This window comes from Leuresthes tenuis, unplaced genomic scaffold (genome assembly GCF_036924035.1).
Source record: "Leuresthes tenuis unplaced genomic scaffold, fLeuTen1.0.hap1 SCAF_2, whole genome shotgun sequence".
Classification (NCBI taxonomy): domain Eukaryota; kingdom Metazoa; phylum Chordata; class Actinopteri; order Atheriniformes; family Atherinopsidae; genus Leuresthes; species Leuresthes tenuis.
This window is the reverse complement of record NW_027325356.1, coordinates 13,381,446-13,525,624: the sequence shown is the minus strand read 5'-3', so window position 1 is coordinate 13,525,624 and position 144,179 is coordinate 13,381,446. Positions and strand designations below refer to the sequence as shown.

Here is a 144,179-nt window from a genome sequence, read left to right as displayed (position 1 = left end):
ACGTACACAGTGTCACCCTGCACTTCAATCATCGATCCTAACACATCCTCATAAACATCATCCCCAATTCAGGACACACTGAGACCTCCTCTGTCTACAGCCTGTCTGTCTCCAGCTGTCAGATGAAGAAGCAGCAGCAGAGACTGAATCAGGAAAAGGGCTGTGGGTCCAGGTGATGTCAGCCCCAGGGTCCTGAAGACCTGCACTCAGTAGTTATGTGGGATTCAGCAGCACCTCTTCAACCTTAGCCTGAGTCAGGAGAACGTTCCAGCGCTGTTGAAGAAATGTTCAAGTGCTTGGTGGTAAAAGGGAAATATGTGACTGTTTGAGTGTCTGTGTTTCTATATGTCAGCCCTTCACTTTAAAGCACATATAAACAATAAACTGTAACCTTTCCTGTAAAACTAATTAACCACAGAGCTCCAGTGATATTCCCTGTCACAGTAACATATGTCACTGTCACTATATTTCAGGGACCGGATAACCTTTTCTCTGTTGACTCATCTCGACTTTCACACATTTGATTGACCATTTACTTTTAGTTAAATATTACTCAATATGACATGAATGCCAACCATCACAAGTGTTTAGTGGGAATGTCACCTACTTTCAAAACACAGGCACAAACATTCACACTCAAAAGTTCCACTCCTGTTTCACTCGTTAGTCCTACTGTAAATACCATCTAAGCAGTTTCTTAGTTTTCGCTGCAATGATATGATGTTTTACTTAAGGTCATGGAGATAATGAAGGTTTTATCAAATTTTATCTGATCTAATCCCATCTAATGTAATATCACATAATATAATTACACCCCCCTCACACACACACACACAGGAATGGAAATTACATTTAGATAGGACATTACTGGATATCAGCAGAGCTTAGTAAACACAATATATAGGATGGAAACGTACAAACATCTGAGCTGATCTCATTACCAACAAAATAGCATATAAGACAAGTGATCATTACGTAATAACTTGCCATTTTATTAAAAGTATAAATGAGTTTTTATCTAAAGAGACGTCACAACTTTGAAACCTTTTAGTTTACATTGAATAGAGGAAAGTGATTAGAATATGCAGTTTAATCTGTCATATTTACCTGCTATGCATGAAGGAGTTTGCAAAACAGCCCAAGCATTTGAAGGTCTACACATCCTCCCAACTAATTTGATAATGATGGGTAAAGAAAAAACTAAATGTTAACTTTTAAGTGTACAAAGTCTCCCAATGCGATCATGTAAGAAAGGCCTACTAAAGTGGCAACCTTCCAGTCAAAAAAAAAATAAAGCCAATGAAGGAATGCCAAAAAAATTACCTGAAAGTCACTAAATGGGAGTCCACAACCATGACACTGTTTCTTAAAGAAACAAATCACACACAAGAGCTTTAGTAAGTGATGATCTTTATAATCAAATACATCATCATTCATCCCTAATTTTGGAAAGACAAATAACCAGGAGAAAGAAAATTGAGAAAAAATTTGTTTGCCAAGGCTATGTTTTAGCATAATTTGAGAGTTGATTAATTTTTAGCATAAGCTGTATTCCAATGTTCCAGTTTGTCACAATCATTTATTAGCGCTGTTAAAAAAGTCAGCTGTATATTTTCTTTAAAAATGTTAGCTCCAGTCAGATCTGTGTCAGTTCCCACATGATCAACATTATTCCAGTCCCAATGCAGAACTCTTCTCTACAGTATTTGTCTTGGGGCTATAAAGTGCAAATAAAAAACAGATGGAGTCGAAATTTCAGTGCTAGTTAATGGGAATTTATTGCCAGTTGAGTATAGTGATCAGACATCCCCATTTTTCAGGGATAGTCCCTGTTTTTGGTGGCCTCCCCAGCTGGAGCTGTCCATGTCTGCTTGTAATGTTACATGTCCATTTTTCAAGCTATCACCTGTTTTTAACCCTGATTAAAAGTTACCAAAAGACAAAAGAGCAAACTTACACTTTTTTGTTATGCTCACACGGATCACAAGGATATCAAAGCAAACTTTTACTTTACAGTGAGGAAAATTAAATAAATAAAATATTAAATAATTTACTTCACATTGGGGAATTATATTTGCAAGTTTTGTCTGAAATAAACAGTGCCATGCTGCACTATTTATCTTACTTTTCAACCTTATCTAATTCCTTGGTCATCAAATTTTGCAGTTTTGTCAAAGTAACATATCTGGCATATTCATAATGTTTCCTTTGACATTGGTGTCACATAACACACCATCCAGAACAATATTTGGGACTGGGACCAAAAGTTGTTTTATATCAAGAGTCAAAATCTGTATTAGGAATCTGTATAAGTGGGACTTTTATTTCTGGGACCCAACTCTATCTCCTGTGTTGGATCAGGCACAAAAAATATTTGGACATGGTTAGGAAAATGTGAAATTTGAAAAACAGTCAAAATACATGCACGTTGAAGAAAAACACTATAAAACATGACAACTATAAGGCTACAGCCTCGACCGAGCAGCAGTATGTGAGATGATGGTAGTAAGACCAAGTTTGGTCCATAAAAGATCAGAAAGGCAACATGAAATTTACATATTCAAAAAAGGCTTTTATTAAAGTTAGATGTAAAAAGCTATGTAGTGATGAGACTGTTTATAATGGAGTACCTTTTGTGTTATATGTATTGTTGGATATCAAAGTACAAAATTGCAGCTTAAGGTCTCAAGATTCTTCTGCTTGCTCTGAATTTCCACTGTGTTGTATAAAAGGGTCAATGTGTGAATTCATTTGAATTATTGAATAATTATTGATTATTAAGGGAATTTTTCATAAAAGCTGAAATCTCCATCCTTAACCTTTAATGCACCTGCAACACACACACTGCTTTTGTTCACTCTGTAATTATCGGTTACTGGTGTTTTTCAATGATACTGAGCTACATCACTGCTTTTTCTTTGAAAACACAACATGTGAAAATGTGCTGTGGACTCTTTACATGTTTTCCAGGTCTCAGTATTGCTCAAATACCTTTCTCATTGAAAGTCAACCTTCTGTTTCTGTTTGTCTTTGTTACTGAGAGAAACAGAAATGAGAAAGTGAAAGAGGGAATAGGAGAGATTAGGTCAGAAGGAGGTAGTATAACCTGCTACTGTATGTGTAAAACCAAGCGCATTCTGAGCTGTGATGGGAAGAGACACCTTTCTGAAGCAGTAACAGTTCCCATGAATCACACCGTGCCAACCCTTCTCTCCCTCTCTATGTATCTTTTTCTTGCTCTTGAGCTCGCCCTCTGGGACTGACTGTGTGGTTCTCTCTCTCAGTTTGTTTCTCCACTGTCACATGCACCTGGCACAGAGCACTATGAAAGGTATGGGATGTGCTGCAGAGAAATTAACTGCATTTGTCACACTTTTCTCTTTTATACACTGTTGCAGTTCCATCCGGTTTTAGCTTACTGTGTCTTCATTCCCATCTCAGTTCTTTGGTTTGGTTCTGCCTTGCTGTAGTATTATAGAAAAAATTGACAATTAATCAGATCATAATGATAAGAAACTCAATTGAGCCAGTCCATCACAGGGCCACACAGAGACAAACGACTACACACATACTCACACTCACTTCTAAGGACAATTTTAGAGACACCAATTAACCCAAATGCATGGTTTTGGACAGTGGGAGGAAGCTGGAGTACCTGGAGAGAACCCACGCATACACGGGGAGAACATGCAAACTCCACACAGAGTTGAACCTGGAGCCCTCTCTCTGTGAGGTGATGGTGCTAACCACTACACCACTGTGCAGCCCCACCTTGAATTTAACAGGGGAAAATTAAGCATGTGTTGTACTGAAACAAACTTGATTGGCCACAGAAGCTGCTCACCCGAGAGACATTTCAGTGAGGATCTGTGTACAACGCAGTGCATTCCAATAGGCATGAAATATTTCAAATCAGATTTCAACAGATAATATTAAAATGTCAAGTGTAAGCAAAGCTTGTATTTGAGTGCTCACTTGCAAAGAAGAAGATAAAATAGAAGCTCCTGCAGCTAGTGGTGCTAATAATCAGAACTGACACACTACTTTGTGTATAGAGGGGCAATGGGAAAGCCACTCCTCAGGGTCTTATTGTATCAGTGTGTGTACTTCTAGATGTCAGGCGCTTTTTTTGTATGACCCTTTGTGGGCAAATGAAAGCCTATTCCAAAGAGGAGAAAGAGAGGAGTAGATGGACTTTGATTGATGTGAGGAGATGTGCTTGGAGAGCAGAAATAGGCTCTGACAAACTCAACCCACAGATTTCTCTGGTGTTGTCTACAGCGGTAGGATTTTATTTCAGTTCTGTGTTTATGATTACACAGCACTGGAAAGTCTGCAGGTGTAGCTAGAGTTGCAATTTCTATTTAATTTGTGTATTTAGGTGACCAGTTTAACTATCCATCCGCGTTCTATACCTGCTTAATCCAATACAGGGCTGTGGGGGACTGGAATCCCAGCAGTCATTGGGCGAGAGGCAGGGCACACCCTGGACAGGTCGACATCGCAGTACAGTCCATCACACGGCCAAAAAGAGACAAACGAGATAAACAACTATGCATGCTCACACACACTCAGTGGATGAATTTGGAGATGCCAATTAAGCTAACATGCATGTTTTTCGGCAGTGGGACGAAATTGGAGTACAGTTTAATAATGTCAATCCTATATTTAACAATGTCAGTCCTTCGAGACATGTGGGCGAACCTTAAAGGAACATTCCAGTGTATTTAGCCTGGTGCGCTTTAAAAAAAAAAAGTCTATTGATATGAGCTCATTTAGTCACTAACATGTTTTCCATGTAGATAGTTTGGAACAAGCTGAAATGCCACGCAATGTTATGTTAGCTTCTTTTTTTTTTAATACTGGTATACTGGTACAAAGCCACAGTTTGAATAAGTTTAAGTCAAACAATTTTTCACCATGAGTGTGAAATTTTGTCCATCTGACACTTTAAGATTTTGCTGACTAAGTCTGAGATATTTCTTTATTTATCCATCGACTCTGTGCAATCAATCAGTTTGACAGACAGAACTGCCCCAGAGTGTAATGCCACTGCATTCATGGTTAACAGTTGGTGCAATGTCCGAGTGGCCATGTTTGGCAGCATCCATCTAAAGCTTTGTTATCCTGACCGTATCATTATTTCTTTTAACATTTTACAACTAATTACATAATGTGGCCTTAAGTGATTGAAACTTTTTTTTTTTTTTAAAAGATAAAGCTCAGGTAGAAATGACCATGTGCAAACATGCTTGTCAACATTTGATTCCTCTACTTTCATAATTTGTGCTTCGGTGCGGCTGTCTGACCTGATAATTTTTTAAAACTGCAGTCATTTAGAAATGAATCCATGAAACATTGCTTTACTGAGTAAATCAAATTTTTTTCTTACTCAGATGTGCGCCTTGGACCCAGGGCACTGTGACAGGTCAGCTGAAGTTATTCACTGCATGTCCATTTGTGCCGTGACATTTATGGCAATGATGAGTATGCGTTAACTTTGCGACCATATGAAACTAATAAATAATCATTGACAATGCTCTTTTGCAAGAGATAAATATTGGACTCTGGGTGGCTCTTGAGTAAAGAAGAAAGAAAAGTCAGTGGAGATGGGTTTTTTATGCCCGTACCTCTGCCACAAGTATTGAAGGTGTACAAAAACTATTTAAGTTTCCTCAAACTGCGCAGAATTATCGCTCAGTTGTAAAACAACCGCTTTCATCACTGTTTATTGTTCTGTCAATTTTTAAGACAGCACATTAGTTACATTAGTCTTCTTCTTCTTACAAGGGAAAACTTTTTGTCTAATTCTTGATTAAATAGGAACAAGTTCTATTTATGATTTATACAGCAAATATTTTAATCCACCCAATTTTAGACAAGTCAGACATTGCTAAACACAGTCTTAAAGGGTGTTTTGTTGAAGGAGAAAGAAGTGGTGAGTGAAATCATGGGTAGGGTGACATTCATTTGGTCTCTTTATTACTTCCAGATGTTATACCCATATTTGGATTTAGTGTTTGGATTTAATTTGGATTTGGATAATGTTGATTTCTGCACTATCGCAAGTTCAATCTCCATTTCAAATGCTGGCCAGTTTTACTTCCCCGAGGCAGTGCCAAACAAACCTCTTGATGAATAAACTCAGAATTAACCAGCTGTTAGTTTCATAAAAGTTAGCTAAAGATTGACCATTGCTGGCTACGTCCCCCCCCTGCTCTCTGTGCAGTCCAGCAAACAGTGATTACCCCTGTGTGTGATTAACTCAAGCAGCCTACTAATGATCAACTAGCATTTGTAGTTGTCATAAATATTTGTATAATTTCCCTTTTGGATACATAAAGTATTTTTTCACGTCATTTCTCCAAGGTGCACAAATGTCGTTTTATGAAGTGTCCACATTCAACAAAACAAGACATCCATGACTTTATAAATCACAACCAAAATTCAATTGACCAGAGCATTTTTCTGGTCAAATGTTTTTCATTTCTGTTTTCAAGACAGAAATGACAATTGTTTGGCAGGTGAACGTGGCTCACTTTTCCCACAGAAAGTACCCTTAACTGGTCTGCCAAATGCTTGAGTGGATTGCAAACAGGAGTATCAGGGTCCAAAATGAGTCATCAAGAGGGTTTATGGATCTCCTGAGTCAGTGCTTGCCATCATTTGCTTTGGGTTAGGTTGCTTGTCTGGTGGCTGATGGGGACCATGATCGATCCTTTGAGAGTGTATTGATCAACAGAGACAGAGTTATTGTCTCCTTCCACTTTGATCGACCATACCTTTCTATATCCCACCTGCACTCCCTTAGGATAGAACTTATGGGAAGTCCACTCCATTTTGTCTACCTATTGATAATACGTTTGTGTTGACATAGGTGTCTCTCTCTGTGCATGAATACTTTTTTCTGTCTATTTTTGTCTGTCTGTCCTTGTCTGTCTATTCCTGCAAAATACAATATAACAGGTATTTATGACATACAGGACATACTGTTTGAAGATGGGCAAAACTTTAAATTAATGCAGAGCAGGTGAACTAGATGAACCATGTGTCTGTTAATGCTTATCATATGCCAGTGTCACATAGAAAACAGGTTTTACAGCATGAAAAGCCCTCAGTGTCATAATCAGCTCTCAAGTTCTGACTGGCCAAAAATATATTGCTTGAAGCCTGCCAAGCTGGATTCTCTTGTGAGCAACATTTAGAATGCTTGGTGAAATTCCAGCTGCCTTGGAGAGTAAGACTTTAACATTGTTAGAGCCAGATCTTATGTTTGCTTCCTGAAAAAATGGCTGCAATGGTGCCTCCATAACTGCTAGACAAAGGATATAAAAAAGTGACTGTTTGTAAAGTTTATCAAGTTACTATGAAAAGGCATGAGTATTGTCACAATTTCCTGAGGTCTTATAAAAATGCATGAGACATTTCTTGGCCAAAATATCACTTGACTTCAGCGCAGCAGCTACCTCCCTCCTACTGAAACAAAACTCCTTAGACCAGGTTGTTTTAGGAGTGGGGAAGTGTACAACCTCCTACTCTGTCCCCCTCTTCCCGGGGTCATGACCGAAAGCTTCTCCCTACCAACTGTCAAGTGAAGCTAAGGAGAAAGAAAATTTGCCAAAATGATTGTGACTGTGACCTGTCCAGGGTGTACCCTGCCTCTCGCCCGATGACCGCTGGGAAAGGCTCCAGCCCCCCGTGACCCAACCGACGGATTATGCGGGTATATAAAACGGATGGATAGATTGATTGTGACTGTCTCTGATAGAACCATGCAACCATTTTCTGTTTCCATTACTGTCAGTTTGAATCTCAGGCTTCAACAGGCTGTTGATGACCAGCTGGTTTCAATATGTTAGTATGTTGGCTAAGGACACATTGTGTGTTTCAGTGTGTTACCTGTCATCAAAACCTGAGCCTCTGGTGTGCAGTTTAATTCAGTAAGACTAAATAAACACACAAATATGATTAAGCTGTTCATCCAGTCACACCAATAACAGTCAATCTCTTTCTCTCTTATAAGTTTTAATTTTTGTGCAAAGCTGGCTTCATCACTCTAGCAAGTCTAGTTCAAGTGGGTGGGGCTCAGAGGTCAAGGCCAAGCAGGAGAAGCATGGTGAGCCTGACAAGAGACAAACTTGCCACGGGAAATCTGAATCGGTCACTGAATGAGTGGTTTTTAAAACCAAGTGGCGCAAAACAAAGTGCAAACAATGTTTCAGCTGGTAAAGGCTTCAGAAACCCGAATATGTGCTCTAAAGAACAGAAAATGAAAAAAAAGAAGAAAAATGATTAGATTACTTTATCAGTTCATCATTGCTAATGGGCCAGTTATTTTAATGAGGTGTGCTGAACCAGAGAGACATCAAAAATACGCATGGCAGCAGATTCCGTATGTCGCTGAAGCAGGTCAGAGAGGTAGAGCGGGGCGATACGTTGCAGACATTTAAAATGCCAGAAGGAGAATTTTAAAATGAATTCTGTTCCACACAAGGAGCCAATAAAAAGCAGACAGAATTGGTGAAATATGCTCATATCTGTGCACTCCAGTTAAAAAGCGAACAGCAGCATTGTGAAGGAATTCTGAAAGGCAAGCCTGGCTAACCCCAACATAAAGAGCATTGTAGTAGTCTAGATGAGTCGTGTTAAAAACATGCATCACCTTTCCTCCCACTGTCCAAAAAATCACCAGGAAAAAGCCTCATCTGTGAAAAGAACATGGCAACACGGCTTAGGTTTGCAGTTGCCATGCTTGAACCGACTCGAGTTTTGCTATCTCCCTTAGTATAAAGAAGCTTTTATGTACAATGGCGCTGATTTGCTTGTTGAGTGTAAAATCACTAATCACATTTTGTCGCAGTGCTTTTTATATAGAGCTCCAGAGAGCCAAGGTTAAAAAGGGATTTAAAATGGGGGTTAAAATGGGGATTTAGAGGCATGGCATGAGAGGTACCACTCTGACAAACAAAAAATAACTTATTTTTTCTTTTCATTAAAACTTCAAATGTTAAGCGACTTCCACGCTTTGATGTCATCATGGCATTCCAATAGCGGTTGGATGGAATAGGAGCACTTTGAAGGGATATACATTTGACAGTCATCTGCATAAGCAATGGAAAGATGTCCCATGTTTCCTAAAAATAAAGCCCAAATGAAACAGATAACCAGAGAAAAGAAGGGGCCCAACAATTTAACCTTGTGGCACCCCACAGTAGAGCGGTGCTGAAGAGGACATAAAATCACATCTACCAACGCAAAAGCATCTGTCTGTCAAGTAGGAACAAAACCAGTCTAAGGCTGCCACTTTGATGCTCCAATGCTTCAGATGTGAAATCAGTGCTCAACAGTGTCAAACACAGAAGTCAAATCTAACAGCATGAGGCTAACAGAGTTACCAGAGTAATTTGCTAAAAGACCCTTAAGAGGGCTGTTTCAATGCTGTATCAGGTTTTAAATCCAGATTGGACTGCTTCTGGGATACTATTCCTGCCTAAAAAGACATTCACCCTGGATAAAAACAGTTTTCTCCAAATTCTTTGAAAGAAATGAAAGTTTAGAAATTGGTCAGTAAGTCAACAAAACTGAGGGGTTGAGACTTGATTCTTTTGATCAGTGTCATGATTTAGGTTTTGATTTGTGTCTTGTCTCGTCATTTCCTGTTTTATTTTGAAATATTAACTTCCCTCTCGTTTCAGGTACCTTGCTCTTCCTCTGGTGTCAAGAGTCTGATTGTATTCAAATAGTCTGCGTCTCCCTTGTCTTGTGCCAGTGTGTTGCCTCCTATCATGAGCCTCACTCTCACGTCTTCGTCCACCATAAGCCACAGCCACAGAATCCTTGAGCCTGCAGTGCAGCGATCCTCCTGCAGAGCGTATCCTTTATTTTGCAAGTGTACTTCATAGCTTTAGTTTAATACTGCGGTAAGTTTCATAGCCTGTTTTGTTCCTCCGTTAAGGAGCGTCTTTTGTTCTTGATAATTGTTTTATAGACACCTCTATTAGAGGAGCGTTGCGTTCAGTTTTGATTAATGTTTCATAGTGCCTCCACTAGTGTGTTTTGTTTTAGAAATCTTTGCGCTGCCGTTAAAGGTAGTGATCGCCAAATGAAGTTTTTCTGAAGCATTGAATCACTTGACCCAATTGTTTCGAAAATGGGTTCATTACTTGAAGCTTCTGTTACAGTGACCTCTCCTGGCGAAGTGCCAGGCTGCAGTCAAATTGGGCAGGCTAGTTGGTGGACAGGCTTTGTTGACCCTGGTTATAGTGGCTTTGTTCAGCTGTTGTTGGATGCATATAGTATTAAAAAGTCTTTAGAAAAGGTCTTAGTATACCTGCTGTCATCAAGCAATATCCTATTTATATCTCTGTTTTCAACATGAGCACACAAACAATAGTAATAGAAAATCTGCAAATCAAGAGTGGAACTTTTCCAAAGTGCAACAATGTTTTAAAACTTCACATGGGGAGTGGACAGACATTGATGAAGAAAAAGTTTTTGTGTTTTTTTTTTGTATTTCTCAGACGAGGGACAATTTATGAGAATATGTCTTCTGCCTATGCAGCCAATGACTCCTGTGAAGTTCCCATATTCATAGAATTGCACTCCATACATAACCTGGGATGTAGTATCAGAGAAGTTTATGTACATATTCTGTGAATGATTTTACATACTTTACTTTCCCATCACTGACACCACCTCAATCCATATTTTCTCCGAGATTGTTGCAACATGCTAAAAATCGTAAAGTTATGAGCACATGCAGACAAACTGGTACTGGCCATCCTTGTTGGGTAACAGATGGAAGACTGAAAATATTCCTTTAGCATTTAATTTCTGCATGCAAAAACTATCTATAAAACATATTCAATCAAAACATTTGGTAACTTCTGTAAATGAGACTTGTGTAGCTGGTGGTATTTTTTTTAATCTTTATTAACATACTACAAGTAATCCATGTTTCCTCTTTAACAAACAACATTATTCTGGTTAAGTCTGCCTCAAGGCAAACTCGATTTAAACTTTGATTTCATATGGATGTAGCTGTAATCTTCCTTCAGGGAATAAGATTACTTCTTAGACTTTTTTACACAAAGTCTGAGAAAGTAAATTGCTCTGTTTGGGAAACTAATCCAAATACTTAACAAGAGAACATCTACAAAGGTATCAGATAGGTTCTGCTTTAGAAACCTGATCATTACCTTATCCCTAAAACATGTTTGGGTTTAATTTAAAGTTAACTTTTTGTCATAGTTTGAAATTCAGGTTCATGCGATAATTGGGTATCATCACACTTTAATGAAACTTTTAAAAAGTCATTACTTTACATTAGTTGTCACCTCTGCCAACCACTGAACTTTAAAATACAATGAAAGAGTTACAAAGATGTCCCGGTTCCCAGGAATAAGCATGTGTTTGCAGAAAACTACAGACATCAGTAATAGAACATAAATATTTCAAAATACAAGATCTTTTCCTGGGTAATATAAGTCTGCATTAAAAGTACAACTCAAAATACCATTCCAAATGCAATCTTCACAGAATCCACACTTCCCATTCCCATCCAAGTCTCTTTTTTTCTGAAAGTATCATTACTCTGAGCTCACTGCAGTGTTTATTATATGTACTGTAGAGAAATTCAGCAGTCATGCTTTGCTCTTTGTAAAAGTAAACTGGAGATGCAATATTTGCTGATACATGGTTTTTGTGAGTAGAGCAATTACTTTTAAATTTCTCTTTAGTTCTTATGACAAGATCCCTATTAATTTATGAACAGGGACTTCCACAGTGTCAAAAACAGTTACCATACATAGGAGAGCTTATCACTGTGCGTATGGGGTTAGATATAAAATGTCTGTCCAAGTACAAATGTGTATAAAATCAAGTATAATTTCATCCCACAGATTTTATTAGTAGATTAGGCATCAATAAGTATAGTTCACTGACATCATATTGACCATGTCAACTACAGTCAGCTTTGAACGTTAGCACCTTCTTTATGAACACGAGAAAAACAAACCACGACAATAATAAAAAAAAGAGTAACAAAACACTTAACACATATTGTTTTTCCGACACTGCAGTCCACTGAGTGTTTTAAAGATTGAAGAATAGAATTTAGTTTAAGTTACGGATGAGGAAATGCTTTCTGCACTTACTGATGAGATTGTAGTTGTTGGCGTGGGACTCACTACTGTTCCCCTACAAGAAAAGGTGATATTTCTGCGTGTGAGAAGCAGGAAGAGTAAGAGAAAGAGACAACTGAGCACGAGTGCTGAGGAGGGTATGGAGTTAGGACCTGCGTGATAAACACCTCCTCTGTTTTATTACACTCGAGCTGAGCTCTGGAAGCTGCATAGTGGAGGCACAGATTGATTCTTCTTTGATGCTGTGAAACTGGGCAAACTTCCTTTAGTGATGAGAATACTAATTGTGTCCTTTCTTTGCTTTCTATGTGAAGCTGCTTCAACTGTTGGTGACTTCTGAGCAAAATGTGTTGTCGAAAGAGACAGGTGTTTTTTATTCAATTTACTTCTGTGCAGTAATCTATTTTCACCTTGTGAAAACCATCCTTATTTTTTCAGATTATTTCCATAATATTGGACAAATTGTTTGAACAATAATTAGCAAATTTATGTACAATAGTTTTATATAAGTTAAAGACCCCTAAATGGACATGGACGGGTGGTTGCATTTAGAGTCATCAGAAAATGTCACTCTCTTGTAATTCTGAGGTTTTATGTATTGGGACAACTCTGGTCATTATCAAATTTTTTGTAGGTAAATACAAGATTAGATGCATCGCAACACATGGTACAATACATCATGTCATTATCTATTCAAATAAAACAAAGATGCAGGCAAAGAGTATTAAAAACTACAAAAACAACTGCACTGCTTTCATAGGAACTAAGAAGGTAAGCAGCAGCCAGGTGCTGCTGATTGATTATTAATTGATTATCAGTGTGAGCACCTCTTTAAAAGCCAAAGTTTTGGCAGCTTACCTGTCTGGAGCATTCAGTTATGTGTTAACACCAAGCCAAGGAGGAAAGACATTAGTAATGATTACAGAGAAACAATTGCTGCTGCTCTTCAATCTGGGAAGGGTTAAAGGGCCATTTCCAGACAATCCATCATCTCTTTGAGTCAGCTGCCAATCTATCAGGAGTAAACATGTCAGCAAGTTCACATAAACATCAGGCTATGTAATACTCAGATGGATTGCAAAAAAACACAAGAGGTACATCTGAGACTCTACAGGCCTCAGTTAGCATAATAAATGTTGCAGTAAAATTAGAAAAGCACGGGAAGAACATGGCTTGTTTAAAAAAAATCACCTGGAAAAAGCCTAATCTGGAAAAAGCCTCATCTGTGAAAAGAACAAAGTGACGCGGCTTAGGTTTGCAAAGTTGATTCTAAACAGACCACAAGGCTTCTGGTTCAATGTCTTATGAACAGATGTGACCAAAGTGGATGTGTTTGGTCATAATTTAAAGTGATTGTTTGAAACCAAATACAGTATATGAGCACAAATACATCAAATCAACTGTCAAGCATGGTGATGGAGGGCTGAGGAATGTGGTTTGCTTTTAAGACACAGGACCTGGGCTCCTTGAAGTCATTGAGTCGACCACAAACTCTTCTTTATACGACATTATTCTAAAATCAAATGTGAGGCCATCGGTCCAGCAGCTAAAGCTTGGCTGAAACTGGGTCATACAACACAACAATGATCCAAAGCACACCAGTAAATTTACAACAGAATGACTGAAATATCAAGGTGCTGCAATGATCCAGTCAAAGTCCAGACCTCAATCTAACTTAAATGCTGGGGTGGGACCTCAAGAGAGCACATGATAAAATGCCTGCAAACCTCAATGAACTGAAGCAAAGTTTTAAAAAAAGAGTGGGCAAAGATAAGATCGTACAGAAAACAGATACCTAAAGTTACTGCTGCTAAAGGTGGATCTATAAGCTATTGAATCTAGGAGTGCAGTTGATTCTGCATTTTGACTAAGGTTATGTTAGATTAATAATCACAGTGCAGTATTTCCTATGTTGTTGTTAATCTGAGATTGTATTGACCTAACTTTAACAACTGGTAAGTACCAGATGATGTTTTCTTATGCCCTGATATGTAAAACCTTAGAATTGAAAGAGACTGCACTTTCTTTTTTCACATGACTGTACTTTTCATGCAAAAAAACTCTCAACCAATCAAATAAATCATGGATATTAAGATCATTTCCATGGGTTATCTTTTTAATCACCATGGTAAACACTGAGTTAGCTAAATCCTAATTCTCACTCCAAGTGAAAGAGTAGAATGATTTAATGGAAATTTTGTATCATTATCATCACAATATTGATTTGCATCAGTTAATAATAGAATTGTGGCAACAGATGTTTTCTCAGAGGCCAGTATTGTCAAAATGTCAACATCTCAATAATTATTTCATAAGTTTGAAATCTAAAATACTGCAATGGATTTGTGAACTGTCTAGGGTGTAGCCTGCCTTTGTGGTGCACTGCCTGGGGTATTTGACCATACAAGGAAATTAGGGATCTATTAAGTAATATTGGGTAGATTACTGTAAAAATGTCACACAAGCAAGAGGTCAGGAGTACTGGATAAACTTGTTCCTTCTGCATGAAAATACTAAAACATGCATATATCTCCTTTTTAAAAGCTTTGGGGTAACATTTAAGGGGACAATACATTGTTTTAACACTGCAGATAATAGCGTGTATAGAAAACGGATGGATGGACTGTGCTCATGCTTTATCTTCTGTTTGAGAGGAAATTGGAACCAATCTTTTAAAGGCAATGCTAGAAGCCAGTCCACAGACTAAGATATCGGAGTGATTGTGTGAATGTGTGTATCAGGCTGTCAGAAAGGTCTCTCAGAGGTGTCCCACAGAGGCCTGATGCCCTGAGGCATGACCAGGTGTCGCTGCGCCAGGAGTCTATCTGCACACTGTGCAGAATATTAACAAGCCTGCCCACACACACAAACAGACACATTTTCATGCACAAGCATAAAGAAACAATAGAAATACAGAACCCACATTATTATTGCACATGACTTTCTCAGAGGCACACCCATATATATGATTTAACAATATGTTGGCATGTGTACAAAAGATGCACTAAATCCCTGAAACAGATAAAGGGAAAAGTTAAGGATTAAGATTAAGAAATCCATTACCTCCCTTTGCCCCACTCTCACTTCCACCAAACCATGATAACGTAGCTAGAAAAAAGGAGCGCTTCTCTCAGCTCATACCATCAGCCTCTGAGGGAGAGAACAATGCACAAAAATAACATTTAGCTGTGAGTGTTTGCTGCCAGGGGACTCCTCCGAGACATTTACTAACACAAACATGGATAGCTCTAGGCATACAAGCAAACAGATATGTGATGACAGTTGTGGTCACGATGACAAACACAGAGATATATACAGTATGCAGAATATGAACATACATCCATGCAAAAAAATAGATCAGATGGAGTCTTAGTCACATGACGCTTTAGATACAGTTTATGTTCCTATCTCAACATATATACACAATATTCAGGTCTTGTGTGAGGTATATGTGTGATGTCGTAGTGTTTTGGTTGTTGTGAAGCAACATGACTTCATTAGTGTTAGACGAGGCTAGCCACAGATTACAATAAACTCTGTGTGTATTGTGTGTGAATGTGTGCACATTATGAGCCCTGAAGTCTTTACATGTGCACATACACACCGTGTGTTTTATATGTTTTATGGATTTCTGTGTAAATCCTCAGTCTGCAGGCTGGTATTAGTCAACATCTTTTAGTTGTAGAGGAATGGTGGGATTAATGTCCGTGGATTATTTCTCCTTCAGTTTCTTCAGTGAGAGTTTGACAGTGATGGTGCGCTGCACATGCAAAATACCAACACAATCAAATTTTTTTTTAAAAACACACTGATTACCATGCTCTGCAAATATATCACATTTTGGAGCTATTTTTACTTTGTTTGTGGTACTAATGAGACAATATGATAAAGGCAGGACTCCTTTATTGTACAGATGTTGGTCAAAGTAAAATACTTTGTTTTTCAAAAAGATTTATACTTGATATTCACATCTAGTATTTACATACTGCTAAAGGTGTGGGCAACATTTTCTCAGGCTTATGTAAATCCTATCCCCGAAGGATAAGAATTATAGGGCTATTTGGTAATTTGGTATGGATTTACGCTAGGCTAGATGAGCAGGGATGATTTTTCAAAATGTTGAGCATTATGGGTATAGTTCCAAAGCTATATGTTCCCATTCTGCCCATGATCTATAACAACAACTCTTCTTAATTTAACTTCACATCTGGAAAAATCTTGAAACTTGCAAAAAATGTCCCTTAATGCAATACCTTGTCTTGCACAGGGAATTTGCAATTGTTCATATGGATATATAATCAAATCTAATACCAATATCATAAACTGGATGAGACCTCCAGCAGTAACAGAAGAGTTCTATCATTTTTGCCCACAAAGCTCTTCCATGATTACATTTGCTTTAAGCTCAGGCTCTAACCACTGACTACTGTACTGTTTTTTTTTTTTAAAACACACTGCTTTTATTTTTGGAGCGGATTCAGTTGATTTGGCAAGATAGTGGAGAGAGCTGTAAAAGGTATGATAATTTCTCTTTTAAACTATTCCTATGATACCAAACAAATTTACCTCTAACACATAAATCTCATCAGTTTATAAGATCAAAATTTGGCAAGCTGTGGATTTAAAGCAAAGTAATGTTTTCTGACACTACCTCCGGTTTCACCTTTTAAAAGCATTGTTCTTGCAAATCTGTACATTTCTCACAAAGCAGACAACTATATGTCTCCTGGTGATTGAATAGACGGATTGATAGCCTTTGTGTAATGGGATATTATTGATACTTTACAAGTAATGGTCATGTTCACGTTGATTGTATGGGTTTCCGACAAAATTGTGATACAGTACATGGGTACATTAATGGCTGCCCAAGTATATTAAGTAGTCCATCTGCATTTTTATTTTGTAATTTGTAATGATCCAATATAGTGACTGTAGAGCAATGGTCACAAATGGTAAATAGACTTTACTTATATAGCACTTTCTAGTCTAGTGGACCACTCAAAGCACTTTTAAATGACAAGCCACATTTCGTATATACAGTGTTATAGTGCTTTTTTCTCTATCAGGAGGCACAGTGGGATTCAGTGTCTTGTCGAAGGATACTTAGTACGTAGTCACGGAAAACTGAAAATCAAAATGCTGACTCTCTCTCTCTCTCTCTCTTTCTCTTTCTTTCACACACACACACACACACTTAGAAAACCTGATCATAATCTAAGGCTCCCTTAAAACACGAAGAGCCCATCATTTGGTTCCCACAAAACACTTGTTGGACCCCACAATTATAGTGAGCTCCTCATTTGTGGACCTTATAGGAATAGAAGAACAAGCACACACACACACACACACACACAGACTGACAGACAGACAGGAACACCCGTTGGGTGATACTTTTGCCATCTAGGTTTAGCCACTTTTCAGATACTTTTGACAATTTATTTTACCCTAAAAATACAGCAACCTCTTGAACAAAATGTTGTTTCTTTCCGTGTTTCTGTGTAGTGCCTCAACCTGTCTCTCCCTGCTGCAGGCTCAGAAATGTAAGACCTTCTCTTAGTGCATTGTTTCAATGGTCATTTAATGATCAGAATGGACAACCAGCTGCAAGAACAACAGCTGCCAAATACATGGATGTCAATGAGAGAGAGGAAAATTAAGATGTTCTGTTGCTTCTATTTTACTGTAAATAACAGTGAAATGTACAGTGAAAAGTACCAACCTTCCCATAATTCTGTGTTTCTATAGGAAAATATTAAAATGTGTGTGTGCCTTTATATACGTAACATTTTATAATAATTATATTTTTCAGTTGAATCACTGTCAAATTCTCTCTTGCATGTTTGCTTTTGTCATAATTCAGAGGAATTTAATCTAAAGTGGGGTCACTAGTTATTTCTGTAGAAAGCCTAGCTTTACATTTCTGTAGTGTAGTGTTGTAAGTAGTGTTTTCATCACTAATACTTACATTCACACTCGACATACCTCACACTGCTGACATTAGCAGGTTGTTTAAATGTATCTATTTAAAAATCCCTAAATGTCCCTCTTAATATTCCCCATGGAGGATGTTTTTTTCCTTTTTTTTTTGCAGTTGAACATCAAAGATGTATACAACACTGGTGTACTACAGGCTCCCATGTGAGGACTTCAAATGATCTCATGCATCTACATCAGCATTATACATCAAGGGCTGCACTCAACACAGGATTGAGGGAAAATGAGATGTTTAAATCTGGAAAATGTTCGAATTTGAGTGTACTTTTGAACTCAGTTGTATTATGGATTATATTGCCATCTGGATTATTAGATAGGCTTAACAGAAGCTTTATGTTTAAGAGTAACCAATTTTAGCTAGGAGATTATAGTTTTTACAACTGAGTCATGAATGAGGAAGTATTTCAACAGCTGTATATATACAATACGGCTGTGAGGCAAACACTGAAAGTTTATTGTGAAGAAATACAATACAATGAATTCATAATAATATGGATTATTGTTTGTTTCATACTTCCATCCATCAGGTCCAAGTTAATTCCTGCTTTATTTTAGAAAAAAACGATGACAAAATCTTCAGACATAAAACCCTTTACAATTTAATTGAATGGACCATGAACCATGAGATGAACAGTTTGAAGTCGGGATTAGGTTTGGAACTTGAACAGTCTGGATAATGTGTTGCAATTTATGTGTCCCACCTCTCTATCTGAAATCTGGATCAAAAATGTATGTAAAGAGATATATTGAAGATGTATCATGATGTAAAGCTATGGTTGAGTGCTCCAGATATGTTTGATTATTCATTAGATTAAAAGCAAACACTAGTTGTGGAAGGTGTAATTTATCAGTGTTATGTGTCACATCAGTGACCTTGTATGTCTTTTCTAATCAAATTATGCATTTTCATCACTGTTCACATGCTTGCTGCCCCTGCATTGTGACACTGTGGTGTCCAGATGTGTGTGTGTGAATGTGTGAGTGTGAGAGAGATTGCACTGGAGCTCGTGTCTCTGGCCTACAGCCTGGGTGATACTGTCGAGGATACGGTGTCACACAACATTACATCACTTCTAATCTCCTTAAATCTCCTTACATTCAGTTGAGGATGTGTAGGCGGGAGTAATGAAGACAGAAAATTCCACCTCTAACCATGAATTAGCCTGAGGCACAATGATGATGCCTCACATAGGAGAGATAATCCCCCAAAAAGTGAGCTTCTCGCCTCCAACACATTTCCAGTTTGTCATTGATGTAGTTTTAGTTGTGAATCGTCTCAACTTTTGATCTTTCATAACAACCCATGCTGTATGTTATGCATGTCCACCTTCTAACCTATTACTCTGTAACAGGCTACCTGGTCAAACATAGCAGCATCATGACTTCTTGGTTGATGAGCTGATTCCTTTTTATTTAATCATGTATTATTACATATCCTAATTGTGTTTCTGTCTCTAATTTTCAGTCACAAGAGGCTGCTTGTATGTACTGTTTGCCATAAGCAAATGAGGAGTTGAGATATTAATTTAACTATTCACAAGTACATATTGTTACTCTTGGGTGTTTTTTTTCCCTCTGAGAGAACTTAATGGTGAAGTGGATAATGAAGATGCCGAAATGACAAAGAAGAGACATGTTCAACTGTTTTCCATTTAGGGGCATTAAAGACATACAAGTGTCTTGAATATATAAATCATATGAATCATACTAATAATACTGATTCTCTCATTTAAGTGTTTAAAATGTTAGTAGTTCAAACTAATAATGATGATTTACCACACATGTTCCTGAACCCATCTCTGAGCTGAGCTCCACCTAGATTAGATATCCAGCCTGGTCTAATCTAACCTCTCAAACACGGAATGGATTTTCCATAATGAAATTCCTCTAAACTAAACCAGGTAATGAGAATTGGTCACAGACATGTTTGGGGGCGTTCACAAGGAGTCCTCCCTACTCCTTCCAATCTGATCCACTATGTCATGCTTTTAAAACCATTTCCATGGAAACAGCATTGTCTGCCAACATTTTCAGGTCTGGATGTCCTTTTAGTTTATGGCCACACTCACAGGCATCAGATGGCAAGTCTCTAGAGTTGATCTTAGTTTTAGAACATGAAATAACTTCTATCTGTTATCTGTTGATTTTAATCATTACATTGTTGACACCAGCTGAAAATGGATACTTGTTCAGCCTAGCTTTCCAAAAAGAACATTAAAGCAAAACTACAGTTTGGGCATTTGGGACTCTGGACAGATGGATAAAAGATAGAGTGGTTTGGTTTAAAAAAGACATTTATTTTGATCAAACTTCAATAAACCATAAAGCATGATGGTGGAGATATTGTTTCAGGATGCTTCGGTGAAGCATACTGTCAGCTCAAAGTTCTCCATCCCAGACTGCTTGATGATTGTTAAAATAAATCATAATACTCATGTAATAGGCCAGTGTTAACCTCATTTTGTTTATTGTGTTGTGTTTCTTTTTGGGAAAGTGAATCACTTATAAATCATCTAATGAATTGCTTAAAAAGCAGAAATAGAGGTTTATGGAACAGCTAAGCTAAAGCGTTGATGTGAATCCAACTGAATCCTTGTGTGGAATTAGGAATTATCTATAGGAACACCTGAAACATGTTGTGACTGAGTTCATTTTGCATAAGGGGTCAAAAATTTGACAGACTGTTGGGCAGTTTTAGGCTTTTCCTATTCATTGTTTTAGTATGAAAAATATTTCGAAGAAAATATTTGGTTGTGTTCAAGGACCTCTATATGTGTGTTAGTCTCTACCTTTATCTGTCTGCAGTCTTTCAAACAAAGTTAAATGTGGGTCAGTGCCTGTCCAAACATTAAATGAATACACAGAAATAAATAAATGCATCTATTTGTTTGGTAGTAAAAAACTGCTCTGCTTCTCCCACAGGTCAATCAATCTTCATCAGTGGCCAGATAAGTTATCTTTCAATGCCTCCTAAAACAATTCTAAACTTCGAATATATTGCCGTTTTCTGTATAATGTTTAATATCTTCTTAAGTTTAAGAAAACATAACTGCTATGCATTCAGTAATGAGCTGCTCAAGACAAAATAAATCTCTAATATCAACCAGTTTAAAACTAACTAGTTCTGCAGTCTACTCAACACTGCAGAGTATTCATGGCTATTTTTGATTATTTTGATCTTCTGGCATGCTTTGCTCTCTTCAAACCCACAAATATAAAGTAAACCCTGACAAACTGATGATATACTGCATGTATCATAACATAAAATAGGTAACAAATCTAGTAAAAATCTGGTTTAGGTACTCTAGCATCCAACCAGATATTTTTCTCAAGAGTCATTGAGGATCAAAACAACATGTTAGGTAAAACGTATCAGTTCAAGTAAGGAAGTGTGCAGTTGTTTCTTTGTAAGGTATTTCTTCTTTAACTTTTCCACTCTGTAAACATTTGGTAGGTTTCTAAAAGTATATGGACAATACAGGTGGTCATTTCACAGATTAGGTGGGTCTTAATATATCAGTTGTTTTGAGCCATGCCTTCTTCTTGGTGACCATAAACAATATTTGACTGCACACTGACTCCATCTTCCAATTCTAAGTGAACCACTTCATTTTCTGCCTCCCCGAATGCTGTGCTGTCCTCAGTGGCATCCTCTCAAGCTGATAATAGATGATGTTTGTGATAATTGCTATCATTATTACTTTTGGAAAATAAATATTTTTTCTGGTTATTGATTCAGTTTTCTGTTATAAAGTCTAATGTTCAGTGGTCAGAAATGAAGTAATGAATGAATCATTAATGTTTTATTTGTTTTCGTCCAATACTTCTATGACTGTTGTGTAGTAAACACTGCAGTCTCTATGGGGGATGTATTGTTTCTCTTCAGACGAAATAGTATCCCAACCTAAAAACATAATCGAGTCTTCTTCCTGTGTTTGTAATTATTTAATGATGGGAGGATAGAAATAGAGTGCTGAGCTAACAGCATGGCAGAACAATGATTTTCAAACTATTAATCCATCTTTTTCTGATAAGAATATATATTCTGGAAACAAAGAACTAACATGTCTTTACATCAGGAACTTGGAAGTGTGTTTGAGATGATGAGGCTGTTTGCAGTGTTAGAAGTTTGTCCAAACCTTTGCATGTCACTACATCCTCACCTCTTCCACCACTGTGTCTGCGTCGTTTACATATTATTATAAAGCAAAGGGAATTTAGTTTACCCTGAAGCTCAATTGAATAATCCTGCTTTGTCAATGCATTCTTCTAAACTGAATTTTTTTCAAAGCAACTTAACAAAACTGCTTCTCCCTTGTGTTTGTGTTTTCTCTGTGCATCTGTCTCTTTCTCTCTCCATTGTACTTTGTTTTGTTCCCCGTGTTCCTGCTGATAGTGTGTCTTTGTGCGTACATGCCATGCAGTTAGGGAAACAAGATGTGGGCGAATGTCAGCCTGGATTACTCCCAACCAGTCTCATCACTCTGGCACCCACACACCAGGAAGTTCTGACACAATATAAATAGTTACACAGCCTAAGGATCAAGGCTGGATGCTGTTTTCTTTATCATTATTGTAATTTTCTAAATAATAATCTTCCCACCTTGATGCAGTGGCTTCTGTTAGTTCTTTTCATATTACTTACTTACTTACCTGCAATTAAATTTCGCTTGTGTGTGCTATAAGCACCAGGTGCAAGAAAAGCTACAATAGTGACCTTTAATTTTACTTCTGAAGTTTATCATAAAGAGTTAAGACAAAAACAAGAATGTTAATTACTGTATATCCTGTTCCGCATATCCATGTTCATGGCTTTATCAAAAAAATTTGTCGTTGGATGCTCTGGGCATGCTCCTTACATCTTTCTACATTTCCTATGTAAATGGAGGGAGGGCAGCAGTCTTGATTGATGATCAAAAACTAACATTTGTCTCTCTGACTGTGTTTCTCCTGGCCTAACATATTTTTTCATGAGAGAGGATCAAACATCTCGAGGAAAAATAGGCTGTGAAAATCCTTTCATTGAATTTTCCTGAAACGTGTTACTTTACATGCTAGTTTGGAGTTTAAAAGATCTCCCTGTGATCCATAAAAACAGCCTGCGCACCGGCACGTTTATACACAATTAAGTTGTGTGCGTAGACTGGATGCCATTAGTGGAAGGTGATAATTGATTTTAGATTAAGATATGTAATTAAAACAGAGACAGAAACAACGTTTGTCGTTTATTGCAAGGTAGGCAACAATATTGATTGCTCTTCTAAGAAGTCAAAGCCACTTTAACTGCATCGTCCATGAGTAATTCCATGTTGTCGCTCTCAGCAGTTTGTGCTCTTTACTATGACCTCTAATAAGTCATCAGCAGTCACCGTTATTGGTGCTCCTCTTGGACGGCCCTCCATTATCAGGAACCAGGAATGTCCTGTTCTTAGGCCAGGATCACACAACTTTCTTTGCATTTGAAGAATTCCAAGCCCATGAGCACTGTAGCTTCTCTCTTCGTGTAAATGTGTATGTGTGTGTGTGTGTGTGTGTATCACGCAGACACACATCTATGCAAACATTGTGTAAACTCACTATGAATATCTCTATCTTGTCATATATACTTGCATAACAGCAAAGATGCATGCATGCATATTTTTGACCTTGTATGACCCCCACTGGCCAAACAAAAACAAACACACCCCTCCTTGTCGTGCAATGTTTTTGGGGAATGTACAAAGACATAATACATTCACGAGCCCCTTACATTATCATAGCTGAATGTTTAACCTTGAACTAATTTGAAGCCTAACTCACAAAATCATTTTTGACCCTCTCAAAGCTTTTTAAACTTTTTAGGTGATCTCATACACACTGAATCCAACAGGCCTATCACCTGCTGTCACCAAGGCAACGTTTTGCTTAAACTCCATTATTACATGGCGCTGAACAGTTTTGCTTTAGCTGTGTGTAGCTTTCAGTTTGCAGCTTGCCTGCTCATATTTTGTATTACAGCGAAGCACTGCAGTCCAATAATGTATGTCATACATTACTTTTCCAGATGGCAGTTGACTACACTCACACCCATCGGGGACAAAAGCATTGTATAACAGAATACATCTTCCTGTGAGTTTACCAAGGCATCAACAGATCTGAGGTGGAATTTACTGTTTCGTTGTGAGGAGTCGGCATGCCAGGAGTTCAGAACCGACGAGGTCACTGATTTTTAAGAGCTATCTATGAACATGACAGTGGGCAGAGCTGAGCCGGTGAACATTAGCATTTTATCTCGAACGGCCACAAAGAAAGATTGACTGAAGATCTAGATTAGATGATTAACATTTAACAACCAGTCAGAATCATCCAGATCATAATAACATCTATATAGTGTTAACATTATCTTGTTTTATTATTTCAGCTTGTTTTTTTATTTCAGACTGCATTAATGCCAACATTTTCTATCTGGTTGCAGAGCAAATGTGATTCTGTATGGAAGAAAAAATTAATTCATTTTTGTAAAAAAAAGAAAACAGCAACAAAAAAATTCCTTTCCCAGCATATTTCTAAAACTTGTCAATTTAATAGAAATATTTGAATTTGCATTTTAAAGGGATTTATTTTATTTCTGGGGCCCAGTTGAGATTAGATAGTCATAATAGTCACTTAGTCAGATAGTCAGAATGGGAAACTAAACAATATTACTAAATCATTCAACTTTAAAAGACACAAAATATAGTCTGGCTAGTTTAATCAATCAATCTTTTTAGAAGAAATGAATAACTGATTCTACAATACAATGACATTACACATCTTACAAGATAGTAAGACTAGCACAAAAAACATACAACAAACCAAGGACAAAGACTATCCCCAATCTCAAGCTGTCTTCCTCCTTCATTTCACCTTCACCTGCCTTCCCAGATGTAATCCAGCACAGCAGGACAGTGCAAGCTCAACACCACAGTCCATTTTTTCCCTGACTGCCATGAACCATCATTACTTCTCTGCCAGTTCACTCGTTGTGCCAAAAAGGCAGGAAACTTACACTCATGCCTCCTTGGTTATCTGTTCTTATGTCATTTGTTAAAGTCTCTTGAGGGTATTAGTTGTTTTTTTTTTTTTTTAGATCAGATCCTCTCTTGATGTGAAAAAATTAAATGAAATATAAAAAATGGCATCTGCAGCTTTAACAGATAGCTGTTTGTTTTATATTACGAGTCGTATATGGTTGTATGCCACTGAGATGATGTTAGGAAAATACAAGAACTTTCATCTTATCTAATGTAAAACAAGAGTATCCAAGAAGTACATACAAACAGATGGACGGATGGTTGAGTGTGTCAGATTCAGTTGGTGTTGCTTCAGATTAAATACTGCAGGAGTTGTATTGTTGTACACGAGAATCAGTATTGACTGATTCTGAATATTCATTTTGTTCCTCAAAAATCAGCAAAACTTGACTCTCTTGTTGGCAGCACTACAATTTCAACACGTACAACATTGGACAATGTTGCCCCTCTGAAAAGGAAGGTAATCAGTCAGAAGAGGGATTATTCCCAGCTGTGTGCTTTAAAGCAGACTGTAAGAAAGCTCGAGACACAGTGGCGTCCCTCTAATTCAGAAGAGTCTCAATTAGTCTGGACAGATAGACAAAGAAAATATCAAAAAAGGCCTTTGTAAAGCAAAACTGCTTATTACTCATCATTGATAGAAGAGAATAAGAATATTCCAAGGTTTCTTCTCAGCACTGTAGCCAGGCTGACAATGAGTCCGAGCTCTGTTGAGCTGATGTTTTGGGATTAAGGGAACTGCATTAGGCTGGTTTAAGTCATATTTATCTGATAGATTCCAGTTTGTTCATGTAACATCCTTGCACACCAGAATAAGTCATGGAGTTCCACAGAGTTCTGTGCTTGGACCGATTCTTTTATACATGCTTCCATTAGGTAACATTATTACAGCATGACATAAATTGCAAATGCTATGCTGATGATACTAAGTTGTACTTATCTATGAAACCAGATGAAACCAATAAGTTGGTCAGACTACAAGCGTGTCATAAAGACATGAAATCCCAGCATAAACGTTTTCCAAGCAGCACATATTTCTGAATGCCACTGATTTGCTTGATTCCCCACATGTAAGATTGAAATAAATAACGAGGAAAGACCTTCAGTTAAATCTGCTTGAGGGGAAAATCAATCAAAACTTAAGTATACATACTTTTGGCAGGATTATTAATTTGTAATTGCCAATTTGCCAGCTTCTTCAAAATAAGTTATGCATAAACACCAAAGAAACAATATGCATTAAAGTAAAAGTAACTTGTTATAGTTCAAGCTGGGCAGTAACACTGTGTGTTGGTAATAACTTTGACAATTATTTGGCATAAAAAAAAATGTTGAGAAAATTGTTTCTGTTTCAGATAATGATTACAAATTTCTTTGGGTGAAAACACATTTGGTTGTGGCATCATGCATCACTGCTTTTAATTAAAATGCAAAGAAGCTGACAAGTGATTTGTCATAATTTGGAATTTAGCTTTACTCTCTCACAAGTTCTCCAACTCTAGTCTGGAGTGAGAGCCCCAGCAGGCACTTTAATCGTGCTCAACTAACCTCAGTGGCTTACAGCGTTCTATTTTACTCTTTCTATTTCTGCAACAATACACAAGAGCATTAAGACAAAACAAGGAGAGGTTAAATGTTCAATCAACATGCTAATTGCTTTTCATTCTAAAGAGGAATGCCTTAGATCTCTTATTTTATGTTCTCAAGTAAATTAAGAAAGCTCGTCAAAGGCATAGATGGTACACCAATCAGTCATAACATTATAACCACCTGCCTAATATAGTGTGCTCTCCTCATCTTGCCAAAGGAGCTCTGACCAGTGTGTTCAAAGAACGTCTGAAGGTGTCCTGGAGTATCTTGGACTAGGACCTTAGCGAGGTGTATTGGGCTTCTTTCCATGGATACTTTTAGAGCCCATCGGATTGGTATCTGGAGAGTTTAAAAGTCAGGGGAACACCTTGGGTTCTTTGACATGCTTTTTAGCATTTAGCACACCTTCCTAAGCTGTTTTTTCAAGGCTTAGTGCAGTTCCTTGTGGAAAGCTGCTCGTCAGGGGAGTGGTGTTGACATACTGTATGGCTGTCGGGGGTGATTGGTCTGCAGAAATTAATGAATTTAAGCTGGTGTCAAAGTGAAATCCATGAGAGTCCCAGGATACATGTTTTCCTAGCAGAACATTGCATTGGATCAAGATGAGAACCGTTGCTCACTCTATCCGTCAGTGGTTTTAATGTTATGGCTTCTCTGTATATACAGAAACTGGCCAGATTTTACAAAGAGCAGATAAGAAAGTGAAGGTAATTGGATAGATGGTTTAGATTTAGTAAATAATCAGAACTGGTACTCTCATAATTTTTTAGTTCTAGACAAGAGGGAAGCTTTATATCATTGTCAAGAATAAAAAGCATTTTTAGTCCTGAATTCTGGCACTATAAAGTGTTTATGAGTGTGTGTGTGTGTGTTTATGAGGTCTATGGAGGGAGTCCAGAGAAAGGCCATCTGTTAGAATCTCACCTCGATTCTCTCTCCTTTCCTAAACCCGACCTGTTCACACACCCACTGACTTCTTTTTCCTCTCAATAACAAGACTTGCATGTTGAATCTTTCGAGAGACAAAAACGTCCTCCCTTGGAATTTTTTTGATGTTGTATAGTTTAGTTTCTTTTAGTAGTTTCCTTTTTCTTTTACCTTTTAAAGTTATTGTCATATTGTCTGAAAACAGCCTAATCCTGTCCAATACATCCTGATACAATTTCAACAGCAACGCGACCGTCACAGTTATTGATGCTATTTTTACTCCTCACATGCAATTGCTCTCATAACCACAAAAGATTGCAAATTCTTTGAACGTAAATATTTGCCATATCTGCATGCATGAGCAAAACATCATCATCCATGTAAGTATAAACAAACACACTGCAAATATGTGAGCTTTAAGTTAATTGAATGCTGAATTTGCCAAATGAAGCTGTGATTATAAAATCGGGATTTTATGAATTCAGAATGACGGTCTGGAAACGCATAAAGTGACCAAGAGATGACACGTAGCCTTAATAGAATGTTTTTTTCAGACAAAAATGTTGAAAAATTTAGCCATCTGACAAAAGAAACTATGTAAATGATTACAAATTTGTTGGGATACACTTATGTTAGTGGTTTTACAAAATGTTGCAAAAGATGGTCTTTTGGAGCATGTACAGAACACCTAGGGTCTGCCCATGCATAGCACCTGCAAAGTACTGGTGCAAAACCAGTTCCTGGTAAAATAAAAAACCTCATACAGTGTTTGAGTGTTTTGTACCGAACTGATTACCTGCTTTCAGTCTTAATACACATTCTGTCAAACTTTACTGTCAAAGTACTTTGCTTCTTTGTTAATTCATTTTTAATCAAATATAAGACATAAGTGCATCATGATGTAAAACAGAATTAATTTGGCTACTTCTGATAAAAAAAATGCACAGAACATCTCTATCTAGTTTCGCACAGATGATCTTCTGTTCTGCCTTCCTTTATCCTGCCAATTCTATACTAGTCTGGTGAAATTACAACAAGAAAACAACCCTCAATATGGGCCCAGTATTTTACAAAATCTGCCCCATTACTTATTAGTATTTTTACCATCACCACTAATTCAGGTGTTCCTCTGGTCAGTTATCATACTGTAGTTAAATACAAAACAATCTCACTGAGGCACTTTTTCATGTCATTGCATTGAATCATCCAAGACATACTACCCCTCCTGCCCCAATAACAAGCTAACTCACATTTCGAGCTACAAGGATTTGATATGTCAGCTTATTTGTGGCTGTAATTATTCAGTGCAGTAAAATCCACTGGCCAAGAATTGTTCTGTAAATAACCACAGAAAGTGCTGTATTGTCACAGCAAAGTCAGTGAGGAGATTAATAACACAACTGCATACTGTAGAAGTCCATGATAATTGCTCTCAGGGGAAATTCTACTTCATATACTTGTGTGTGTGTTTGTGCGCACGTGTTACGGGGAGAGTGTGAGAGCGATGGTAAAGACAGGCTGTGAATACAGTGAGGGTAGCTGTGAGTAAATCAAAGCAGAGCAACATTTATCATTGAGGCGGAAACATAATTAGCCTGCTGTAGGGAGGGCAAGCATATTCTCCAACAGACATATGCCAAGACATTCACAGCTTCATTCTGTACAGAAACAATCCAGGAGGTGAAATGACTGAACAACACATCCTTTATCTACAGTTTGCAAGGTGTAGTTGTACATGATTGATGTGAGATACTGCATGCTACAGTAAAGTATGTAACTTTCTGTGCATGTGTGCATGCTTTCAGCATAGTGTGTTCAGTGAGAACATTTTTGCAGAGCCTGCTTATTCTTTGCTTAAAGTGTTACATATTGGATATGGGGTACACATGTTTGAGGATAAAGTAATTAGCAAAATTCCATAAGCACAATGACTGCATGTGTGTCTGTGAAAGTTTGGATTCCCGTTTAATTAGGCTAGTCCCACGAGGGAAGTCCTCTACCCAGAGGAGCCTCTCTGCTGCTGTTGGGCTCAGAAAAGAACCTATTCAGCACATACAGATAGCTTTTAAAACTGAATGAATGTCTCAACTTTGAACAGCTATGCAGGTCAGCTGCAGTTATTTTCACTTCAGCCATGTCCACACTAATCACCTTTATGTTGATAAAGGCAGGAAAAATGTAAGGTTCACATCAGCAGTAAGTTCACCATCAACAATAAAATACCTAAACAGTACAAATTCCTTTTGGTGTGTAGAAGTTTTCAAATATATATTGTTGTATTTAGTTATCATGATTTGTAATATTGGCTAGCTCCTGATGTAACTTTAATAATAAAAGTAATATTTTTGCAGCACGTTTCATGTGCTCTTACAGCTCAAATAGCTTTACATAACTGCATTTTGTTCAAGCTGAAGTCTGTTTACAAGCTGTTAAAGCATAAAGTCTCATAAAGACAATTGCAATAGTCCAAAAGTGGCCAAACACCAATGCATCTTTCTGGGAGGAAAAAAAAAAGGTGTCTTTCTGATTTAGTCAATCTGTTTAGACTGAGTGTCTTCTAAAGGTCACCACTGCCCACTGCAGCAGCCATAAACAGTGATTCCTTGTGATGGGCAGCAAAGTGCCCTAAGATTTGATTTGCACTTATGGAAAACATTATCAGCAATATGTGTAATGGTGGTTGGTAATATCATAATGTTGGGATTATAATAATATATTTATTTTATCTTAAATATTGGAACATTTAAATGTGTCTAAATACACATTGTTAAACTTATTTTTATATCATAACCCCGTGGCATTACGTGTAATGTGCCATTTCGTGTCTCTACTGCTGCAACACTGTAATCCCCCTTAAACAAAAGTATTAAAATACAGTATCGACAACAAGTGTTGATCACCCAACTACTTTATTGGGATTTCCTCAGTTATTGTAAGTACAGCATTGATCTTAGGCCCAAGTGGGCTTTGTTCAACAGTCAGAGAGCTAGGGATGATATACAGAAAAAACAATGGACTAAAACTTTAATTCAGTCCCTGCTGGGATGAGGACTTTCATTTAATGTACATGGCATCCGATCACTGTGAATTTTGATGACCTTAATTAACAGTTAAATAGCATGCTGCTGTTTAACAGGGCATGGCTTAATAGACCATTGGTCTTTTTGAGGCCAATTTGTGATGACTACACTGAAGAGAGTGAGGAAGAAGTTCAACAATATAGATCTCAAAATGTATTCTTGAAAAATTGGTTCTTTTACAATTCACAACAATCTTATTATGGTGATTCTGAACACACAAACAGAGGGACCAAGCAATGGTTGGGTCAAAGTGAGATGCTTTAGAAATATTCACCTGACATCAATCCCACAAGGTTTCTGATTCACCTATTGAACCTACGGGGAGGCGAACATATAAACAAAGAAAAACTTTAAAAAGGAATTTTAGAAAATGATGGAATACCTACATGGTTCATCATGTGCTTCTCCACTACAATCCCAATACCCTGTTTCTCAAATACTGAGAAAATGGGAAGAGGTTCTTCCAAAAAGATGAATAATCTCACCTGAAATTTAAGGTGAAACTCAGCAGTTTAATTTCAGACATCGTTTCCTCATATGTTGAGTAAAAAGCCAAAATTATTACAAAAATAATAAATCATATTACTTTGGTTGCACTGTAAAGTACCTTCCAAAAGTGTGAAACCATACAGTCTGAATTTCTTTAGCATGAAGGACCCTGTCCTTGACAACTCTGACTAAAATTAAGCAGTCATTTCAGTAGTTGCTCACAGTATCTTTGCTCTTTTATTTGGAATTCAATTCTGTAGTTTGCTATTCTATGAGTCTGTCCCTCTAGCCATGGACTCTCTGTTAGTCTTCACAGCTTTGGGCTTCAGGACCTTTATAACAAAAGAAGCCTAATAAATAATGGAAACTGTCATTCAACAATGGACAAATGTAACACAATAGAATTTTTATGCTGTTTTTTTTTTATCATTCCCAAGTCTCAAAATGTAGTTTTGTGTTTAATCTAACATGCTATATGCTTACTGTTCAACAAATATACAGTCCTATTTGTTTCTTACTTTTTCATCATTGTCTTTGTCTCATGCATTGTGTGTTGGAGGGAGCTCACTGATACCACATCAGGCAGCAACAGATGCTAAGGGAACCCCGGCATGTTTTGTGGTGCTTTTATCTCCCAGGATGCTTTGTTCTGTTGTTATCTGGGGTCTGCAGCCTACTGTGGGACGAAACGGTAAACAGGAAGTCTTGTGTTGTTCACAGCCACACTGCTAACTCTGGGCTGTAGAGGGCTTTTGCAGCACTCAGAGCAAATTCCACAGTTAATCAGCTGTGTACTCTGCTGTTTGTGTTAGTCTGCACCAACTAAGTTTAAATGGGCCTTGTTCCATCATCTTGCATCTTTTTGAAAGAATGATGCCACATTAGTGGCAGCCTGCTGCAGTAGCTCTAGACATATTGTATATTACTTTCTATCTTCTTAAGATTTCCTAATGAGTTTTTTTTTTTCTATGATGGTCTTGGAGCTCGAACGAGAACACAGAAGAAACATCTGGAAGGCAATGTTTCACTGAGACATGGCTTCAGGAAGAACTCAAACTTCTCTCTGCTTGGCTCTGATTGTGCAGACTGTACTACAGACAGAGAGATAACCGTAAAGGAGGAGGAATTTCAGTGCTTTTTAACAACAGATGGCATAACCCTGGACATATTTACTAAAAAGCAGTTTCTGACCATCTTTGCAACTGAGAGTTCACCTGTGCAGCCTGCCCTTGCTGTGAGTGATATCATCAGCTAAGTTGTTGCCAAGCTACAAAAACAACACTATCATCCAGTAATGAAAATCTCTGAAACTTTCCAAAAGTTTTTCAACTAATTCTTATTTTATTTCTATCTTAATTCTTTATCTTTTTGTAACAGAAACATATATATAACAATATTCTATACAGCAGTAATTTAATTTTCCTTTGATGATAAAGTATTATTGAATTGAACTGAAACTTTCTGGGAAAACATGAAAGCTTAAGAGTATATTAATACAGCCAAATTCTTAATAAAGCTGTTCTCATATTTTTCTGTTTCTACTTGTTAAAAGAAACTGTGACTGAAAATACACACATTAAGGCTACATGCTAACCTGCGGTCTCTTGAAACTTATCCAGACTGTTGCTTTGTTATAAAAAATCCTGCCTTTACAACCACAGCTTCATCTGACAAAATCACAATTCAAGTAACTTAAAGGCAATGTGTCATGGGTCTAATGTTTGAACACAATATGTTATCATTTTATTTGTGCAAGTGCAATATGTGAGTTTTATCATCTAAGGATATAGGTGGAATTCACCAGGTTGTCATATCTGGGATTGTGTGAATGCGTTAGAAAGAGAGAGAGCCGTATGAAAGCTTCCAGCTCAAAGTGAGGCTGACTTATTTAGTGGTGCCACTACCCAGAGGTGAGGTACAGTCACCCTTGCTGGTCACAAGTTCTCAGGTTTTATAGTCTTTTCCCAAGGTCCACAGTCATAGATCCCATCAAGCCAAATTAAGTCACTGATGAAGCTTTGGTATTAAACTGAGTTGATGTTATATGTGCTGCAGGGGAGCATGTACCAGCACAACAGGTTTTGTGATATTACACTGGTTACAGTTACTGTAGCAAGTAAACCAAACAGGTAATCTAGATTCACAATTTAGTGTTGCATTCTGTTTTATTCTATATTCAAAACAATGCTCAAAATTAGAAGTGCTTTGGCTTTCCTGTTAAGAGTTTGATGAGATGAACAATACAACTCTCAGATTCATCTTTGTTACATTAATCTAAAGCAAGCATTTGGTTGACTAAGATCAGTCTCTCTAAACATATATCTGTATTTGAATATGTTATCTTGTATATCTATATATAGATATAGATTTGTCTGTCGATATAGAGATATATCTTCAGGCAATGAATAAACAGTTTTGGTTATGAAAGCTTTCTGGTTTACATTTGAAGTCTTTCTGTCACATTAAAATGTCAAGTAAGAGTGGGTTTTTATTGTAAACCAATGTGAGAAAAAGAGACGGAACACAATAGCTGAAACAGAATCTCAAAACCATCAACCATCATCTGACACAACTTTTTAAAAATGACTGCATTTTAACATTGACCTGTGCACACAGGGGGAATTGTCCTTAGAGTAACAGTCACAAGAACATAGTGAAGGACTTCAAATGAACCCAATCTAGGGTTAAACTTAACTTGAAAACCAGCTGATAGACACAAAGATCTACAAAGGCTGTACAAACATGACCTCCAAGTTACATGTAATTTTTAGTTTTTGACAGTCAGGTGGGAGCATAAACATTCTGGTTGGATACACATGACAACACACTGAATGACTGCTCAGCACCCTCTGATGTATGAGCCATCTAATGTCAGTGTCAACCTGCTTCCTTATAGCAATCAAGAAAACAACAGCGGACTACACGGAGTAACCATAATTCACTTACCATCATGCATTACAGTCTAACAAATCATCAGCAACTGCACTGTGACAGCTAATCACAGTTTGGTAGGGTGGGCAGAGTAGCAGTAACTGAAAATTTTGCCGCAAAGCTGTGGTGTGAGCAGAACAGCTTGACTGTAAACGTAAAATATGTCACTCAAAGGAGGTACTGGTTTACAGCTTTGTCTAGAAATGCTGTTTTTCAGGGACAAGCTTTTGGGCCATTAAGGGTTTAAATAATGGATCTCACTCAGTCTGAGGGCATCCCTGTTTATCCATTATAGTCGGCAGCAAATAGATAAATTGCATAAAAAGCAGCAGTTCTTATTTACTGTACAGTATATAAACAGAACTATCGCAGATAGACATAAAGGCAGAAAGAGATTAAAACAAACATCACATCAAAATACATTTTCCTGGATTATTGGCTGCAAAGTCCCGCCCCCTCAATTAAACACACAAATTGTGCTGCGCAAACATATTAATAAATCATAGTTTAAATACATAACTTTTGATTTTGCGCCATATTGTGCAAAAAATCTAAACAAAACACAGATTTTGTGTCAGTTAGAATGGCAATGAAGTTGAGATCAGAGATACCAGGCTGAGAGAGACTAGGCTGAGGTCAAGCAAAAGGCAAGAGGTAATACACGGAAAACTAACAAGGGAACATGAGTATCAGAGACTTAAAATGGATCAAAGGCTTGGCTGGCGTGAGTGCAAAGACAATCTTGCAACTGAAAAAAGAACATCAAAGGTCATGGCTAAAGTCAAACGCTCTGTTTTTGCTTTGGAAGGTTCGAAACAGCAAAAATTGAAGAAAAGTAATTCTGCTATAAGTTCAGAATCTGGATGCAAAAGCATGTTTATTGGACTAAAAAAGTGCAAAATTTACTAGTTCTGTTTTCATTACTGAGAGCTACTATAAATAGAGAGATGTGTATACATATCTACATGGATGTATGTACCATGCAAAGGAGATGTGTTTATATGTAACACAAAATGTTTCACCGTTCATCTGCCAGGCTACCTTAGTTTTAATGGACTTGGGTGGAATCCGACTGCACCAAAAATAGTTTAAAGGCCTTGTACTTCCAATCAGTTTAAACTAAAGAAGATGTACTGTGACCTCCTGTAAAAGACTTCAAAAACTAAGCCTGACTACTTGGTGTGTTTTTCTATTGTCATGGAGATGGCAGCTCTGACATTTTAAATTTATGGCTGTGATAGCACAAAATCAGATTCTGTAAGGATTCTTGTGAGTTTTACTACTAAAGTAATCATAAAGTCTGATACTTTTTAAACCATTTATCCAGGTTTTTATTAGTTTTTCTGTATGCCGTATGAGTCTCTCAGTACTGTGGACTGTGTCAGACATCATACACTGCACATGCCTCACTGCAACTGAAATGAGTAAAAGCTGGAGAAAAATTACTATCTACCATCACGTTACTATTAGCATCATGTTGCCAGCTGATAACTTTGTGAGCCAGAGGCTCAAATCATCCATGGCTATCATCTAGAAAATAATAGAAAGTGACTACCTTGCCATTTTGATGCTTTCACTTGCATGTTACCTTTCATAAGTAGCTCTTCTTTAATATGGCAATATAAGAAGTGACCATTGTATTGCATAGCAGAGTGAGGAAAATGGTCACACCCAAGGCATTTTCAAGCTATCTCAAGGCCATGGGAGGCTTTCAAGGCAAAAATGTAAAAGATTTTAAAGAACGCTGATGAGATTTAGAGGATTAATAACTGTTGGAGTGGGACTTTGACACTTTCAATTAAAACACTTCTACTGTGTTTCTAAAATCAAACATCTGTTTCCATTTTTCTATCATTTAAAGTGACAGAGATTTCAGCTGGAAAATACACCTGTTAGGGTTTATGGATGTTTGTGGACTTTGGTTTGGTTTTGTGTTGGTTTTTCTGGGTTTTCCTCTTTCCTGTTATTTAATCATGGGTTTTATTATGTTTTATTCTTGTCAAGATTTGATTTGCGACTTTGTTTATCATGTCCTTAGTATTGTTTTTCTGTCAGACATGTGGGTTCTTTTTGTCATTCTCATTCATGTTTCCTCAGTCTTCATGTTCTGGTTATTTACTCCACTCACTCGGCTGTGTTAATTGGCTCACCTGCTATTCATTCACCAATGACTCTTCCTTGTAATTAAGCTCCCTGGTTGTTTCAGTCATTGTCACATCCTTGCTGTCGTTTCACCCATAGTTTGTCTTTTATATTTCATGTTCATTTTTGTCCTTAGTCAGGTTTTTGTTAGTTCTTATGGTTTTGTTTCACAGTTTAGTATTATGGTGTTTCTGGCTTTGTTACACTTTTCGTTCTAGTTTCAGATAAATCAAGTTCTGTTTCTCCTCAACAATCTGCCAATTTGTGTCTGCATTTCGGTTAATTTCACCACCTCTCACCAACCCTGATAACCCCCTTCACCTGAAAGTGCCTCCTGCCCTGTGTTAAAGAGGTTCACTGTTCCTGTTGTGTGTTAAAGGCAACTAGCGGAGGAGGATTTTTATCTGCAATGCACCAGTTGGGCAAACTGAAGACAGGACTGACTCTGCCAGGAACTTAAACACCCCTGATTGATCCGTAACATCCCAAGTGCTATAAACACAAAGACCGCTCTCCCTCTCAAACTGTAGACTGAAATCCGACAAACTGACTAAAATTTCACATGACAAAAAAAGACTAAACATTGGACTGCAAGAAATCCATATTTGTGTCACAAAATGAAAAACATTTCATTTCGATCAAAGCCATTCAGCACCCACTTGTATGAAAGGCTCTTCCATGGTCTCAGTTCAGTGCTATCATTTTTCTATTCACACTCTCTCTTTGAAATGCTCAGCTTTTAACCTTTCGATGAGCCTAGAGTACTTATAGAACATGTTTTTTTTATCTTGTGTTCTGCTGTGTTCTTCATATTTAATGTACTGCCTCCACAAATGTAAAATCTTCATCGTCAGAACATTGTTTTTTTTAGATTTTTAATCATTTTATTACCTCGTTGTCGGCTGTCAATTTTTATTGACTGTGAAGCACTTTGGCCAACTTTTCTTGTATTTAAATGTGCTATATAAATAAACTTGACCTTGACGTAAATGATAATGTATCATTAAAATTTCTGAAGATTCTTATGGTTTCCAGAGGATGAACTGTAACAAGTCAAAGCCATTTCTGCCTGCTTCTGCTGAATTTGTATTTTGTGCCAATGAATGAGACATCCACATGCTAAGCTCAAATGGGGCACAAAGAACACCATACTGCTATTTAGCATCAACATGAAAGTATTGTCTTGCTGACATTGGCAATTACCTAAAAGCACAGACCTGAACTGCAACCTCACTGGGCTGTTACTGTGTTTCCTTTATTTTTCTGTTCACAGATCGGAACAAATCAAGAGCAGTGATGGCTGGAGTCACCTGAGAGACTTTTGCATACAACAACTTCCTTGAGTTTCTTTAGACATCTATTGTCAGACTATAAACTTCAATGGAAGGAGAATGGATGGAGGAAATATTACACTTCTCCTTTTAACCTTTGAACTCCTCGACTTCCTCATCCACAACATTTCCTTTGGTTTGTTTTCATTTAGTAGACCCCAAACAACAATAATCATGTCTCTATGGTTCACTAGTGGCTAATATGATGAAAATGTTAATCTAGTTCTATAGAGCTGAAGGCAGTATGAACTAATGCCAGCTGTGTGTAGACAGCTGTGTCATTTAAATGTACAATTTTAATGTGCTCTCCCTCTACTTAACATAAATGAAAAGATATTTTCCTCCAAGCTGATGGTCATGTGCTAGATTTAATGCTACATCAGCCCATGGCAATCTCTTTCTGCTTCAATGGAAGGAATTTAACCACTAAAGGGCTACAAAAAGGCCATCTGCCTTTCTCATTAGGTCCAACTTTCATGTGTTTCTCCTTCCTGAAAATGAGTCTTACACAGGAGATGAGTTGGATGATATTTCTAGTTTCGCTGGATTTAAAAAAAAAAAAGAAGCTTTTGTGCCACAACTTCTCTATTATGTTTTAAAACAAACAAACAAAAAATCTTTCAGCAGACAAGCAATTTAGCACAATATCAGAAATAATCTATGTTGATAATACATCTTATATAGTATAACTGTATGAACATATTCAATGTTTATTCCTGTATACACCTGCTGGTATAAACAGGAGGGGGAGGGTTGTTTGTTTTGAAAATGGTGTGACATTTCTGACATCTGACATATTTCTGACATTGAATAGCAATGTCAGAAATACAAGAAAGACAAGAGATTTCTTTCTTGACACTGATTTTTAAAGACCTGTATGGACTGATAATATCCACTCAAGAATCAAACGTGGATGTCTGTGATTTTGTTTTTAAAACACTAGCCTTAACAGTGCTTCTATATAGCTAACTATTCAGTATCCTAAAATGCATCAGTGCTGTGGACGCTGAGCATAAATGTTAAAAGTTGTGCATTTTATAACAAAAACTTATATCTCTGATATCTGCAAAAATCACAAAAAGCGGATCTAATTGCATCAATGCCTTCATACGTTGTTTGTTGATCTCCTTTAAAAAAAAAAGGGATCCTGCAAATATATTGCTTTTATGAATGTCATGAAGCATCATTCTCAAGTGTTTCCTTTAATAACAGAAAGTTCTCACAAGGAGGAAGTGGGGTGGGGGGGGCAGTTGTTGGATGGTTTTATTATGCACTGCACTTTCATTCTCATTCACATGTTTAAGATGCGTGTTCAAGAAAAACAAAACAAAAATAAGAAAGATGAATATTTCTTACATCAGCTTGAATAGGTGAGGACCGCTGAGGGGAGAAGACAGTGAAGAGAGTCAGGGACAGAGATGGAGAGGCCCTCAGGAGAAGTGGTTTGCTGACCCTTTGCTGACCCTTTGCAAAATGCATGTATGCATGTGTGTATGCGTGTTTTTATAATATATTTTCTAATGATAACTGCATCACAATCAGACACAACTAATTTGCTGATTCACTCTGCCTTTGAACCATGTCAAATGTTAATAAAAATCAGTATTTGGTCTGTATCTTTGTCTGAACACAAGTGTGCTGCTGTAATTGGCGAGGATCATTTGGGTCAAATTGATTCAAAGACAGCTGAGGCTCTATGTTGCAGTTGCTGTCATCACCAGCAGGAGGCGAGGAGGAGCCGTACATAGCTTGGGGCTCTGTACAACTCCCCCCCCCCCCCCCCCAATCAAAATCCCTTCCCGCACACGCTTGCGCACACAGTTGCTCACATTTCCATACACTCTTCCTCTTTCACATGTGACAAGAAGCTGGGAGGGACAGGAATGTGATTTCGCTTGAGGGCCAGACAATTAGTGGCTGTTGGAGGAAGGCATGACACACATAACAGCTGAGAGAGGAGAGCAAGACTGACAGAGCGAAGGCAGGGTCGAAGAGGCATCAGAGAGATGGGTTTAATTTGAATGCTTAATCACCACCAAGACAGTTAGAGCTGGTGAAAGGATGTGGTCTATCATGTGACACACTACCTGCTATGTTTTTATTTTACTGTCTTCTTCATTTGTCCCAGTCAACATGACATTAAATCCGCAATTAGCTAAATGTCTTACAAAGACAAATTAAAGCAATTAGCGAAATTAGCATATCCCTTGTTGTGAGCTTTGGTGCTCCTTTAAAATTCCTTTACATAGTAGTGTAAGAAGCTCAAAGGCTCAGCCGCACGTGTTCCAAGACGATGATGGTATTTTAATAAACAGTACATCTATGACAAATCTACACTGTCTGTGAGCATGATGGGCAGTATGACTGTGAGCATGTATGACGACGTTTCCACTGATAGACGTAATTAAATGATGTGTGGCTTTTGAGCGAGTGATCAGATAGGGATGTTCTTCTGCAAAGACATGAGGTCGACATCTTAAGTGTATGTGTTTGAAAAAAGAAATGAAATTGCGCTTCTGCTGCCCCACAGTCATGCCCTTAAACGCGTGCATTTGTGCACCATGGGAGAAGCGCGCGCATATTTGCAAAGCTCCTGAAAAAAAATTGTAGCACTACTTCCTTAGCCTATTGCTGCTCAATGCGCAACTATTAACGGTTTATTAACATATTTTATCACAATAATGTTTCCATCAGAGTGTGTAGCTTCAGCATTAGCATGGGGGAATTACACGCAGCGAGGCACGCGCCTTTTTAAATCACAAATGTCCATCCCCTTATCTTCCATTTTCTTCACTCACGGCATCTTTCGTGAGCGTGAGTGTATATGTGTGTAATATGCGTCTCTGTGCATTTATGTTTATGTGGGCTCAATTTTCTCAGCCAGACTCGGTGAGCACACACACACAACCACACACACGCAATGAGAGATGAGAGAGAGAGAGAGAGAGAGAGAGAGAGAGAGAGAGAGAGAGAGAGAGAGAGAAAGAGAGAGATTTTTATATGGGAGGGACGGACGCTCTCCAGGCGAGGAGCAGAGCTTCAGTCGGGGCTGCCAGGAGGAGCAGCAGCGCTGTCTGCCTCCACGATCCGCCTGAATCCCTTTTAGGACAAGACACTCCATGCTGTGACACTTACTAAGAAAGGTTGTGTGATTGTTAGACAGTCGTGGAGCCAATAAAGCGAAACAGCTTGCGGCTTTTAAAAGCATCTTCGCTCCCCCGTAACACGAGACAGGGGAGCACGGCAGAAAGGGGTTTGCCGATGGTGGCATGGGGGAGTGGTGTGTGTGTGTGCGTTTCCTCGTGGAAGCAGGGCTGGAGGTGTGATGTCTGACGGACATGGAGAGATGCTGTGAGCTCTGGTATTAGCAGCCAGCTGCGCACCGTGCCACTGTCTCACCTCCCTCCCTCCCTCCCCTCCCCAGAATCGCTGCTTCCCTCGCACTGACAATTCGCTGAAATCGGGGAATCGGCTCCACACGGCTCGCTTCGCTCACTACGGCTGGCGTCCTGCACGGGGATCAGACATAACCAGGTATGTGCAGCAGCGCAGCCTATTTGGGCGCTCGATGCGTGTTTGCATGTTGTGGATATCTTGACTGTTTGACTTCATTCTATTTCTTCTTGTTGCTTCCCTCCCCTCCCCCTGTGGCCCTGTCAATGGATTAATGAAACGTTATTTGAAAAATGATGCGGATAGATGGCATCATCTGTCGATGTAGGTGACGTGAGAAATACAAGGTATTACTAATGATATTCCTTGACTAATTGTTGCAGTTTATTCTAATAGTCATTCTGATGCAAACACTGTCGATTCTACAATTGTCCCTATTCTCTCTTTCTCACCTTTCCCTATGTTGCTCTGCATAACGCACAACAGGAACGCATGTGAACAATGCTGGTGTTTCACACTGAGCAAATGCAATGAGACTAGATCTCTCACCATGACGGCCAAAGAAAATGTAACATTTTGATTCATGATGGGAGACTGTTTGTTGTGATGTTGGCTGGTTTCCTAAGGCTGCAGCCAGATATTTCACTGTTGGGAAATGGACCACTTTGGTTAGAATGTAGCTGAGGGTAGGCGTGAAGGCAATATGATCTGAGGATGCACACACCCTCTCAAGCTCAGCTCCCACTAGTGTAGGCTACTTCGCTCTTCTTTCAGAGCAGCAAATACATGCTTAAAAGCAATCATGCACAGAAGCATACATATCACATGTGTGTTCAAACAGGCCTGTGCACATAGATACACATGCATGCACACACCAACATGTGTACTAATCCACACTCTGCCATAATCCACAATCATGTGCTCCGGAGACATGACGTAACACATGATCATCTCTCATCTATATGCATCTATTTATGAAGGTCTTCAAACAAAACATCCTTCAGTCTCATCCAGGGGGATAAGGGAATGAACAGTACATCACAGATGTGGTAATATTGCTTGCAGCATGACAACCTTAAATTGGGATACTTGGGTTTTTCAGCAGCAGTGACTATCAGCTTCCAATATGAGACATAGGTTAGCATGCCTCCAATTAACACTATAGGCTGTGAGACATAAATCATGTTATTGTAGATTGCTCTATTAATCAGATACATGAGGAACAATGGGTGAAATAGATCATTGAAAAGTACTGGAGGGCTTAAGGAAGAAGTGCCTCAGGGCATTGGGAGTGGGTGTGGTGGGGTGCTTCCCCTTTTTCTGTAGTGTTCTCTCTCTGACTCACAAATGGGAGGGGCTGTGTCACAGGAGCACCGGAATTCCCAGATTTTGTTTTGTCACAATAGACCCTCATCTCTGACCAAGCAGCGTCATTATGGAGTAGCCTAAGTGTTTAACAGCACAATGAGGAGGAAACTGTCAATTATATCTTTTGCATCAATTGACGGTTCAGTGCCTTACTCAATTGCTCAGAATATCAACACTGTAAGGAATGGCACAAAAAGCTAATGAAGGCAGAAAAACCATAAGCAGAGGCATTATATGTTTTCCAAAGCAATCCATAGTCAAACATGTACCATGCTAGTTCTGTATATATGACACCCTGTTAGATCATGCAGGTTATATAACATGCATGATTCAAGAATAGTCATTTACTCTATTCTCCAGAGAGAACCTCATTCTATAAAGGTCTATTTGTGCATGGGTGACACTATGGCAACTTAAGCAAAAATAAACTTTTACGTATACTTATCTCTACTTAGGTGGAATCAGGGGAACAATTGTACAATTTTCTATTGAATTGATGTGCTTGTCTTGATGGCTGTGTAGAATTTCACTTGTGGCCAGTAAGCTGCTGTCTATTAACAGAAGCATGTCTGCAGATTTTGTGGTCATATTAGTAAAAACTACGCTAATAAAAACTAATGCAGAGTATAATAATCTAGTTGTTTGTCATACTTTTCTTCTAATTCTTGAATCATTACACTCTAATGGGACGATACAGGCAATACCCCATGGGCATTAGTAAGCCATTTCTGCATCAACTCTAACTCTTTAAGAGGGTGAATGCTTCATTTGTCAAACCTCAACATGCAAATGTCAGGATCTTGGCTCTGTAAAGAGAAGGCAGCTCCATAGTTGGTGATCAACACTCATTAAACACTGGTACTCGTCGAGTCTGATTTGTCCAGACAAGGTGCAACACAGGGCTTTATTTAAGTGTTTTTCCAGTGTCGCTTTACTGTAAACAGCATCATGTCCCAGATGCCATGTTCTATGATAATTGTGAATAACTCAATTTAGTACACCACTAAAATAATTTTTTTTAAAAAGCTTTAAAAGTTGAAATTAACCTGAAGTCTTGATTCTGAGGTATTTTTGTGACTGCACAAAAATTTAATGTAAAATGATGTTCTCCATAATAAACCATTTCATTGTAAGACATTGTTTGAAAATGTTGGATTCAAGTAGATACTAAATTGGCCCTTGTGTGTTGGCATGCGTGGTTTTTTGTGTTGGTCCTGTTATGAACTGACAACCTGTTCAGGGTGTACTCTGCCTCTCACCGCATGTCAGCTGGGATAGGCTCCAGCATATCAGTGACCCTAAATAGAATGAAACGCTTATGCGAAATGAATGGATGGATGCAAGTAATATGATTATCAGAATGAAAAACATTAAAAACAGTCATCAGAAACCACCAATCTTGAGTGAAAAAAATGTCTGAATTCATATCCAGATCAATATGAGTTAGGCCATGCTCCATTAAAGGTAAAATGTTCATAGAAATCTATCCAAAACTTTATGAATAATTCTGCAAACAAAAAACAAGCAAACCAAACCAACCACAAGACATCCTTAGTACAACCTGTTAGTCTAAGCCATGTGTTTTCAAGTAAATTCTTGACTTGTAATATTAATTAAAAAAAGACAAAACGCATAACAGAAATAGAATGCCTTTAAATAAACAACCAATCATATATATATATATATATATATATATATGCAGATTGCCAGAAGGCTAGATTTGTTATCATCTATTCTGAAATAGCAGAGAGTAAACCTGCCTATTAACACAACCTTTTGCAGTAGTTTAAAAGTTTAAATAAGCAGGTGATAAATATGATCATTATAAGAATATAGATATATATATGTATATTATCTTGATATGTACATATTTAGAAATATTAAAAAACACCACACTTGTTGGTGGTACCTCTTCTTTCAAGTTCAGGTCCTCTACCAGAGGCTGGGGAACTTGAGGGCTCTTCGCAGTAGCTGTTCCTAAAAATGCTCTCTCCTGGCCAGAGACCTCTGATGTTGTTGCTGGGATCTGCTGGAGCCATTCTCCCATTTCAGGGGTCACAGCACCTAGTGCTCTGATTACCACTGGTACAACTTCTGCCTTAACTGCCTACATCTTTTCAACTTCTACCTTCAGCTCTTGGTATTTTTAGAGCTTATCATTTCCCTTTTTCTTGATGCTGCTGTCATGTGGAACTGCTACATCTATCACTACTGCTTTCTTCTGTAGTTTGTCGACCACCACAATATCTGGTTGGTTAGCCATTACTTGTTTATCAGTCTGAATCTGGAAGTCTCATAGGATCTTAGCTCTGTTATTCTCCACTATCTTTGGAGGTATCTCCCATTTTGACTTTGGGACTTCCAAGCCATACTTGGCACATATGTTCCTGTATACTATTCCTGCCACTTGGTTATGGCATTCCATGCCTGCAACTTACACCCTGCTACTATGTGCTGGGCTGTCTCAGAGGACTCTTTGCATAGCCTGCACCTGGGGTCTTATCTGGTGTGGGTATGTGTGTGTGTGTTGAGGTTGTCCTGGCCTTGATGACTCTTGTGCTCAGGGCCTGCTCTTGAGTTTCCCTTTCCCTTTTCAAGCCAATGATAGGACTTCTTGATACTGGATTTTTTGGGGTGATTTGAGGTGAAGTTATTCGTACATTACGAGGAGCTCTCTTGTCTTGATATCAGTGGCTTCTATCTCCACCTTTGTCCAGGTTATTATGCCAGGTATATGATGACCTGCAGGGCATTGTGTTGTTCTTCTAATTCAGCTGACTCCTCAGGGAACTGCCTTACTGTTTGTAGTTACTTGGTTGTGGCTGACTTTCTTGTGGCCTCTTCATAGTTGCCATTTGCCTGTGAGATCCCAATGTATTTGTAGTTAGTCTTATGGTGCCCTCTGTAGTTCAGCCCCTTCAGTCGTGATCACTTTGCCTCTCTTTGATATCACTAGTCCAAATGACAATCCTGATGTCCTTGTTGTATATCCTACTGATGTGTATCAGTGAATTGATGTCTCACTCAGTCGTAGCATATAGGTCAATGTCTCTATGTAAAGGAGGTGGCTGATGCCTACTCCACTTCGGAACCGGTATCCATAGTCAGTCTTTGTGATGATGTGGCTGAGGCCGCACTTGCCGCACTTAATATCAACTTGTGCAATTGGCCTCCGAGTTGTCTTCCACAGTCCCTTTGAGTTGTTGATGAAGATTCTTAGTGTCCTGTTGATATTGTAGAGTTCCAAGCATTCCAGCCAGTATCCATGTATGAGGCATTGAGTCATAGGCTTTGTTGTAGTCAGTTAAGATGGTGCACAGATTTGTATGTCTGATCTTCCAGTCTTGTGTGACAGTTTGGTTATTCTGAAACTGGTGTTCAGCTCATCGGGTGTTACTTGTAACACCTCTTCATACTTGAGACTCTCTCTTGGATGTCTGCCATCATGATGGTCACTGATTCCTGTTCTGGAAGATTGCTTTAGTCAGCTCTCAGATCCACTAGCCATGGAGCATTGGTGTTATGTGATGCTTCTCTCTCCCATATGCTCCTCCAGTATTGTCTCTGCCCTGGGTAGGTCTATTCTCATTCCTATTACCCTGCCTCTGAGCATACCCTTTGGATGGTTCAGTGGAGAACATCCTATGCTTTCTCCTGGCTTCAGCTTCTCTAGTTTACCTTCTCTGGCAGTAAGTCAGAGCTGTGAGTTGTTGTTTGGCTGTCTCCAGCTATTAGAGCTCTCCAGAGCTTCAACCATTTCTGTATGGAGTTTGTATGTCCCCCCCCCCCATGATCCTGAATTGGATTGAGCAGGCAGAGAAAATATCCCAGAGCAAGTAGAGAAAATGGATGGATGGATAGATAATGGATGCCTCAAAGGGCATTATATTATACTATGGTCACTCACCAAGAGCAAAAAAATGAAGATAATTGATTTATTGATAGATCAGCCATGAGCCTGAAACTTATGATTATGCAAACAAAATTTAGAACCTGCATCAAATATATTTAAACTATTTCACAATATGTCCCAAAATCAAAACTGCCGCAAATGGTTGTGTAATGACGCCTGCAACTAGAAGTTGTGGTCTGAATAGTGAACGAGATATGAGATCATTCCTGATGATATACAAAGTGCAGAGCAATGGTAGAATATTCACAGCGCGTGTGTCACAGTTACTATTCTGTAGTATTTAGAGGATAAGGCATTGAGAGACAACTCTTAGTGTTTTAAATATTATAGTGTGATATATTTTCCAATTCAAGTCTAATGTTGACGTGTTTGCAGACTCTTGATGCAGTCTCTGAAGGCTGATCCAAAGTATTAATTTACAACAGTAAAGAAGCAGTTTCACTAGACTTTAGAAGGTGTCAGACCATACCATAATACAACTTTTAAAACCTTTACTCATTTCAAGTGAGAAAATTTAAGTTTCTAAACCATATTTTTCTTACCCAACCAAACTATCACTAAATATGGAATGTGCAGGTTTTTGAAAGGCTGTGATATTTTCCTAAACTTGACCAAGTTGTTGTTGTCTAAGCTTAACTGTAGTATTGACATAAGCAAATAGTGAGTGAGAATGAAATAAGACAAATTTAAGAATACATAAGAGATAGGATATAAGAAATTGACAACCATAGAATCTTAATAGACACTGCGTGTCAACCAACAGAATATATGAATCAGACAGGAGGTGGGACAAGTAAGCACAATTAAGGATTTCAATCCTTTTTATATCATATCTATTTTAGGAGATTCAACAGTTGGGAAACACAACACAGATACACCATACAAGATAAAGCATAAGTATTTGGAGAAGTTGAGTGTCAGTCATTAAATACAACAAAAATACATGATTTTGCTTGACTTAATGTGACTTAACAGGCAGAAAAACAATACTCAACACTTTTAAAATACTCTGGGGCTCTCACATATCAAGCTTGTGTAGAAAATATTCTAAATTCTGTCTTGAGAATTTGAGTACAAAGTACAAAAGAAAAATGTATTAATCAAAAATGCACACTCCAAGTGTATTAGTACGAGATCAGCTTTTAATAAATCCTTAAATAATGAATAGCTTCTTTGCAGTTAGTATCTTTCAGTAACACAGGTCCACAGGTAGCACTGCTCAGAAGCACCAAGTAGGTGAGTGTGCTCTCTGAAGAGATGTTTACTGTGGAGCGCATGGTTTGCAATATCAGATCAGTCGTGATCTGTTTTCAAATACCTGTTTGTCAGAGGTGTCTTTTGTACATTTTGATATGAGTTCAACAACATTTCTTTTTTATATATTGTATTTATCATTTTTATTACCAACTGAGTAATTTTACTTTGAGGAAAAGAAAAGATGTTGACATAACATGCTGTGACTTACTAAAAATAATGACTGAATTTTGTCATGAAATGTCTATATTCTGCAGGCTCTGTAAAATAAATCTTTAATAAGATCATAATATAATTATTTCTATATTATTTACTTATAGTACCAACTGACAGCATTTCACTCTTAGTTTCTATATTTATTTTCTTCTCACTATATTATTGTTATTTAGTAGTGTAGATAAATTAATTGAATTTATTATCATATTTTAGTGTCCTATATAAATGGTGAGGGTTGCGTTAGGAAGGGCATCCAACATAAAACATGTGCCAAATCAATGATGCGAGATGGACTCGCTGTGGCCACCCCTGATAAAAGGGAGAGGCCGAAAGACGAGGAAGGAGAAGATTTTAGTGTCCTATAAACTAAAGTGAAATAAATCTCAGTAGAATAGTAACTCACTAATTTCAAATCTGAAATATAGCTTCATCACAAATTTAATAGATCAAGATCTCTTTTCCTTAAGGGTATCAATTGCAGGTTAGAGAGACAGTGGAGTCATGAACCTCCTATTACCATAACATGTACTGTGGTCCTCCTTCTATTGATCATGGTGTCATCCAATTCTGTAACGGCTAAAGGTGCTCCAATAGATTGGGCATTATTGTTATCAGCCAATATTTGCCCTTAATAATTGAATCTGTGGTCACTAAAAAGTGCAATCAGATAGGCCTTATTTTTTTTCCTTTTTTGTTTTCTCATGGAAGATAGCTGCACAGTCCCAAGCAAAGCCTTTTAGAGTGCAACGTGAGAACACAAAACTGGAGTTAAATCAACTAATGTTTATTTTTTGCTATTGAGACTTCATGTCCTCGTCAGATCTCCCTCTCCAACACACACACAAACACATGGATAAAGAATGTAAGCAAAACACCTTGCACAGTTGAAAATGTCAGTAAAGCAACACTTTACTGTGCAGCAAAGACACTTCACTGGACATGACTGACTGAGATGAAAGTGTTAATTTGTCCTAAACACACATGGGGCAGACGTTGAGTCTACCTTCAACAGTTTTCTTAAATGCACCAAACCTGAAAATCTTGAGACTGATCTTCAGCATATGGTAATTAAAACATGGTTGATTGACATATGGATACATATTCAATTCTGTTCAATTCAGTATTATTTATATAAAGCTAACAACAAATGTCATCTCAAGACACTTCAAAGATACATACACAGTATCAAAGCAATTTCTTAATTACTGTAGCTATATTTATATGCCATTGATAATATACATTCGGTACTTATTTTTCTCACATGAATAAAACAACTGCCAGTCAGAAAACTCACTCGGACACAGTCCCATCAAAGGATAACCACACACAAAAACACAACAGCATGTTCCAGTGACACTACTTCAAAAGATGTAGCCAACGTTGCTCTGGCAAAAAAGAAATTAAACAAAATATAACAGAAAGAATTAGTAGACCACATGGAAATACTTCAATTTTTTTGCCTCAGTATGATTTATTATTAATTTGGAATGTTATTCTCATTTAGGTTTGTCTTATTTCATAAAATGTGACTTTATACCTTACAAAAACTATTTAAGCTCGATGCTGTTCCCAGCCACAGGCTAATGTTGAATGATTATCTGGCTGATGAGAAATCAGCTGCTGTCAAATCATACCTTTTCCTCTGTGAATTTAATACTTACATCAGCTTACATCATACTTACCTGTGACTAACTGATCATTTAAAGGGGAACTCCGGTATTTTTAAACCTAGACCTTATTTCTGGCATGAAATACGTTTATCTACTCACCGAGAACGGTTTGGCAAAAGTCGGCGTCCTTTGGAAAGCTATTTAGATAACTCGCAATCGGCGTATATCCATATAACGGAGTGAACGGGGCAAAGACGATGTAGCCTCTAAATAAGGCATTATCTGTCTTTATTTCACCAATACTTTAAGACGAATGAATGATCGAATGTGTACTATTGCTCTGTTAGCTCATGGGTGCTGTTATGTGGCTACTTGCGGCTATAGGAGAGCTAACGGAGGGATTTCTACACAGGCACTCTGCATTGTCTCCGCCCCGTTCACTCCGTTATATGAATATACGTCGATCGCAAGTTATCTAAATAGCTTCCGAAGGACACCGACTTCCGCCGGTGAGTAGATAAACGTATTTCCTGCCAGAAATAAGGTCTAGGTTTAAAAATACCGGAGTTCCCCATTAAACTAAATGGACAGGTGTGTCCAAACTTTTGACAGGTCCTTTTTTAGAGCAGTTTTGATTTTCATATTTACATTTGGATGATAGCTGAAGTTAAAGTATTTTATTATTTCTTATTACCAAACTGCAGCTCAGAATTAAAATAGGATCATTACACAAGATATTTCAGTAAATATAACACAATGTGTTTTTATTAATTTCTGGCCCAGGCCTCGCATCATGAATTTAACAAATCATCAAGTGGCTTGATTCATTCATCATTCATCATACAGAAGCAGCAGAAAACAATCCTGGCAACCAATACAAAGGTTCTATTAGCTAATGCATGGTCCTTCTTCTGTAAGTAACAATAAAAACTAACTGTGGTGCTGTGTTTCACAGCTCATTTGAAGTGAACGTGTCTCTGCGGTCACGAGACTGTAGACATATCAAGCTCTAAACCCCAGAACTAATGTGGAGCAGTTATCAGATGTTCTGCACAAAAAAAAGACTCTTTTGACACAATTGACCAGTTCCACTCTAAAAAAACAAAAAAACAACAACACACCCCTCAGAGAAACTCCAAGCTGTTGAAGCTTAAACATTGCTTTTTTGTGCTGTTTGTAACTATATTGTTGGCTTAAGTGCTGAACCATACTAATTTAACTAATTGGGACATCAAGTGTTCAACAATATAAGTGATTCACTTCATCGGTTTAATTAGTGAAGACATCCGGATAATTTAATTCAAATCAGTATATGGAAAATAAAAATGCCCATTTAGAAAAATGTTTCAATCAGATTTAATTGAAAGATGAAATATTATCTGAGGCCTGATTCATCAAGCCATAATATTTCTATAGCATTAACAGTCTTTCACATTATGAAAAGGGTTTAGTTTTTGGGCTCCATGCGCTCCTTTGACAAGAACTGTGTAGCACTGAATCAATTAGAATAATTGTCTTGTTTTTGCCATAGATGCTGGATACTGTGTAGCTACTGGCTTGACTGCCCTTGAATAACACATCCACGCATACTTGATTGTATACACTGTCAACATTATCTTTTACTTTCTCACTTTTAAAACCCTTTTCAAGCATTGGACCAAGTTATTGTCTATGTAAGCATTAGTAGGATTTTCATTAAAATTAGATACTTTAAGACAATTATTAGAATTACAAAATAATTAAATTAAATAAGCATTCAAATTGTCCTGGTTTCAGTGCTCAAATCATATCTTTTGTAAATAAAATAACTGCTTGATGAAATTTAGCCGATTGTTCACTATATCGATATATGCAAAGTAACAATTGTTTTTTTTGTTATGTTTCTGGGGAGTACAGGAATCTTCAGGCACATGACAATATAAATATTCTTTTTCTTTTTTTTCTTGTCTTACAGAGAGATGTTCCTGCTCTGGAGAAAGGCCACTGAATTCAAAAGTTTTCGTGAGTCACTGCACGGACTGTGCTTCAAGTGATTATAGCAAAGGAGTTGGGTTCCTTCAGTCAAGCACAGGCTGATTGTGCTTAGCTCACCAACACTGCATTTCTAGTCGATATCTTTCACTGGATGACAAAAACAATCTACCGGATTGCCATCCATGGTTTCTGCCCTATTCAAGACTGTATCATCCTATATTGAAAAGATTTATAAAGGAATGTTTACAAAGAAATTGGCAAACCCAATAAAGAAGAAAGAAAGAATCGAAAATAAAGAGCCCAAATTGACCACTGATTTGCAAACACACAATCCAACTCTCTCTACCACTCTGAAGACTACGGTTAAAAAGATTTCCAAATGCTCTTCAGCACGTAATATATCAGTTGAAGAAGACGACGGAAAGAACGACTGCTCATCTCTGTCACCCACTTTCAGTTATCGGGTAGCTATAGCAAATGGACTCCCAAAAAACTCTCCATTTTTGAATAATAATGAAAGCATTTTCCCTGAGGTTCTTTCGATTGATAGTAGCTACTCTGACTCCTTGAGTGAGACAAAACTTGTACGGAGACTGGATGAGCATAAATCACACACTATGCCAGTGAGACGAAACAGGAAGAGCCTTATCAGTTTGGCTCCTTCTGATGGCAGTTCTGAGGGTGAACGAGTGGAACGTTCCAGTTTACACACACTTAGGCTTGGTGCTTTACGCAAGTTAAGAAAATGGAAAAAGAGCCAGGAATGTGTCTCCTCAGACTCAGAGGTGAGCAACTGGAGGAAAACCCTGGGAATACGCAGCAAATCTTTGGACCGTGCTGGAAGGCAGCACAAAAGCTCAACCCTCGAGCCTGGTTCCTCGTCAACAGGTTGCATCAGTCAAACCCAAGATGTAATGGAAATGATCTTTAAGGAGCTTCAGGGGATCAGCCAGATAGAGACGGAATTATCTGAGCTTCGTGGCCACGTAAATGCTCTAAAGAGTTCCATTGATGAGATCTCCAGCAGTGTGGAAGTAGTTCAGAGTGAGATTGAACAGCTTCGCTCTGGATTTGTCCAGTCTAGAAGGGAAACACGTGATATTCATGACTACATAAAACAAATTAGCCACCAGGCCAATAATTCAACCTTGCGGTTCCTCAATGTCCCTGAAGAAAGGTCTGAAAAAACAGAAAGTCTAATATACAAAATACTGAAAGACAAAATGGGTTTCATTGATGCCCAGAAAATTATTAAAGTTGAGCTGGCTCATAGATTAGGGCAGCAAAGAGAATGTTCTAATGCAAAACCCCGTCCTATTATTGTTATTTTTGCAACTCCCCAAGATAGGGATATAGTTTTGAAAAAATGCTATAAACTTAAAGGAACAGGCATTACAGTCTCCACTGATAGCTTAACTCATGACGGAAAAGAGAGAAAAGACAAAACAATGTCATCCTCACAAACATATGAAAGTATGGATATAAAGGTCTCAGGAAAAGATAAAGTAGTGGAGAGCGATGACTGGGATTCAATGGACAGTGATAAAGAACTTGATGAATTAAGCAGAAATAAATATGCAATGGTCATTTCAAAGCCTGTTCACAAGGCCAAATCAGACAAGAGGCGGTCCCATGAGCACAGCCGGTCAGGAGATGAAGCAGGTTACTCAGGCACTGTTCACTATGCTGATGACTCTTACTACGACTCAGACAAGCATGCAAAGGCTTACTACTCTGACCTGACCCCTGGCTGGCTTTCCCAGAGTGACTACTCAAGCCCAAAACTTAGCCGTTCTGAGTCTGACTGTTCAAAACTTTGTCAATCATACTCAGAAGACTTCTCAGAAAGTCAGTACTTTACACGGACAAATGGCTGCTCCCTCCTGTCCTCCTCTGATCAGGAACTGTGGCAGAGAAAGCAAGAGGATATGGCCTCCTCTTGGTATGCTAGCCCTAGTCACCCTCTTAGCCATGATAATCAAACTTATGAACATAATGAAGTTGAGACTACAGAAACTATTGATAGTGGGGTTAGCAATGGACTTGTCTGCATGTCTGGGGATAGAAGCCACTACAGTGGCTCCCAGCTGTCTTTGCAAGGTGATCTATCTCCATGGAAAGACTGGCATCATCTGGAGCAAGGTGCTGACTCTGGCTTAGAGGCCTCTATAGAGGTTAGCAGCCCCTTTGACCCATCAACCATCCCTGGTTTTCCAGAGAACATCACTAAATGTCAGGAGGTTGATTTACAGTTTGAGGGAGATGAAGAATTCATGATGCTAGATAGAGAATCTTCCTTACCACCTATAACCACCCATATTATTCCTCCCATCACAGAACGTGAGCCTGTCAAGACTTCTACCCGGCAGTCTAAAGAGGGAAGTAAGTTAATCACAAAAGAAAGCAAGAAAGGATCATCTAAAGATGGCCCTAAAGTGGCAGCTAAAGTTACACAAAAACAAAGTAAACTGTCTCCTAAAGATGAAACCACCAAAATATTGCTGAAGGAAAGTCCCAAGGTGTCTGGTAAGGTTTCACCTAAAGTATTGTCTAAAACAGCTCCTAAAGAGTCACCTAAAGAGATATCACAATCAGCTGTGAAAGAATGCTCTCCAACCGTCTCTAAAGATGGTCCTAAACTCATACCTAAAGAAACCACAAAGCCCATAGTTAAGGATGTGTCAAAAGCAACATCAAAGGTAAGTTGTAGTGAGGCTGTCAAGGTCACTTCTAAAGTGATGTCAAAAGACAGTCCTATAATAACTCCAAGAGAAAGTCCTAAAGAGTCACCTAAAGAGAGCCCAAAAATTACCCCAATTGATACCCCTGTCTTGACCCCTGACTCAACCCCAAAAGAGTCCCCTAAAGAGTCTCCTAAAATCATTGCTAAAGAACCACCACAAGTTACATCTAATGATAGTGTAAAAAATGTTGCTAAAGAGGTCATCAAAGAAGCTTCAAAACCACTCCCAAAAGAGCCCCCGAAAGATATACCTAAAGTAGCATCTGACGATATTGTTAAAGTACCCATTAAAGAAGTTTCTAAGATAATACCCAAAGAGGCTCCAAAAGTAGCCCCACACGAGAGTCCTAAAGTGACCGCCAAAGAGACCCCTAAAATAGCTCCTGCAGAAGCCCCAACAGTAGCACCTAAAGTAGCATCCAAAGATGTTGCAAAGGATACACCCAAAACAGGTCCCAAAGAAAAATTTCCTGAACTTGATGTTAATCATGGCTTTCACCAGGCTCAGAGCAAGTCTACAAGTATGTATCGCAGCCAGAGTGAGATTCGAACAGAGAAGGTTGAGGAGGTTCCCAAGTCTTGGAGCAGTAGACTTAGCATTGATCTCACTGAAAAGTCCTTCGGTTTTGGATTTGGATCCACTCTTCAGAGAGCTAAGTCAGCTCTGGAGGTAGTCTGGAAGTCTGGATCACAGGGTACCCCTGCTCCTCCTGAGGAACCTACCAACTCCTCTTCCTCATTTATGGGGCGTTTCCGCCCCATGTCCACTTCCACTGCAAATAACTCCACCACTACAATAGATTCAGATGTCCACACAGACACTGCCATCTATAATGCAAAGGAAGAGAAAACGGGTGCAGAAGCAGGGGAACAATCAGTGGACAGTGAAACCCACTATGTTGAAGTGATGGAGCAAGTACTAGCTAATCTAGAAAATAGAACTATTATTAATGACACTGAGGAGATAATTGAGCTTGGGCAAGAGTGTGAGTCTTCTCAGGAGTATGATGTATCTGATGACATTGAGGCCTCTCAAGACAACGATGAATCTCAGGATATTGAGGTTTCTCAAAATTTTGGAGCCCCAGATGATTATGCAGCAGGTGAAGATGCACAAGTTCTTGAATATGATTGCAGTTTGGACGAGCAGTATGATGAGGATAATGAGGATAATGAAACTCAACTAACAGAGGACACTGCTGATTATGATGCAATGATTGAGTATGTAGATGTTGAAGAACCAGATGAGACTGAGGACAATGATGTGACAGAGGAGATGGAAGACGGTGATGAAGAGTTTGAGGGGGTAGAGGAGATAGCAGAAGAGGCTGCTGAGGTGTGTGAAATAGTGGAGCAACATCAGGAGGATGAAAACAAAAATGTTCCAGAGGAGAAGCCTGTAGAGGCACCCACCAAGAAGCGGATACGGCCCACATTCAAAGAGGCAGCGCTGAGAGCCTACAGGAAACAGATGGCTGAACTGGAGCAGCAGATCCTAGCAGGGGGTACGACTGTTTTAACCTTATTGTTTGTTACAATGTCACTTTGCTTTTGCACAGTCTTAAAAGTTTCTTTGTTGCCAGGAAGTGGTGGAGAATATACCTGTATATAGTTAAGTAGTATAGTATATACTTAATAACAATAATTATTGATGTAGACAAAGCACCTGAAACTTTCAGTTCTATAGACAATTTTTGGCAAAGTGTCAACTTTAAGTTGTGAATACGTAACATTACTTCACAAAAAAGTGGGATTTATCTTTGTGCTTCAGAATGCTGGAGCATTCATAAATACAGCAAACAAAGCTGTACGACTACAGATTATCAATAGTACTAACAAAAAAAGCAGTTGCATTGAACAGAAAAACAAGAGGGGGAAATGTGCCACTAATTTCAAATGCCTAACAGGTAGCATGATTTTGAAAAAGAGGAATAATTATTCTGAGCACATGCAATCAAAATAATTAACGAGCCAAAACACATAAAGTGTGTATGGTTTCTTAACTGTAACCATACAGTAGTAGTAGGCAGAAGCCCTTTTTTAGAAATTGTGTAATCAAAGTAACCAGTATGCAACAATTTTTCGTTAACTTTTTGTAAACATTCGAACTTGGCCCCCATTACCTGCCCAAAATGCAAGATTGGCATTGTCTCTATAAAGAGAAATACACTGCCACACGCTTCCAGTAGGTCAAAAATTTGATTGAGCTAATTTAGCATAAGCCCGTTTTATTTTTTTTCTTGCCTTTTTTCTTTTAATAAGATACTTAGTCTGAAGTATTTGGTGGAGATGAACCCAGGACTTGAAACTTTTTTTGTTGGATTTAGTGGGATGTCAGAATTTGGCATATACCTAGGGTTGAAATATTTAGGAGGAGGTTTCTCTTATGGTATACTGGTAGTGTTATTGATGGCACTGAAACATTATTTGTATTCCTGTGGCACATTCCTGGATTATTTTACAATAGACAGTGACTCCAGTATTATGACTGTCACACATGCTTTTCTGGAGGTGTTTCATCATTATTAAAAGAGAATAGAACTTAAATGTTACAGGAGAACTGGCCTCCAAATCTTCTATCAATTCTTCACAATGGACAAAAATGTGAAACTCAGCCATTGTGGTAGCAGACACTTGAAGTAAAAGTGAACATTAAGTTTGTATATATTGACCTGTACTTACAGTACTGTATTTCTGCACTATAAGAAATAGTTTATAACAGAGAACTGTTCCAATTCTCTCATTTGTCTTTTAGTATCATGCTTTTGCCTCACTGCAGCCATTAGCTTGAATTCAATTGATGCATGCCTGATGGGTCAAGGCCTACAAAAAAATTAGTCTGATTCATTGATGAGTCTTCCACCTGGCATAAAAAAGTCAATGGGGAATTCCCACTCTTACTTAAAATCAAAAACTCTTGACCTACATATATTGTTGCTACACTGGGACTCTCAGAGAGGTATTCAGTACAGGAAAAAACAGGAAACAAAGCTACACTGATTGAGAGACTAATATGCGCACATATTTTTTTTGCAGTAGACCAATTCACCTTACTATATCTTACAGATAATAAATTTAGTGTAAATTACTTTCAATTAGCAGGAGACTATTTCCTCTAAAATATGAATAGAAGTAACTATGCAGCTAACTGGAGACATGACAGTCCATGATACATGTAAATCAAAATTCTAATTGATATCTTACATTTACCATGTGTTCTTACTTCAATCATTGCATTCAGCTAAGTTTAAATATGGCACTACAGCTTTAACAGATATATTTATACCTAAGTAAGGTCAAAGTGATGCATCAAAAATGATCATACCCTCCTACAAGGGAGTTTTTAGGCTTGTTCAGACATTGATTTTGAAAATAATCTGGTACAATAAATAAGCTTGTGTTTAATTTTAAACATCACATTTAATACATAAAAGCATGGCTGTGACAGAATCGTGACCTATGCAAACTTTGCTAGATATTTAATATTTGAAGACCAAATTTGTTAGTGTTTTTAAATGAATAGTTGATGTAATTGTGACGCAAGTCAAAATCCTTGTTTGATATTTTTGTAAAACAAATTCCTGCATTAGCCTTCCAGCTGCTTTTGCTGAGCTACAAATGAGAAATATTAAGCGTCAGTCTACTGACTCATTTACTAAGTCATTCATCGTTGTTTTACGTGTGTTTGTAAGGTGTGGCACGCAACACACTCTGAGCATGACCAAAAGTCTTATTTCATAAATAATTCTGTTTATCAACCTCTCAGATTTGAGAACATTTCTTTAATGTTGTACTATCCCCAACTTCGCAAAACTTTACACATTCAGTGTGGATTCTTAGTCATAATAGATTCAGTTTGTAAAATATTCATTTTACTACTTATAGCCATAATTTCATGCATGCACTAAATCCCCATCAGTAGAAATATCTCTTCATCTCTTGTAGCTGATGTGTGTTCCTCATTCTTGTGCTCTGAAGCATGCTGACCGGTCTGTGTGGGAGTTGTGAAGGGAGTCTGAGCAGTGCTGCCTATCCTGCCAGGCCAATCTTCAACTGACTACAGCAGCGTCTGTATTCAGATGCTAATTCACAGTCCCAAGGGCATTCTGTAACCAGGTCAGCCTTGCTTGGAATATTTATAGAGGTCTGCTACTAGTGAAGTTTGGTGTTTGTTCCTCAGGGAGCAAAGGAGGTAAACCCTCTTTATGCTTAGCTAACCACTTCTCGAAAAAGTGTTGATATAAGAAAAATAAATAAAATTCGGATACAGAAAATTGTGTTCCATCCAATTCAAACCACTGACTGATTCAGTATGATGGGAAACAAGGAGAGAGCTTCTTTTCCATAGTTTATACAAACCTTTGGGATTTCACATGAAACACTTAAAACCATATACTGCTTCTGTGATCTGCAGTCTCAATGTTGAGTTATCACCGCTAACACCTTCTCCCCAATCTACGCAGCAGTAAAAATCAAAATGAACTTTTATCAAGGATTTAAGAAAAAAGGAAAAAATCATATTCAAAAGTTTAAATTGAAATTCAAATGCAAGACATGTTTATTAAATAACAAATAAACCCTCTGACATGAGCCTGCCACAACCTAAAACTTAGTATTAACACAGGGGCAGAGGGGAAGATGGTCTAACATTGTACATACTGTCCTCAACTGCAAAAAATGGTGCCACGTGATACGGTTTGAGTCATCAGAGGGGAAAGCAATGCACAAACTGGTTGCACAGGCACTCAGAACATTCATATTGCACTCTGAATTAAAACATTTAAACAAAGCCTGGAGACTGAAACCTGCACTAGAAACATTTCTCATTTCTCTGATGTTTTATCACAGAAATATTCATTATTTGCCATTCATTTCTGAGATTTATTTAAATTGCTGATTTTATGAAATGTGTTCATGTTACTGCGATCTGTTTTCATGCATGCTCACTTGTGTGTTGTGAAACAGAAAATATCAAGGTTATGCTTCCATTTATATCAAGTTGCATAAAGGTGTACCAACTGACAACTACATCAGAAGTTTAGGTTGAGAATACTCTCCATTACGTAAGAACACATTCCCATAAGCAAATGAAAATAGCAGGTCCATGCAAGTGTTTCATAAGAGACAAAAGACATGCATATAAATGTATTATAAGAATAGATATCCCATGGGTCCTAAAGCTATTAAGTTGCCATTGTTATTCATGATGACGCTAAGGTTTTAATATAAGCTATTTATCGCGTTTCAAATATTGTTGGTGTTGGAAAAAATAAAGATAAAAACAATTGAATAAACCAAAATGAAAGAAAAAATACAGATGGAATCTTGTTTAACCTGCACCATGTATATTAAGTTGTATTAGTATTCCTCGAAGAGCACACTGTAACTAAACCGAAACTTGTTTGTATTTCTATTTCCAACTGTTTCAATGAAGAGCAAGAACTTTAATTTGGTTATGTAATTATTATACAATACGACTTGACTTGACCTGACATTTCAGAGGCAAGACTGTTTTCAGTCTAAGTCTCTCAACGTGCATTTTTCTGCTCTTCCAGCTGCTGGCCCCACATTTGCTCAAGGTAGCTGGATTAAACTATGCATTAGTTTCTGCCTAGATAAATTAATAAATAAGTAAAATAGACTTTAGGGTCGCTTGATAGTTATTTTGTAGTTTTACGTCGGCTGTAAGCCGTTTTGGCCTCGCCTGAAGACTGAAGAGGCTCGAGCCCTGCCGTTTGTCCGTCGAAGGTGGAGGCGGCTTATAACCTGAACCAACTTGAAGGCAGCTGTTGATAGCCAATGAGGGAGTAATCAGTTTTAATTAAAAAGTTTTACTCCCTGTGTTATGGAAGTCAGTTCTACACATGTTAGAAACAAGTATATGTAACCGATTACATAAAGATCTGACTAGTTGTTGAAATAAACGCGACTTCTTTTCTTCTGGTAATTCGGCACTTAACATCTAGCTGAGAAATTGTTTCAAGTTAAAGAAGAAAAGCACAGCTGTGACTAATCACAATAATGATGGCTAATTTTTAGTAAGCCAGTAGACACCAGGAGAAGAAGTGGGGGACCCATCTCACCCAACTCACTCCCTGTTCACTCCCCTCCCATCAGGTCGCAGGTTCAGGTCCATCAGAACCAAAACCACCAGGCACTTGAACAGTTTTTTCCCTCAGGCCACCACCCTCTTAAATAAGGACATCTCAGCCCCTCAGCCCCACCACAGACACTTAAAGATCACTTAATTATAACATTCGTTCCTGCCATCCTGTACATACTCCTGGTCAACTAACTGTATTTCATTCTGAAAATTCCATTCATTCAAATTGCACATATTGTATTTACCATATTTTTATTGTTATTTTATTGCTCTGTAGCGCTGTTACCAGGTCAAATTCCTGTGTACATTGTACATTTGGTGAAATAAAGCGATTTCTGATTTCTGAGACACAATACCTGTATCAGAAATACTTGGAACACCTTAATGGAGTTCAGCTGTTAAAATTTCAATTAGAAGCACCTGCGTTTTTTAAAATTTAATTTAACACATTTTTTTACATATCTCATGCTAAGCTTAAATGTGGAAAGTTTGTTTAAGTAGTCTGGGGAAGCCCAAATTAAAGTAGTACTTTTAAGATCCACCGGTACTTTGCTGAATGTAGGACATCAAGTTGACAACTGCGGGTCTCATTTCCTAAAAGTTAAAAGTTTTGAATATTTATTCACATTTAGTCTTAACTGTTGAACGTTTCTTAGCAGGAAATGGCTGACATAACTGAAATGCTAAAACGTGTATCACGTGTCAAACGCAGATATACATCACAGTCTCACAAGAGAACGTGCAATAGCCTATCTATGTTTGTACACATGTCAAAACATACTAGTGTTATACATTTGCGAGCATGTATGTATTTTTTATATCCATGTATATATATATATATATATATCTTTTATTTCTATGTAACCTTTGCCATGCACAGCATGCACTATGCCTAAGTCTAACCAGCTGACTGCAAAGTAGAAAAGTAAAACGTTTGTCGAACAATATTTTGACTTTTACTCAGATCCCTTGCTTTGACAGTGTAATGTCACGTCCACCCATGCTACCTTTTTTTGAATGTGCCACAGTTGTGCAACATTGTGTTTCACATCATAAAAACTGTAAGTCTGCTACAGTTTGCCAAGAAAAACGTTCACCAAAATAATTTGAAGTCTTGGAAATGTAGCAATTCTACACATTTTGAGGAGTTTTGAAAGTCAGAGTAAGCATATTATGATACTTGAGGCCCAGAAATTCTTGTAATTTAAATTTTTTTTATTTTAGCCTTCATTGTGAAGCGTTTTCCTCTGTGCACCAACGTGCCTATTTCACATTCTGGTGTGAAACTGCATTTGATATGAAGTTGTCTGTCAGCGCACTTGGTCATGCTCACTCAGTTTTGACTCTTTGTGAAAGAGCTGGCATAAAACCATTATTCCTTATTAACAGGTCAATGGTGTTACTTCAGCTTTAGTTCTGAACCTTACACTGGCACAGCCACTTAATACAAAAGGCCAGCAAAATGTACCATAAGCATCTGATGTTATTCGCAATCATTTTAATATATACGGTATGTCATGCAAATGAATCAAGTGTACAGTGTATTAGAAATGCATTCATATTGTGTCATTCATATTTGTTCATTCACATTTTCCCTCTTTTTGTTCGTGCACCCTGAGCTTCAAAGTAAGAACTGAAGGTTCCAGAGACTGTCACAGACCTTGCTCCTTTTTTGTCTGGATATCCTGTGTTTTTCAAAAGCTGCTAGGAAATACACTCGTGCCCTCAGGCACTGGCAGTGTTGGTGTGTGATTGTGGCATACTTTGTCACAGTACTCAAAGCTGAAAGACTGTAAAAATTGTCTTGTGAGGACAACCTGTGACTACTATTTTATGATTTTTGTGCTGGTATACAGGATTTCTTCTCTTACTTCGTGTGCCTATGTGTGTAAATTTGTGATTGAAGCGGCTGTCCTCATAGGGGCACAAGTTTCTTCCCCTGGGTGTGCTGGAGCATTTGTCTACCCTGGTAGCATTATCAGCCAGGTGCAAGCTTTTTCTGCTCCAGAGAGCCTTGATCTATGTTCTGTGTGTTCACATAAGTCGACCCTAAAACTGAAAGGATTTACTACTACTGTTGCTAGCTCAGCAAGGCTTTACTCCATGCACACACCCACACATATAGTGGTTTTCTACCAATCAATTACATTTTTGTTCCACAGATTTAAGGTACCTGTGAAATGAGGTTTGTATCAGCAGCTTGTAGCCTATCTCTGTGGTCGGGCCTTATCTGGTGCTGCTGCTGACTCGCTGGTAGAGTAGATGGCTCTATCTTATATAGCTGTGCTAAAGGTAGCTTAGCTGATCGCTGTCCATGGTACCACTTGCAGCTTAGCTCTCTTTGGGCGCAGTTTTAAAGATTGTTCTCAGCCTTTGTTGTCAGTAACAATATTGAAACATTTGTACAGAAAAATGTCGCTCACTCTTTCATTAACATGTACAATCTAATGCGTGTCTACTAGAAAAGGTTATTTTATGTTGCTAAAATTTTAGTGCTTCCGTGAGAATCACTTATCATGAAAAGCTATGCATGTGTGGTTAAGACATAGCACTAAAAACCGTCTTGATAAAGGCATACACCAAGTAATATGGTGATCTCGATCAGTGTTCAGGTCCTGAATTCTTCTTATTCTTATAGTTATCAGTTTATATATTTAATTTCAAGTGTTAACTGTCGGGTATTGGTTATTCTGTAACCAAACACAATAAACGGATGGATGATGAAAATGTAAGAGTTAAACTGACATATAACATCATATGTAACTGCACGTCAACAATGAACCGTTTGTTATGTTGTTTTAATCTGTGTGGATATTTCTTTTTTGAACAGCTGTATTCTGCTAGTAACACATTATAATGCAATTATGCAGACACATATCACACATGGATCAATAGCACAGTAATTACACCTCTACAGTCTTGGCCCCTTGTTGTCATCTCTAAAATGGCAACATGATACCAGCTACTTATGCCTGCCTAATGTTCCATGTCTCCATAGCTGTGAGTGTTAATTCCATTAATTGTATTAACTGGATATATTTTTTTACTTTATGCTGCACTTGTAAATACAACATTTTATGAGCACGAAAAAAAATTTCCCATTTCAACCTTTAGTAAAGAGCCCTCTATTTTACCACAGCTTTCTGCTGGTGTTGCTGTAAATGGTCTTGCACTGTTCAAAACCCTTCTCCCTAAGGCGCATGTTGACTCTGTCTCCATTTTTGCATAAACTGTTTGGCAAAACAGAATTTTGTCATCAGCCAGTAAAAGTAGATCAGTGTCTTAAGCTTGTGCATTTTCTAGTGAGCTAATCCCTCTTAACTCTTCACCCTCTTGTCATTTTCTCCTTTCAGACACCAGTGCTTTGGATACTCAGGTTTCAAGTCTTTGTTTATCTTCAGCTAATTGGAAAAATTGTGATTTCCCTGCATGTGCATGTGTTTTTGTTGTGGTATGTGGGGTAACAACATTTTGTGTCTTATCTATTGTAGTTGTGTGTATGTGTGAGTGTGTGTGTTTGTTTTCTTGTGGATGAATGAAAGTGATATCTGTGGGGATTGAAGAGAATACAGCATGTGCCTTTAAGCCATTTTGCTGTCACCTTGTGCTGGTTATCCTTTTAATCCTTTTTTTCCCCTTAAAATAATGTGCTTTCAAATGGGCTTTTGGTTGGTGAGGAGGGAGTGTTACACAATAGGCAAATCTCATCTGAAGCTTCAAGAGGAGCCAAACTCTTAGACTTGAGCCCACAAATTACACTATTGTGGAATAATTAGGTATTTTGCCTGTGGTGCTTCTCTCCCTGTCTCTTATCTCATCCTGGACTGACCTGCATTTTCATATTGTATACTGTATATCTTTGTTTTAATTTAGCAGCTGCTTGTTTGGTGTTTTGTTGAGTGCACTTTCCATGTATTTCTATTCTTACATTGTGCTCCATCTTCCCTCTGCAGCCTCGCAGTATTTTGGATCCCAAATTGCTTGGTTTGCAGTCTGGAGGGTGAGTGGAAGATCACACCCTGATCTGACTGGTTCACAATCAGGCAGATTTGAGCTAATGTGCTGTTTAGTACCTTCATGCTGAGGCATATGTTGCTGAAATGTTACAGGCATGCTGGTTCTCCAGCAGGCCCCAACAGAGCTTATACCCCCTGTTACAGTATGTCCCACAAAGAAAGAAAAGATGTCCAAAATGCCTATTGCCCTGAAAATATATGTGGAAATTTTAGCTTTATATATATGCTTGACTTGTTTTGAAATGTTTTTTTTACGAGTTCCAGTTTTGAAAGCCACAATGGTAGATGTCATGTATGTCATGTTGGATAAATAATCATGTTTGGTCACCTTTACCCCCCATACATATGCCATCACTATGCAATCATCTGCAGCATGCACTGTGTATATAGGCAGCAAGAACCAAGGTCTTAGGAATAAGGCAAAGACTTTTTCAATCTTTAGGGGTAAACCACAAAGGTCGCTGTGAGTGCTGACAGAACAGCTTGAGGATCTTTATCTGTATGGAGGCATTGAGGCCTTGATGTCTTGTTGAGGTCATTAAAGATGGTTTGAATGACAGTTGAGGTGATGCTAGTGATGCTAGTGAGGGTAAGACTGGTAGTAAAGCAAAAAGAGAGCTGCACACATGAATTAGAAGATGGAAATTGTACATAGAGAAAAAATATATGTCAATACTTTAAAGTTAATTTTTGAGGCTGCAGTGAGCCCTCGATATTCACATTGATTCTGGTCTACTGTAAGTTGTCTGTGCCATGCGAAGGAAAGAAAAGGGGTGAGACAGGTTCAGAAGGAGGCATGATCCATGGTGTCAACCGGCTGTGTAAATCAAGGCCCCCCGTTCAACGTAGTAATGTGTCCCCCAGCATGGCATTATTATGATATTAATACACCTTAAATCTGTCTGCCTCTCCAGGACTGGCAGCATTCTTTATGGTATTGACAGCATGCCAGATTTACGCCGCAAAAGGACAGTGCCTCTTGTCCGAGACCTGGTGAGTCATCTGCCTCAACAAGGTTATATGTGATTTATGTTGACTCTATCTAAGTGACCCCATGTTTTACCATAGTAGCGGAATCCTGTACTTTGTGTGTACGGACCCATGTAGAGCACAATAATCCCCTTACTGGCAACTTGATAGAATGCTGTTGTGCTTTTCAGTAACAGATTTAATTTATGATCATTATATAATATTCTCTGTGATTACATGATAACCTGCAACAATATGATAAAAAAAAAAGCATAACTTTGTCAACTTTATTGTATTTATTGAGAGGATTTAAAATACTTCAGACAAACATATAGATACATCATGCAAAATTCAACACAATTAAGCTATAAAAGCTTAAGTTTCTGTACATTTGATTGTTAATAAAAACCAGGACTTAAAACTATTCTGTTTAGAGCTGTGAGAATTTTAAATTTAACCTTCGCCATGTAACTGCTTGATTAATTTGTCCATAAAGCGTATTTAAGACATCACCATTTGTTTTTATTGCAACATAATGTGTCATAAAAATATCCCACAGAGAGGCCTGTTACAGTGAGGTCCACTTTAGCACTGTACCACATGGTTAGTCTTTCTGACAGACAACAGACAGTCGTGATGCCAGGAATATTCATGTGGGTTTATGCTGTAACTGTTTGTCCATTATGTGCTACACAGTATGTCTGTCTTGTGTTTGTTTGTTTCTCATCTTCACGTATTTGAGCCAAAACAATGCAAATATTAACAGCACTCTTTGACTTCAAATTTCTTTAAAAAAACAATCTGTTTAACATTTTTGTTTGAGTTAATCTTGGAACGATACAAAATGCATGTTGTGCAGATGATAATGCAGGTTAATGTCACATGGATGCTGATGAATGTCTATATCACGGTGAACAACATGAGTTGATGCTGTATTTGTCCATATCTCTCATTAAATTAATAACCAACAATGTTTTGGTAAGTATGGGTTATCGCTTGTTAATTTTTTTTGTTTCTTGGATTATGCGTGTATATTTGCCATTCCTACATGGACCCATAAAAGCTATGGGTAATATTTTTAAGTGAGTTGTCAGATTTCAGCCTCGCCGATGCTCACCTGTTGTCTTCCTTATATTGTTGCTCGGCAGGTGTTAAAATTTTTTTAATTTAGCTTGAAATGTTGACAACTCAACCCAAAAATATATCAGAGAGACTTCATTGACTTCTGATTTAACTGTGTGAGGCTTTTAAATCATGTAAAAGTGACATTAAGCAGGCCTTTTACACGTGGGATGAAGTCAGTAGTCAGAAAACAAACTAGTTTCCTTTCATGCCTCTCCTTTGTCAATGTCCCCCATTTGCTGTGTGATTGCTTCAGGGCAGCAACAGCGTTTGATTGGCAAGGACAGCAGGCTTCCCCCAACTTTATGGTGGGATGCAAAAATATAAGTAAACGACAAAAAGAAAAAGTTGATAATCGATACACAAAGCACTGATAGATAACCTCTGGACGTAGGGTCTTATTGTATTGCCCACAGCAACCTCAGCAGTGCTGGTGCATGTTGATAAACTTACATCAACAATCACGGTTCATGTAGAGGTCACATTCTCCTACATTCTCCATGGCTTCCATGGATCTTTACCATAGCTGGGCTGTACAGACAAGAGGGTCGTGGTAAAGACTGATCCAATATTGTCAGCTGTCCATGTCTGCATTCCTCTGTTACGTAACTTCCCTCAGTATGGGATACATCAATCTCTGCTCACCCAAGCTCGGTGAATATCAATATAATAGCTAATTTACATATATGTATGTATCAGTGTGTGCATCTGTTCCCTGTTCATGTTTGTAAGAGTGCCTCAGGTGGGTGTGTAAGGGTTCAAGTGTGCTTTTGACCATCAGGACAGATTTGTGTGTGTGTGTGTGTGTTTGTGTGTGTTTGGGTGCGAGTTAGTGTTGTGCAGTTCATCTGGCTTCACTCATACATGAATGTGTGCGTCTTGTGTTTCTCTGTTTGTGTCAAACTATGTGCAGAGCAGACAGCAGAAAATATGATCAAAGCTTCATCCAATAGATAAATTAATGAAAAAAATGCCAAGCATGACTGCAGTTTAGTTACCAATGCATGAGTGGATAAAGAATCATGCAGCGGCTGTGTAATCTTACTTGATGCATAATTGAATCTCTCTCGAGCAGTCCTGCATGGCAGTTGAGACACCTTTGCGCTCAGTATGGACAATACATTTATTTCCTCTGCTGTTTGCGCTTTTAGAATTCACACTCTGCCCTTGTTTGATCAAGTTTCTCTCTTTCTTTTAATCTCTCATCTTGAACACTTGGAAATGACAGGCTTTGGTAAGCTAACTTTTTTTGTGTTTGATAGATTTTACTGTCCACAGTAAATGTATTTATGTCAGTTATGCTTTGTGCTTCTCTACATCTACCAGAATATTAGCACTCAGTTCAAAGCTTTTTGATGAAAATGTGTTATTCATGCTGCTTTGCATAAATCCAGTTATATACTAAATAAAAATTAAGATAATATTCTGTTTTGACTTTGATGACTTCTCCTCGTCTTCCCTCAGACGCTCACTGCTCGAAAGGCAGGCATCTCGTTTGCTCTGGTGAACCGTTCCACCCTAAATAATGAGGAACTGGTGAGTATGTGTAAATCATTGTTGTGGTTCCATCTACTCAACTGACTGTGGACTGAAATTGGGGCATACCCTGCACATCTCAGTCCATTACAAGGTTAATCTAGGGCTATTTTAGAATCACCAGTTAAGCTCATTTCTGTATAATTTGTGAGGAAGATAGAGCACCACAAGCCAGAAGGATATTTTGGGATAACAGAGCAAACTACTGCTTTGGGTGTGCTAGGCCGATGGTTGTCGTTATTTTGTAGGACAGAGTTTGGAAAAGGAAAATATTTGCACACTTTTAGAGCTGAGCTGCCTGCTGCAGTCAGTGTTTCTGAGAATTTGGGATCATGTTACCAGGAACACAAGGTTCCAAAGTAAAAATGAAATGTCATTAAATGTGCATACGTCATGCCATCATCTGTCTGTCCCTCCCTTTTTCAAAGTTAACATTGCAGTTTGTTGAATTGGTCTTTGTGGCCAGCTACTCACTCTCTTTTATATGCTCTCGCTGTTGGACAGTTTGGCTTAATTCAGAAAGTAAGTGATGGCCCAGTCTTTGTATTTGGACAATGTTCCAATTAGTAATTAGAACTGTACATTGAGGGTGACTGCGCTACAGAGAAAGGGCAGAATGCTTCAGTCGATGGTGTTAGACACTTTTGTGTTGACCTCTAAAGCTCTCTTTGCATTAATTGATTGCAATTCTTCCCTCCCTGAGGGAAGATGGCGTAACAGGAGGCAAACAGCAGGAGAGAGCAGTTTCTCAGCATGAGAAAGAAGCATAATATTTCATATCGACTGATGTGCAACAAGCATCTGCGTAAGCCTACAAGATTACTGGATTTAAATAAGCTCTGCATGTTGCACGCATATTTGTCTTTTCAATCTGATATGGCCTTTTTATTTGTGTTCATGTTCAATTCACACACCACCTCCTTAAGGTCCATGTGTAAAATTGAACTATGTTGACAGGGTGTTGTTTCCTTGATAATAGTCATGGGTGTGATTAAAGGCGCTTAAGGGATGAACAATCATGTCCTAAGTGAAGGAGTATTCATGTGAGTGATGCAGCATGTTATTTAATGTTTGAAGGTGGCTGATTTTTTTGGCAGTTTCACCGATTACATTGTAGTGGTGAGGACTTGATCTACTGGGATAGTTGTCCAGTATTCTGACTTTGAGTAAATAAGGAAGAGTTTAATAATTGTGTGAGGGTAACTGACTTCAGAAAAAAGCTGTAGATTATGCACTCTTGGAAAGTAGGACAAGCAGATGTCAGTTTTATCTGCTGCATTAAGTCCAGCAGTGTTTCCCTGTGAGAGCTGAAAGAGCAAATAACCATATGCTGTTTAGATATACAGGAGTTAGAGAAAGAGAGAGGAAAAAAAGACAAAATGAAGGGTGATGAAACTATAGAAATTAAGAGAAAATGAGAGAAGGAATAAGAAAGGGATTTGTCATTAGGACCCCCTGGTCCTCTTGTCACTGCTCAGGCAGCCATGTTGAACAATCTGCACTTCCTGGGGAAATATTGGAATCTATTTAGAATTCTCTCTTCTTCCATTATCTTCTTTTCATCTCTGTACAACTGACTTCTATTTTTCTGTTCATGTAGCTTATTTCAATTAGAAAATTGAATTGAAATGTTTGTTGTTACTGTTGTATGGACCATCCCTTCAATGCTCATGCTTCTCCTGTATCAGTTTTTTAGAGAAGAAAAAAACATTATGCGAGAAGAAAGAAACATTCTGTGTGGGCAGGACAGTGGGTCTGTGTGTCCTCTCAATGTTCTGAGCTGCATGTGATGTGAGCACTACAGCCTTTTTAACAGTGACTGTCAACCTAAAGAGAGAATATGTTTATGTGCTAAGACAAGACACTGACTTTTACAAAGAAGAAAGGAAGTGGCGATCTGACAGGAGTCTTGGAGTGTCTGGAAATAAGATGTGACATGCTGCTAAAAGTCTGTTCATGTGTCATCAGGCACCTTTATAACAGCCACAATATACTATGTTGATTAAGAATAGTGTACACAAGTCCTGTGATGGTCCTGTGAATCATGCTGGACAGAAACACATATTAGATTGAATTAAAGATACTTGCAATCGTCTGCATTTTATACTTTGGTATTAGGGCTTGAAAAAAGCTATACATACTCCTAATGAGGGCCGGAACGTATTATTTATTTGGTCAATAATTGCAAAAGACAGAAGGCTGGAATGGAATGATGAGGATTGCGCTGTCAATGAAGTGTTTGACAAGGACAATAGGTGGTGAAATTGGAAAGCAGGGGTGATTGGAGGAGGAGGAGAGATTAGATTCTTCCCTGTCATGTCGCTCTCGGGCACAGGCTGCAGCTGTCAGTCAATTCTAACAGTGTATTGCACAAAATCACCAGGGTTACCTCACAGTGTAACACATGAGGCTGACACATGCAGCACATCCTCACAGCTGCTGCACAGTGAGAAAACAGAAAGTGGGAAAGACATGAGAAAAACAAGACTGAAGCAGATTATGGTAGTGAAAAACATAATAAAAAATGCATCAATCCACACACTGAGTTTTACACGTACATACTGCAACTCTTAATAGTTGGTTTTGTTGATAAAATACAGGCTAAAAAATAGATACTAGTTCTAATAAAAGTAATAGATGACAAACTGAGAAGGAGAGAGCTCTCTGAATTCCCAGGCTCCAAGAAAATTGGATTCCCTTATCTCCTAGGGGCTGTTTCAGAATTACAGTTCAGTATTAAATTTTTGAGTGGCAGGCTTCTGGGTGTGGCCCAGCCTAGTTTGTGTATAAATTGCAGACACATCTGCTTCACCTCATCACCCTCAGACTAAAGTGGGAATCTCTCTATCACACTCTGTGTTTCATTAGAGTTCCCCCATTGGTGAGCAACCTGTTTGTTCTATCAGCAGAGTTTCACTGAGTTTCTGTCTTCTCCTTGTGTGTATTCACACCTGCACGTTTGTCAGACTAGGTAGTGCAGTAGTTTTGCTAAAGTGTGTAGCTACCATTCAGGTGTGAAAGCACAGTGTCAACACACTGGGGGCTAGCAGAGGGGAGGATGGAGAGGAGGAGGGAGAAGTGGAGCTCAGTGGAAGTACAGAACAAGTGCCTCTTGAAGATTTATCCAACTGCCATACATCTTCCTCTCTTTTTCTGTCATTCTCTCTCTCTCTCTCTCAATCTGGATAATGCTCACTTTAAAAAACCTTATTTACAGCATCCATTGATTCTGCCTTCAAGAATTGGCTGTCTTTGCCTGTTTTCTAGCCTTCGTATATGGCAGGACTGCTGCAGTGAAGCATTCATTTGAGGAGGCTTCTGTTACACAGCAGTCAGTCTAGACAGACTTTACTGTTTAATTTGAGGAGCTTTAGTCACTAAAACACTCAATGTAAACAAAGTCTGTGCTGTATAGATGCCATTAATTTAAGCTGATGTTAGACTGTCCATTCCTTTAATGATGTAGTAATCAGAAATGGGCCAACACAATGCCCTACAAGTTACTTTTTGAAACATGTAAACTGTTAGATCCCTCGCTTGAAGAAAAGAAGCTTGATAAAAGAAATAAAGCTTGAAAATGCTGGAGAAATTAATGGAAGCTTTGGTTCAGTCAAGTTACATTGGTTTCATTCTTAGCACAGAAGCCGATGTACTAAGAATGTTATCAGACTCAGAATGCACCATTTTTCTGAACATACTGAGGCTTTCTGCTTAAGCTCGAAACAAAAACAAAAACATTTTATTATATCAGGCTGCTTTGTTTCCTCAGCAGGTGCAGACATGTTCTGTTTTTTTAATGCTGATCTTAAAATATATCAAGGGATAAAAAAAAAAATGGGATGCAAACTTATTTTTATTAACTTTAGAAGTTATTATGAAGTCTTGTATTCTCCAGCCCATGATACCACAGGGCTTTTACAGCATCAATCTCCTCTGTTTCTCTCAGCCTTACATTTTCCATTCTTGCGTTTATACTTTATGATTTCTTCTTTCCCCCTCTTTTGTCTCCCAGAAACTGCATGTCTTCAAGAAGACTCTCCAGGCTTTGATCTACCCAATTTCATCCACCACACCCCATAATTTTGAGGTGTGGACGGCAACTGCTCCCACCTACTGCCATGAGTGTGAGGGTCTGCTTTGGGGCATTGCCCGTCAGGGCATGCGATGCTCAGAGTGTGGCGTTAAATGCCATGAGAAGTGCCAGGACCTGCTCAATGCAGATTGTTTACAAAGTAAGGAGAATTAATGAATACATTAATACACACACTGACAGCCCCAGGCGGAGCCTTACATCCAGAAATGCTTTGATGTAAAGCTAACTCTCGGTACATGCTTTTATGAGTAAAGTGGCCTGTGGATGTTTATCCATTTGTGATTTGTGTTTTTTAATTTTCATACCTGGATGATTATGAAGCAACTGATAAATTATTACTCTTCAAACTAAAAACATAGGGTTCATCTGAGAGTCTTAATAAGTGCATTTTGTGAACTACTGCTACTGCACATATCCCAAGCCTCACAATCACTGTAAATACTACTATGTTAGCTTGCATGGTACATATAATTTCTGCCCTTTGCCCGTTGTTGCAGAGTTAATTTCTGTTGCTCTTTAAGCTACTGGCACTAATTACAACATTCAATCAGCTTTTTCAATCAGCTACACCCTTGTTGTTAGAGGGTAAACTAAAAGAACAATGTGATGTTTCAGAATGGTCCTTTAGGCAATGCTTCTACAGTCTAAGTGGATTAGCTACACCCAGAATGTTATAAAACTCTGGGGTATATAACATTCATCATAGCATACCAATGTTTTGTGGTTCAAAACATGATTAATTTTATCACACTTCAACCTGTACTCACTAACACACTGCAGATTCATAATACTATGATCCGATATTGGTAAGCAACCATCACTCACAATAATACAAAAGAATAGAAGCGTGTCGTCACACATTAGATCTGAAGAGTTGATGGTGCTGACACATTGCACACATTGTGCACACACAGTCACGGTTAGAGAAGCAGTATTTTATGCAAAATACATTTAGCAAGGTGTACTCAATGAAATATAAAACTGATAGAACTATAATCAATGGGCATTGGATTAGCAGCAATCTTAACTCTTTGCCTTTTTCAGGAGCTGTGGAGAAAAGCTCTAAGCATGGAGCAGAAGACAAGACTCAAAATATCATCATGGCTATGAAGGAGCGCATGAAGATAAGGGAGAAGAACCGTCCGGAAGTGTTTGAGGTGATCCAGGAAATGTTTGACATTTCCAAAGAAGACTTTGCCACACATCTGAAAACAGCCAAGCAGGCTGTGCTGGATGGGACCTCCAAGTGGTCGGCAAAAATCAGCATAACAGGTTATTTTGCTTTCTGACCGTCACAGACAGTGAATCAAACCACGATAGAATCTGTCAACTAAGAGATTGAGTTATTGTTATTTCCCATTTTCGCATTAATCATCATTAAATAGAATAAAAATATCATGATACTGCTACATGGGACCCTTGACAAATGGAACATGAGCTTTAACCTATTACTCTAATACTAAATAAAAAGAATCACCAGTGATATGTGGTAATCTCAGATGACAAATGCTGTTTTTCTAATGAGCATTTACTTGTAATTAGTCAAAGTCACCTCGTTCATTAACCTCTAACACTAAACCTCCAAGTGCAGTACATAATTGATTAGAGATAGAAATAGAAATTGATTAGGGAAAGTGGGGAGAAATAATTTGTTTATATTTTACATGAAGGTTATTTCTGGGGAAAGTCACTAATTATTCCTTGGTCATCGTGCCAAAGTACTGGTCACTATGACGTCAGAACACAAACTCTTAGACAACGTTCAGACTACAAGCCTTAATGCTCAATTTCAATTTACTGCTCCGATCCAATGTTTTACTCTTTTTATTGTGGCCAAAATCAGTTTTCAGTATGAACGATTCACCCTACTGAACTGAGCCGGATGCACAAAATTTAATAAAGACGTCATGATGGGCATGAGCCAAAAAAACCCCCAAAAAATAAAGACGTTACTAGATGCAGGAATTATCCCTCCAAATGCTTATTAAGTCCAACGCTTTGTTGGTCTTCCACCGGCTAACATCTGTGCTCTCGTCCATCATGTTTACAAAAGACAGATGAAGACGTGGTGACTTCCACCTGTGCAGAATTTTACTGAATTTTTCATAGACTTAGATTTTCTCCTCAATAGTCTTTCAGACTGATGTTGCATCGGAAAAAATCCGATCTTTATCTGTTTTATGACCAGATAATGAAGTGGCCCAAATTGGAATCGAAAAATTGGATTCCATTTGACTTGTGCTGTTCACACTGTCATGAAAAAATCAGATCTTAGTCACAAAAATCAGATTTGGGCCATATTTGACGTACAGTCTGAACGTAGCGATTAATGTACTTCATAAGCAGTAGCATATTTTTGATAACACATATTAAATTTAGCTCATTTTACAAAGTAGCCACAGTGCTTGCCAAATGTTAAACGGCAGCATGTTAATTATAGAGCAACCGAGAAGCTATAATGAATATAATAAAAAGAGTATGATGACTTTATATTATTTTTGAAGAGTACTACACTCAAACTGACAGAGATATTTGTGTCTTTTATTATCAACTCAGAAGATAATCAGTAATGTAACTATACTCACTTTATATATGTGTATACATTTATTCACTTTTTTGAGGCAATATTAGATCTTTAGATTATTTTATCTTTAGATAACATTAGAAGTAGGTGAATTCAAAACAGTTTTGAATAAAAATAATCTTTTTTTTTCACTTCAACTTCTTTGTCCCATTTCATCACCTGTCATAATGAGAGGGAATCAAACCTAATTTTAATTGCATTTTTTTGTGGCTTCTTACATAACCTCAGATAAATTGCCCTGTTACTGATTTTGTTTCTTTGCTGCAACACACCCTAATTTATTTTACAGTGTTCATATTATTATCATTACCTTGTGTTTAAGAACTGCTAACATAAAATTCACTATCACATGATATTAAACTATGAACTTATACAGATCTGAATGAATAAGTCTGTAAAAGAATAAGAAAACGAATTAGGAAATATAGATGATAAATGAAAGACAAATGTGGAAATTAAAAGATGTGAAAACTCATAAAATAGATGGAAGAATACATGCAAAAATATATCATTACTATAGATTGTATAATTTGATGAAGTAATTTATTTGTCTATATGAACTTAAATTTTAAGACTATCATACAGAGTAGAGAGATAACCAAAGCAAGATGGGAAACGCAAACAGCAATGTGGAGGTGGAAAAGCAACTGAGAAAATGGTAAAAACAAAAAATAAAGAACAAATAAAATCAATTCTTCCGTCTATCCATTTTCTATTCCCGTGTAATCCAATTCAAGGTTGCTGGGAGCTGAGCCTCTCCCAGCTGCCATTGGGCTTGGTGCGGGGTACACTGTGGAGAGGTTGCCAGTCCATAACAGGACCAACACAGAGACAGAGACAAACAACCATGCATGCTCACACTCACCCCTAAGGTCAAATTTTGAGTCACCAGTTCACGTAACATGCATGTTTTTTTCATTGCGGGAGGATGCTGGAGTACCCGGAGAAAACCCACACATTTACAGTTTGAACTAGGAACTTTCTTGATATAACTGACTTAATTAGATTACTTTTTTTCCACACTCATCTCATTACACTCATTACAGTAGTTGCACCTCTCTGTCACGAACTGCTCTTCAGGATTGCTACTGTACCTTTATGTTCATATGGCAGAGTGAAATTAGGTTACATGCTATCACATAACCATTGAGTTTGAGTTGGTTTCTCGAGTAAAACGGCACCTGAAAGAAGGTCAAGAAGTTATAGCTCACCCTGGACTACAAATCTTGTGTGTAGCTGTGCCAGGTCCAGATTATTTAGTGCCCTGCTTGCATTTCTCCAAGTATCAATACAAAATAAAGAAATAACAACAGTGAGGGAGGGAGGCAGATAGGAGAGGTGGAGAAAATGACTGGAATGAAGTGAAAAAAGAAGGAGTTTGATGAGACATGACCTTGTGCTAGCTCAGAATTTCCCTGGGGCTTATTGAATACCTCATTTTAGAATACAGTTATTGACTAATTGACTTGTTATTTCTTTACTTTATCATTCACTGAGTAAAAACAGATTGGTGTGTACTCTGCAACTCTCTTTAGCTGAAAATGTACCTTTAACCTTGCACCTTCGTGAGCATTCTGTTGCCAACCGGCGTTGCTCATATACTTGCCTGTGTGCTACACTTGTTTCCAAATGATTCCACCAGACACAAACCAGTGACCTCAGACAGCAGATAACATCTGGATTTACTGGATATAAACAATAAACAGTCTTTGGTTGATGTTAGTCTGTGGAATTGTAGATAGTATTCAAGGCCACTTCCAAAGAAGTTGGATATTCAGTCACATTTTACCCGACACTGCATCTCCTACTAACTGCCATAGTGCAACTTAAAAAAAATGCTATCCATTTCTTGCCCAAACCTTTGCAACCTTAAACCAAAATAGACTACCTAAAGGATTCACGGGGATTTTATTTTTATGGGCAGAGTTGCTACTGTGTGGAGATGCTTCCAAAATACAAATTTGCTCTTTGTTTATTTGATACAAGGAAATGCACAAAGTGAAGTAACACATCTACACATCTGGCTGTTCTCTGGCTGATGTGAGGAATTAACAGGTGCTCTGATGTTGAAAAAGAAAAATGGTTTCAGGCTGAAAAATAGTTTGCCTTGTTGTCGGAAGGATTGAAATCTTGCGTTAAGGGATGTTGGAGACATTTGGTGACCAAATTAACATTTTGTCTGATCCATACTAACAACCTGAAAAAGTCAATCTTAGATCCCATTTCGCATGCAGTATTGTATTTTGAGTACTTTTGGAGCAAGAAGGCCACAGACCTTCAAACCTTTATTTCCTGTGCACCAACTCCAGTCAGCATTAAGCTGAAAGATATATATGTACCCTGAATTATTTAGACTGTCACTTATGCATATTTAATGGAGCAGTGTCCTTTTTCCCTTTTATGGCACTGTGAAATACTACTGTGTCCCCTCCCCTCCACGTATCATTCTGAATCACTGCTTTCTTTTTGGAATCAAGTACTAGCTCAGCATGGACACATTGTAACAATGAGGATGCACACAGAGGTGGAATCAACCTATAGTCTTTATTTAGGAGGGGATAAATGATAGATGTACCGAACTTATACATAATTAAAAATAGTACGATTGACGACTGTTTGTAATAAACCAAGGAGCTGTCTTTTTCCTCCAGTCAATGCAAGCTGTGTCAACACTGACAACATTTTCTGAGGGTAGGCTCAGTCCAAGGAAGAACGAGCTGGTTTTTCCAGGCTCTTACGTTAGAATAGAATAATAGATGTTCCCTCTGCTCTAAAAAGAAATGATATATTTTTGATTTTGCAAATACGAGGTCAGAAAATGTTTGTTTTTGACAAACTGAATGAAACGTCCACACGGCTCAAATCATTGTACTTTTCAGTGACACACTAAATCATCTGGGTGAGATTGGTAGATATTTTGCTGCAAGCAAAATGTACCCCACCCACCAAATTTTTATTATTGATGGTGACAACTTGACTTGACTAGTTGATACATACAAGGATTATAGGTCCATAAGTCACAGTTTGTCATAATGCATTTATGAGTTTTTCTTAATGTTGATCACATTTCAAATTTCTTAGTTACTAAACACTGTGACTTACATAACACTTATGAAGTTCTACGAATGTGAGCTAATGTGAAAATATTGATTTAATATACAAGTGGCTTTTTGATTCTACAGGCCAATATGTCCTGTTTATGATTGTCATGATAATTTGGCCATGAAAATTTGTAATTCTTTGTAATGGCAATTCTGGGAATAATCCCATTTATAGATTAAATCAACACGATCAGATCTGCAGCTTGTAGCACTGACATTATCTCTTCCTGTCCTCCAACTCCGTCTTTTGTCCAGTTATGAGTGCACAGGGTTTGCAGGCCAAGGATAAAACCGGCTCCAGTGACCCTTATGTCACCGTCCAGGTGGGCAAGACCAAACGCAGGACAAAGACCATCTTTGGCAACCTCAACCCTGTCTGGGATGAGAAGTTCTACTTGTGAGTGCTCTTTATTTGTTAGACATATTCCGGACCTTGTAATCTCCAGTAAAATAAGAAATCAACTGTTTCAGAGAACCTTAAGACATTAGTAAACAAGTGAATGACTTTTAATTGGAAGCTCACCAGTGACATGTGACACACCAGCTGCACTGCAGACATGTTGAACAATAGCCACAGTTAAATCAACTATTACATTTTCTGGTCACATCTCTTGTTTTTAATTGCATTTTTGTTTAGAATTTTTATCATTATCCACATAGCAACATATAGAATTATTCATTGTTTGAATGGATTGCTCAGTTATCCTGGAAATCTAAAAGGAACTCGTTTGTATGCAAGGTTCCAGGAGAGCCCATAGAACAATTAATTGATTCTTAAATGCAAGACTTTATGAATCCTTTGATGCTCGCTATACTTAACTTAGTAGATGCTGCTGTTAAGAAGAGTAGCTCTTCACAACAGAAACACTAGAACCAAGTTAAAAATAAAGTGAGATTTATTTTGCTCAGGTGCTGCACAACTTCACTTCGGCCAGGGTGTAAAATTGCTTTTGCCAGTAGCTGTTAGAAGTTATTCACCTTGAGCACAATACTGGATAATTTCCCTCCCTCAGGCCAGTCCAAGTGGAGATCAAAGCAATGCAAAACTGACTTATAGTATAAAATAATACTAGAAACAATTACAGGTCGGATATTCTGCTTTTATTGACCTGTCTGTTAAAACACAGAAATGTAATGTAACAATTTGACTCAAATCTGGCCCTGACCCAAGCGACATAAGCAAAGCTTCTCCATTTGCAGCACATGTTTGGATATCTGTTTTCTTTTCTGTTTTCTTTTCTCTATCCTCTGTCTAGATATGAAACCAGGGGACAGTTTTAAAGGATCAGGGAGATTTTGTAATGTTGAGCTCAACCAAAATGAGAGCAGCTAATGTTATTTTTCCTTCCTTCTCCCTCTGAGTTTCTTTGCATCATTCCTTTGTTGGTACGAGCTCATGAGCTCAAGAGTTTTATTTGTGCATTTTATCGTTATAATATAACTCAGTGTCCTAGTGTAGTTTTACCCACGTTTTCAAAACATAAGTCTTCAAATGAATTCCGTTTCAGTTATTAGTAACACTGTATTCTATCATGAAAAGTTGTGTCCTCTTGAGATTTTCTGAACACTTGTGTACAGACTGAGCTCCATACCTGTGAAGAAACCCCTGTGGTGGCTGTAATAAAGCTCTTTCCCATTACTACAGGGATGTAGATTAATAGAGTGATACATTACAGTGTGCTTGGCAGAGAGTCTTTGACTTATATAACAGCAGCCAGTGCCTCCCCCTGAAAGGGATTAGTTAAAGTAAATACTGCAGATACAGTTTCTATTGCTGTCACGCTGAAGACGTCATTAGAACAAAATGTAATCTGTGGGTTTTAATTTTAGAGCTTACCAATCTGACCCCATCTGAAGTACTTATGGCACGTTTGTCATTTATGTGAAACGTCACTCAGCTGCATATATGCAGGATCAGAGAGAAGCTACCACAACTATTGTTGTGAATCTCTTTTTTGATAATCCTAGCATGCTACTGGAAAGATTAAAAACACTTGGCAATCTTGGCAAGAATTGTTCTACAGTTACTTGGAGAAAGGTCATGAAGTGAGTGAGTGTCTGATCTTACATTTACGCTTGAGTTGCGAATTAAACTGCGTTTATGCCCTTTTGAATACCCTAACCTGATGAGCTGTCAGAAAATGCTGCTGCAGCTTTAAGTGTTTATGTTGTTGTGATCGTTTTGACCTGGCATAATCATCTTCCGTCTCACAGTGAATGTCACAACGCAACTGACCGCATTAAGGTGCGCGTATGGGATGAGGACGATGACATCAAGTCACGAGTGAAGCAGCATTTCAAGCGGGAGTCAGATGATTTCCTGGGCCAGACCATTATAGAGGTTCGCACGCTCAGTGGAGAAATGGATGTTTGGTACAATCTGGGTGAGTTACAGATTCGAAAATGTACGAAAATCATTCGGTAAAATCAGTCGGCGGTTATTATTAATATGTTGACATGTACATGACATGACAGTTTCTTGATACAGTCCAACACAGAGACAATGCCTTCGTTTTTGGCTTTGACACCAGAACAACAAACCTTTTGTTCATCTAACAAATGTAATCAGACACTCAAATTTTATATGTTGTCAAGAAATAAGTACTCATACAAGATCTTTACTTAATAAAAATACATTTTACATCAGTGATTTTATCGACCGTAAAGGTACAGTTTTTATTTTCTTTATTCTAGGGAAAAAGAAAAAAACAATCTGAATTTCTCACATGACTGTCCTCTTTACTGTACTTACTTTATTTTGTCTGTCAAAGATCTGATTTCATACGATAAAAAAAGAGCAAAATGACAAAATGAAAAAAATGGCAATGTTTTGCTTTCCAGCTTATCATTATCACAGTTATAGCATCTTTCACAAAGTTTACATGTACCCATGTTACAGTACCCGTTACACGTCTTAATTACACTGTAAGCACCTTTAGAGTATCTGCAATCCAGTTACGGTCTTTGTTACCACATACCAAGTGCTGTCTTTCACTGTTTCCACTCAGTGAATGGCATCATGATGAGAGCTTGTGTTAAACTATTACGAGTGGTGGGTGCTGTCTTTGTTTGCCTTTTTAGCTAAAAGGAAGCAATTTGTGGTAATAGTGACCTGTTGCTGCTCTGTGCCATTTTAAATGTCCACAATGAATGTTTAAAGAGGCCTTTGCTGATGTGGGTGCCCACCCCTTTCCTCTCTAAGCCTCTTGAGCACCTCTTCAGTCAGGGCTTTTACATTTGTAGCTCTATTCTATGTTGCTTTGTTATGTTATTATTTTTCACTTTTCTGCCTCTTGACCAACTGACTGTTGAGGGATATTTTACTCATTTGATAATGACAAGATTAACTGAATATGAGAGCACAGAGGAGGGTCATTTAGATTACCGACAGCTCTTCTGCCATTACAATAGTTCTCAGACCTGTACATGAGCATTGCTGCATTTGTGTGTGTTCTGGTTATTTGTGTGCATCTGTGTTAATAATTACACAATTTCATTACACTTTTTTATGGTGCAGTCAAAGACAGATTTCTACTGAATGGTCAACATTTGTTCTTTTTTCTTTTCTTTCTTACATTCACATTTTTTACCAGACTTTAACTACGCAGGAGGATTTGGAATACAAATTGCAGTTTTTTTATAAGCTGTTGCTCTAAGTTTAATTTTCTTTTCAGATAATTTCAAGCTATTTCAAGTGACTTTTCCCCCTTGGTATTGTGTTACAGATAAAAGAACTGACAAATCTGCAGTATCTGGCGCCATCAGGCTTAAAATCAGTGTTGAAATGAAAGGGGAAGAGAACGTGGCTCCTCCCCATGGCCAGTACACCTGTTTACATGAGGTAACTATATTCATATTGTGACTCAGTATTGACCCAGCTAACCATTATCTTTGGACGCAGCTACAGTGGCGATAAGGGTCGTCATCAGTGGATGTACACCACTAAGGAAACATATCTTTTAAAAGTATCATCTTATCTCTTGTACCACTCAACAGAACCTTTTCCATTACCTGACTGAGGTGAAAAACAGCGGGGTGGTGAAGATCCCGCAGGTGAAAGGGGACGACGCGTGGAAGGTCTACTTTGACGACGTGTCTCAGGAGATAGTGGATGAATTCGCCATGAGATACGGAGTGGAGTCCATCTATCAGGCTATGACGTTAGTACCACCCTGATCTATGGCCTTTTACCTCACCAATCTGTCATTGTCTCATTGAGCAGAGTGGAGGAAAGAAGGGGATAAGAGAAGGAGAGCAGAAGGAGAAGAGGAGTTGTAAAGATGTCTCCTCAGCAGAATCAGAGCTTCAAAGACTATCGAGCTCCACCGTTTGATTGATTAGCTTTTGGTCTGCTGGAGAAAATTCTTAACCGGCCCTGGTCGCACTGATCATGGAAACACATAAACTGCTCTGTTTTTATCCCTTAATTTCCCTCTGACTCATTGCGACCTTGTCCATCCAACAAATGTCTATTTCTTTATTTCCCTCCAAACACATGGGTATGTAGAAAGACCCTACTTTAAAAATGTATAGAATTATTGATCCTGGTCATGCAATCCAATTGTACATTGGAGTGTTGAAGTAACCCCACAGCGGTCTGCATCATGGACGTATTTGACTTGTAGTTCACTCATTGCCATTTTTTTAAACCACATCTCAGATGGAGTTTTATCAGTTTTTATTAGATTTTGTTTTATTGCATGCTACATAAACTGCATTAGTTAAGATTATACCATATGCATCTTTATTGACTGTCATCAATAAAGCATGGTTTTATTTTGTAACTTCTGGGGTTGGGAGAGTTTTAACACTAGAAACCAAATTTTCTTTTCATCAATAGCTTATTTCAGTTCAAAGTCACATTTGTATTCAACCCTGCTCCCTCATCATTTTCAGTCATTTAAACCACTTGTTCCAATGCCACTCACCAATAACATTCACAGGGTTTAAGTGAACATTTTGTTTTTGTGGCATTTTATACAAATCGTTAAAATTGTGGGTTGATGAAAATGGACCTAAAATAATTTGCTAATAACATGTAACATAATAATATGCGTCTGTAACTATATACTGTGATTAAAAAAGAAAGTAGCAGCTTTATACCCCATAACTATTGTTTGTCGTTTACTGACGACTTCTGTTGCATTTCAGTTAGTAATAATTTATTACAAGTATCTTTGTTTCATCATCGCATTGAGATATTAGTCTGAGCTGTTGTCTGAAACAGAAAATCCTCACCATATTGCACCTTTCAAGCTTACTCCATCTTGGCAAAGGCACTTGTTGGGCTTGCTGGGCACTCCCAGGTGCTGACCACATAATTAGCTGCTGCCTAAGTAAATCAGATGTTAATTAGACTGATTGCGTTGGCAAATTGAATGGAAGGCTCAGCTCAAATTTGTGTGTTCATATATCTCCATTTAATCAATTCATTGAAAACCTGTCCATATGTATTCTAGAGTTGACTGAAAGTTGAAAAATGATTATTCTTTAAAAGCTATTATGTTCTCATTATATAATTTGCTCGATGGTTGTTAAAATGTAGGAGCAATGAGTACTCTTGTTGCAAAAGTGACGGGAGATGTTTCTTCAGCAATTCCTCTGAGTTTTAAATAACTTTTTTCCCATTAGGCCTCAAGCATGTTTGATTCCCCCAACAGCAGCTCATTTATCAACTTTCCTGCTTTCCCCGTAGGGGCATCATGTCATTGGCTTTCAGTTTAACCCCACAAAGATGCTTTTAACAAATTGTAATTCATCAAGATCCAAGACATGTGTAGCAATAAATGTCCATCCTAGAAATGAGTGCCACCACTACAACAACAGCTTGAATATATAATGAATTTCTTTGACATGTTTAACTGTTTTTGTGCTGCAAACTGGTCTAAAGTTGCTGGATGATGGATTCTTGTTTCAGTATGATAGTGTATTGCATATGAGGGATTGTGGAGTTACTTAAGCGAAGACAAGAGAAGCAGTAAGTGGCCTCATTACCAGCTTTATCAGGTGAAGTTAATGCTCCAGGCTTGAACCTTGTTTAAGCTTAGCGTTTCTCATATAAGCGCTTATTATGCTTCATCAGGAATGCTTTTTCCATCGAACCTTGACTTCTAGTCACTCCTAACATGACGGCTGCATAAATCAAAGCAGCTGTGGGGACTCGCACTCCTTCGTGTTCCCTCCATAACAATGGCTAACATAAACTCCCACATGTTCACATTTCCTCATCTCACTCCATCACCACTGGATAGCCCCCCTCACCTGCTACCCCTGATTCTCTGCCCTCATTTCTCATAATCTTTTCCCCGTTCCTTCCAGCTGTCTGAAACTGTAAAATTATATGTGAATGCATGCATAGCACATCTCATCCGTTGGTAAAAACCAAACCAGGGTAACATTAGGTAACACAATGCCTCCCCTCTTGAAAATTGGCTCAAGAGATCCAGCTCTAAAAGCACCATGGGAATTCAGCGGATGCCAGCATCACTCTCTTTGCTCGCCCAACCCCAAGTGCTCCTGGGTAATTTGGAGGCTGAAAGCAGAGTAATTAAATAGGCCTCCCAATGAGAACATGTGAGTGTTTGTGTACATGTGTGTACATGGGCTCCATTTAAGAGAGAGAGTAAATCTGAAATTATTACTCCACGTAACTCTGTGGCTTTATAAAGCAATGACTCACTGAATAAGATGTTCTTCATTTCAACATGTCTTTGTCCAAGCCTAGCTCCCATATTTGCAGGCCCAATGGTCCTGTACAAGTTCTGAAATATTAAAGAATACACAAGCTACATGATACATTTTTCCTAAATTTGATAGAATGTATGGAAGTATAAATTATACTAATGTATGTTACTCAACTACTATTTCATATCTATGTGAGGAAAAAGGGTCAGATAGTTTAGCTATATTTATTTTTTCTTTATGAAGTACTGAAGTGTAAGCTGAAGCTGCCTATACAAAAAAAAGCGTGAGGTGATCAGAGCTATAGGAGCGTACGGTTGCAGTTCACGAGTTCTAAATTGATGTGATAGCAGGAAAATCTGTTTCTCCATAGGTAAGACGTATGAACATTTAAATGAATGCTATGTTTATAGAGCTCAGCCTACTTTTGCTGAATTTAATCTTGCAGACATTTCGACTATAAAAAGTGTCCAATACATCCAGATATTTGGTTGCCATGGGTCATGCCAGAGGCTGATAAGAAACCACAGGTGTAGGTTGTCGTCTCACGGAATAAAGTAAACACAGAATATCTTACTTATGAATTTTACATGTGGTGTACTATATAGAATATGATCATTTTTGTGCTGAATGAATGAGGTACAAGTACTGCTGAATTATTAGGTAGGAGGGATTCCTCATAGTTTGTGAAGTCAATCCAGGCCTCAATCCAGCCCTGTTAGGTTCTCCCCTGTGGGTTATGTGCCATTCTCTTAAAATGGAGCTCAGTAATATTGCAGTATAGTACTATCTGAGAGCTCAATAAAGGCAATTTTAGTTGCTGAAGTTTCTTGAAGGTGCTTCACTTAACTCGTGCAAATCCTGCCCTCTTAAGCTCTAACAGATCAACAACAAACAGTGAAGGTGGTGTCACTTGCAGCGCAGTACTGTCAGTACAGTACTGCAGACAGATGAACTCCCATTCACACCTTGACATGCCACCTAACAGTTCCCATGCAACCTCAACATGCTAATGAGCCAACAAAAGGTTTAATGCCTGACACTCCACCAACAGTCAGTCAGAAGTAAAGAAACTCTTGGATGAGTCTATTTGCCTTTGTTTACTGCTTCGATATACCATAACGCGCTTAAATCAGCATGTTCAAATACTGCACTGGATTCTGTCTGTGTGGTATTCATGACAGAATAAGATAAATAAGTTTTAATCGTACTCTGTAAATTTTTTTCAATGTTGTCACTGGATCCCTTGATTTACTTACACGGTATAACTCCATCTATTGCACTGCAGCTTCATGTGGTACTGGTTTTACAGCTTTGATTTATGACATAATTTGTTATGGTCAATGAGCACACTTTTTACTATATGAACAGGGCAGTAGGCTACTTACGTCCTCACTCATTCAACATAATTGTCTGGAACATTAAAATAGGGCGTCTCATAGACAGCAGTGATTAGGTGAAGATGATAAATACACGTTTGTTATGTTTACAACAAGGGGATACCTGTACGCCCATATAACTTTGATGATTTGCATATTTGTCACTCTTTACTTCTTGATGCCTCTCTCATGGTTTTCTTTTATTCCTTGTTTTAGACATAAGGTCAAACTGTTACTTTCTGAGCCACAAACTATAGGGTGATAGCGTTTTTTTTCTCCTGTGCAGGCATTTCTCTTGTCTATCTGCCAAATACATGTGTCCTGGTGTGCCAGCAGTGATGAGCAACCTGCTTGCTAATATCAACGCTTATTTTGCCCACACAACCACCACCACCACAACGACTGCCTCTGCTTCTGACCGATTTGCTGCTTCTAACTTTGGGGTAAGTGCATCGATTTTTTACAGACATCACTATTTTTAGTGACTCTTTCCACTTATTTTTCTGAAGAACATTGAGAACATAAAGTCAACATCATGTCACTGGTCTGCCAGTGCTTTTCATTCAAAATTTGTTTTTTGGCAGCAAGCCAATTTTTAAATGTACCTAACCGACAAAGATTTGTTCCAAGAAGTAACAATGAATCACTTGATACAGGCCATGCATTGTTATACAGTTTGGGCACAGTGCTTTGGGTGTGAACTGAATTATTAAATTCTGCTCCTAACAGAGAGAAAAATTTGTCAAATTGCTGGACCAGCTGCATAACTCATTGAGAATCGACCTGTCTAAATATCGGGTAAGAAGTTTTTATATGTGCTATGTGTGAGATAAATCTTCTGTGTTGTTTAAGCATGTGTCCACATACAAGTCTTCACACAGCAGGGGGCTGTTGTGCATTATCTTCTCTGTTTACTGTGTTGACTATCAACGCCATCTTGAAGTTGTTCTTTATTTGGCCATCTATTTTCACATGGATGAACATTACCTACCACCTTGTTAATTTGATACAGGGGTCCAGGTAGCTCTTTCACTGTTTATGTCACACTGCCTACATAATACATCTGGCATGGGACAGTAATACAGATACATTTGTTGTCCGTGTTTCTTGCTGTACAAAATTTGTTGTCGATTAGATTTTCTTCTCTCCTGGACAGAGTTTAGTCTGAATATCAAACACAGGGTGCTAAATGCATGAAGGTATATTGCAAAATGAATTTCATTGTAGATGTAGTGATGTCACAAAAAATATATTTGACAATGGTAATGTTATTATTAAAAGCATTAATAGTAGATAACTCTGCTGGGTGTGTGAGAAAGGTCAGATACGAAAAACAATTAGAAATTATACATGTAACATGAATACGAACGTCATGGTTTTAAGACTACAGTCACTGGTGTGGCCAGTCTTATTAGTCTTGTATATCTATAGATATGTCTATAGATATATATCTATATCTATAAAGTGGTCTATTAACTCTACATTTAGATATGTTGGCCTTACCATATATATGAATTGTGGTGTAAGTAATAGAGAAAAAAGCATATAGTTTCAAAGGAATTTGAAAGTGGAAAAGTTTAATTTCATTGATGAGCCATTTGAGTTTTACATCTGCTCTAGATGTGAGAGGCATTCTCCATATTTGAAAGGCATCTCATTAGTACCAGTCTGCTGCAGTAGCTCTGGGCAAATTGTGTTGCACATAGTATTTTGAGAAGTGTTTTTTTCTGTGCAAATACTGATTTTTGAAAAAAAAAATCTTGCTGGTTTGGATGATGTGTTGAAGTAAATATTTTGTCTGGTAATTCTGGCACTTTTGAAAATCTGTTCTCCTGCCAACTTGTGGAAACTTGCCCAAAAAGCTCAAATAATACTTGAAATAGGAGCAAAAATCCAGATTTGTCTAAGATGAGATGTCTAGGATGAAGAGTGGAAACAAGGAAGTGGATTTAACTATTTATTGCCTTGATCATCATGGGAAATGTGAGCTCAATGGTGGCCAGATGGATCTTGGCGCCCTCACAAGGAGGCAGCAGGAATATTGAGAAGATAAGGTTTTTTGTATGGCCAAAACATGGCTGCAGGAATTACCACACCTCTCTACATGTTTTTAAACTACAGGCAGACAAAGACTGTAGATAAGGAGGTAACAGTAAGGGAGGAGGGATTGTTGTGCTTGTTGACAGCAGACTATGTGGTCCTGGACACTGAGGAGGAGCATCTTTGTACCCTGGATGTTGGGCTGTTGGCTGTGAGTTCCTGTATGTGTTGTCTACAGAGAGAGATCACTTGTGTTGCCTGCCAGCACTGTATAATACACCAGTCCATTTGTGGTGATCTCTGAAGATTTCATTTTTTTTTTTTTTTTTTTTTCTCTGAAGATTTCAACCACACCTCTCTCTCCACTACACTTTAACTTTTCAAAAATGTGTCAGCTGATTTTCATTTTATCTTATTTCATTTCGTTATCTCTCTATAACAATAACACTGATTTATACTGTGGCTATTTGATTCAAAAGAAAAGAAAAGGTTCTCTTGCATTGAAAAAATAATTCCAGAAGGAAAAGCTCAAAGCTGCTTATCAGTTATCAAGGTCAAGATTATTTATCAGAAGCCATGTTACAGGACAACATAGTTTGTGTTCATTGTTTTATGCTCATTAACAGTCTTTGTTAATGTTAACAGTTTTTGTCGATTCTGGTGTTCAGTGGCAGATCTATTATACATGTTTTTGAGTCCGTAGTTGTGGTAGTGTTAAATTGGTCTGTATCGTCATAAAACGTGCTTCCAATATTTTGTCTACCCTCACTCTACGTGTGCAGAAATGTTATTATTTTATTTTATCAGAACTAATATTCAAAAATATCTAATCCCAGTGGGGTTGCTCACACTTATTGGCCTATACTGCATGTGGTATTATATCAGTTTATATGTCCTAGTTGTTTGTTCAGTGGTTGTTGTTGCTAAGTGATGAGTATCAGGCAGCATTTCTGTAAGCTTAATTGGAGGGTTTTTAATAGAATTTTCTGCTTGACTTGTTACAGCAGTAACCTTGAATATGTCTGATGCAAGCCGTTGTCACCTTTATATGTCATTATGATACATTGTCAGGCCTTATGGTGTGTGTTCACACCCTTACCCATGACATGTTGTCTTTGTCGTCATGTACCTGTTGAGGTTAAATGGCAACATGTCAGTATGATGACATAATCACATCTCAGAAAGGAGTCAGTACCATCACTGAATGCTTGTGATATTCAAGCCCTCAGAAAGTATTACTTTAAAAAGACTGATTCTGATGTGGACAAACTGTATGGGCCCTGAAAAACCTCCACCCTCTTTGGGCCCAAACTTATTTAGGATGGACTGACTGTAAACCAGGAGCGTTGCTAGACATAAAGCTCTGCTGGGGCTCAGGCCTCCATGACGCTGATCAAATTTTTAATTGTAAAGGCCTGCTATGTTTGTGAAATATGTAGTGCAATATGTTCCATTAACTTCCCATACTAAGCCCAATATTACTGATACTTTCAAACAACTGCTGCTGAAATTTAAACCCCAACTGCTTATAGGTAATATAAGTACACACAGTGATAACATTGATAAACTTACTTCATTAGATGTGCCTTGTTGTGTTGCTATCAATGCTGTTGTAAACTGGATGTTAACTGTCATATACTCTCACTCCTCCTGCTTGTGTTTTGCACTGCGCAGATACTTAGGTAGCTCGTCTCCTCTGCTTCGTACCTGTCATGCACGTTGCAGACGCACACGATGCACAAGTCTGTACAGAACGGAACAAGACATTTCGCTCCAACATTTATTTTAATGAAACTGCACTGTATGAAATTATACACCAACTGTACTATGTCCCCTTACTACTATGTTTACACTATCCTTGGCTGCCAGCTCGTTAAGACTCCTATGTGGCTTTGCACTGGGGCACAGCTGAGCTATACTGGGACACATGCCCCAGAAAAAGGGGTCTGGCAAAGCCTATGGTGTAAATTGTCCTGTAGTTGTGATGAATTACAACTGCACAAGACACCTCACAACTCGATGAATCACAACTCGACTTTCTTATTAAAATTTCACAGACGATCCCTCATCTTGCTTGTTGTCGACACACAGTGATGGTATGGGGTTACATTCATCCACACGGAGTGGACAACTTGCATATAGGTTGTAAACTCTATATACCAGTATAAAGGTTTTGGAGCAACATATGCTGCCATAAAGATGACAGATTTGCAAGGCCTTTCTTATTTCAGCCAGACAATACCAAACCACATTTTTGCAGATGTCAGCAGTATCAATTTGTAGTAAAATAGTCTGAAAGCTAAAAGGGCCCACTTGAGGTTCAGGCTTGTCATTCAATGCAAATATTTGACACATTTTGAAAAGAAAATATGACAAATATCACTTTCAAATGTCCTGAGTTGTTAAAGAAGATATAATGCAGTACAGTTGTAACCATGCTCCCTCCCAACTTTTTGGAAAGTTGTCACTATCGTTAAGTTGAAAATAAGCAAATGTTTTATAGTAAAGATAAAGACAAACAAAACAGTACATTTGATATGCTTTTTACTGTAATTTCTAGTTAGATATGGGATTTGAATAACTGCAAGATTGCAGTCTCTTAATATTTTCATCAACAGTCTTGTATGTTGAATAGAATATTTATATCTTTTATTTCATTATTGGCCCCCAAAAATAAAAAAAAAACACTGTTACTACAGTCAAACTCAAAATATTTGAAAATAGCTTATATATGTTTGAATACTCCAAGTTCCAGAGATCTGGAAGCATTAACGGTGCTGCTATACTCTACTCAGCTAAATTAAAAGCCTGACATATAGCAAATAATCTTCCAGATCAATCCCAAGAAACCCTAATCCTGTTAGACACCACACACACACACCCATTTGCCGGATGCTGTATACTCGCATACTGGCATTTCCCTATATTTTCTGTCCCTCTGATGCACACAAACCTTCATTCCTGAAAGTGCATCCACATCCACACTGCAGTGCACACACAGACACTCAACTGAGCACATGCATTTCCACACGCTCCCCCTGTTGACAGCATGACACAGTGAATTGAATCTGAAAGATGACCCACTCACTTTCTTAACGTGACACAGAAGCACATGTTGAGTGAGTGAATGCTTTTGTTCCACTGTTCTTTGCCACAGCTTTGTGTGAAACCACAAGTGATTAGAGAGACACTCTTTGGAAGCAGCAGATATCACTGTGGGCCTTTGAACGGATAAAGGAAAGGAGAGAGAAAGTGTATACGGTGATTGATAGAGGATTGTTTTAAAAAAAAAACAGAATGAAGTTGCAACTAGTGTGAGAGCAAATAAGAGCATTTGGAAAGGGAGGTGGATGCAAGAAGCAGAGAGATGGTGTCTGCGAGGGGACTGAGGTAAAGAAGGAGAGAGTTGGGGAGAAAGATGGATTTGGAAAGAGTGGAGTGGTGAAATAAATCAAGAATAAAAGGCAAGTGTGGGTGACACAGAGGGAGAAAGGGTTAAGTGAAGGAAAGATGGCCTCTTGTATGGTCAGATGGCCTGGCTGTCTGGCTTTGGCACATTCAATGAGAAAACTCATGGAATATCACATTGGCTTCACCTGCTAGCGCTGCCCTGCTGCTCTCTTGTCAAAGCTGCCACAGACCAGTAGCTCATGCACACACATACACATACACATACAGTTCATACTCTCTCACGTCAGGTACTATCCCACAGAGCCGACCTGCCACTATTTCACAGTAATAAGATTCAGATCGGGCTGATCCGCCCGCTCACCGTATGGATTTCCCTATAATGACATTCTGAAGGAGATTGAGTTTGCTTTTGTAAAACAGAGGGCTTGAATCAGCAGAGAAGGAGCTGGAGTGCAGCTGCCATTCCACATTTTGCTACATGTGCGTTTCTTCTCATTCAACTTTACTCTAACAGCGCTGATACATGGTGACACTTGTATAGACAGTCTGTCTTGGCTTGGGTTTCTTCTCTGGGTCAAATATAAAATCTCAGCATTCAGAGCACGCTGCGAGGGATTGGGACTGTTGGCTTAGTTTAGGCCATTTTATAAAAGTGATGTTAGTTTAGTAAGCTCCCCTGTGGGTTATGTGCCATTCTCTTAAAATGGAGCTCAGTAGTATTGCAGTATAGTACTATTTGAAAAACAGTTATTTAATGCAGGCAACAGGTTTGTTGCTTTGTGTTCTTGTTCGGGCTGCCTTAACAAGTAAAGAGGATGTAGAGAGAAGAATAGCTCTTCCATACTGTACCTGTAGGAGCATTTTGTCATATTTAGTGACACTGGTCTGCTAATTGAGCTGATAAAGCCTCACACGAACAAAATTACACTTCTGGGACAATATAACAAGACTGTGCTGAGGCACTGACAATATATACTTATGAGTCTTCTCAATGGCCTGCTACAGAAGCATTTATCCAGCTTCTGTCATCCTCCCATGGCAGAGAAATATAATTTTATAGCTCTTTGAGGAAAAAAATGTATTGAGAACAAAAGCTGCAAGTGCATAGTTGTAAGTATTTGGGATTATTTTTGCTCTTTGCAAAGCAACATTTGCATAATAAGAGCTACCTTCTGGAAATAAATGACAGTGAAACTCCAAACACAGGAGGCAAGCTGGTATCACCTCTCACAGAGGGCAGAAGAGAAGAAACCTTTGTGTCGACTGTGTTGGAAAAAAATGAAATCATTGAATCACTGAAACTCTAATTTGTAACATTTTGCTCTTGAAGTAACAAGAAGTAAACAATGATATTTATTGATCACAACAATTGATGTGTAGGTACATAGCTTTAGAGAGTTCTCCATTAATGTGTTTTCTTCCACTCGTGCAAAAGTGGGTCACAGGAACTGGAACAAAGCAATGTAGTCCACATGTCTGTAACCAGGAATGCTGCAGCTTTTCTTATCCTATGGCAGTCCCAGACCAGATGAGATAGTTGGACATGCTGAGAAACCCTCCAAAGCAGAGCAGTCATGGACTATTTAATGTCTGCATGGTATGCAATACATAAACCTCTGAGTTAAAACAGCAAAAGTAGTTCAACTACTCTGGGTGCATGTTGGAAGATATATTCTTAATAAGAGCACTGTTGACGTAAAACCACAGACACATGACACAAGATGCAGAGTGACCAGTGCAATATTCTTGTTGCATTTTTGGCTCAGCAGCTGCTCGTACACGACTGCCTTTGATGCCTTCTTCCACACGCTTATCTGCATTCACTGTACTCGTTACCTGGCGCTTGACCTGCTATTTTTACAGCCATCAGCCTCTTAAATCTGATCAGATCGAAATAAACAGTTGAGTCCTCAATTCTGGTTGTTACCATTATTGTCATTGGTAAAAAAAAAAAAAAAAAAAAAAAGAATAAATAGATGGTAACTATAAAGCAGAACAGTGAATTGTACAAAACTCCAACAGCCTTTAAGTTGCAAATGGTTTTCTCGTACTTCTTTAATGTGATAACCTTATTCATTTTGACAACAGGCACTCAATACTGTGAGTGTAGTACTCAGGACAGGCTATGGACAAACATAATATTCAGTGTGGACCACAACAAAGACCTCAAAGCTCATGAGTATTACTCACTCCTCGTCTCATCTCATAATGGACTTTCTGTCATCTTTCTGAGGCAGTGCTGATGTTGGCTCAGAGATGGATGCCTTACTTTCTTACTTTGCTCTTTTGCTCACTGGCAATAAATCTTTTTTCTTTCCTTTCCCTTTGTTTTCCCGCTGATAAAGACAGACTTGCAATTTCTAACACTGTGCTTTCAGGCATAGCGACAGTTTGATGCAGATAAAGTTATTTTAACCATTTCTGCTGCTTCTTGGAACAGCTCATTTTAATGGCAATGTTTCTACAGAGAGAGTGCATTGGGGCACATGAACACCTATTAATTAGCTATTTTTAAGATAGGTTTCACATAAATCAGCATTATAAACATATCAGCAACAGAAACAACCAGAATTCCAATTGACAGCATCTTGTGTTTTGTTACTAATATTTCACTAGTACACAAGTATGCTGCTTTCTTATTTTCTGTTCACTGTTTTAACAAACATTGATGTCGTTGTGAAGCAAGGATTATGAATGACATGATCTGTAAAAAAAAAAATTGAATTTTAAGAAAAAAATCTGTTTATTTGCAGCAGCCAAAGTGAGGGTCAGTAAGGACTTGACTTTACTTGACTTCAGTCACCATAATTAGATTGCTTTTTGATGTTCAGGCGTCCACTACAACAATGGACATGCTTGAAATGCTAAACTAAGAAGCATTTTCCATTTAAATATAGGGAATATAAGATGTCATGGTGTGCAGACATTTCATTTCATAATCCAGCCATGGGTCAGACGTCTTTTATCTGTGAAAGGCAGAGAGGCAGTGAAAAATTCACATTTTTGTGTGCAGCTTCTGCTTTTTCGGAAGCAATTTTCTCCTCCTAGATGAATGTTAATGCTCCTGTTAATGCCTCTTCTGGAAAAGCAAGAAAGCTCTGATTGGTTTAAAATTACTGCCTGGTTGCTTTGATGGTTACCTTAATCTTTCTAATTTCACCCTGCAGTCTCATGCACTTTTAGTCCATTTAAGCTGCAGAATAAACAACACTTGTGTCAAAGTCAAATATACATTCCAATTTGTATGCTAACAAGATAGTAAAGTAGTGCTCTACATCCGACTAGTCTCGCTGTTGACTGTATTTAGCTTTAGATTACATTCAGAATCCCCTTGTGATTTCAAACTTGTCCTGATTGCCAAATAAATTATGTTCTCAAATGCAAAATTAAAGATTCTGAATCTTCCATCTGTCACCATTTCTCAGGGCTTTGATTTTTAGCCTTTTATGCTTTCTTTTACTCACATTCAGCCATTGGGGGAAAGGGTTGATTGCTAATGTCTAATTCTCTGCTTCGAATAAATAAATAGAATAGGATACTTTTTTTATTTACATATTTCTATCATATTATCTACAGACATACATAGTCTAATGTATGGGAAGTTGTTTGCTCTTTATCCCTAAGACTGTATGCCCAATTCCAGTATTGAAATAGAGAAAAGGGGCACTTAAGTAGTCAGCTGCAACACAGCCTGCATCTTAACAAGCTGTTCTTGCCAAATGAATTCAAGGAAATTATAAATGACTTGAAGGCAGGCACATCTGGCTGCAAATGCTGTGATTGACCATTATTGTCCCTGTTATGACTTGCTGTGGCTGTGAGGACGAGAAATTCTACTAATTTAGAACTTTTTAGAATTGTTCTATAGTTAATACTTTATTATAACTTTATATGTATTTGTCTGTGTTTCACTGTAGTTAATTTGTGTGTGTGCTGGTGTGTGGTCATTGCTAATGGAGCTGCTTCTTGTCTGGTCATTAAAACTTTCAGTGTCAAAAGAACTATTTTTGATAGCTAAATACAAGTTAAACAGAGGAAATGACAAAAATGAAACGTTTAAGAATAAATCAAAACCTGCTTAAGCAGTCATTAACAGTTATTGTCATTTCAATGCACACACAAAATGTAGAATGAAGAATGAAAGGAAACAAACTGATTTACTTGTGCAAGATTGCTACATACAAGGGAGGGCCAACGGAATGTCATCGTCATCTGCAAGATAGAGTTGTGATCAATGTCACACGAGCTCTGTGGCAGTGATAACGGAGGCGGTAGAGAAGATGTGAAAAGATTTTTTTGTTTTCCTGTAATTGTAAATGTAAGGCATTTGTAAGGCACTGGATGAGGAATGTTGCTTAAGTTTCTTAAATCAGATTTAGAAATGTATACTGAATGCAATCCCCTCAGCTAAACAAATGACTTCACACTTGAACAACTGTGCCGTTGTTCATGTTTACTAAACCAGTGATGTTCAAAGCAGTGATGCAAACAGCAAACAGTCTAAAGCAAGAGGAAAAATAGAAACAGGCTTTTTTTTTTTTACATCAGTAGCCAAGTATAGTGCTTATGTTTGTAGAAGATGTGTGTCAAGCATGTTGCCTGAAGGGTGTTTAGAACACTTTCACCTTTGAACTTGACTTTTTCTATTAATCATAACATAGAGGAAATAAATGGGCTGCTGACTCTTTGAGACATTAACAGGGCAACGTTTTTGTTTTTTGTTTGAACATTTTTTCCTGGTTATGCTCATCAGTTGTTCCTTAAAACTCCACTGTCTGCTTTGTTTTTATTCACTTAGTAAAACTGCTCCCATTCTGAAAATATCAGACAAGTTTTGTTTCAGCTGATCAGTGTTGATCTCAGATCTCTTTTGTGCTTGCGTTGTCAAGCCTTGAGGCGGCTGTTAAGATTTGGCTCGGTTTTCTCAGTCCCCAATGTGCGCTTATTGACAGGACTGAGGAGGGATAGAAAACAAGCTAAATTTTATTAGAGCTGCAAGAGAGTAGGAGAAATAGGATAATGTATGGAGCAGTGCTGCCTTTCCTCAGAGCTGTCAGGCATTTAGATGCTCCCTGTCACGGTGCTCTGCACTGCCTGATGACTTCATGGCCCTGGAATAGGTGTTTTCATCAGGAGAGACCTCCCTTTCCTACTAAACGATTAGACAGACCTTCATTTTGTTTTGATTGCTAGGGATTTTCTAGGCCAAAACAATTTTCATATTTGACCTAAGCGACGTTACGTTGTCTTACAGCTGTGTGATTTTACAAGGGGGCTACCAAAACAAAGTTCTGACTCCTCATGTCGTTTTCTTCTGTTTTGTTCCAGGACAATTTTCCTGCAGGAAACCCTGAGCGTCTCCAAGATCTGAAGTCCACTGTTGACCTGCTGACGAGCATCACGTTTTTCAGGATGAAGGTACTGTGTGTGTGTGTGTTTGCGTTTGAGCCAAACTGGAGGTTGAACTGGCAATTTACAGTCTGAAAGGGAAGCGTCAAACTCCATTTTAGAGAACTTAAAAGGAACATAATTGAAGTTTATGTGCATGAGCTTATATATGTATGAGTCTTGTCACTAAGCTACTGAGTCCTTGTCTCACTGACTTACACACCCTCAGCATTGTTCATTGGCAAATTTCTCCAAAGTGAATTATACATATGAACCTTTTTCTTTTTTTAAACCTCTTATTGTTAAACAATTTCACGCACCCAGCAACTGATGCAGTGGCACTTTGTGTGATGAGTTGACCTGTATTCCACAACAAACCTCTATGTTGAGAAGGCTTCCATTACTGCCATGTTTCCTTCCCTCCTCCGGCATGTACAGTGAACTGAATCATTTCCGGCTCTCAGAAAAGCTCGGCTCCATCCCTCTCTCTTTTGGTGTGCACGTGTGCCGGAGCACTGAGGCATAGTTAAGATGGCAGCTGTGTGCAGAGGAATGAACACTGTCACTTTAGCTCACCAGAGCTTTCATTCTGTGACATGCACATGCTTAGCCCTACTGTGTATACATTATGCACCACTACTCACATGGTACTGCTACACTGTTACAATAAGTGCACCTCCATGTGCACCTAAATAAAAGTTTGGTTGCATTTCAATCATGATACATATAATACATATAAAAGGGTTGCTCATTTTTCCTCATAAAAGTGGTATAAATAATTTAAACATGAAATACGATATCGGTACATAAGAACTGATGTCACTAATCCCCCCCCCCTCTTAGACGGGACTTGATGACACTATTTGGATGATTGTTTCAATAATCTGAAGATCTAACACCCGAAAACATACTGACTGGGTCTTAATTGTGCGTGTTTAGGTACAGGAGCTTCAGAGTCCACCGAGAGCCAGCATGGTGGTAAAGGACTGCGTGAAAGCGTGTCTCGACTCAACATACAAATACATTTTTGACAACTGTCATGAACTGTACAACCAGCTTCTTGATCAGGTAATGTGGTTCTATCTCCTTGGTTATTACTACTTGTCAGCACACAATATTCAAGCCTCTACTTAAAAACTGAAATTTCGCAAAACAAAACACTCTGAGAACATTTCTCTGTTTTTTGTTATATCATCTTACCGGTGGAGTGATGCACACTAAGTAAGGTGTTACTGAAACACTTCACTTGGATTAACTTGCTTGTGTCTTTAAATACTGAAGTCGAGTGAATTCAGATTAAGTTAACTAACGTACAGATCTAGCAAGAAGATAAAAGGTATAGTAATTGCGTGCTTTTATTGAAATATTGAAATATATGAAGATGGAGGTTCCAACTTGTTGATACAAGTTTGCAGATACCTAACACAGCAGGTTCCACTTTGATTATTCATGGAACTGGCACCTGCCTCGAAATGAGCCTTGTCAACTGATTGTTTTAATCTTACTTAATCTAAATGAAGATTAGATTCACTCTAACAGCAATTGTATTTTTTTTACAATGAAGGTACAGTGAAGGTAGAAGAAAAACACATTTACTGTGAGGAAGGGCAGACCAAGCCTTTTCAAGCTTGATTCGGTTATTGTTTTCTATTTTCTTAACTCAATGAATGACCTGTCTTTCCGTTGGCTTGTTTGTTTGGTTGGTTAGATTTTTTTTATGCATCTTTAGGTACTTTTTACTTTACAATTCCCTTTTTGATTTTGCAACATTAGTTTTTGCATCCTATAAAAAAATGCACAAGATAGCGAAGATTAATGCAAAAAGCAACTTCAAAAAGCTTTTGTTCATTGTTATTTAGTTTGTGTACCATCTGTTCAAGGTTTCTTTTGTTTCTTTTGTGTGGTTGTTATTGCTTTACCTGGAGTTTAAATCTATACCACCACTGACCTGTTCACACAGAAAAAACTGATTTCAAAGTCAAACTAAATTATAAAGAGGGCAATAGGAAGTAGTCTAATCAAATCTAGAGATTTGTTTTTATTGTTCTAACAATATATTTTGATAAGAGCAACTGAACACGTTTTGAGTAGTCATACTTGAAATACAAAGGAGCTCAGCATGTGATAATAAATCAGGTAGACAGGTAACTTGTATTCTTCTTTTTAAATGTATTTATGGTTAAAAGCTGATTAAGTGGGATGTTCCTAAAAAAAGAGGAAGAGTTTTAGTCATGTCGTATGACTCATTATGAATATAGTACTGTATTTCCCTGCAGAGACATAGTCTTTGCTTGTATTTCCTTTGATTCAAATAATTCTGGAGCTGCTGTGGTTTGGTATTTAGAGCCGATGGAACCACCATCCACTGTCAAAAAAATTGACATCAGTTCTAATCAATGGTTATATATTCCCACTGGAATACTCTGTCTGTATAGAATAGAATAGAATAGAATAGAAAAAGACTTTATTCATCCCCCAGTGGGAAATTCAAAATTAGTCAAGTAGTAAATTTATTTTTATTTTTTTCTAGAACGATTGTATATTAGAACAACAACAATAATAATAATAAATTAATACATAAAAAAATAAATACATTTGAGGAAAAAAAAACACTTTTTCTGTAAAGTGTAGGGACCAGTCTTACACCTTACCTCTATCATGTAACAACCTCAGGCTGTCAAAAAATTGATGAAACATCTTCTCTTTCAGCTTTAGTGAGCATTGTATTGATGTGTGACAGTGCAGGGAAAATCTAAAATCAATAGTCTATATATCATGACTGACATTTACCAGGACAATAAAATAAAATGTACACGGCATCTATTGAGAACGTAATATGAAAGGCTTCAACCTTGTAAGAAGGAGAGTCTGCAGCAGATATGCGTGCAGCCAAGGATCAGGCAGTGCATTTCTGATTCAAATCATCAGCTGGTTTCAGACCTTAATCAGATATCAATTGTTCGCATTGATAATGCATGAACACAAAAAACATTTCCATATGAATGATATAATATCCTTATATGAAAGTATTAAGAAACACTGCCTACTGGTGAAAGGCTGTAATATGAAACAATAGAATAACATAAGCATCTTTTCTAATATTCGAAATGCAAAAATTCCCTTGCTTCATCAAACACAAAGATTTTCTTGTGATAGTTTTTTGGCCTCGCCTGAGTAAATAATCAATGGGCAACTGCACCTGATTATTTTACGGTTTACTTCCCAAGAAGAATGGTCTCCACTTTGAAAGAGATAATGTCTTCTTAGGTTGTAATAGGGTGCAATCTCTTCAAAAGTAGAATAATAAGCTTCCTTCATTTGAACAGCCTGAGGGGATGTAAGCAATTACTAAACCTGTGAGGTAGACACTTGCACTAATTACATCATCAACCACTACAGTTTCACATGAGACAGCCTCTCCATCAGTATTCCCTGCTTTAGGAAAACATCAGTTCTACCCAAAAATAAACCTCACTGTGACTATAAATTATTCCGTTCACATTCAGTAGGTAGCCTTTAACGCAGCAGATAGAACGAATCTCAGACCCCAATTCTTCAGTCACTAACTATGACTGAGTGCGTCGACACAAGAGCTGACACAGTGGCCAAGCAAGCAGGGAAATATCCCAGCCACAATGAGGCATCTTGCGTAACATAACAGCAAAGCTCTCTGCCTGGGCGCAAGATGATGGAGGAAGGAGGGGCTGGGGGGACTCTATCTTAACAGTTTCGTAAATCCTTGCAGTAAAGGGAGGAAACAGGATGAAGGAGAATGGGGAAAAATCCCACAGAAGGAGAGAAGAAAAATCAACCTTAATTTCCTTTCGTCCACCTACTTTGAAAGATTGCTGAACAGAATTGAAGGTCTACACAGCAGAAATAGAAGTTATAGCAGATGCAATTATAAAGATACAAGGAAATTGTTGATAGACACGCACTGTGCCTATTGTTCAGAGGAAACAAAGAAGAGCCAGAAGACTTCTCCACTTACTGAGCAAAACAAAGACGCCCTTTGTTTTTCTCAATGTGTCTTTTAAGATTGTTTTCAGTAGTTCAGTTGTGTTTGAAATTTTGTGAATCCTACTGAATTTGTCTACATTTATGCCAATAGAACCTAAAACATGAACATTTAAAAAAAAAAAAAAAAAACTTAAGGAAAAGGTAAATCGGTTGGAGATCCAAGAACATTGCATTTCAGCATAAGAACCTTACCCCATGTGAAAAATATGTATGTGGTAGTGTCCCGGTCCAGAAAAACGTACCAATATCTATTTATTAATGCAATCTGAATGATAACCAGTTAAGTCTGAAGGAAAATGTCAGATCTGTCCATGAACTGAATGCCAATGTGGATTGTTAACCCATTGATAGGGAACAGGAGCTTGATTCAGACCACTGTGAGACAGGTTAGTTTTTATCCTACTGATGATGTGCTGATGCAATAGTAATTCTGCTATTCTCAATTCACATTATCAAGAGAAAAGGCATCATGCAACAAGGCAATGAATGAGCAGTTCATGTGAGGAAACCAACAAATATTCCAGAGCTGAGACTGTTTAGTACAGAGGAACAGACTTCCTCGAAGCTAATGTGCAGGACTCATCGACAGGTACCAGAAAGAAAAGAAAGAAAAGGCTCACATATATTTGCTAGTCTGTTAGTATATATTACATCATTTTCCTTCAATAAGTAAATGACCAGGTAAATAATCTTATCTTAGTCATTTCAACCACCGAATGTTCTCTACTTTACTTTTTGTACTGTACTTTTATGAAAATTGCACTGTTTAGACTGTTTAGATTATTTTTATTCAGAAATAAGAAAAAGATATAGACGATGCACACATCCAACATATATTCACTAAATTTAAAATGTGTTAAAGCAGTTTTAGTTCTACCCACAGCTCACACTCATGGGAATGTGATTATATTCTCAGAGAACATCCTTCAATCAGAGATTCAGTCATTTGTGTCATATTGTGAGAATTGATGGCACCCGTAGTATGCTAATGCTGATTCCTCCCGCACAGGGACTGAATGTGATAAAAAAAATAACCATAAACCACTAGCTACCCTCTTGAGGAGGAATTATATGCCGTTATGAATATTTCTGCTGGTGCCCGCACCTCCTCATGCACCCAAAGTAGTGAAACTAAGCTGGACTCAGTTCAGTGCCGCATTCACTTCCTACTAGAAATGAGGGAGAAGCCCATGGGTGTGTTAGCTGTGTAAAGGTAGCAGGCTACTCAATCACCTTTGACAATGTATGTGTTCCTACTTGAAGTGAATACAGATGAGCAAAGGGATTCTACGCTACATTTTAGTGGCACGCATACCACATTCGATTTGATAGAGATAACACAACCTTCAGTGTCCTTCATGTATCCATGTTGTTATGCATATTCACACACACACACACACATATACACTAAGAGAGGGGCTTTACATAGCTGACTCCTGCAGAGACATTTCTTTTATTATTCATGTCTCCAGTTTAAGAGAAATGCACCATCCAGCATGTAGTAGCAGAGAGTATCTCACCCTAATGGGCCAGGCCTCTCTCGCAATGGTTTACAGTCTTGTCTTTGAAGTAAGAATCACCATCCCAGCTTCACAAACTATGCAATAGGGGCAAAAAGTTAATTAACAGCCTGTCCATATCATTTTGATCAAAGCTTCTTTACTCTTCTTTTAATTTGCAATTACTTTTTCACTTGTCGCTGTTTTGAGTTTAGGTATTTATAAAGCAACTAAATCAGTCAATGACACTGCCTGTGTTGATATTTGATCACACTGACTAGCACGGTTTCACCTCTTTAGTTCTTGTTGCACATGCTGCAAATGAGTTATATTTGAAAGGGCGTGTGAATGCAGGCTGTTAGGTCTCCATGGAAAATGGACATAAGTAGAATATGACAATTAGAGACTCAAGAAGCTTTGGTCAATGTGGTCCTGGTTAAACTCCAGTGAAATGCATTGGAGTCTTGATTTATGTCTATGAACAAGATAACAGACTTAACCTTTGCAGCCCCAAACCCAAATGATTAGTGAGTAGTGAATCCTGGGATGACATGACCAACTGCAGCAGAATGAGCTGAAAGTCCTATCTGATCTGTGTTTCTTGTTCCTGTGAGATTAGATCCTGAAGCACTTCAGGATCTAATCTGAACGTCAGTGACACACAGCAGTATAACATACCTTCTATCTCCATATATTTAAAGCAAGAATCTGGACAATCTAGACACCATTTGATTGTTGAAGGAGTTGATTTCAGACTAAAGAATGAATTGAAGCTAAATGGATGAATATTACAAGCTCTGCAACAACATGTAAGTTTGAATGCTGCTCTAAAGTCAGTACGCTGAGGGGTTGTTAGATCATTTAACCTAAATTATTCATTCGCTGATCTGAACGTGTGTTATTTTTTTATCAGAAATCTCTTGTAATCAGAAATCATTTTGCAGTAGTTAACACATCTTGTTGGAAGGGTGTGTTCCTACCGTTCACAGCTATGGATTATATTTGTTACTGTCAGTGTGCATGAATGCAAAGGTGTGTTTTTCAGTGCTAGTATGTATGTGAGGCATATCTTTTTCCATGTGAGTGTGTTGCTGTGTGTGAACTGTGTTTTTTCTGTGTAGAGCCGCCCTACTTGTTTTTTTTTGTTGTTGTTGTTTATCCTGCGCATAACAGACTGAATGACTTGGACGGTTACTTGAGAGCAGAGCGGTCGCACTCAGCTTGGGGTGAACAGATGGTAGAGCCAGTGAGAGGTTTTGGATTCAACAATTTTCACCTCGACGTTGCAACATAGATTTCTGCAATAGACTGTGACACGCATGCACATAAACGCACGTATCAGTGGTGAGGATTTTGAAATGAATTAAAAAGCTGTAATCTTTAAGATTTCAGAGCTAATGGATTTGAAGACAGACTATTTTGGTAACAAGTATACTCTAATGCACTTAATGCACTCTAATGCAACAGTGTCCGTATTCAGTTCAGTCAAACAAACTCATGCAGTGAGTAACCTGTTAATTTGTGTTTGACTCAGAAAATTTTGTATCACAGGAGAACACAATTAAAGAAGGTGCTTGCCTTGCTGAGGGATGTGTAATGTGGAGCTTTCACTGAACAGCTCTCATACCATAACTCAGTGTAGTATCTAAAACTAGTTCACAGTCAGAAAAATGCCGACATTTTCTTCTCCAGGGCACAAGACCCATATTTTGCATCTCCTTTGCACTGAAAACCTGTTTGGCTAACGAGTTGAATCAATTAGCAGCACATTAGCAGAACGGTGAACAGTGAGGCTGATATTAGTCGGATAAAATTACAGCTGCTCTTGCTGGAGAACATCCTGCTTCTTTTTCTGTGAATCCTGAGCACTTGAAGGTAATTCAAGCTGATCACATGAGCTAGAGACCAGCAGTGTTGAAAAATATACATTCAGTATTCAGATAATGTGAATAGTGTAAACTGATTTTTTCTAAGACAAAAATAGAGATTTTATGGAAATTTCCAAGATTTAGCATCTGGTTTCTGATGATCCGGGCTCAGATGAAGTCTAGTGCTCACACCTTATTTAAATCTCTTTAGTGTTAATGACGTCATACAGTGAGCATCTGCCATAAGATAAACTTGCCGTGCCCCAGTCCTTACTCTGTCCAGTTTAATCACTGTAAAGCTGCTTTCCCATGGGATGTAGGGGGCATAGTGCTCTGCTTACAAACCTATTCATATCCATGTGTAGCATGACACAAGAACAGATCTGTGCTGCTTTAAGCTTGGCCCAGTGCAAGGTCAGTCGTGCTGTCCGTGGGCTCTATGCTGAAGTTGAAACTAGTTCAACTTGGGCCCAGCGCTCTGTGACACCACCTTGATGTGTCCAATCAGAGGAAATGTGTTGATCAGGTGCCTGAAGCTGGTTCTTGTTTGAGTCTCTGTGTAAGTCTTTCCAACTTGCTGTCAAATTACACAATTCAGCTTGAAGTAGACCTGAACTAAACTCTCCTAACACCATGAGGATATCATAAACCCACACCCACTTAGCTGCTGCTCGTCTCCTCCTCCTCACGAGTACTAATAACAACAGAGCTTTCCTCTGACAGCTTAGTAGATAAATCCTCGATGCACGTCTACATCTGGAAAAATCTTTTTCCTGGACATTTTTTCAGTTGTTTAGCTATCGGTGCCGAACTTATGCATGTGCGCTCCTATCCCCTGTTCTCCACCCTTCCCCACAGCAAGCACAGAGCAAACCATATCGTTATGTGATGGCATTATAAGCATAATGTCTACATTTATGCCATGGGCATAATGCCCAAAATAATGCCCTGTTAAGCAGTACATTTAAATTCAATCATAAGTGCAATCACCTCTAACTCATTAAAATGTTAATTTGATACACGATGCTTCAACTTCAACCATGCCATTCTAACTTCCTTTTCTATAGAGCCGGAAGCAGGACCTTCCCCGAGAGGAACAGGGCCCATCCATAAAGAACCTGGACTTCTGGCCAAAGCTCATCACTCTCATGGTATCTGTAATCGATGAGGACCGCACAGCCTACACCCCAGTCATTAACCAGTATGTACTTCTTTTTTTTTTTTTTTTTTTTTTCAAGGAATACTTTTTGCCAATAAATCTGATCAATGTGTGTTCAACAGTCATTTAACTTTTAGCTTTTGTGATAAGAAAATATGTTTTATTCATGTATATTTGTAGGTTTTGTTGAGGGAAATTTCTTCAAAATGAATTTATAAATGATTGTCTGAGACTTTAGTTTGAATTAAGATGATCAGTTCCTTTCACTTTAAAAAATATATCAATACTTTTTTGATAAAGGAAACATTAATGAGCACTGTGCTCTGATAATAGACTGTAAGGTGTTCAACTTTCAGATAGTTAATATAATAGAATAAACACATTTTATGACCTGAGAAAAATGGGGAGTTGCTTGCTGTGGAAGAATTAAGATGAAATATGTTCTTTCATACGTACTCTCCCTGTTTTTTTTTTCTCTTCTTCCTGCTGATTTATGATGCTTATTAAGACTCTGTTTATGCCTTGAGCTTTCTCTCCTGTACCAACTAATGATATATTTGCAATATTCATACCCAATGTCTCCACCCTCCCTTGGTTGAGTTTCAGAGTGACAGCAAGTCTGATGGTTTTTCACGATAAACCCATGAGTGGACTTGTTGCCTTTAAATAATGGGCGGTGCAGCCAGAGGGAAGGAGCTGTCAGTCTGCTGCTCTCCCCTGAGAATATTTAAGTGCAAATCAAGCCTTAGGAGTTTTGAACCTATAAACTGATCTATAGAATATATTTCATGGTTTGAAATTTTAAAAAATTGGATGCTGCAGTTGGCTTTAAAAAAGTTCAAAGCATTTGGAAAAGAGTATTTCCAGAAATATTCTACTTGAAGATAACACTGATTTGCCTGCATAGGAGTGGGTTGTAAACCATTCACCATTCAAAAATACACATTGGCTGTGAATATATTCACTTTATCCTTAAAGATGTTTCATTCTCTGCTGCTGTAACATTACACTATGATGAGACTGAGGAATGACTAAAGTGGAGAGCAAGATTCTGAGACTGATAGAGATGAAAGAGGAAGCAATTGTTTCTGTGATTCAGTTATCTGCAGTTGCCATGCATGAACACACAAATATATATATATATATATGACGACATTAGTTTTCTCAAGAAATGCCTTGAGCAGATCCACAATGTTTCAAAATATTTTTTTTTCAGACAAATGTCTGTCATTTTGAACAGGATAGTATAGTAAGTAAAATGTTTCCTTATGAATAAACCTTTTTTCAGGCCTTGTCATTTATAAATACCCTCTCATCACTGTACAAAAAGACATTCAATCCCTGACATCTCATATTTAAGCTTTGACTGAAAATCTATGAATATTCAAAATAGCAGATTGCGAAATATGTTTCCACCCTCTGTGTCTCTCTTTAACTTTGTCATTTCCTCCTACACTTTTTTTTTCTTCTTTTCAAGCATACATCCCTCTTGCCATACCGACTCAAATAGGTTTTGGAATGGCTGGGAGATTGATTATGAGAAACATCAACCATAACCTCTTCCTCATCCGTTAAGTCTTTACTAGAGATTCAAACTACTGAAGCCATCAGGCCATCCACTCAAGCAGTCATTATACAGAGATCTGATTGGAATTCGTTTAAATCTCATCAGGTTTCCACAGGAGCTGAGTGCGGGCAGGATCAGCGCTGAGATCATGTGGACCCTCTTTGCCCAGGATATGAAGTATGCAATGGAAGGTCAGTAGTGCTGCTGCTGATACAGTTATCACTTGCAAGAGGACATGTGTGTGTATTAGGGGTGAAGAGAGAAAAGAAGAAATTATCGAAACTGATTGTTAGTTAATGTTTATGCATCTTGAAGAGATTGCCATTAACTGAATGTAGAATTAAAATTCTGATCCACAATCGATGTGATCCAGAGGCTGCTGCTGCTTCAGCCAGCTACTCACATTACGTGCAACAGTGTTTCAGATACCCGATTATTTCAAGTATTGTCACAATTCCAGAAACTGCACTTAATGGTAGTGTATATTTTTATATAAACTGTAAAAGCTATTGCCTTTCCCTAACAATTTGACAGTACAGTATTCTATCTATTCGCATTAATTGCCCTTACAGTAACAGCATAAGAAAAAAGACAGAGAGCAGTTGTGGCTGTGTGTTAATATGTGTGCATATCTGAGTCAGGGCAGCTGGACATGTGACCACCTAGGGTGTCCCCGACTACTGTCACAGCAGGTTTAAGTATGTGCGTCTTTGTGTTTTTGTGAAGCCATGTGTGTGATTTGCCTGAGGGTGTTCTGTGTTGCAAAAAGAGATAAGAATCATGGAGGCACTCAGTCACAAAGACCTTCTCTCTCGCTCCTTGAGCCTGAACCATTTTTCCCCTGCGTTGCCTCCTCTTGCCTCTTCTTGTCAGTACATAACAACAAACCCACAGCAACACGTGCTAGGAGGAGTACATGACTGTCATGTTCCCCAAAGGAGCACTTTTGAACTATTGCTCATTTTTTGTTGATTGTACTGGCTGCTGGAGTTCTGGGTCTGCTTTGCTGGGCAAGGTCTTTGTACTTATTTGAAGGAGTATTTGACAGTCCATGAAGCATGTCATGATACCCACTGTAAAGCATATATATTCTTTTTTACTTCATAAAATTTTAAAGGACAGACATTGCAGTTTTGAAAGCATACTTCTGCAGACTTTTCTTTGATTCTGTGTATAAACGATACACAGTGAGTACATTTTATGTAGCAGAAAATGAATATGCATCTCCTTAAAATGCTTGAGTGAATGATGCACGCACATTAATGTCTGTCTGTCCTGTCACCTTCATTACTAAAGGCACACAGTGTGCATTGGAGTTGGTTTCAGCTAATTGGACACCCCTCGAATACTGTAGCCAGGTGGCATGTCTGTAGCATTTGTAAAATGGACAAGTTGAAAGCAGGATTCTGAGACCGGGTACGTCTCAAAAAACATCCCTTTGATCAGTGAAAGCAGTAGCACAGGGACACACAGCTCACATCTTGGAGGGAGATTGCTGCCAAACGTGGACAGAATGACAGACTCTGCAAGAGCAATATTGAAAAACCGCCATTGTGTTTGTGTTTAATTGATGTACTTATATACTTAAAGTATGTAGTATATGACCTCTTGTACTGCTACTCCACCGGTGTACTTTTCTCAGCAGTGACACCTATTGTTTAGGAGAAGAAGTCTAAGCATGCCTGAAGCATGAAGAAGTAAAGGTTACATCATTGTGTTGATGTCACAGTTTGCAGAAGCAATGACACGGGCTCATGCATGTGTGTATGTGTGAGCTCTGGAAGAGACAAACACAATATACAACAATGTGTCGCTACAGAAGCGATATGAGTGCTTATAGATTAAAGCAGTAAAAACAAAGCAGAGTTAATTACTCTATTAACGGCTGACTGCTTTCGACAGAGATCAGTCACAAATAATCTTTCGGCTGCACATTCATCACCAGAAAATGGTAATGGAACACCAGAAGTTGATTGGGCCCAACTCTGTTTTCAGGAATGATAAGAACTTTTTACTAAGTCTAATATGTCGATCAGGCACACTTGTGAACAAAAAGTTACTACATTTTCTTACATTTGATCATTTTCACTTTTGAAGTCTTCACCATTGTAACAGCTGTGTTTGTAATAAAACTGTAAAGATGCCCCAGAAAAGGCGCAGGTGTTACTGTACTATTTGTTCATGCAAAGCTGCATTTTTATGTGTATGCTGTACTTGTGCATGGGCTGTATGTTGTGATGAGGCGGTAGAAGATATACTAAGCCAGTGTAGGTTGCCATGTGTCTCTTGCATTCAGACAAATGGAAGTAACTCAGAGAGACCCTTTTTACATAAGAGGGCACATAAAACTGGCAGAGACACCCTTAAGGAGGCGGGCCATAATGTTGTGCTTTGTCAGTCTGTGTTCCTCTGTGTGTCTGTGTGTGCAGGCATGTTTGTCTGCCCTTTTGTCCAAGCATTCATTTGTACAAGTCAGTAAGACAGAATGAATGAGCATAAAAGAGGAATATGTGTGTGTGTGATTGGATATGTGAGTGCACACATGAGCCTGTGCATTCCTTAATAAAGATTTTCATGCATGCTCTGCTTCCTGCTCTGAGGCCTTTTGTGCCAGTGCTTGTGTAGAAATGCATGCTGCTAATTTTAACATTTAGCACTGTTAAAATATCTTAACGTGTTATAGAAGAGTTTAAGTGCAAGTGAGAGAGGAAGAAATAAGAGACACAGAAAAGAAGAGGGAAGATGTGAGAGTGAACAACGAATGGCTATAGCTAACACCTGCTCCATTCACTGATTAAATGTATCCTGTCAGTCGAAATGTTGTTTTCAGAAAAATTCATCGTACTTGCTATTTAATTTACTGATTTATTTTTAGAAATAACGTCCTTACATTTATACATATGGCAACATTTAGCAAGCTCACAATTTCAACAGAAGCAAGCTGATGAAATTTTAAACTATAGTTTGAATAGCTGATAAAACAAGAGATATGCAGTGCATTATCAAAGAAAAATGGAGCCTCAACAAGAGTACAATTAGTAGCGCTAGCGTTTTACGGTACACAATGTATATTCAGTGGTCGCGGTCTCTGAGGCATGTCATTAAGGAACTAGTTCTTCAGCAGCCCATTAACTCATCTTTAGACTTTTAGAATAGCTTCCCTCCATAGAATAGTATGACTGAATTTCAATAATGGAACTCAGCAATGGGAGAGTTGTTAACATAGAATGGCAGCATTTACAGGGACGGGGTGTGGCTAGATGTTATGCGTTGCAGTTTGGTGTCTTTGTACCACAGCAAACCATCCTTTTATATGAATAGAGTTTATGAAGCGCTGAAGTCTTGCTGCAGGCAGTTACGTTATTTCATACATGAAGATCTCATAAATGCTTGATAAACTCCCTCCAGTAAATTTAATACATACTGTCAGTCCTCAGTATGAAAAAATAATAATGTTTTATAAGTCCTCTCTTAAAGTTCTTCTTGTATGTGTTGCTAGTGGCTTTGTTTCAATAAAATGAATGAAAAAAGTCTCTGATAGTCATAGATCGAAAAATGTTTTGTGTATTTTGTAGACTTTGCAACCAGAGTTGATTTTTAAAATTAGGGAATCACAGATTAGGTTGTGTCCTCATTCATTATCATTCTTTTTGTGCATATCAGCAGGAATTAGTGTCTCTGCAGACTGGGGCTTTAGCAGAGCTGTGTCAGTGGGCCCCTGTGATACCGCTTGGGATACATGTGTGACAGAACTGGGTCAGAAGCCAAGATGAATGAATTATGTCACAGAGAGAAACATACTGGCCTAGGCTACTTTTTTGGTCATACAATCTTTGTAAATTGTTCTCTAAATTGTTACTATAAGACCCCAAATTAGAAGAAGTTGAGGAAAAATTAAGAGCAAAACAAATTAAAAAAAAAAAGAAAAAATCAGTGCTGGACACTTGTGATCATCTCTCATACCTTGGACAAGTCCAAAAGCCAGGCTTGTTGATGGTATAGAGCTATATCAATGTCCTTGGCTAATGTAATTTACACTGATGTGCTAGCGACTTTGATGCAGAAAAGTATATTGCGATTGTGGAGCAACATGTGCTGCATTCAGAAAGACATCTATTCCGAGGAAGTCCATGCATTTTTCAACAAGACGATGTAAAAACTTAATTCTGAGCACATTACAAAGGCAGAGGCTGAGGAAGGGGAGGATAAGAGTACTGTCCTGGCCTACATGCAGTCTTGACCTGTCCTGAATAGAGAATGTTGGGGAATTATGAAACAAAGAAATGTGACAGCAACCCCATACTATTGCATTTAAAATGTGTTTGAAGGAAGAATAGGACAATATAACCCATGAAAAGTTTAAAAGCTTGGTATTAACCATGCTGGAACTGTTTTAAGTATTGTGAAAAGGAATTATGGTATTACAAAGTAGAAAAGTTAAAGCTTTACTGTTCCAACATTTTTTAGAATGTGTTGCAAGCCTGAAATGCAAGAATGGATGTATAATAAGATAATAAATTAAGTAAAGAAGACAAACAATTAAATATGCTGTGTTCATACCATCTGCAATTCAATGAAAGTCAAAGTAAAATTAAGAATAACTGGATTTTATTTAAAATTAGATTTGTACTTCTTACTCACCATTCCAACCTTTTCTGATTTAGGGTTGTAGGATGGAAACGCTGTGGTGAACTACTACAGTTCATCATAATATCCACAGCATTTAAATCAATGAGGCAGAGAGTGAGTGCGTGAGTCCCCTATGAGTTTATCTGTCCCTGTGGGTTGTGTCACACAAGATGTCATCCTCACCAGGGACCTTGAGCCTCCTCCTCCCTTAGGACCGCCCAGAGAGTTTATGATCAGCGGAGCACAAAGGCGCTCACACATGCTACAGTGTATGAATGAACCGATGTGCATGCACAAGTATGTAGTGCACTCCATGGCATGTGGTTCCTATTGTAATGGTATGATTATGTGACACATAATCTTTTCCTCCATGCATAGCTCTGGTTGGAAATATCATACTCTCATCCTGGTCATGAATGTCATTACGATATTGGGCTTCAATTAGGCTTTTAGTGATGCTTCGAAACTGTTCTTATTATGTGGCAGAAGCACTGTACAACATATGTCCGTAGTAGAATGAGAAAACATTACGGCGCATAACTCATTCTATTGTAGAGTTTTGAGTTTAATAGTGAAATAATCATTATAATAATAATGAAACTATGCATCCTGAGTAAAAAAAAAAGATAAAATTGTTTTTATTTTGTTTTGTTTTTTAAAATTCTTCCAGTTTGGGATTTACTAATGATATAAAAAAAAAGCAATTGCAGTCAGGAACTTAACTCTGCAACTACAATTCCAACTCTCAACAAAAGTACAAGTGATTGGAGATGTAACTACTTAAAGCTGCTGAAGCACCTGTGTCAAAGCCCAACATAAAGTCAAATGAAACAGACAACCATGCACACTACTACACTACTAATGGCACACTACAATACTCCTTTCTACAGATAGTTATGAATTATCAATGAACCTAACATGCATGTTTAACACTCTGGGAGGAAGCCAGCATACCTGGGGAGGAGCCATGCTGATAAAGGGAGCGCATGTAAACTTCACACAGAAAGGAATCAGCAGAGATTTGAATCAGGAGCTATCTTACTGTGAGACAACATTGCTAACACCACACCACAGTGCAGCTGGCACTGTGCACTGGCATTTTGACTCTTAATTGAAACAGTGTTATATAGTTTTTTTTATTGAAATGTGTAATGAAGCAGTTCCTAATGCATCCTACAAATGATTGTAGCCATACAAACAGATAGTCAGTGGACTGTCAAATATTTCACATTTTTACTAAACTTCAAATACTTCATCATGTGTTTCCTCATTTGCATGCAGATACTGTTCCGTTTTCCCTCTCCGCAAACTTTTGCATCAATAATAACGTGCTGGGTAGAAAAGTGCAATGCAAAGATATAAAGCATATTTCAAGGTCAATAGTGGTGCTGCTAACTTCAGTCTTTTCAATGCTACAAGGATTGCACACACTAAAACATGCATATGCATGGTACATTAAGTCCTTTTGCAAATGATTTTTTACTTGTCAGTTCATGTGACACCACCAGGAGGTCTCTGCTGTCAGGATTTGCATGAATCAACACAGCAGCACACAAAAATATGGATTGGCTTACCTTCCAAAATGACAGATTGTCAGTGTAAAAAAAATGTACACCTTGGTTTATGAAATATAGTCAAGGAAGTGAAATTCATCAATTATTGCTGCGCTCATTCATATTTGTGGAGACCTTGATGTGGTTTTAAAATACACTGTAAGAGTTGTCTGTCACCTGCAACATTTCTAAATGGAATCATAGATATTAAAAAGACCAATTTGAGCCTCATTGTGAAGTCAGGCAGCTTCTGTATGTTTCATTGCAATGTTCTTTTTTAAAAAAAAATGCAGCTCCGTGAGGTCTGATATCCTTCAGATTCTCTCCTCTGTTCAACAGTCACAGTCGGGCCCAGTGAAGGGAAAATCATATCTTATTCCTTTCATTCAAAATATACAAAGAAGTGCACTGTGTCACTCCGTGTTTCTGTTTTCTTAGAGAAATTAAATCATCTTTGTGGCTCCTAAACCAAAGAGGTTTGAAATTTCAATATCAAAGCTTTCAAGAACTGTGTTCTCACTTAAGCATAGGAAGATAGTTCTGCCTTCAGAACTACAGACTTTGAATACTGAGAGAAAACTGTTATCCAAGGTAGCCCAGATCCCAGGATCCAGCTGGCAACAAGGTCAGTTCCATACAGTAATTTATACGCAGTTGATAGGCAGCCCTTCTTGGTTAAAATTAATTTGCATTTAAAGGCTATTACATTATTAATTCTGATCTAAAGCAGCAGCAAATTAGTGAGGTAGTGATGGATGTAACCCTGACCTTTACTGGCTGAAATTATTACTTGTATGCAAGAAATATAAGCATTAAGTCTACAAAACTTTATTTAGTTTACATCAAAAATTCACGATTTCCAGAAGTTGAACATTAAATGTTTGATGAGCATCCCTCTTAGCCACAACACACATAATACTTTTAGCTCCATGATAAGAAAAGACCAACAGAAAAATTAGTACAGTAGCTTTTTCTTACGAGAAGACACAAACAGGAAAAACAAGCACACAGCCCAGATTTCAGATGTCTTGTCATGTCAAAAGAAAATAAATGACCATTAACACCTTCACAAACTCAGATTTACCAAACATGGGACTTCCTCTCTGCATATCTTATTGATACTTACATACTGAAATAACTGACCCACATAAACACCTGCTGACCTCTACTTTTCTGTCCATCTGTTTCATTTAGCTGGAGACTGGAGATGACTCTCAGTGTGTCACAGTATGGGGCTGGCACAGTCAGAGCTTACTGCAGAAAGGTTGACCAACTATGATGATGTGTGTATGTGTGATCATTCTCAGCTCAGTTATTAAAGTGGCACTGCCACACTGGATCCCTGTGTGCAGATATTACACGAACTCTGCAGCGGAATAATTGCTTGTCCTCTCCAGTAAAACAATCTTGGACTCGGTATTCACAATGTTTATACCACCTGCTCCCTCTATGACACAGACTGAACAAGTGAATCCAGGGGAGATCTTGGCAATTTCAGCCATCCAAACCACTGTGACTATAAAGGTTAGGTGCCTATGAAACCAGTGACATTTTTTAGTGTTTTCCTTTCGAAGAAAGTAACTACATAGTGCCTGTGATTATTCTAGCTTTGCAGGCATGCATTCTCCAGATCACTGCTTTAAACAACCCCCTGGTGTAGGTCCTGGGTTATGTGATAAGGTGTTTGAGTTTAAGCTGTATGTGCATGTTCAACGTATTCTAACTACTACAAGCAAATTAATCTGACAGGATTGTTACTGCACACACACACACACACACACAAAATAAGAAAATTGTTCAATCATAAAAAAAAGTTACTTCTGTGCATGTTTTGTGAACAGTGTTTTTTGAACAGACCTCATGTTTCTGTTTATGACGCGGTGGCCTGTGGTAGTTATGACACCTTCCCGCTTTTGTTTAAATTTATCTTCACTCTCCTGCCAAAAATAAAGTCAGGCCACGACATCTGGGATATTTTTGCCAAAGACCACACCACCATCAAACCTTCAAGTTTAATGTGCTGAAACCACTTTGCATTAGGATATGAGGTCTGATATTTAAACACAACATAAACACATATATACAAACTGCCAGTGCAATTTCTTTAATGTTTTCAGTTAAGTGAAGTCCAACAATTATTAAAGTAAATAGTCGCTGCAACAGCTTGCAACACGCTGATTTAACTTTAGGACTCACGATCTTCTTCATTCTTTGAGTGTTGTGCATTGGAATAAATGATCATGCAGGTACACTGTTAAAGGCACATTTATAGATCTTTTTCTCCAAGCTGGGAGCGGAGTGTAGGGTGGAAGGCGTTATGCTCTGCATCAGAGTAAGCACCAAGGCTCTTATCAGGATTAAGGAACGACAGCCAGTGTGCAGGGCTTTGGATTCAAACATGTCTTTGATGTTGTGTGGATGTATGTTTCTTGTTTCAGTATTTAAATATGTGCATATGCATGCACAAATGTCATGCCTTTAATACTGCAGTATCAGTTTGAGGAAGCTACTGTACAAAAATTTGTCACACTCCTTTAAATTCCCTTCTGTGCCAACCTGAGGTGAGCTTTAGAAATGTGTCATTGGATATGTTTAAACCTAGCACACTGTGTTTAGCCGTTTACCATTTTTGTCGTCAGTCAGCTGAGATTGATCACACTTTATACTTGGAATTACAGGATATTTTTAAATATGTATCATTTGAACATTTATTGTCAGATGTACATTCCTATTTACAACATATCCCAAACCAAATAACAGGAAAAAAACAACCAAAAATCATCTGCATTTTGCCTCAGAGAAACAAGTTGCATTTGTTGGGTTCTGAATAAAGCATAGGCTAAAAGTTAGAAAGAAAAGGTTGGGTAAAATAGTGAGATAAGATTATGCAACGCCACAGTTCGAGGAGAAAAAGACCAAAAGACACACACAGCAGGGGGCAGAGTGAGTTAGAGTGGTCGTGTTGATTTACATCAAGAAGTACTCACTAAGGTTTTGTAGGTTTATCGTATTAACCTCCCATATCAAGTGTAATCTGTCTGTTGAATGGAAGGTATCACCGATTATCACTATCCATTGATAGAAGTTGCAGTCAGGTACCATCTACCATTCTGTTGTTGGATGAACAGATTTTTTTTTTTCCAAGGAAAGCAAAAACAGGCCAGTTTATTTCAACCCTTTCCACTCGTTTATATTCATCACTTTAATTGGCTGAGTTGGCTAGGGTTAAACTAGAGGTTCAGGGCACCATGGTCACACAGATACTTATTCCCTGATATCACGCAGCAACAAGAGAGAAAAAAAGAATTTACAATGTGGGAAAAATCACGTAAATATGACAAAGCTGTCACTGTTTGTAACACTGGACATTAAAATCTGTGCTGGTGAGGTTACTTAAAAAATAATTAAGAGTACACTCACTTTTACAGGTGCAGCTACACCTCTGAACATAACATTTTCTCTTTTTTTTTTCTTTTTCTATTTTTTTCTATTCATTTTTTTGCACTTTTATAAAACCTTGACCACCATTTATTTAAATGATACTCCAAAGTAGCAGTCATTGTGTTTTTTGTAAAGGTACGTAATATGTGATATATAATCTATCCTATAGATTATATATATATATATATATATAAACTTCAACACTGCGTCTTTTCATTTACTGTTGTTTATGTTCATTGATTATTACAGTCAGAATTCCAATAATTAAGAAGCAGCAGCCTAAGAAGATGGGCAGCTGCAGTCTTTATTGTCACACCTCCTGGGAATCTTTCCAATTATTACTTTCTCCTCCCACCCAATGCAAATGCACAGTGTACAGCCTCACAGGGCTGCTTGCATAGCTGTAGACCCTTAGAGTCTTTGCTATTCTCCTCTGTGAGGATTTGGTCTCTCTTGTATGAAATGCTAGCTTTCTGAGTGGTCTTTGATCTATATCCTGTCTCTTTCATGCTGCAATGTTAAATTCCCGCATTTTATTTTCATGATACAACAAACTCTCCAATGATCTTTTGTGTTCTTCTGATACTCTATCATCTTGACCACCATCTTCTTTTTTTACAGATTTCTTTTTGTGCAATCATTTCATGCATAATCCAACAATGCATTGTCCTCTGTTCTTTTCCCTTTTTTGCATTCCTCAGGTATCCCTCTAGTTTTTCCTTTCTCACTGGCTTTCTCTCTTTGTTTGATGTCTTCTATGCTCCATTAACACGCATCTCTTTACCAGGGGATTTCTTGGAAATGTTTAATTGTTCTGAAATGTTTACAGCAAGCTGAACTAAATGACTCAGCAGACCTGGAATTCTTGATCCCTTTTTTGTTATCTTGTTAACAGTCCTTAAAGGGCTTTCGTTCTATGGCGAGAGCTGGGCACATTCATAGGCTGAGTTTCATTTTTCCATTTCTATGATAGCTCAAGGCTGTGCACAATTGAGCCTGTTAAGATGTCAGATTAAAAGAACCCACTCCTGCTTTCTTCTTTGTATTTGTGAGGATATTTGCTTATATGTCATTGCCATCGTGCAATTGTGTTTACTCTTGCATTTGTGAATGACTGGAAAGAGGAGATTAGTACACATATTGGTTGATCATTAAAACCGGATGGGCTTTAATGTTCATCTTGTTACAATGTAATGTGATGAGATTTTTATGGAAGTCACGTTGATACCTGTAACCTGCTTAAACATATTTGCAGACCATTCTCACCATTCAACAGCATTCCCCCACAGTAGTAGCCTTCCCCAGTAAGACAGCAGTTGGCGCTCCAAAAACTGCCCAGGAAATCTTTGGAAAAAATAATAAAATCCTTTTTCTTTGGCTTTGTCTCACTCCTACTTTCAATCAGCAGTCTGTTTTGTAATATCAAGAATTTCCCCTCAGAGATCAATCAAGTAATTCTGATTCTGATTCTGGTAGCACAATGAGAACCTACTCTGATCATAGTGTGATAAATAAGCAATATTGATTACATCTTAGTATTCTTTGTCAAAGTTTTGTGACTTCAGCTAATACTTGCTGTGTGTCTCTCCTCTTTTAATATGCATTACAGAGCATGAAAAGCACCGCCTATGCAAAAGCACTGAATACATGAATCTTCACTTCAAAGTCAAATGGTTCCATAATGAGTATGTTCGTGACCTGCCGGCCTTCAAAGGTGTTCCCCCAGAATATTCTCTGTAAGTGTCTTCTCTTTTTCACACACATCTACATGCAGACACACACACAAAGAATGTGTTGTTATGAACTAAATTAGGAAGATACACCGTTGTGAGAAGTTGTGGTGAAGATGACAATATGTTTGATGAGTTGCTTGTTTATTTTGTAGCTTGCTAAAATGAATATTGATAATGCTACAACTAATGCAAAGCAGTCTGTTAAAGCTTACCAACAACCTAACCAATCAAAAGTGTTTTGATGTGTTGATTTAACTGCATGAGCTTTTTGGAAGCTGAGGTTTATTTAGTTATGTTCCATGTATACATCAGTGTTGATATGCACAGTGCAACCAACACTTCAATTGTGACCTTTTAATGTGGTAGTTGAGTATATCTATTAGAAAGAAACTGCAGTATTAAAACTTAAACATGTAGAAAGGGATAGAATAGAATCTGGCAGTATATGTTGACAGTGCATGCAAAACATGCATTCTTCAGCATTAATGGTGACTTCACAGATGTACAAGCTAATCATGCCCTAAACGTAAAGACACCACTTTGTAAGCGAGGGCACTGCACTCCCCACAAAGTAGTTTTGCAGGACAAGAATTAGGTTATGTTGGGTTTAAGGTAAGGGGAGGAATATGCATTCAGTTGTGGCTGGGGAGTTAGGGAATGCATTAGGTCAATGAAGAATCACCACTGGGATATAAAAACAAATGTGTGTGTGTTTGTATGATAGAGTGCTACCACCAACATGCATTTGTGGGTGAAGTGATGAACTGTTTCCACCATCAAGGGCTGACAGAGCATTACTTTGTTGTTGGTTACCTTTCTTTTTCAAGCTCAGCCTGGGAGTCTGAGGGTTTAATGTAGTATCTCAGCTGTTCCTAGGACTGCACTCTTTTGGACAGAGATCTCTGACGCTGATCCTGGGATCTGTCAGATCTATCAGCCAGTCTTCCAGTTTGGGGGTCACAGCCATGGGTGCTCCAGTTACGACTGGCAAATAAGTTACTTTGACTTGGCACATTCCTCACCTTCCTAGCGGGGAGCCCATGCCAGCTGCCATCAGGCACAAGGCTGGGTACATCGTGGACAGGTCAACAGTCCATCACAAGGCCAGCACAGAGACAAATTAAGGCAAACAACATGTTCACTCACAATCACCCCCAATCCCCGTCTAAATCTTGCTAATGTAATTAGCCATGTTCCTACTCATCTCGTCTGTTATGAAGCCCAATAGGAGCCTCTGTGTTGCACAGAGGTAGGCTATTGGGTGGCAGTTGGATGACATTGCCTCCTTCAAGGAATCCCTCATGATCTGAACTGTCCGACCTCAGATTTACTGCTCTGGTTGGGTTCATTTACAGCTGGTTCTGTTGTGCTGCTCGGCATTAATGAAGTGCAGTTAATTTCTTTAGCCAGAGTTGTGTATAATGCAAGGACATGGTGCATTCCAACTTCTCATATTTGAGACTCTTTATCGGATTTCCGCCTTTGTGATGGTGACCAGTTCTTGTTCTGGGGAACTGTTTAGTGCCCAGATCCATCAGCCATAGAGCATTGATGTTATGTGATGCTTCTTTCTCCCATATGGTCTTCTTGTTCTTACAGAATAGCTCAGTCCTGAGTGGTCTGTTCTCATCTTATTACCTTGCCTCTTACTATACACTAGGGATGATTCAGTCATCCAATGTATTCTCCTGGCTTTGACTTTTCTTGTGTACCTTCTCAGGCGAGTGGCCAGAGCTGGGAGCCTTTGTTTGCCTGTTCCCAGTACCTCTGCTAGGAAGAGTTTGTATTTCTTTGAAATTTATTTATTCATTGTACCTTTCTGTTTTTTAATAGCTGGCTGAACTCTCCATGCGTTGCCTTGATCTTCGTCTCTACACTTCTTCTCATTGGGGGATACTTACTACTCCTCTTATTGCGGCTTGTCTCGTTCATCCTGTTGCCAAGTAGTCAGGGCTTGCCTCCAACAACTTTGAAATTAACATGACTAACGAGGTTTACTTGAGATTTTTGGAGACAAGGATATACTGATGCGAAGTGGGCTTCTGAAACAAGACATTCTTGGACTAGAAGAGAGAATACTTTATTTTTCTTCTAGCGTGACTGACTGAATATAAAACTGCCATGTCAATATAATGTGTGGCAGCACATAATTTCAACAAGCCTTCAAACATGCAAATTATTAATTATTTTGGATGAGGAGCACATTTATGGCTTTAAAGCATGCTTTTCATTGTGCATGCATCATCACATGCAGCAAAGCAAGAATAGTTGTGATATTAGCAAATGTAATAAAAGAAGGAACACGTGCCCTCTCCCATCCAGCCAGTGTATGAGAGTAATGACTCACTCTCCCCGTTCCCCTACACGGCCACTCAAACACCATGTTTAGCAGGATAGATGCTTTCAGAGGCAAAGCCAACACATCGTACAAGCATACACACTGCTATATGCATTGTTTCTCCTCTGTCCTCCTGTCTATCTTCTTTTTCTGTTACAGCACCTTATTTATTGGCCTTCACTCATGTCACAGATACCTTCAGCCAGAGTAGGGATGGGCAAGTGATTTTTAAGATAGACTAATCAAGCCAGTTAAAGTCGATTAATTGATTAGTCATGATGTCCCTGTGACGTAATCATTAATTTAACATTAATCCCTAATGCAGTTATTTGTTCCTGTTGTTTGCTGTCACACGAGCGATTGGTTGCAACAAAACCAGTTATTTTTCATTGTCTTTCCGTCTGGTCTTTTTGCTCCTGAAGCGCAACATTGTTGTAACGGTTGAGTAGGTGAGTCCTCATCGCGTCAGATGAACCGCAGTAAACTAGCTTTAATCCCACATAATGTGCATTCCATTTTGTTGTACAGTTGAGTGAAATACCGCCATGCTTCACTTCGTTTTGGTACCACTGCTGACATCTGCCCCGGTCTGTTGCTTCCGCTACAGGTGCAAACTCTGGCAGAAACAGGACCGTAAACATTCACGTCTCTGCGTAGTGAAGCTGAAGTCTCCTCGTGCCCCGAACAAAAATTAATCAACTCTTCAAAAAGTCTGCTCTTCAAAACTACGTGCGCCGTTCCAACAAATCAACTGATCGATTAGTCGTGCACACCCCTAGTATAGAGCTATTTTGAGAGGGGATCAGTTGGTCTGAGGACAAAGTCAGACACTATATTAAACAAGAAAATGACAAAGTGCAAAACAGAACAGCATTATTATTACAAATGTTCGTCTGTCCCAGCCTCTTCTGTTCGTTGCTGCTGCCTGATCTGTCCACAAACTGAAACTTGATATTAGTGCCTACATGAACTGCGGCCCACATTGCAATCTGCAAAGTTTTGAATGCAATCTAATGAGTTTTGAGTGATTGCCCTACATTTTTAAGAAAAAGCTTTTGGCCTCTAAAGTGCTCATGTGGTGATCTTTCACTGATGTCATGCTTCAAACATCGTATGAGCAGTTAACTATAATTTGACCTGTCTTTTTCATTTTATTTTATTTTGTTTTTCTAGGTGGTTTGATCCATTTGTTATTCAGTGGCTCGATGAGAATGAGGATGTCGCTATGGATTTCCTCAATGGAGCACTTGAAAGAGACAAGAAAGATGGAGTGAGTATAGCATGCAGTTATTTCTTAAGATTAAACTTTACATTCATTCACCCAAGTTACTTAAGTCCGGTGACATTACTGCCAAGGAGAAGGACACCATGTTAATATAAGCCTTCAATTTTATATTGAAACCATGTTAAAACAAATAGATAAGCATTGCTCATCTAATTTTTAGTGTTTTGGGTTTTTTTAATCCATGAATTTTTGCCACTTTTACTTTTTATTATATAGGTTTTGTTTTTTGTTTTGTCTCTAAATTAACCATATGAACTTTATGTATTCATTTTAATTAATTTGTTTACTCATTTGCTTTTTTTTCTTTTTAATTTAATCCCCACTGTAGCACATAAACAAAACACTCCATTCTTTTTTATTTCTTTTCATTTTATCTGTGTTTATGTCCATTTGGTATCCTTTTAGGATTTTAGACTTTAACAGTTTTGCAATGATTTTATCTGTCCCTCGTGTTTCCTCATAGCAAATCTACAAGATTTATTAGAACTAGATGTTGTTGTTTTTACTCAGTTCCCCGTTCTTTAGTCTCCTTGATTGGTTTGTCGGTTTTCTTTTGATTTAGTACACAATCCTTTAGTGGTCTGGTTGGTTGGAGCTGGGGAAGGATAGGATAGGGTGGGGGATTGAGAAGTATTGTTTTTATTATTACTTCTTTTTATTGTTTCTACTGTGTTTTTCTTTATACTCCATTAAGCAGATTGTGTGATTGATTTAAAGATAAAACAAGACATGCAACTCTAGTTCTCTAAATACATGAGTAGCCCTCTGAAGAACTTCTAATTGGTTGTGAGGTAGCCACCGGGTTTAAGTGAGTGGTGGCCATGTCTACCAACGACCATCCCTTGGCTCCGACCCTGCTCTCGGTCGGCTTGCAAAGAAATTCAGGTGATGAAGGAAATGTTTTGCCGTGAGACATGAAAAGACAGGAATACAAGGAATCTAAGAATCAAAATCTCACCAATCTAATGAAAGTGCAGTGCAGTAAATCACTACAATACTTACTAAAAAAGGGTTACTGAATTTACACTTAAATACTCAATTTTCTTGACAGCAAAACTAAATTCTAATCAACCTACGATGTTGTCAGTGCCTTTATTACTGTCCTAAACAAAGCACCATAATGTTTTGTTAACGGTCTGTGTAACTAAAATTCAGTCTATCTTCTCAAGCTCATCACTTTGCCTTCCGTCTCTCTCTTTGTAAACTCATGTCCATCTCTGTCCCTTCTCTTTCAGTTCCAGCAAACCTCGGAGCACGCCCTCTTTTCCTGTTCAGTGGTGGATGTGTTCACTCAGCTAAACCAGAGTTTTGAGATTATCAAGAAACTAGAATGCCCAAACCCACAGGCTCTGGCTCACTTTATGTGCCGCTTTGCGAAGGTCAGTCATTTTGGAATTGCCTCACAATAAACCTTTAATACTCTGATGCCAGCAAAAACTTAGAGTTAAAGAGTTTGCTATTGATCTAAACTGACTGTTTGATATATTTGCGTTTGATATAATCTTTTTAGGAAGTGGCTGTTTTACAGCAAGGTTCAACAATCGAAGTGCAAACAAACTGTAATTGTAAGTCAATTTAGACCAATTGTAAGACTTTGCTCTTTCAATCCCTGCAGACGATCAACAAAGTTCTTCTGCAGTATGCTGCAATCGTTTCCAAGGACTTTCCACTGTATTTGAATAAGGAGAATGTGGTAAGTGCCCACTCAAAGTCTATAAATTTTAATCGCAAAGGTTACATTGAGATTTTTTTCATGCAAGTGCAAATATGGTAAGGCAAATGACGGTGATTCTATAAATAAGGAGACAGAGAATGAATGTTAAAAGATGTTTTTAACGTCTGTTCCATGCAGAGCAGTGTCCTGTCTCCTGTAATGGCCTTAACAGTGTCTCTATTAACAGAGATGCTGTAATTTATCTAACTGTCCGTAGTAGATGGGGACAAGTTATTGTTTAATGTGATGGATGACTAAACACAGAGCTTTGTGAGTGACCTAATTATCCACACTGGTCTTTGAAGCTGAAGTGAGAGATAACAGACAGTGTTGGAGCAAAAGAGGCAGATGTTTCTTTCCAGTGTTGACAGGCTCATTACAGCTGTTCCAGTGAAAACATGAAATGTCACCTCCCTTGACACGGCTAAAAAGACAGATGATGAAAAAAGGAACTATCAGGCACTCAAAATTAGGAAATGGAAAGATTGCATCAAATTACAGTCTGTAAACTATAATCTCTAATTTGTTATTCTCAAATGTTGTACAATAAAGGTTCAAATTAGCTCAGCAGTCATGGTTCTGGCCTACTGGCTCTTGCTTGCTCTTGCTTCGAAGGTCAGCTACCACTGTTGGGCCTTTGATATGAGCCTGAATGACTATCAGCCGCTCCTCTCTCCTTTGTCTTTGAGCATTTTCTCAGAACCACTAAAAGAAAGATCACTGCTTTTCTGAACTAAAGTTAGCAAGTACACCCATTCACCAACCACAAATTTCTCCTTATAAGGACTTTGATGCTTTTCATGCTATCTGAACTGAGTCTTATGTAGTTTTACCTCTCTCAGTCCAGAAATATGTAGCGCTTGGAATGCCCCATTTTCATTCAGTCTTAGAATATCCACTCGCTTTTATACAAATTATGCTCATAAGTACAAGACAGAGCAGGTTGTTCTGTGTTGCTGCAGTTACTTTTGGCTGTTTTGGGGTTTCAAAGATGCCAATCATCCCTCTCCTGTGAAGTACAGGATTGAAATTATAGCCCTATACATTACCACTACACTAATTGTAGTGTGTTGTTTTCTCATGTGTCGTTCTTATGGCAGATAACATAAACAACCCAATATAAAGAACTCTGTAGAATTATTCTCCATAAAAAAAGTGATAAATGTCTGTCATCCATTAAACGTGTTGTGCAGCTGAGAATCGATAATGCCTGACACGTTCAGTGCAGACATTTCTCTCCTTGGGTTATGTATTGCATGTCTCTGCTGACTGTTCTGTAGAGTCTTTGCCTCTTTGTATAGATGATGTGTCAGGAAATCAAAACTGATGGATCTTATAGTTGTTACCTTTGTGATTTTTTTTATGTGTTTTCAATTACATGAGCTCGTCACAAGCTTACAAACTGTGATGTTACAGTGCCAACAGCTGTAAGAGATGGAATTTTATGTGTTAGGTTTTGCAGGGTATCATCATTAAAGAGATTTCAGGCACACTAAATAAAACACATATCTATACAGAGCATTTGCATCATATTCATTCTTGCTCTTTTGCAGCCCTGCATCCTTCTCAATAACATTCAGCAGCTCCGTGTCCAGCTGGAAAAGATGTTTGAGTCCATGGGAGGCAAACAGGTCTGTACATACTTGAGTATTTGTTTACACTGTCTGTGTTCTTTTTTTAAGGCAATTCACTTTCAATTTAGACCAGAGTTTTTTCTCTAAACCTGATATAATATGTAGATATTTTTGTGTAATATTGCATTGATCTGTTCTCTTTCATTTGAAAGACAAAACCCAAGGTTAACATCAGAGCAACATTTCCAAGGCCTATTGGATTCCGCTCTCTGGAGCTGGCTAATTTAGACACTCAAACCTCCTCTCTGAGATCAGCACTCTGTTAAGCTGAATTCTGTCATTATCATTTATTTGAAGTGAAAGTGAATTGACCCAACAGTGTAGTCCTATACTCCCTTCATCAGTAATGCACTGAAACTGTTCTGACTTGTAGCTTAGTCTGCTGTTACTATCACCTCTCTGATGACTGCCTCGTTGACTCTTCTCCAGTAACATTCTTTGTAACCCCCATCCCCTCCACATGTATAACACACTTACCATTTTTGTAAATGTTGAGTTAAACCCCTAAATTTTGTGTTGCATTTGAAATCTGGGTGATTTTATTTTTATCCTGTCAACTTGTCACTGTGTCAGTCTAACTTGAGAAGCAGCCGTGACAGCTTCCTATAGCTTAAATGCATGTTTTTCTCTAGTTTCTAACACCTGTCTTGCCTTGCGTTTTGTCTCCTATCGTTGTGTCCTCTGTTCCCCCCATATCCTTTTTGTTCTCTCTCTCTCTCTGTCTCCAGGAGGAGGGGGTTGTGTCCTTCTGTAAGGTGTGTGTAATAGGATTCATCAACACCCCTTTCTACCATTTAACAAATGATAAAACTAAGCACGCCCCCCTCCCCTCTGTGCCACACCACCTCCCCTCATGCTCCTCTGCTTCTCACACCATACTCCCTCCCCTTCCAGCAGCATGTGCCACAGAGCATACGGAATCTGAATCACCCTTCACCCCTCTGGATAAAGTGCTCAGCTCACCGTCCAATGAGCTCCAGGGTTACTGGATCAAACCATCAGATTCCATCTTTATATTTAGCTTTCTTTTCTTTTTGCCACTTTTCTAGCCATAGCTAATTTAGAAGTGTGATATTATGTTGGGGCGTTTGTTCTCCTTTTACTCTGATGGAAACAGTAGAGTCAGAAGCTCACCAAGTTGCTGGCTGTGGTTTTGATACTCTCTCCATTCTCCAAGCTGCCGTCACAATGCTTCTGATAGGATTTTTCAGACTGTGTTTAATGAGCTTCTCAAACACTAACAACTCTCCAGCTGTGCCCTCAGCTGAGGTGCTGCCTAACTGTTTGCAGATCTAAACAAGGAATCACTCCTAGTTCATTTTCTGAAGCATGACAGCACTTAACCTTCCTTTCTAAAAATCTGATTTTGAATTTACGCATTTGATGCAAACTCGGGTATGTAAGAATGCCTCCGGTAACTTCTGTTTAAGGCTATTTCTAAAGAATTGTTCAGATGGGAATTACCTATTGGTTTTCTCCCAGCACATTCAGCCATCCATTACAGAATAGTTCTCTATCAGCAATCAACTCCCAGAGATCCAATGTAATTACCAAGAGCTCTTATCATAGTGCTACCAATAACAGAGATTAACAGTAATCTTGCACAATGACCATTTATGGACTCATCATGGACTGATCTCCCTAGATTAGTATGAAGACTTTATTTTGGCTGTTACCCTGTTTGCTTGTACTCACTTTATAGAAGGCTATTTATTAAACCTTTCCTTACTTGGCACCATGAGTCATGTTGGACCAACTGTGCAGTGGAATAACAGCCTGCTAGTGAGTAGATATTGTATTGTTGAAACAGGCAAAGTGAGGCAAAGCTGGGCTGCAGCTGATAGGCTGTCAGCCAGTGGAGAGTTTTATACCCTGGAGGACTCTGCATGCCAATCAGTGTCGAGAGAAACCAGCCACCATGGATGAGCCAGGTGCTCCATGAATTCCAAACATGGTGTTTTCTTTATATAAAGTTTAATTAAGAAAGCTAGAATTGTCTTCAATTATTTAAGTTAGCCTCAATATCATCAGTAAATAAGGAATGCTATGCATCAGACTCATCATTTGATCCTCAACAATTATATTTCATGGGGAAATCCAAGACATAATGTTTACCTTCATATTTTGCTGAATTACAGATGATTGTGAATACCTTTAAAGAAATAAGTAGAGAATTTTGCATTATTTTTGCTACTTGGCTCACCCTACACTTGTGGGATGTAACATCACTGTGGTAAAAATGGATGAGCCCTGCACATGCACAGCTATACACACGAATTCATGCTAAAGAGGAAATCTCTTATAGTTTAAATTCATAAAGGGTGTGAACACTTTTCCCTTTTGTCAAGCTACAGAGCACCAAAGTAAATATCTGGAATATATAAACATGTTTCAACTTAGTTTTATTACTGAAATCAACCAGTGTCAATGCTCTCTGATTTACAACTTCCACAGTGCAGAGGGAGAAATAAAGGTCAGTGCACTTCAAAACGAGTCAGGAGCACAAAGTTTTTTAAGGTTCACAAACAAACTCTAGTGTTGCTTTAAGTGGAGACATTTATATCTGGATTGCAATCGCCAAACACCAAGTTTACAGAGTAAACCACAAAGTTTAGCAATGTGCCAGCAATCAGGAGGTGCCTGGTGTCTTGGTTTATCTAACACTGTTGTGAGTTTCTTTTGGGAATAAAGAGAATTTCAATTTCTGAGACTGCAAAACTAAAGATTAGATCTTAATCCAAAACTCTCCCTAGACCAGGGGAAGCTGATAGTAAAACCAAGGTCGACAATATTTCTTTGCCATCACTTGAAAACATCTGAAAACAACTCAAACCTCCAATTTTTCTGTATGACAGAAAAACATTCTGCAGTCACTGAGGGGGACAGCAATATTCATGTGTGTGCATCTGAACACACAGAGTTATAAATCTGCCTTGCCCATGTTGCAGGTAGAGGCATGTGTGCAGAATAACAAGTGCTATGAAAAGTTGAATTCACACGTCCGCTTCCCAGCTGAGCCATCCACCATTAGAACGTGTGAGGTGAGCGGCTTCATGGCTGAGCTTATGAGGCCTAATGTGGTGATCTGTCATGCATGTAATACGGTGCCTCACCTCACACAGCCATCTCAGAACCAATACATAGAGTTATGGACACAAGTACGTTCACCTGCAGCACAGCACACATATCCAAAATCCATCCATGCATTTTTTCAGAATATGTCCAAAGTGCTTCATGAACACAAACATAAACCTTCCTGCACATCCATCACATGCACATGCTTAAAAAAGGCACTCAGAGAATCAAAGACATGCCATGCATGGTCATATGAATTTTGTGAATACATTTAGTTCATTTATTTTTGTTGGGGCTAAAAGTTCACTGTAAGATCCAGAGTGATCTGACAGTAATTAATGACTGATATTAATCAACATGAAAAAGAGACGAGATAAATTTAGTTTAAAGGAAAAAACAATGTATTTCACTTTATCAAGCTTACTTTACGCATTGCTACACTTGTATAATTGGTGTTTTGGGTTTTACAGGTTGATAAGCTTATCCCCTGACTTATAGCTGCCTAAGAGCCTCCTCTTTATGCTGTAACTTGTGTAATAGTGCACAAAAATGTCACCACATTTTATGACTTGACAAGCCGTCATCATTGCTGCAGTCTGAGGTGAGGTGTCCATTGGTATTCAGAGCATCGCTCAGCACAGGTGGCAGGCGGAATGAAAGGGAGCCCACAAGCATTGGCAGGTTACCTCTTCTTTGTGCTCATTACCCACCTCCAGCGCCCTTACCACAGTAGAGGCAACCTCTAGGGATACAGAGTTCTAGTAAGTGAGGGCTTGGGTATGTAGTGCAAAGATGTACCAAAGTAAGTCTTGTACTGTATTCCTATGCTCTGACAGCTGGATGCTGAGGCCAGTGATCTGCTAAAGGAGCTGCAGAATAAACTCAACACTGTGCTGGATGAGCTCAGCGGAGTGTTTGGCTCCAGGTGAGTGTCGGTGTCTGTAACAGATAATTTTCAATAGGTTTATGCCTCCATTCATGTCTTGTTCTGTCCACAGTGCTGCTTACTTTATGACAGAACTCAAAATTTAATTGGCTCAGGCTCGTGCTGTGCATCATGCTTAGTGAGCACAGCGAGTTGCTAAACATTTCAGCTTGAACAAAAGAGACCTTTGCTCTTAACATCTTTTCAATTTTACAGTAGGAACAGCAGGAGTGTGTTAGTACTTGCTCAAAGTGGTGCTCAAACTTTGACTGCTGCAGCCTAGAATAAGACATAGAATTTAAAGAAATTCTGTTGTAATCACACAGCTTCAAGGCTGTGATCGAGGACTGTGTGAAGCAGATGAACCAGGAGCTGGTTCAAATGAAAGGTTCAGCCAAAGGGAGCAACGCAGCCATGGATGCAGAGACTGTTCTCCGGCCTCTGATGGACCTTCTTGATAAAAAGTGAGTATCTACTGAATGCAAGGTACTAACATGTAAGGCTGTTTTGTCCAATAGAGCTTAAGTGAATGTCACTTTCTGCAGCAATTTAAGTATAAGTAAAGTATAGAGTTGCAAGTAATCATGAACATAACTAATGTTGAATAAAGACACGGATAGCTGTGTAAAGACAGCAGTTGCAGATGAAAGAGATGAATTATAACGATTTTATAAAGATCACATTATATAGATTTACCAAGAAATACTACAAAAATCTCTAATTCTAAAGAAACCAAAGAACCCTGTTCACCATCGATCATTTATTAATCATATTTCACCCTCATTCACAATGAAAGCTGATTTAAACATTATATTGACAGCTATTATCGTATTTGTGGCCCTTGAAATGTAAAGGTAATATTCTCTATAGACAGACAGACAGACATTTCCTGTGAATGTCGATAAAGTCAACTTTATTTATTTATTTACTTCTATGGCTTACTTGAGCTACCTTTATGAAAGAAGTCACATGCCCCAGTTGATCTCAGAACTATTTGTCAAAGCAACATTGAAGGCATTGGGGTATTACAGGGAATCCTCTTAATGATATGGAAATTACAAATCCTTCCTTCGGTGTCTGAGACCCTGCTTGCACAATGAGGTGAGATTAAAGCATAAAGCTACAACATATATTCTGTGAGTCACAGATGTTGGTTTCATTTTATTTTGTATTATTTATGAAGACAGAAGACAGTCTGCCACATGTTGCAAGTGTTGACCTGACGTAAAGCTCTCATTGCTGCTTCACAGTTTGATGCTTTTTGCCAAGATTTGTGAGAAGACAGTCCTGAAACGAGTCCTCAAAGAGCTATGGAAAATTGTGCTTAACACCATTGAGAGAACAATTGTTCTGCCTCCGCTGAGTGACCAGAGCGTGAGTTTGATCAATTATCTACCGTTTTCCCTTTCCTTGAACTCTTCTCATCTTGTTTCCATCTCCTTCTCCACCCTCACAGTAATGTGGCATCTCTAAATTCTCAAACACTTGGAATGTTTTTGATTTCTTTTTATCTCTTTATGTTTGTTTGTTAATTATTAATTGTTAAGCCCTCCAGTAAGTGTGTCATCACATTTATTTTGTTTTCTCATAATCACTGGGACCAGACAAGTTTTTAATGTTATGATGTCAAGCAATTTTTCCCACTTTTTCCTCTTTTACCACGTTGCATTTGTACAAGAACCAGCAGAAATTTTGCTTTACATTACATCACCTTGCTTTGTACCGCCTATTTTTTTTCATAAATCAATTAATTTACAAGCTCATCTAGTACATAATTAGTTTATTTTCCTTGTGCATCTGTTCTAACGGAAACCGTTTTGTTTGTTCGGCAGCAGGGAGCTCAGATGATCTTCAATGCTGCCAAGGACTTGGGTCAGCTGTCCAAACTGAAGGTATTCCTCTGAGTGTACATATTCCACCCCTGAGACTACTAATTTATTATTTGTAAGGGTTTCTATCAATTTAATGTTCAGGTGAAAGATTTATTATGCCTGCTTAATCACAGATTCTGTAATTATATGATAAAATAACATGGTTGTCTGATTTTGTATCAGATGGAGTTGCAGTTATCATTAACACTGGCTTCAATTTGACAGATTTCTCTGTTAATCATCAAAATTCTGGCAGCAGAGACTTGATTCATTTAATTCAAAGTCTCTTAAAGGCCAAGTGTTTATGTAGTAATCAGATCATAATGTCATATTTCAGAATGATTTTTTAGAATTACTGAACATGCTCATTATCATGTTATGTCCTGAACTCAGTGTGGTGGTAGGTGAATTTAACCTCCCCAAAATGAATTAGCGCAGCAGGTTTTTTTTTTTTGCCTTTCAGTCTCAAACCAACTTGAGAACAGGCCATTAACTTAAAACTGTGTGACAGCAGTGATTATCTACACTCCTGGTGTCGGTGAGGGAGTGTGGTTTTCAGGAAATACTGTTTAATGCTGAAAAATGACAGTTAGCTGCTGTCATTGTTAACTGCTGCAGTTACCTGTTGGTGTGTAATTAATGTAGATCAAACAGCAACCTATAATTATGAAGAGATACCGTGGTATGCTGTTCCAACCCTGCTTTAATTCTTATTGACACGTTATCAGAAATAAAATAGTTGGCATTAATCATTTAGAAACTAAGCCGTATAAGATCATTTCTTTAAAGGTTTTGGTACTGATCGGTGCAACTTAAGTAACCAGGTGTTTAACTGCTGATGAGTCTGGAGGAGTTTAATGCCTAAAGGTTTGTGTAGTGAGGCACCAAGATGGATCATTGGTTACTTTGTGGTTCCACTAAAAGCTGCAGTATCTCAGAGAGGCGTTTTAGCTCTGAGTCATATATAGAGGGTGCAAATTGAGTGTTTGACTATTATACATACAGATGAATGTGCCTCATCCCTGTGGGTAGTTCCATCAGATGTCCTCCGAGGCAACATCTGGATACTGATCATCAGCAAGCAGATGGGTGTGTTTCTGTCCTCCTCCAAAAGCATTAAATATCTTTTTCACTCTCTTGTTATTCATGATTTTGACTGATAATCTTCAGCTCAACTAATTTTCTCATGTGCTGTGGTCCAGTTTGTGCACATTCTCGGATGGGACGTCTTTTGTCCACTTTGTTTTATTTGTTGTTTTGTTTTCTTAAGATCAGTCGCATCCATAAACAGTTCTTTCATTTGACTCACCTATAGGCGTACGTTCACTGGAAAAGCAGAGGTGCTTCTTCAGCTGATATGCTATTTGCTTATAACACATTATTCTCTGTGATAAATCACAGTAATGATCATATTCTTAGACATGCACAAAATCCATTATTGTCTCTTTGTTTTCAGCTTTCTCTCCAGGGTTTAATTAGAAGATAAATATTCTTAAAGGAATACACAATTGTATATTTGTGAAAATACAAGTCGTTGAAAAATAAAAGAACAAAGAAATTCTACTCAAGCAATAATTTAAATGAAAAATCTGTCCAAAAGGTGTATTTTTCTGTCCAAAAAGTCTAAATTAGGTTGATCGCAGATGTTTTGTCATCAAAGATTTAAAGCATTATCCTTCTGTTTTAGCTCTTTATCCCGATAACAACTGAATATATGTGTGGTTATGTTTATTTCTCCTTTGGTTTAGGACAGGCATCTTCCTCTGTGGTTACATTAGAGACCCATTGTATTTGGGCTGCATCGTGTGAGGGAAACACCTGAGAAATATGGCAGTGCCAGAAGTTATTTCATGAAATCAAGAAAACTCCAATTAGAATTGATAAAAACATTTTTCTGGATTAAAATTGATTTCTTGTGTCCTGATGAGTGACAGCAAGGCTGAAGTCTATCCCTTTGTGGTTTAAATGTTTGCATCTGGTGGTAGTTTCTAAACAGTAAATGGATTATATCTTCAGAAAGCCTCACCCAGATATTTCCATTTAAAAAATTCACAGTGACAAAACATGACACTCTGGTATTTCTCCAGGAGCACGTCACTCGAGAGGAAGCCAGAAGTCTGACGCCACGCCAGTGTGCCGCCATGGACCTTGTGCTTCCCACTATCAAGGTAAGTTTTCTGTCAGATTTGAATGTTTGCCATACATGACAGCTGAGCTGGACTGAAAGCAGAGCAGACAGACAAAGATATGCAAATAACTTAATGAGCAGAGTGTAAGTCACAGTATAGCCTTGTATTCCATGTGATTCTATATGGATCTGAGGGATGTAATTAATAGCCAATCATATTGAAGGTGCACAAAAAGATGTGTGCGAGTGTGACGTTAGATTTTATTGTCATTTTATTGCAGTCTTCTTGATGTATGAGATGATTAGAAGTCTAAGTTCTAAGGGAAGACAATGAAAGTTAGGATGAAGTTTTTCTGGTGAAACACTGCAGGTGCTGAGATAACTAATTGATTTTTACTGTCGCCATGGTATCATCTGCAGGTTTAGATCAACCACGTCACTGAGATTCTTTCATCAGTTTTTCACATCGCACATCATTTAATTAAAGAGAATCTGCCGAACAGTTGCAGGAATGTTGTTTAGAAAGTTACAGTTCCTGCATTATGCCAATAAAAATAATCTGAAAATGGGCATGACTCATTTAAATTAAGCTAAATATGCTATGGACAACTATAAACAGCTATTGCATAACTCCACAGGTAGTTTTTAGTGTTTTGAATAACTTATAACACAGGGCCATATACAGGTAAAAACACTGGCTGGGATTTAAAAATCACTCTTACGCCCTCACAGTACATTAATTTAAATGCATTTTCAAATGATGCCATTGAAATAATTTTATCCAGGCTGAACTTTAAACTTATGAATAATAATGGTTAGGATAATGGGTTAATGCACCAACTGATTGAGGCGTCCACATGTGAGTCATCCATTTTACAGATTCCCTATAATACTATATTTAGCCCCAATTTTTTAACTCTGACATGACCATGATAGTGGAAGCTCTTTCAGATTCAACTTTGATATATGAAACTGTATTTACATGGACAAAGTCTAATTCAGAACAGATGTTTTTTTTAAATCTATGAATTAATTCAAATATAGGGACTCTTCTAATCTGATTTACTGTTGTCAGATGTGCAGTTGCACATATAGGTGTGAGATGAAAGGAGTGCACTCTCACAGAGATCAAATCCAGATGCAATGTACCACGAAGAAGAAAAGTTGAGAGGCAAAGGACACGAAGAACAAAGAAAGAACTGAAAGATATTACATGATGGATAGAAGAGACAACAGAATTAAGCAGGAAGCGTAAAGAAGACAAGATAAGGAGATATTTCAGAGATGTGGCAGTGGAAAGAGATTTTGCCAGAACCATGATCTTTTAGGCATGCAGACTGACTGATCTTTTTTTTGCCAGTAACCGTGTGAGCATTTTCCAATATGAGGCAACACTTACCTTAAAAGTGTCCATTTTTGTATCAGCCACAATGCTGTGGCATCATAGTTGTGGCTTTTTTTCTCTCCTTTTTTAAATAAACTTAAGTAGCCGTGCTATGGATTAAGAAGTTGAAATTACTCTCAGCAAAATGAGACAAAACTGTTGAAGACACTTATATATGCATTCTATACATGTTGAGAATTCCCCCACTACTTTGTTAAAAAAAAAAAAAGGTGAAGTTAAGCTATTGCAACACCATTAAAAATAGATCAGAAGCAGTCGAGTCGATACCACAGCAAAGGTTGAATTAAAAAAAATCCTGGATGGAGTTGGATCAACATCAACATGACTTCTAAGTCAAGCAGGACTCGACATTGTTAGAATTTCCATGTAAATCCTCCCATAACCTTTGATTTAATCCTGCTAACAAACAGACAATTTATTATATCATTTTAGCTAATCCATAATGCAGTTGGATATCATTTATTTAAAAAAAAAAGTGCATCTTTGTCAACGTTTTCACTGAGCTTGGCTTTATACACATTCCCTTTGTGAGTGATTTTATTTTTTTCCTCCATGATTCATCCCTGTAAAACTGATATGCAGAGTTCATGAGAGACATGTCGGTCATATGTTATGACTTATGAGTCATCGGTGGGGTAGAAAACAGTGCCTCCTACTGTGTTGACTCACTGCCAAGCAGTGACCTGACACCAGTCAAAAAATATCTGCAAACACCTTCTCTAGCAGGGTGTCACTGTCTGTCTGCTGAGGATAATGTGGCTCAGATGCCAACTGCGGGACTTTGTCTGTCCACTGCACTTTCTCATCCAGTGCTACTAGAGATATGAGATTAGTGTATACCTCAACCTGGGTCACGCAGACCTCTAATAAATATACCATTGCTCCTGTAATATTCATGTATTACAGCTGAAAGTTAGATCAGCCCGTAGAAACGAAGCAAAAAGGATGGAGGGGTTCTGAATTGTGTCTCAGAGTTCTTACATTCATCATCCCTTCTTTTCAGTAATACTTCCTTGCTTAATAAGTTCAGTCTATGCCTCCAGCCCACCTTCCACATGTAAGAATGGTGACAGCATTTGAAAAAAAGGCAAACCCTTGTCTGCCGTCAGCTATCAAGCTTATCAGCACAAATGCACATTAACCATCCAGGCAGAAGGTTTAGATTCAAATGCATGGTAATTAGCTGCAGAAGTAGCTATTACTGCTGTCTCTTGCCTAGTCTCATGCTTACAAATGCATACTGTCCATACAATCCTAAAACTCTAGGTTATTTATCAGCCATATGCAGCTCGCTGTTGTGCATAAACTTGAAAGAGGCTTCCTGGCTGGAGTTCTTTCAAAGTCTTAAGTTTATCTTGAAGAATGCAATACAACAAGCTGATCCGTCTTTGGTTTTCTTGCAGCAATACTTCCACGCTGGAGGAAACGGGCTGAAGAAAACCTTCCTTGAAAAGAGCCCTGATATGAAGTCCCTCAAGTATGCGCTCAGCCTTTACACTCAACCTACAGATGCCTTGATCAAGAAACATATATGCACCCAAACCTCTCAAGGTAAGGACCGAGCCAGAATCCGGCTCAGCGAGGTTTCAAATGGCCAGAGGAGTTGGCTTTCAAATATAAATGTTAGGTTAAGAGCAGTTTGCTGTGTTCATAAAAGTATCTCAAATGAGTAGGTTCAGATTTAAATAAAGCTTCTCTAACAGCATTTTGAAAAGGGTTAAATATGCGTGGAAACAAAAGCACAGGTTGTCATCCATTCATTCGTATCATTGTAATTGAATGTGGGGCAGGGTAGATCCTGGACAGGTCCCCAGTCTATTGCAGGACCAGGCAGGTTGTCATTATTGCAAAGCGATAATACAGTACTTCTATGGCACCAGATGCCTGCAGACTTTCATATTAATAACCTCACACATTTTAGATTAGGGGAAAAAATATATCGCTATAAAATAATGAGAGTACAGTTCTGGCATGTTAATGCACATGCTTATTTTCATGCATTCATCCCCTTGACTGATCAGATTTTTTCTGTTTCACAGTGAAAACATAAATATAAACAAACACATTAACAAAGTTCTCTGTGACTTCTTGACCCCATGTGCTGTAGGCCTTGATTTCTCTCATGCTCTTTTGCCTCTTCTCTCTCACTGGAAACATAAAAACACTGTCATGATAAATGGGTTAGCGTAAATCTATAAAAATCCCTTTTGTGCACTCTGCTCTCTCTATTCTCCGTCATCACTGACCCACTTCCATGTGTTGTTGTCTTATTCATCTGTCTCTATATGGAACAGTTTTTCCCCATCTCTCTGTAACAAGGCAGAAAAACCCTCAGGTGTCCCAACAGGCCCGGGAGGAAATTCAGCCCAGCAGGGCACTGAAGCTCGAAGCTCCTTGTTGCTTCAGTGCGCTCAGTCTTGCAGAACGCTACAGAGGCAGGCAGAAGGACAGTGGAGAGGCTGTAGGAGAAAGCTCGTCAGCCATGCAGCCAGCAGACCAACCAGTCATGCTGCTCTCACTGACTGGCAGATGGCCATAGATGCACATAGATGCACAGCATTTTGCTGTGTGCTATTTTGAGATTGCTCTTTGTTTCTTTCCTCTTCCTCCTTCTCCAGATCCCTCATCTCATTCTATCCCCATCCCTGATTTCACACCATGTTGTCACTCTTTATCCCAGGTGGTCCGATGTGATGTCTTTATGTGGAAGTAGTGAGGTGCTTGATGTGCTTTAGGTCAGTAAACAGTGTGGAGTTCTGCTGATGCCTGATGTGGCACAGTGGACACTGTTTCATTAATCCCAGACCCCTGTGCTCCACTGGAAACATGTTTAATCCACAGATTGTACTGGTTTAATCCTGTAAAGTGTACCCTCTGAAGCATATATATGTTTCTGTGTTTGTTAGGAAGTGGGCTGAGGTTGTATAGCCCTTCTATGCTATAGTGGACATACGTTATAATCTTTAATACAGTAACTTGACTTAAATATTCTGCAGCTTCTTGCTTATAAACTTCTGTTGATCAGTGGCTTAGAGTCAGCAAAGAGTACTCGCTAATTAATTGAAGATCAAGTCAGCAAAAATGAATGCAACCGTTCTTTTTATAGGCGGTTTTCTGACTTACTCTTGTCAACCTGCTCACCGCAGTCTTTGCTGTATCTACCTATGCTCTCCCCTGTCTATGATGTGCACTATTCATCTCACTCAAAATCTGCTTCTTCGTGTCTTTGAAGCTGTCCATTTTACTGTGTACACTGAAAGTTTTTATTTATTTATGTACCTGAGACCTTCAGAAAACACAGAGAATGTATCAACCCATACCATTCTATCAGCTGACAGCTGAAGGAAACATACAATGGTATTGCTCTGTAAATTTCCCTTAAGTGCAGGCTGTGCAGCAGCACTGTTTTTCTGCAGGGGCATCATCACAATAAATCTTGAGGCTTGTTTCTTCATTACTGGCTATAATGGGCACTGCATGTTTGGCAGATATTGATTAGCTATTGGCTTAACATCGGCCTTTCATCAACCACACCAGCACTTGCCTTCCACAGTGTTGAACATCTGTTTGCCCTGGATTAGGGGACAGCTATAACACGAGACAGCTAAAATGGGCAGGACTCCCTGCATTTGGCAAAGTGAGACACATGGTCAGCAATCTATGCAATTGTTTCTCTTGCTGTGATTAACTGTAGTAATGACACGACTGCGCACCTCTGCGCTGCCCAAAAAGGATATTCCCGCCTTTCAGCTGAAGTTTTTGTTCAACCTCGGCTGATTGTTTTTGTTTCTAGCCGAGTTGCCAGCAGACAGTCAAATGCAGAGCTTTGTAATTCTGTTGAGCTGAACAGTTTGATTTCATCATGTAGAGCATTATTTATTTAGCAGATCCCTTTACACCATCTGCATCTTCAATGATCTTCAAACCAGACACATTATGTGCGGTTTGCTTTTTTTTCCCCTTGTTGTTCCTTTGTTGTAAAAGAAAAACCTGGCAATGCCTGATACTCGGCTCCACGAGCGTGAAATCAAGTCAACCCCCTATTGTTTTTCTTAGGTTTTCCTTTTTTGGCTTTGACACATAGATGTGTTTATACACAGCTTTCTGGATGTATTTCTGGTACAAAAAAAAGCTGCACCCACAGTTTTGGATTGCTTCCTTGCATCTCTCTCTGGTCCTTCTCTCTCTTCTGATATTCATTATGCCTCTGTCCAATTCTCCTGTTGCTGTTTTGGTGTGTGTCCAGGTCAGTCATCCAGTGGATCAGTGGGGGAGGTGTCAATGCAAGTGAATCTCATCTCTCACCCTGGCACAGGAGAGCACAAAGTCAGCGTGAAGGGTGAGCTTTTTTTTTTTTTTTCCTACTCTCAGACCTTCTTTCACTCATTTCTGTTCAAATTTATTCTCCCCTGAAAATAGCTCAAAAACCCTATCTAATTTGTGGTAATTGGATTGCCGGGACCACAGTCATCAGCGATGTATTTTGTTCCTTCAGGCAAAAAGATAGAATAAGATAAAAAAAAAACAACTGTAAGTGAGGTTGCTCTGTAGTTTCTTTGTCTACTCTGGTTGAGGATATAAAAAATGTTTTGTTCATCAATTGAGTCAACTTTATTTTCTCATAAAGCTTACGCCACAGTATACATTCAGGGATAGCAGAGTAGGACTGGAACCAACTGGGAACAATTATTGGACGAATTGCAGTAAAATTTGGAGAACAGTATTGATTAGTTTGATGATCACATGATGTCATCAGTCGATTGGATGTGTTTCAGTGAAATGAGACTAAAACATATAGATTAAAACAACATTGATTAAGAAAACATTTGCATTCCCTTTATAGTACTTGGTGTGAAGTGCTAATTAACAAATGCTTGAACAGAAACACTAAACCAACACGATGAACAGGGTAAACATTTTGTCTGTAAAACGTGAGCTTGCCGACATTCGTTTTTAGCTCAAACATCTCTGTGCCTCGGATTTTCTTGTAGCCCCGCTGCCATCTGTAACTTGATATGTGCTACACACCAACTCCAGTCACCTACTATTTTTACAGTATATTAATACTAAGGATTATATTAGTCTTGAATGCATTTGTGCTTATAATAATTGTATAATTTATTTTTAAATGTTCTGAGAGGAAAGTGTACAGATTTTTCATTTTTGTTAAGATAGGCATGACCTCTAATTTTCCGTAACACATATTTAACTCAACACCCACACAGTGACTGCAACGATATCTAGCACGCCTCCCCCCTGGCAGCACCATATGCATTACAGCTGGCAAACAGCTATAATCAGTGCCTGCACTAACTAGACAATGTGATTGGCAATTAGGTTGCCATGGCAATCATAACCGTATGCTTTCTATAAAAGGAAAATCCATTACCAGATGAAGTGCTGCAGTTTAGCATTTTTGTAATACTGTTTGTAATATGGCTGCATATTGTATCTTAATAACGGATTAACATCTTGTATATATTTCTTTAATGTCCGTGCAGTATGGTGAATCAAACAAGAAATCTACAGTTACTAATGAATATATGAATAGATACACTTACAAAACATGAAAAAATGGATATTGTGTATACACGGTATGTTTTATATTTCTTGTTGACAAATGCTTTTATCTATCTCTATTTCCTCTGTATATTTCCCAGTGGTCGGCGTTAACAACCTCATCTGGCAGACCAACGCCATGTTCCGGCCATTTGTTGAAGTCAACGCCATTGGTCCGCACTTGGCAGACAAGAAGCGCAAATTCAGCACCAAGACCAAGAATAACAATTGGTCACCAAAGTACAATGAAACATTCCAGTAGTGAGTATCCTGTGTCTTTCTAGTTAGTTAGAAGGAGGGAGAATAATATTATGTGCAGCATTTTATCTGCCTTAAGGCATCATTAAAGAATCTGCTTTTGCTCTTTGGCTCCCAGCATAGTTGTGGGATGTAACGCCACTTTCACAAAAACATATCTCCATCTGAGCCTTGCACGTGCACAGCTATGCACGTGCATCTGCTGCCATCCTGAAAAGGCAGATAGTTACACCGCCTAGAGTCCACCAAAAGAGAGGCCAATGTGACAGGACCTAACATGAATAAGAATTCGTATTTTATAAACTGTGAAATAGTGATAAATAAACACTCACAAAAAGAAAAAAATCTAAACATTGTTTATCCGTCATCAGATTAGCTTTTTCTGGTTTTCATTTTCAAAAGATTTGCTACGTGTGTAATTAATGTGTACCAGAAAATCGACACTGTACATGTTACAGTGCCAAACCTTTTTTTTTTTTTTTTACAAGAACTTATTTCCATGTTAGTGTGCAACAAGGATCATAATGATGAGCTTAATACTTACATTTAAAACTGATGAATAACATAACAATGATGAAGATGCTGCCATTATAATGTTGTGCATTCTGCATTAGTCACTAAATACAGCTCTACAGTGAATATCTGAACATGCTACGTTAGTTCTATTATAGGATTCAACCACAGTAAGCTCCAGTTATTACTTATCGATAGCATCTCTCTGTCTGTCATCCTGTTTTTTTTATCCGAGCTCTCTCTATTCCAGTGTGTATTCTTTTCCATTGTCTCATTCCCACACTTTATCTCATCTTCCTCAATTCCTCCGATAGCATTTTTCTTGGGTCTCTCTGCTGCTTCTGCCATGGAGTTGTTTTTTCTTTTTTCTAAACTTTATTTCTAGTGATAACAGTTGCTCAGTTGATGGGGATCATTTCATATTAACCCCATAAAGACTATTAGCTTATTTTGTCGGACATTCATTTCACCCACAAAACCTGACTGAGTTGTCTCATCATAGTTAGACGTACACTGAGGACGCTCTCCACTGGGGAAATGAAATTTAATGACATTTTATTGGATTATTAAATTTATTCTTTATTTATTTATCCCAAAGGGAAATTATATGAAGGGAAATGATTTGATCAAATGTCTGAAATGTCATCAAACCAGAGTTTGCTGACAGGTTGTATTCAGTTGAAAACAAAGCCGAGTGTCTGGATCTACAAAGCAAGCGGTATCCTCTCACATAAAAGTCCCTAGATGGAGCTTTTCATGTACTTCATACCATAAAAACTGAAATCACAACTTACTTGACAGCATCTGTGCAGCTATGATTCTGTCAGCCCCTCGGTAAAGATTTTACCCTTCATCACACATGCTGGTTATTTCAGTGATAATTATTTTCTAACTTTGCGTTGTTTACACATATTTGAACTCGAGTTTTATATCTCTGATGTCTTCGTGTCATTTCTTCAAGTATTCTAAGTAACGAGCACGGTCCAGAGGCCTATGAGCTGCACATCTCCGTAAAGGACTACTGCTTTGCCCGAGAGGATCGCATCATCGGCATGACTGTCATCCAGCTCCGAGAGCTAGCGGACAAGGGCAGCTGCTCGGCCTGCTACCCGCTGGTGAAGAGCATCTGCATGGACGAGACAGGCCTCACCATCATGAGGATACTCTCCCAAAGGACCAATGATGAGGTGGCCAAAGAGTTTGTGCGTCTGAAGACAGACACACGCTCAGCAGAAGAAGTGTCATAATGTGGAACAAAAATGCAGTGTTAAGAGTTGTGTTGTCTTCAGTGAGCGATAGAAAGGAAACGATGGGGGGAAAGGATAGAGAGGTAGCAGCAGTTGTTCTTGGGGGATAGTCGCTGGAAACAGCATCATAATGAGATTGGCCAAAGAGAAGCGTAGGAGCCCCAAGTGTGGCGAGGCAACAAGAGTGAGAGAGAGTTGTGTTTGTTTGTTTTTGTGCATGTGTGTAAAACATCTGTTGGAATGTTCATTTTAAAACTACAGTATGTACAAGTGTTTACTTACCGTATGCTTACTATTAAGTACTATATTCTAAAAGTTATGTTAATGAGACATGATACCTTTTGTACAACATTTAGTCTTTTTGAACAGAGATTTGTTCCAATAAAGTGCCAAACCAGTGGAAAAAAAAAGAACAAAATCGACGTCTATGAATTATGGTGAAGTTAGTATGTTTGAAATTTGCTCGATTATTTTGTCTGGTGTAAGTCATTTTCTAACCGTGTGGCGTTTTGATTGTCGCAAAGTCATTCATTTTGCATACTTGTTTTTGGCTTCACGTTCTTTCACACTGCACTGTTGTGCATGTCCTCTTCTTGGTCATGTCTCTCCCATGATTCCACAGTGACCGACGAGCAGGGTCCTGTCCCCTTGCCTTCAAACTGTTTGTATTTTAAGTCGACCTGAAAATAGACCATGTTTTTTTAAATGGCGATGACTGCTATGTAAACCTTCATAGGTGTTTGTAATTTTATAACATGACAACAATGACGACAGCCTCCAGTGCTAGCAGTCTTTGCAGAAAGGGTGGAAATGTTTACTTTATTCTTTGGCGTGTTTCTTTTCTTTTCGGCTATCAGCTTCCAGCCTTTCTGAATGACCACTGTGAACATGAGCTTTGGAAGGCAAGCTTACATGACATTGCAGGCAGTTTGATATTATCGTTTCATATTTTTCCGATAACTTTGTTCCTGATAAACTGCCAAAGTTATATAAAATATTTGTACAAAAGCAATCCATTACATGTATGAAAATATATATGTACATGTGATCTATTACTTTTTCAATGCTTAATACTGGATTATTGATAGGGTGGTACAGAGATTTTATTTTTATTTATTTAGTTTTTTTTTCCTGTGAAGCTGTTAACAATATGTGAGTTGCACATGTTACTTTACACATTAGTTATATCAGCTTCTGTCACTAGAATTATTTTTCTTCATAAAGGAAAGAGTCTAACATTTGGTAAATATGCAACATTCCTATGTATTGCACTGATGGCGAATTGTATGTCATGTAAATATATTTAGTGAGATATTGTACAAAAGTCTACTTTTCTTCTGTGTGCATAAAGTACTTGCAAATGTGTTTAAACATCCAGGCTGTTTTGAAAAATTTTCAATTAAGCCTCAAGTGATCACTCAGGGATTTATCATCTCCGGGGATTTGAGGGTTTTTAATCTTTCGTTATAATTATTGTTACTATTATTATTATTATTATTGTTATTATCATGTAAGTAAAGCTTCAGATTCAGTTAAGAGATAGAGACTAAGTTGTAAACAAGGCCCTTGGTGGTGACAAACCATTATAACCATCCTGAAGTGATAGAAAATCTTTTGAAAGATTTCTCCCAAATTTAGCACAGCTTTCAAATTAGTTTGCAGATTTGAAGACTTTGTTTTTCATAGCGCAGTTCATTTCTTTTTAATGGGGCTGTTGAATGGGAAAACAATTACAGGGCAAGAATAATCAAATATTTAACTTTTTAATCAAAGATTTGTGCGGGGGGGGGTCCCTTAGCATATTTGTCTGTGCTATGAAATATTTATCATTTTGTTATTGTTGATATTCATTCCCCTAACATTTACCTACAATGTCCTTAATACGCTACATTACAGTTTGGAATAGGCTCCTACAAAAGCTTTTATCTGGGCAAGAGATTCTTTTTGTAAGCTCCTATCAGTGAGTATCAGCATAGAGCTGCCAACTTTGTTCCCAGTCCCCAGCACCTGTGAGGGGCCACTGCTAAGGCTCCTGATTCCGTGGTCGTTCAGCATAGGCACGAAGATCGGTTCAACACCTATAAACAAATATTTTAAAGTCGTCTTCCAATGTTCCTGCAAAAGATTGTAATTTCTTTTCTTTTTTTAACTCTGGCTGGATTTTTCCATCTTAATTGGTCAAAGT

The 144,179-nt window shown here is 38.2% G+C and overlaps 1 protein-coding gene across 1 annotated transcript; it reads left to right on the top strand.

Annotated features, from left to right (window-relative positions):
* The first annotated feature begins 40,719 nt into the window (after positions 1-40,719).
* Positions 40,720-143,326, top strand: LOC140301670 (protein unc-13 homolog C). The gene is made up of 33 exons (XM_072380249.1): positions 40,720-41,213; positions 51,388-55,655; positions 63,607-63,629; positions 64,207-64,253; positions 65,184-65,262; positions 67,589-67,594; positions 67,825-67,896; positions 71,909-72,128; positions 73,034-73,261; positions 77,930-78,071; positions 79,889-80,058; positions 81,400-81,515; positions 81,671-81,834; positions 86,021-86,177; positions 86,464-86,532; positions 96,514-96,603; positions 97,513-97,641; positions 105,028-105,161; positions 106,792-106,877; positions 117,919-118,045; positions 121,554-121,650; positions 122,901-123,044; positions 123,281-123,358; positions 124,933-125,010; positions 128,925-129,013; positions 129,340-129,477; positions 130,264-130,387; positions 130,849-130,905; positions 132,972-133,052; positions 135,821-135,968; positions 138,664-138,756; positions 140,078-140,237; positions 141,709-143,326. Exons 2-33 carry the CDS (start codon positions 51,590-51,592, stop codon positions 141,992-141,994), a joined length of 7,698 nt encoding a protein of 2,565 aa, XP_072236350.1. The 5' UTR covers positions 40,720-41,213; positions 51,388-51,589; the 3' UTR covers positions 141,995-143,326.
* Positions 143,327-144,179: the final 853 nt, after the last annotated feature.

Bases quoted from the DNA above. Each gene is read 5' to 3' on its own strand.
- LOC140301670 (XM_072380249.1), top strand. From the start codon at position 51,590: ATGGTTTCTGCCCTATTCAAGACTGTATCATCCTATATTGAAAAGATT. The intron at 67,897-71,908 runs GTGAGTATGTGT...TTTGTCTCCCAG, and splicing joins CCCTAAATAATGAGGAACTG to AAACTGCATGTCTTCAAGAA. The intron at 105,162-106,791 runs GTATGTACTTCT...AAATCTCATCAG, and splicing joins TACACCCCAGTCATTAACCA to GTTTCCACAGGAGCTGAGTG.